The sequence below is a fragment of the Peromyscus californicus genome, unplaced genomic scaffold (genome assembly GCF_007827085.1).
Source record: "Peromyscus californicus insignis strain IS unplaced genomic scaffold, ASM782708v3 Scaffold_9__1_contigs__length_137607984, whole genome shotgun sequence".
Classification (NCBI taxonomy): Eukaryota; Metazoa; Chordata; class Mammalia; order Rodentia; family Cricetidae; genus Peromyscus; species Peromyscus californicus.
In genome coordinates, this window is record NW_026294617.1 from 89,749,092 (window position 1) to 89,893,270 (window position 144,179).

Below are 144,179 nucleotides of genomic sequence, written 5' to 3' on the forward strand. Positions count from 1 at the left end.
TCTTTAAGAAAATTCTTCATTTCCTCTTTAAAATCCTCCTTCAAACAATTTTAGCCCAGCAAATTAGCAAAAAACTACCCACACCACCTCTGAAATGGGGGCATCATGTTCTCTAGAGGGCTTACTGTTGTCTGGGGTGACAGCATTTTTAGGGAACCCTGAGAAAATTGAGATAATGGGTCAAGTCCTGAGAGAACTAGAATTATTGTTGTTGTTTAGTCTCTGTGTGAAGGGAAAATATGCTGTGTGTCTATCCAAGTCAGCTAAAGATGATTTTTTGTTTTATGTTTGAGCAGTTAAAAGGCATCTACCAACTTTTTATAAGTCTATTTGCACTGCATAAACAAAATGTAAAATAAATTTCTATACATGCCATATGAAAGGATGTCATGTAATAATAATTCATGAGCAGTCTGTAGATAACAAGGTTTATCATGTCTCATATAATCTCAGAGCTGTTGCCATACAGAAAGATCAGCATACAGGTCAGCTGTCCTGCAGTCTTTCCTGGCTTCCTCTCTCATGTCTGCAGCCAAGATCTCCCATGATCAATGCTTATCTTTATTAATTTTGAGTAATTCCATGACTTTTTTTCTTTCTTTCTTTCTTTTTATTTTATTTTATTTTATTTTACAATACAATTCAGTTCTACATATCAGCCACAGATTCCCTTGTTCTCTCCCCTCCTGTACCCTCCCCTTCCCCCCAGCACACCCCCCATTCCCACCTCCTGCAGGGCAAAGCCTTCCTCAAGGACTGAGATCAACCTGGTAGACTCAGTCCAGGCCAGCCCAGTCCCCTCACTCCCAGGCCGAGCCAAGCAACCCTGCATAAGCCCCAGGTTTCAAACAGCCAACTCATGCAATGAGCACAGAACCCAGTCCCACTGCCTGGATGCCTCTCAAACGGATCAAGCCAATCAACTGTCTCACCCATTCAAAGGGCCTGATCCAGTTGGGGGCCTCTCAGGCATTGGTTCATAGATCATGTGTTTCCATTTGTTTGACTATTTGTCCCTGTGCTTTATCCAACTTTGGTCTCAACAATTCTCACTCATATAAACCCTCCTCTTTCTCGCTAATTGGACTCACAGAGCTCCACCTGGGACCTAGCCGTGGATCTCTGCATCCAGTTCCCTCAGTCATTGGATGGGGTTTCTAGCACGACAACTAGGGTGTTTGGCCATCCCATCACCAGAGTAGGTCAGTTTGGGCTTTCTCTCGACCATTGCCAGCAGTCTATTGTGGGGGTATCTTTGTGGATTTCTGTGGGCCTCTATAGCACTTTGCTTCTTCATACCCAAGGAATGCTCAATCACACCACAAGAGCACTTGCTCAGCTATGTTCATATTAGCATTGTTTGTAACAGCTAGAACCTGGAAACAACCTAGATGCCCTTTAACTGAAGAATGGATAAATAAAATGTGGTATATATACACAATGGAATACTACTCAGCAGAGAAAAACAATGACATCATGAGGTTTGCAGGCAAATGGATTGATCTAGAAAAAAATCATCCTGAGTGAGGTAACCCAGACTCAGAAAGACAAATATGGTATGTACTCACTCATAGGAGGATACTAGATGTGGAACAAGGATGATTGGACTGCTACTCACATCACCAGGGAGGCTACCTGGAAAACAGTACCCAAGAAAGACACAGAGGTTGCCCAATGATGGAGAAATGAATGAGATATTCATGAACGGCCTGGACATGAGTGGGGGAAATGAAGGACAAGGGTCGAGGGAAAGAGAGCTTGGGGGAGCGGGAGATCCCAGCTGGATCAACAACAGAGAGGGAGAACAAGGAATAGGAGACCATGGTAAATGAAGACTTTTTATTTCCTGTGGAAACAAAGGCATAATCCCCCCCTGCATGCAACACATTCGCTGACCTCCATTTTAAAGTAAAGACTTCCACAAAATATAGAGGCTGGTTAAATTGTTTGTTTGTTTTGGGTTTTTTGAGACAATGTTTCTCTGTGTAGCTTTGTGCCTTTCCTGGAACTCACTTTGGAGACCAGGCTGGCCTCGAACTCACAGAGATCCTCCTGCCTCTGCCTCCCGAGTGCTGGGCTGCGGAGATGGCTTAGAGGTTAAGAGGCTGGTTAAATTTAACAGTTCTTTTCACATTACAGCTGTCTCTCTGCAGTTGTCACCTTTTTTGCTTACTAGCATTTAAAATATTTAAAGTTAACAAAGCATTATATATGATCCACATGCCATGTTTTATGGTATTTCCCATTCATATGTGGCTTATTTATTTTTATATCACTTTTTTCTCTCTTTAATGACTTTATTATTTTTAAGTTTTGTTTTTTTTCTATGATTGTCTGTACCCATTTTCTTTTTTTCTTTTTTTGAGACAGGGTTTCTCTGTGTAGCTTTGCTCTTTTCCTGGAACTCACTTGGTAGCCCAGGCTGGCCTCGAACTCACAGAAATCACCTGACTCTGCCTCCCGAGTGCTCAGATTAAAGGCGAGTGCCACCACTGCCCGGGCCCAGTTTCTTTTCTTTCTTCAGCATCTATGCACCTTTTTAAGCATATTGTACCTTTTTAGAGATTTTCTGCATCTGGACCTTTATTAAACCACGGCAGCATTCCCTGATCATGTAAGAAAAATCTTAAACTGTTACATGGCGTCCAAGCCCCACACAACGAGGCCGTAGTGGAAGGCTTCACCTCCCTGAGTGCCTAGCTTCATGTGGGTGGGAGCTCCATTTACTGCCCCAGCTCTGGAAGTTGCTGATACCACAAGTGCCAGCCAACTGCTGTGAGTCTCAGAGAGAGTCCCAGGCAGCAACTGCAGCAGCACCCAGGTACCATGAGTTCTTTGTCCTTGTGTTCATGCCCGCATTTTACTTTCTCATTGGGACCACCAAACACAAATAGTGACATGGTGACTTACTATTTATTATGAAAGTTGGGCCATTAGCTAGGCTTGTCCCACTAGGTCTTATGACTTAAATTGATGTGCTTTTAATAATCTACATTCTGCCACATGGTTCTGTCCTGTACCATATGTCTAAACTCTTAAAAGTCTCTCCCTGGGGTTTGTCTACCTCTATTCTCCCCAGAGTTCTCTCTTTCTCCTCAGGAGTCCTGCCTATTCTCTCCTGCCTAGCTATTGGCCATTCAGCTCATTATTAGACCAATCAGAAGGTGCCTTAAGCAGAGAAATCTTTACATTGTAAACAAATATTCCACAACAGTATACATTTATATATCAGTTACAAAAAATTAAATGGGAATTTAAAAGATTTAAACTTCACACATATACATAATAAAATACATCAAAGATTTGGCCTGTAAGGCTTAGAAGGTAGAGTGCTAAGTGAAAAGTTGTGGACCTAAGTTAGACATTCCAGAAGACACAACAAGCAGGATATGATTATATATATCTGCAATCTTAGGACACCTACAAGGAGATGGAAGGAGACAGGTGAATTTGCAGAAACCTTGGGGCCAATAAGCCTTGTTCAGACAATAGCAAAAAAGAGAATTCATTTAAAAGTGGACAAACTCCCCAGATTTTCCATTGACCATCACACATTTATCAGAATAATTGTAGTGGGTTTTTCCAATACAAACATTGCATCAAAACATTAATAGTTCATTTGCTTTCACTTGCACATTGCTAAGTTACAGAATCAAATATGTAGAGTATTGATTCCCCAGGGACCAAGGTGCGTTGCTATGTCTAGCATGGGATATCAGGGGAAAAATCTATGTACACTATGTTCTTATGACTGTTAACTTTATTCCTCTAAGACAAAATTACATCAATTCAGCTATAGTTCCACCAAGAATTCAAGTCAGGAATAACTATAGACATAAGCTCTATTGTAGATGTAACCAACCTTCTTATTAAATAAGAAACACAGAACCAATGCAAAGAAGAAAGCCAAGAGGTCAGAGCTAAGAGCTAAAACATTACCCTTCCTCCTGCGGTGGTCCTACCTCTCTGAACCAGAGCTACCCCTGTGTTAAAGTCTTTATATAGAGTTCCTGTTCTGCCTTCTCATTGGTTGTAAACCCAACCACATGACCGCCTCATCACGGCCTGTCTGTATAGGCCTCCAGGTTTTCCATGATTGGTATTGAGATTAAAGGCATATGTATCCAATAATGGCTGTATCCCTAAACACACAGAGACTTACCCAGCTCTGCCTACCAAGTGCTGGGATTACAAGCGTATGCCACCACTGCCCTGCTTTCCTATGGCTTGCTAATAGCTCTGACCCTTGAGCAACTTCATTTATTAATATACAAATAACATTTTAATACAAATAAAATATCACCACTCTATATTCATCGACTTTATTTCTCTGGGATGAAATCCTGTCTCCATAACTGCAGATCCGTCCAGCTCCCTAGATCATGGTCCAGCTAATGACTAACTCCTATGCTTTCAGCCTCATCTTCGTCCTCTGTATCCTCTTTCTCCATCTCTGCTGCTCTCTACTCCTGGCACTCAGAAAACTCTACTGGAGATCTGCTTACCCTCTAAAGAACCTCTGTCATCCTCTCTTCTCTCTTGCCATGCTATTCTGTCCTTGTCTACAGAAAATGCCTATCCTTTCTTTCCCTTTCACTTGGTTCCCTGCTTCCTCAGGAATGTTGTTTTATCTTTCACCTTGATATGTAAAAACCTCTTTTGTTCTCAGTCAAAATGCTTTGAAGAACCACTAGGCCTCCTCAAGGCAAGGGGATGGTTTGAGCTTCATTAGCACAGGAAACAAAGCTAGGCATCTCCTGCCAACGTGTCTCCTAAGCTCAGCAGGGCAGTTAGTAACTTAGTAGGTTCAGCAGGTCTGGGGAGCTGAACTGTTTACCAATAGGTTTGGGCACACAAGGATTTCATAGCAGAAGACAGCTGAAATATTAAAGGCTGGGTAACACCAAAATATTCATAATAAATGGCTTTGCCTTTTGACAGACCCTTGGCCGGTCAAAGTTCTGCTTTAGTACACAGCTGAATCTCTATGATATATTCTTGTGGCCCGCAAGAGTAGAGTACTAGTAAACTTCAAGACAATTTCTAACCATTATAATGATTGGTTAATTTTTTTTTTTTTTTTTGTTTTGAGATAGTTTCTCTTGTGCAGCTTTGGAGCCTTTCCTAGAACTCACTCTGTATCCCAGGCTGGCCTCAAACTCACAGAGTTCCACTTGCCTCTGCCTCCCAAGTACTGGGATTAAAGGTGTGCATCAACACTGCCTGGCGATTGGTTAATTTTTTTATCCACATATAAACATACTCAACGCAATGCACTAATTATGAAAAAATTCCCAGTATAGCAAATTATTTTTAATTGATATTGAAGTCAAAATATCTTCCATTGATATATTATATATATTCTAAATGTCTAAATATATAATAAATGATTTTTTTTATTTTCCTAAATAGAAATCACATTAATATTACAAAATAGTTGTGTATTGCATCACACTGAAGAATCAGAAGAAATTTTCATGCTACATTTTAAAGCTAGAAAAATAGGTGATTATATGCAGGAATGTCCCTTTTATTTCTCACGTAATGTTTCCATTTTATCAATAGTCTTATAGTTACCATGTTTTTCATTATGTTGTCTTTAAGACTGGTAAAAGTCCCAAATGAACAATAAAACTTTTAATATTTCAAGTATTTCTCTATAAATTTTATGCCTCTGGTAAATTAGAAAACAGATTTTAGAGAATCACTGACTAAAACAAGAACTGTAATTTATGACATGATTATTATTTTTCCCATTATTCAGTATATTAATTTAATTGTTATCTCTTATTTTCTTATAATGGAAATGAAATAAGTAATTGCTAGAAAACAACTTTAAAAATTTGTTGGTTCTGCATAAAGCTGATATTTAATCATAAAAATGATTAAAAGTCCATGAATTTGGGTATATTGTGAGTGTTAAGTCTTATTTTAGTATAATTTTATACAGGAGTGATGATATGGCCACTTTCTAAATAGAAGGAAGTGCACTCAGGTTTTATATTTTCCAATAGTCATCTGGTTCTTTGGAAAGTAGAAGCTGTCTCTTGCCATTTTTTACATCATGGATATTTGAGACTCTAATAGAAGAGTGTTGCTTTCCTTCATGTTTCTTATTTCTCAATGCTGCACTTACTCAGTGAGGTTTAATAAGATATTTTCTTCTCATTTTTATGGAATTTGTTACTTAAATAATTTTACAAATACAACAAATAATGTTATATTTTTAAATTGCTGAAATTAAGTTAGACACATTAATTTTATTGAATGTATCTTTGAATATGTTTTCATAGGGATGCCTTATGCTATTTGAACATTGTGTTATAAAACCATTCTTCTCTCCATGTCTTATTAAATTTCTTGTGAGGGTGCAATAGTAGCCAATGTATATTCAGGTTTAAAAAAAAGGAAGACATCATTGGCTAAAGGGCATACTCTTTTTAAAAATGAAAATTTGCACTCTTTTTGGCTTTTTTTTTAGCTTTGTATATGAAATCTTGATGATCAAGTAACCTTTAACCTTGAAATGCAATGATATATAAACAAAAGAACATTGTTTCACACAAAGTAAGTTAGGTTTTCTGTATGTAAGTTCACTTTGCTCTTTCACAGTACTACTCATAGCAGAACAAACATTGTATTTTAAAGTATGATGGGGCTAATTTATAGTGTAGGGCAGGCACAAACTTGATCTCTGGCAACAAAATTTTATGTTTCCATTTCAGCAATATTGCCTAACTCAATAATATCAGGCCAGCAAATCTTAACTATAAGTTAAGCTAACATGATCCATTGCTTAATACAACTCTAGTACCCTGTGGAGTCCTTCTGAATATGCCAAGTGATTTTTCAAAATTTAATCATCCTAAATGTCAGATAAAAGTGCATTTGCTGTCATTCTTTAAAATGGGGAGAAAAATCCCTGGTGTCTGCCAATCATAGAGAAAGTCTCATCTTAATTTCCAAATTAAATAAACAGCATCCTTTATAATCACCATTTATTCTGCTAGTCATTGTAAATACAAATATATAATAATGGAACAAAACAAGTTCAAGACAAATAGGTGCTTTACACAGGTAAAAACGCTGTCATCTTTCCAGGAAAACAACAATGTCCTTCAGCTACCAGGTGAATTTGAATTTCTTTTATGTCTGATTTTTGCTGGGCTGACATAATGTCGTATCTTTGGATACAATTGATTATTGTCAAAAGAAATGTTATTTTAAAATTGTTTCTTATACTAAGTAAAAAGTTTCATTCACAAATGTTCTGACAGAAAAGCAAATGTACCTTTATTAATTATTTAATAAATGTTGATGTATACATTGTATGTGTGTGTATGTGTAAGTGTATGTAGGACTTTGCCAGAATGAGTGAGTACCTCTATATGTGGAGGGCAGAGTAGGATGTCTCAGGTCTTTATTAGCTCTCTCTTATGCCATTGGATGGCCTCTCAATGAAGCTGTAGCTTGTACTTTAGCCTAGGGTAGCTGGCTAGGAAACTCCCAGAGTCTACTTGTTATAGACACAGCTGTGGGATAATGCTTTCCTACACTGGTTTAATAAAACACTGATTGTCCAGTAGCCAGGCAGGATGTATAGGCAGGATGAGCAGATGAGGATAATTCTGGGAAGAGGAAGGCTGTGTTAGGTGTCAGCAGCCAGACAGAGAGGAAGCAAGATGACAAGGCAGAACTGAGAAAAGGTACCAAGCCATGTGGCTAAACATAAAGAGGAATTTCGGGTAAAATTAAGTGTAAGAGGTAGTCAGTAATAAGCCTGAGCCAGTGGCCAAGCAGTTATAATTAATATAAGCTTCTGAGTGACTATTTTATAAGTGAACTGAAGGACTGCAGGGCTGGCAGAGCTGGAGAAACTTCCTGCTTCAAATGGCACCCAAATATGGGGCAAGAATTTCTACCCAAAAGTTTTAAGAAAGGGTTCTAAAATGGAGCCAAGAGCATCTTCCTAGTTGTGTCTCTCAGGAAAGCTGTGATACAGAGATGCCAAGGCCTGTGGTCTTGAGCTACACAATGGCAGGTTCCTGGCTTATGTGTTTGACCTACAGCATGGCATATTCGCGCTGCAATACACAGTGTCGTCTCCAAGCCAAGCAGCACACTGCATGGTGGATTTAGCTTTCGCTATCACAATGAAATAAAATAAATGAATAAATAAAAGAAACAAAGGTTTCTGGGCGACACGCTGCATCTGAGAGTTGATGGTGGGCTACACGCTGCTTTAATGGAAGCATAGACCCACTGCTTCTGAGAGTTGATGGTACGCAAGGCTCCCAGAGCTGGTTAAACATGTATCACCACCATGTTGAAAAGCTGAGGTGGATGGAGTCAACAGCCAAGGCTGTCACTTTTGTTCTAATCACTCTGCAATTTAAAGCAATAGATTCACAATAAAACAGATTCAGATGGGATAAACCCTAAACAGTTTACAATATGTGTAAAAATGTACATAGGTCTGGAAGAGAGAGAAAAAGAAATATAGACATTATATAAAGAAATAGAAAGTTTTAAAAAAAAGTCTTTAAAGAGAAAGTAAAAGTAATATAAAAAATAAGCCACTTAAAGATGGAAATCACACACAGAGTCTGGATTATACTGTCTTTGGGATATTTAACTGCAGAAGGACATTTAATTATAAAGTCTGCTCAGTTAAACCAATATGTATATTTTCAAGGTATCTTTACTTCAAAATTTGGATCTAAGGATATGTTGCTTTGGAAAGGAGGCTCTGCTTTTGTTTCCACAGGAAGCCAGAGACTATGGATTTGTTCTAGGTTAAGATGGATCAGATTTGATCAAGCCAGACCTCCTGAACCATAACAAATGATGCCTATCAACAAACGTTATAGCCGGTCCTCCCAGGACTTGACCATTATCTCGAATATTCTCAGGATCCCCATAAGACTGCCAACACCCCTTATCAGCAGGAAGTAGCCTAGAACACTACACCCACATTCACAAAAAATGGATTATGGATGTTTGTCTTTGTTTAGGATGTTGATTTCAAATTGTTATTGGTCATATTCAATCTCATTCTAAAAGAAGAAAGGGGGATATAATATAGAAATATAGGCTATAGATATAGTCATGTTAAGTTTTCTAGGTGTACATAGATATATTTCAATTAGTTAGGTAATTTGCAAACATTTTAAAGACCTACAGAATATGTCACTTGAAATGTTTTAAGAACTTTGACTTTCTGGACCTTGTGACATGTCTATTCCTAGTAGCACTGATTAATTTCAAAGAGGAAGATAGGCATCAAAGACATTTGGAGTTTATCTTCTTCTTGGCAAAAATAAGCATTTGGGCAAGAGGCTGCTCTTGCTTGGACTTCTGATAATATGTTGTATAAACTGGACATACAGGACCCATAGGAAAATGATCACTGAATTTGCCACAATTGGGCAAAATGGTTCTTCAGTTTCCTGATTTGCAGAAGAGATTGCCAGACATTCTACAGGACACAGGATTGCAAAACTCTAAGCCTGTAGGCTGAAGAATGGATGGCCGAACATTATAGAGGAACTTTGGATGACTGTCCAGGTAGGCAGGTTTCTCTGTCATTCTAGATTTTTGCAAGTTTCTTAGAATGTTCTTCCTGTTTATTTAGGTAATATTATATCCTTCTGTGGTCTTTGATATCATTGAAGACTAGATAGTTACAATTATAATTTTCCTTGGTTATGATAAAAATAAATTAGATATGAAACTTTAGACTCACGAATATAGAATAGATAAAATATTTTCTTTAATTTTTCCAAATACAAATAGACTAGATAATGTAACTGTAATTCTTGCTTGATAACTGTTCTATTATATGTAATTTTACTATGTTCAAGTTAAAATTTTCCTTTTTGATTAGACAGAAAAGAGGAAATGCTGTGGGATAATGCTTTTGTACACTGGTTTAATAAAACACTAATTGGCCAGTATCCAGGCAAGAAGTGTAGGTGGGGCAAGGAGAATGATTGGAAAGGGAAGGCTGAGTCAGGAGTGGCCAGGCAGACACAAAGGAAGCAAGATGACAAGGCAGAACTGAGAAAAGTTACCAAGTCACATGGCTAAACATAGATAAGAATTATGGGTTAATTTAAGTGTAAAAGCTAGTCAGTAATAAGCCTGAACTAATGACCAAGCAATTATAATTAATATAAAACTCTGTGTGTTTACTTGGGGAACAGGAGTTGGAGAGATTTGTTCTGACTTCAAGGCCTGGGCAGGACTGGAGAAAACTTCCAGCTACACACAGGCACCCATGTCCACATAACATAAACTTAAAGTTGATGTCTCCTTTGTGAGAGGATTGAATAATTTGAAAAATCATCAAATAATTTTGTCTTCAATGTGGGAAGTACTAACTACAAAATTACTGTCAAAAATTGCATATAGATATTTGATATTTTTAAGTATTTCTAAGATCTTGTATGAGATCGTGTATCAAAGGAAAAATAAAACAGCACACCAAAAAATAAATACAAGCCTAATTCTGAAGTATAGTTATTTCATTTAATAAATAAAATTATCATTACTTATTTATATCCAGTAATCATTGCCTATCAACACTTTAATACTTCTGAGAGTGAAACATTATATTAAATTTTAATGAAATATCAATATGACCACCACTTTTTAGAATTTACTTTATGTAGTCAATTTACTGAACTGTTATTTATACACAATGAACCCATTACTTATTGACAGACAGTTTTATGAGTTTCAATAAGGATATTATGTACTATAATAAAGACACTTAATAATTCTTTGGACAAGGAAAAATCCATTTATATAAAACTCACTATCAGTGCCCACTGATTTCTCATTATAGGTTTTTCAAACGTCAGAAGGAGAGTTCTCTTTTTCTAGATTCTACGTTTGTAGCTTAGTGGAAATTGATGTGTTTCTAAAACTGACAATTTGGTCACTTTCAACATTGCTTATATCTTAGGTTGTCCTAAACAGCATTCCCTTTTAATGGTTTTATTTTATTGTTACTACATGTATGTATTTGTGCCCAGTTGTTGTTGTTTTATGTATGTGAGTGGGGGGCCTTCTGAAACCAGAACAGAGCATCAATCAGATCCGCTGCTGCTGGAGTTAGTGGCATCTGTGAGATGCCAGAAGTTGTGCTACAAATGGAACTGAAGACTCTGGAAAGGCACCAATTGCTGAGCTAAATTCCAACAACCCTAGACAGCTTCTTAAATCTCTGTGAGTCTTTATTTTCTTTCCTGTTGAGGGATGATAAGTACTGCTTTATGTATTCTTCATTTACCATGAAATTTAAGTGCAGTAAAACATTTTAAATAATTTTAGAAATTAAATTGTTATATTAACACTAATATTGTTTAATGAAGTTGTTTATTCCACATGAGTCCACCCTTTACTCTCTCTACAATATTCTGACAGTGAGTTTTGTATTAATATCTAGAAACATGTAAACACAAGATGATTCAATAAGGCTTACAATTTCCACGTTGAGTCCACAACTGTATAAGAAACATGTGGAACGTAAGAGAAACTCTAATGTCACAATAGTGGTTAGGTTTTATCACTGATTTTTGAAAAACAACAAAAAAAAGCATAAAAAGTTTACCAATGACATATAAATATAAATGATCTAGAAGCTTATTCTTGCCTCCTAATTCCATCATATAAATAGGCCAATTGACTGAGATGTTTGTAATAGCTCTTATCTGACAATGTTTTTGATGTAATAATCAAATATTGTACATATTGTGGAAAGTTTTGAGAAGGAATTGAATAAATTCTGAAAAATCATGTAGAAAGCTTTATTTCACTTTATTTTGTTATTAAAAGTTCCAAAAATAAAACTATATGACTGCTTATGAATACTGTCTACCAGCAAAAGACATGTAGTGAGCATGCCCCCCATCATGCCCAGGTGTTAGAAGATGCAAAATACTCTTACACTCCCACAGTGTTGGAATGTCATTTTACAAAGTGGTAAAATCTTAAGGGGTTTGAATGGCTCAAAGTGATGCAGCATCAATGCAGCAGACTTTCAACTGCCAACAAGTTTGCTGAAACTGGTACTCAAAATATTTTGATTGTCTGAAGATAAGGGTGAATATATTGGACAATAACATTCTTTGCCTGATGGTTGTTTCTTGGCAAAGAGATTTTAATGTTTGAAAGAAGTTTTGAAAACACAAGGATATTTTTATTTTTTCAGTTGTGAAAACAGACAAAAATATTTAAGCTGTGCATCTTTCTGAAATGTAAAATATGAAATATAATATCTGAAATACATTTTTCATACTTTAGTTGAGCACTACTTACATGAAAGTTAGAGGTTGGCATTATAAATGAAGATGAGTTTATTATTCTTTTATTATTTTGTCCTCTTTGAGAATACATTTTATCAAAGCTTGAAATAATGATGGAATCATGCAGTTTTGTTTTATTTGAGTTCCAGTATATTTAAATATACTATTATAACAAACTAATAATTATTCATTACTCTTGTCATTTGTTAATCTAAGTAAATATTTTGAAAAGCATGTTTTAAGTTAAATTGTTTATGGAGGCATATACAATAAAGCAAACTCAGTAACATCTAGTCTATGGACATTATCAAATGAATCTACTATGTAGCACCACTACAGTCAAGCTTCAGAGTTAAGTTCAAATTTAAACATTCTTTCTTGTTTACCTTCAGGGCAAAAAGAAGACTCTAGACACACTAGATTTCATATTTCCACTGGAAGTTTTCTCTTTCAAAATTATATGTATAATAACATAAAATGTGTACTCATTTGCACTTGGCATATTCAAGCTACACAATGCTTTTTACTTTCCATATGTGCTGTGATTTACATTAGTGTCTCCTTCAGCTTTAGTTCTAAGTGGTATTTCTTTGTGAGAAAGTAGAAAGGCAATTACTTATCCACTCTTGATTGGATGAATATTTGTGTTGTTTCCAGTTTTGAGCTCTTATGAAATAGCTGCCATGTTGATTTATTTACATGCACTTATGTTCTCATAACTCTTAGGTAAATATCTAGAAATATTGAGTTAAATAGATAAATATACATTGTTACATAAAAAATATGATATATTTTGACAAAGTGGCTATTATTTTACTTTCCTTGCCAATTAGATGAGGATTCTACATATTTTTTGGGAGACTTGGAATTTGAAGATATCTGTTCCTGGAGCTTTTCAAGAAGAAAATCGGTACATATGAAGAACAAGTGTTACAGTTGTTGTGGGGCAAATGTAACTATTTCTTCTAATAGATTTTTGAGTGTAATGTCATTGAAAGAATTTTTCATCTTTACCTAGCTAGTCATCTAAATGTAGTTTGCTCATGATATTTTTGTTAAACCTTTAGTGCCATTTGAATCTACCATGACACCCATTCATAAAATGATGACCTCAGTCTCCTTATAATTTTAACAAAAAGCTTTAGATGGAATGAGTTTCTGTTTCAATTTTTTTCTCTTATTTTCTCCTCTCCTTTGTCAGATGTACTTTAATCATTTCTGTTCCCTTCTTTGACCTTATTTAGCAAAGACTATTTTCCTTTATTAATTTATTACAGGGTTTTAAAAATTATTTAATTAGAAAACTTCCAATAAAATATAAAACTATATTTATTAATATAAATATTTAAATATAAAACATGTTTTTAACCAAATACACACATTTGGCATATTGTCTTTTTTATACAGATTTGATAATTACATATTTGGTTAGTTACATTTATGATGACTTTTATAGGTATATTTGTTTTTAAATGGTTTAATGTCATTTTAAATATTTAGAAACTTTATTTTTTTTCTGTTTTGGATTTCTACTTTGATTGTACAATGACTTAAGTACACATATTACATGACTATAACACTTCTAATATTTTATAAACTCCTTGACATCTTCCACATGGTCCTTCTTTTCAGATATTTCTTCTGCAGCGATTAATAAGCTTTCTCTCTCTTACTCCCTGTAAGGCATTATGATCCATATGATGAAATTAAATATGTGTTTTATATCCCCTTAGGTTATCAGATACAGCATAGATTTTTAGGTCAATCTTCAACACTAGGGTACTCTTCAGAGATAAAATAGAATGAATATATTAGTAGGTTTCTCATGCAGTTGAGGTATTAGATCACAATTGAATGCTGATATAGTAAAATATTCCATATCCTTAGAAAAGAAGAATGCTCCTAGAAATTTTTGAAAGACTTATGTAGAAAAGTCCTATAATAAAGGAGAGGACTCTATAATATGCAAGAAATTATCATGGAATCATGAACTCATCTAACAAACAAAATACAAATTTATATTTGGAGTAATAGTTAACACTATGTCTATTTAAAAGTAGTTAGGCATAAGATTGTAGATGGCATTCATGGAAATAAATTCTCTTTCCTCCCCCTTACCTTGCTCTATTGCTCATAAATATACACATGTGAAAGTAATTTGCCAGGTAAATTAATCATTTGAATAAGTTTTTTTTCTCAAATGATAGTAAATATATGAGTCATAATTTAAGGGAAATAAAGATTCAACATTATTTTTTTTTTTTAATTTATATATTTATTATGTATACAGAAGAGGGTGCCAGATCTCATTACAAATGGTTGTGAGCCACCATGTGGTTGCTGGGAATTGAACTCAGGACCTCTGGAAGAGCAGTCAGTGCTCTTAACCTCTGAGCCATCTCTCCAGCCCCGATTCAACATTATTTTATTGGAGTACAAAAATCAACTTATAGAAAAAAATAATTATGAAGTATAATTTAAAAGGAAGCAATTTACATATATAAAATTTTATTTGTAGAGAAAAACTCCTCAATTGAGATATTAAAGTCAGTATGCTCTAAAATTGTCATTTTATCATAATAGGATAATAGTTTATAGAGTTAAATTGTTACTTACATGTTGGTTATTCTATGCTAGGAAATTTGTATTTTGTAGACTATTACTGAATATCTTTTATATATTTCTTTTCAAAATACTACTCAGGAAAATACACCCTCCTAGAGGTATGGGAGATATTTAAATTGACTTCTCCAGTTGGCTAGTCAGGCACAGACACCAGCATAGTAAGAAGCATAAATAAGAGTGTTTTTCACAGGTGGTACTGGCACATGCCTTTAATGTCAGCACTCGGGAGGCAGAGCCAGAAGGATCTCTTTGAGCTGAAGGCCACCTTGGTCTATAGAGTGAGATCCAGGACAGGCAGCAAAACTACACAGAAAAACCCTGTCTCGAATAAAGAAAAATAAATATATTTTTTAGGAGAAGTTTATATTTTTGAATTTTAATGCAAATCTGTGGGCTTGACAGGCATAGGAAGATATAATTTTCAAGCAGATTTTCTGTACATGATGCAAAAATTTGAATCCCTCAAATTTGTAGTTTGCATTCATGTTGTATTTTAGTTAATGTGTATTCATGATGTAATTTAGATAAAAATATAAGAAAACTAGTATCAGGATAGGTATGTGTGTATATGGAAGAAGAATTATTTTTCCTCCTGTCTGCTTGATTTTTGGATTTCACAAATATAAAATCATTGAATTTGATAAAATATTAACATATTTTGCTGTGAGTATGAAACTTATTATCATAGAATGCTTAATTCGTATAGGTGGAAACAAAGAAAGAAAATAATCTTTGCTAACAGTATATATTTGTTTTCTTTAATAACCAGGAAGTATCTTCAGTGGGCCAGTTTAAATACAGTCATAAATTTCATTAAATGCCTAATTAATACCAACTGTCAATAGGAATATCACAGACACACTAAATGTGGAATATTTCAAGGACATTTATTGTTAACTGATTATCTCAAGAATCTTACCAAAAGTCAGTATAATTGATTATTCCAATAGAAATTATTACATTTCTGAGTGACAGTTGGTGGGTACCACTGTATTTAGTTTAACCTAAACTTCAAGGAAATTTCCGTGGTTTCACTGTACAAGGTAATGAAGTAAATTTTATTTTGTAAAATCATATTTCAGAAAGATATGTTATGAATAAATTTTATAATCATGCTAGACTCTCACTTGGAAAGCTTTTGTTTTTGTTTTTTGTTTTTGAAGACAGGGTTTCTCTTTGTAGTTTTAGTGCTTGTCCTGGATCTCACTCTATAGACAAGGCTGGTCTTGAACTCACAGAGATCCACCTGGCTCTGCCTTCAGAGTGCTGGGATTAAAGGTGTGTACCACTGCCCCCTGGCTGGAAAGCTTTTTGATGCATGTTAGAACCAGTGGCTGAGGGGCCCCCAACTGGATCAGGCCCTCTGAATGGGTGAGACAGTTGATTGGCTTGATCTGTTTGGGAGGCATCCAGGCAGTGGGACCAGGTCCTGTGCTCAGTGCATGAGTTGGCTGTTTGAAACCTTGGGCTTATGCAGGGACGCTTGGCTCAGCCTGGAAAGAGGGGACTGGACCTGCCTGGACTGAGTCTACCAGGTTGATCTCAGTCCGCGGGAGAGGCTTTGCCCTGGAGGAAGTGGGAATGGGGCGTGGGCTGGGGGGAAGGGGAGGGGGGCGGGAGGGGGAAGAACAAGGGAATCCGTGGCTGATATGTAGAACTAAATTGTATTGTAAAATAAAATAAAATAATAAAAAAAAAAAAATAATGGTCTGTATGTGCGATAACTTATTTTGTACATAACGTATCATTGATAACTTGGACTATTTATATATTAGGACAGTTATATAGAAAAAAGATTAGGCTTTCTTCCTAGAGTAAATATAACCTTTTGGCATCTATTACTATAGAAAAGATGACTGTTCCATATAACACATTTTTTAATTTCTTCACGGAAGCCAATTTCTTTTCTATAGTGAATGCAGCAATACAAATTCTTCACACTCATATACATTTCCTTGTTTTTAATTATTCACAAACTTGGTACTTTTTTTTTTTTTTTTTTTTTTTTTTTTTTGGTTTTTCGAGACAGGGTTTCTCTGTGCAGCTTTGCGCCTTTCCTGGGACTCACTTGGTAGCCCAGGCTGGCCTCGAACTCACAGAGATCCGCCTGCCTCTGCCTCCCGAGTGCTGGGATTAAAGGCGTGCGCCACCACCGCCCGGCCGGTACTTTTTTTTTTTATAGAAGTCACTATTACTTTTTTATAGTATCATCAAAACTGGTATGGGATGATAACTCACATTGGCTTTATTTATGCCGATTGTTTGTTAGAGAATTAAACATGTTAAATATACCTGTTGTTGTAGAACATAATTTTAAGATGCATTACATTTGTCTATGCTGTGGAATATTTATTTAAGGATGCAAAGACATGTTTTATTCTTTTAGGTGACATTTTTTAAACTCTGTGAAGCTGTTTTACTTTGCCTGTCTAAAACAACTGAATGGTCAAATAAAGAGCTGAGCAGCTAATAGCAAGACAGGAGAAAGGGTAGTTGGGGGTGGCAGGCACAGAGAATAAATAGGAGGAAAAATCTGGGAGGAAAGAAGCAGGAGATGGAGGCCAAAGAGGAGGACCCCAGAGGCCAGCCACCCAGCTATACAGCAGCAAGCCACTGAGTAAGAAGTAAAGGAAGATATACAGCAGTAGTGAAAGATAAAAGCTCAGAGGCAAAAGGCAGATGGGATAATTTAATGAAAGCTGGCTAGAAACAAGCCAAGCTAAGCTGGGCATTCATAAGAAAGAATAAGACTCTGTGTGTGTAGTTTATTTGGGAGCTGGGTGGCAGGTCCCCAAAAGACACAGAGTCAGAGTAAAAAAAAAAAATGTGCCAGGCAGTGGTGGCGCACGCCTTTAATCCCAGCACTTGGGAGGCAGAGCCAGGCGGATCTCTGTAGGTTCAAGGCCAGCCTGGGCTACCAAGTGAGTTCCAGGAAAGGCGCAAAGCTACACAGAGAAACCCTGTCTCGAAAAACCAAAAAAAAAAAAAAAAAAAAAAAAAAATGTAATGAACAACAACCTGCTTCTTACTTCTCCTCTTTGGAGAAAAGTCTATCATATTCTTATCCCATATTTAGTAAGGTTCCACTTCTCTCAAGGTTCATATAGCCTCATGTGTTTGTGTTGGCCATGTAAAGATTGTGCTTACCTAAAAACTTTGCAATTATCTATATTAAGAAACTTTTTTTCTATATTGTGTTTATGAATTTTAAAGATAAAACATGTTACATTCCTTTCTTAATTGTTTGACTTCTTTTTTAATGTGATGCCAAGTATGGATTAAAAAGTGTTTTTGCATTTAAATATGTAGAATAAACAGTTAAGGTTTGTAATTGGGTTAGGGTGGAATGGAAAAGATCAGGAGGGGCAATTGGAGAGAGAGAGATGAAAAGTCACTAAATGAGGGAATCAAAAGATGGACAGCTAAAACTAAGGGCCATTTGAGGAGTCATAAGGAGCCCTAATCAAGTAGAAGCTTCTTAATATATATACACATATTCATGAAATATAAATAGAATAGGCAAATAATGGGGGAAACATAACTCCAATTAGAAATCTCTCACCATCAAAGGAAACCTCCAATGCCCAGAAAGGGTTACATTTAAGTGCTAAAGACACAAGTAGCTCAGGTTACTGCTAAAGCTATTGCTTGTTCTCCACAAACTGATGGTGGGGAGCTATTGCTGAAAACAACACCCACACAACCCATCGACAACAGAAAATTCAAACTGATGCATACCTAGAGCCTTTACTCTTATTGACTAATCTTCATAATACTGGAAGATGCTTTGCGAACTACCAATGGAGAAAGGTAAAAGTAAATCCAGCCATAAAAGCCTTACTCTACAGTGAGGACCTACCTGCAAGTTATTTTGGTATAATATTGAAAAAAAGTTTTGGTAGTGACCACAGTTATGTGATTGGATGTTATTTAATGCCCAGTTCATGCAATGGAACCCATCCATGACACTGTTTTAGTGGTCCAAAATCTGAGACTAAATAGGTTGTGTACCTATGGGTAAACCTAAAGTTACTGTTCTGCTAAAAGAACATGGCAATACAATGACTCTTAACAACATTCTGCTCTACTCACATATCATTGGTTTGCTCAACCATCATTAAAGCAGCTTCTTCTTGTAGTATTTAGGAACAAATAAGAAACCCTCAACTGGACAATGTGCAGAGCATGAGAAACTTTGGAATACTCAGTACTAAATTGGATGTCTTCCTCAAATCCCTCTCCTCAGGGCTCAGGGAACTTTGTAGCAGAGGAGGTCGAAAGATTGTAAAAGTCAACAGGTATGGGTGACACCAAAGAAACAAGGCCTTCTAATAACAACTGAACTAATGCACATGGGAATTCACGAGACTGTGGTAGCAAGAACAAGGCCTGCACGAGTACAAACCAGTTAAGGTCCAAATCAGTTAAGGGACCAACACTGAGATAAAAAGTGGATATCCTCATCCCTAAACTAGGAACTACCTTAAATTAATAACTGGTAGCAAAGGAAAAATAATTTTCTCCAATAAAGTCTCACTTGGATCTGGGAAGATGTGGTCTATCAGAATATACTGTATGATTAAAAAAATATTTCCAATTAAGAAAAAAGAAAATATCTTATTGTTTTTCAAATTGATTTATGTGTATATATAAATATATGAGCATATGTATATATTTTGCATACATATAAATATTTATGGAAAATAGCATTTCTTCATACAATATATTATGATTATAATTTAATTAGCCATCCTCACCTTCTACCAGGTCCTCCTCACTTCTCCATCCACCCAAATCAATAATCTTTCTCTCACTAGAAAACAAATTGGTATATATATATATATATATATATATATATATATATATATATATACACATATGTATGTATGTATGTATGTATGTATATTACATGGGAAAACAGAATAAGCCAAAAACAACAATAACAAAAAAATAAATGAGCCAAAGAAATAGCACAAGAAACACATAGAGACAATGGGGCTCACACATTTGCACATAAAGAAAAACAATAAAAACAATTCAGAAACCATAGCAGACAAGAAATATACCTTTAAGGTTAAAAATAAGAATAAAATTAAATATAGTTCTGTAATTAATACTTAAGCCTAACAAAATCTCAATTAAATATAAAAGGAAGAAGACACTATCATTTTCCTGTTACATCTTTGTTTATGCTATATTTGTCAAGAATTTATTGACCACATGGATGTAGTAATTGTTGATCTTTCTATTTTTTTTCCTTCATCCAATTGACTTATTGAGATTTTTACCCTTGTTTTCTTTTTCATTATTGTTTTGTTTTTTCTTCCATTATATAATACATCATGATCTCCCCCTCTGTTTAGTCCCCTACTCTCAATTCCCCTCCCCTAGATGCACTGCTCCTTTGTTCCCTTTAGAAAAAAAAAGGCCTCCTGTTGCAGGATATTTGATAGCACCTTGACACCCTGAGACTCTGTTAATAAAGTTAATCATGAATCAGGAGAGGCAGGGTGTGGGGGACAGAGCCAGTAACTAGTAGACTGGAATTAGTTATACAGAAGCCAGGCATAGGGATAGAGAAGACACTCACAAAGGAATAGGAAGGGAATTAGAGACTTTTATGGTCTCTTTTATCTGGGAAGTGTGGAGAGAAGGTCAGCTGGTCACTCAGCTGCTTCTTTGATATGTCAGGTTTTCACCCTAATAGGAAACTCATGAGTCTATATTGATAATAGAATAACTTAGATAAACACAACATCTGGCATCCCACATGCCATGAGATTTTTCAGTGACTTCTAAAGCTGCCACTTTTTCCTGTTGTTGCATCTATTCTTTGGCAGATTCTCCTGCCACCATAGCTCCCTAGACCTTCCCACAGGTTGCAGACTTCTCCTATGTGGTCTCCCTGCATCTGTTCCTTGTTTCCATATAGTAAACACTCTTGCTCAAAGCTAGCTTGGACTTTTGCTGATCCTCCACACATGCACAGAAGAAACTGTTTCCACAAGCTGCTGCAGACATGGACTATCATCTAGGTGGCCTCACATCATGCTGCACCCCTGTCACATGTGTCTCCAGCACACTCCAGGACAGCCTGGCCACCACGGCACCCTCTGGAGAATGCAACCCCTGTGTCACCTGTCACCAATGTTGCAGCTATCATTGATGTGGACATACTAAAATGTCAGCAGATTTGGTAAGACACCTTGAAAGTCCAAAGGAAAATCTTTCACACATTAAGAATAGGACATAACATCATGCAGGGATGTGGTGGTATTGTGTTCCCCAAAATATTGTGCACCCTAATAAACTTATCTGGGGTCAGAGACAGAACAGCCACAATATTAAACATAAAGGTTAGGCAGTGGTAGCACACGCCTTTAATCCTAGCATTCCAGAGGCAGAAATCCATGTGTTCAAGGATACAGCCACTTGCATGTTGACTCACGCCTTTAATCCCAGAAAGTGAGCCTTTAATCCCAGGGAGTGGTAGTAGAAGGCAGAAAGGTACACAAGGCATGAGGACCAGAAACTAGAAGCATTTGGCTGGTTAAGCATTTGGCTGGTTAAGCTTTCAGACTTCTAGAAGCACAGTTCAGCTGAGACCCATTCTGGTGAGGACTCAGAGGCCTTCCGGCGAAGTGAGGTAAGATAGCTGTGGATTGTTCTGGTTCTCTCATCTTCCAGTTCACCCCAATACCTGGCTCAGGTTTGATCTTATTAATTAGAACTGTTAAGATTCCTGCTACACAGGGAGTTAGGACTCTGTATCATGCCACAATGGATGGTGTGAAAAAAGAAAAAAAAATAAATGATGGATTAACTTATTTAGCTGGGATTGACATAATGTTAATTCTAATTACTATCAGTTTGGTAATTTATATTTTATCCTTAAAAAAGTGACTTGATAACTGTGCCAAATATGAAAAAATGACTTACTGTTGATAGGATATGAGCCTTAGAAAGACCTAATAATGAAAATTAAAAAAAAATCCAGATACAGAAGAATTTAGACAAGAACCTACAATCCTACTGCATGAGGAAATGGAAGAGGGGCAGCCCAAAGTTATTAGAAAACCAAACAGTTTATCCGGTTATTATAGATTAACAGCCAGTAGATAATAGGTCTCCTGGAGGTTATATAGAAGTTAAATGGAATCCAATAAAAATATTAGATTTGAGAATATTTAAGAAAGCAATCATTTTATGTAGAATACATTCACCCTATATGAAGGAGATGTTAAATTCATTGTCAACTCAGAGCACAATTTCCCCACAAGACTAGACAGATTTAGCTACAGCAATATTGGAAGCTGGTCCTCAATTACAATGGAAAGAATGGTGGAAAGAGAAAGCAAAGGCCATAGAACAAAGAAATAGGTCTAGAGGGATTGATATTTCCCAAGACCAGTTTTTCAGTGAAGGCCAATATGCTGAATTGCAAAAAGAGTCTGAATTTGATTATCAAACCTTGGCTATGACAAAGAGCAGTTTTGAATTACTGGGACAAGTTTGAAGAATTAGGAAAGAGGTCTGAGTCATTTACTAAAAATTTACAAGACCCAAAACAAGCTTTTACTGATTTTTCACAAAGATGGTTTTATCTTCAGTTGTAAATAGAATAGTATCAGATCCAGATGTCAGACAAATATTAATTTAATCTTTCACTTTTGAAAAGGCTAATTCAGAATGCAAAAGGGCGATAAGGACTTTAAAGGCAAGATCAGCACCAATAGGCCAATAGATTAGAAATAGAGCTGATATTGGATGTCATGCTTATGATACTACTTTAATAGAAGAAGTGATTTCTAAAATATTTAAGAAATAACAAAATGTCAAATGTTTTAATTATGGTAACCAAGATCATCTAAAAGGTGGTTATTGGCAAGGCTTTGGTAGAAACAACGCTTTTTTTCTAGAAATAATCCAAATTGAAGGCTCCAGCCTTCTGGAGTATGAAGAAGGTATAGCAAACACTGGCATTGGACTAATGAATGCAGATCTACAAGGGAGAGCCATGGTAATCCTTTGATATTGGAAATGTCTTAGGGGGTCTCCTGCAGGTTGCAATATCAAATTTGGTTCAATCATTCACTGTCAACATTGGCAAACATCCACAGACCAATTAAAATACAATGCCTGCTGTTAAAAACCATACTGCTCTGGATGAGAGAACAGCTTCAGTAGATAAAACTTTTTAAAATGATCAAAAACTGAAGTTGAAAGTATGAATAAATGGCATTGTAATTGAAAGTTTGGTAAACACAGGCACAGATGTAAAAACAAATTCACCAAAGTCTTAGCATCCAGATTGGTCTTTTCAGGAAGTAAATATTCAGCTTCTAGGATTTGGAACTTTATCTCAGGTAAAACAAAGTACAAGGTGGACATAGGAAAATCAAAGCCATATGTAGTTTACAGAGAAATGAATTTATGGGGATATGATTTGTTACAGCAATAGAAAACAGATTAACATTCCTCCAGTTTCAGAAACACAACATAAAAAAAAAGAATGATTCTGAGAGAAATAAAGGTATTATCGTGGTCATCTATAGTTTAGGTTAAACACAACAGTCATTGGTCTTTTAAAGGTATCAACAGCCATACCTTTAAAATTGTTAACTAACAAATTTGTCTGAGTAGAACAATGGCCTTTGATATCAGAAAAATTATAGACACTGGGAGAGCAGGTAGAGGAGCAGTTAAATGATCAACATATTGAAGAATTGACCAGTTCTTGGAAATTCTTCTATGTGTCACCATTACAGAAAGGCAACATGCTGTGGAATAATCCTTCTGTACATGGTGAATATGTATTATTCTCATTGGTTAATAAAAAAGCTGACTGGCCAAGAGCTGAGCAGGATGAGGTTAGGCAGGAGAGCCAAACTGAGAAAGCAGGGAGGAAGAAGGGTGGAGTCAGGAGTCACCAGCCAGATGGAAAGGGAGCAGAGGAAAATGCCATGTTAATAAAGTAGCCCCACATGACAAAGCATAAATTAGGTATATGGGTTAACTTAAAACGTAAGAACTAATTAGGAATAAGCCTGGTCTATTATCCAAGCATTTACAATTAATAGAAACCTCATTGTGTTTATTTGCAAGTGACTGCAGGACAGGAAAACTCTGCATGCAAATAGTTACCGGCATCCAGGGCCTCTAAAGCCTGAGAAAGCTTTAAAAAGGGTTTTAAATGCCCAGACACAGAGCTAAATATGGCTTCCTAGTCTCCTGTCTCTCATGCCAGACGCAATAACAAGACACATTTCCGGGAAGGGCCAGTTTCCTGCCACCATGCACTACCGACATGAACTAAGCTAAACTACACTGGAGGTGGCTGGCATGGCAGTTTAAGATTTGTGTAATGCAATCACAAAACAATACAGATGCTCGGTAAACACAAATCCACATTGGAAAGAAAAAAACAAAAAACAACCTCTAAACAGGTTACAGTGTGTTTAAAAACGTACATAGGCTTGGATGATAAAAGAGAAGTTCTAGAAAGTCATAAAAAAGAAATATATAGTTTTAAAATAACAAAGTCCTTAAAAAGGAAGTAAAATAATATTAAAAAAAAACAAGCCACATAAATATGGAAAATAAACAGAGAGTCTGGATCCTGAATGTTATTGTATTGTCTAAATTTTTCACTGCTAAGAGACACTGAATTATGAAAATTGCTAGATTCAAACAACATTATATATATATATATATATATATATATATATATATATATATATATAAATCTCTACTAAATTTAAGTCAAAAGATATATTGTATTGGGGGAGAGTTTATGCTTTATTTCCACAAGAAATGAGAGGCTGTGGATTCATTCTGGGTTAAAGAAAATTGGGTTTGATTAAGGAAGATTCCCTGAAAATTCTGACTACAAACATAAAGAAATAAATTTAGAAAAACTATAAACCATGTAACATATATTTCACCTGCTCAAACACCAAACAAAAAAATCATCTTTGGCTAACTTATGTACAATGCATACTCCATACTTACATTAATACAGCCATATATATTACCTTTAAAAGTTTCTGTATTTTCAAAACTAGGGGACCAAACTCCAGTGAAAATGGATGGCCCAGCTGATCCAGCATCTCAAAATGTCTCTGTTACAGAATTCTGCATCCAAAACACCTTCAAAGCTGCTGGCTATGATGGTCCAGTCTCACAGACTACTCCAGCCAAGATTTAGCAATTATTCTGATTTTCTCAATGTTCCCCCTATAGGACTAATTGCTAAACTGTCTCATTAATAAAAAAACCTGGAGCCAGATACTGGGGAGAAAGCTGAAAGATCAAAGAAGCAGAAAGATGCCAGCCAGATTCTTACCACTAGGAAATTCTCAGCCCAAGAGAAAGCTACTTCCTGTATACTCATGCCTATAAAACACTCTGTGCCCTGTCATCTTACTTCCTCTCTTTGCCCAGCTATATTACTTCCTGTCTGTCTGTATAGACCTCCAGCCCTCTATGGTTAACTAGTGCTGGGATTAAAACATGTGCTACCATATTTGCCTCTGTTCCCATTGTGAACTTGAATTCACAGAGATCAGGATGAATCTTTGCCTCTCGAATGCTAGGATTAAAGGCATGTGCTACTACTGTGTAACCTCTATGTTTAATATAGTGGCTGGCTTTTCCCTCTGACCCCAGATAAGCTTTATTGGAGTACACAAATAAAATATCACATCTATTCACAATCTATGTGAATAACAGAATATAATTAGGGATTATTCCATTTAATTTTTTTTATTTGTTTTTTTTTTTTTTTTTTTTTTTTTTTTTTTTTTTTTTTTTTTTTTTTTTTTTGGTTTTTCGAGACAGGGTTTCTCTGTGTAGCTTTGCGCCTTTCCTGGATCTCGCGCTGTAGACCAGGCTGGCCTCGAACTCACAGAGATCCGCCTGCCTCTGCCTCCCGAGTGCTGGGATTAAAGGCGTGCGCCACCACCGCCCGGCGTTTTATTTGTTTTTGTTTGTCAGTTGTGTTTGATTCTACTCTAACTATATGAACCATCCTGTTTTGAGATTTTGATACTCAAGACATTGCCTAGCATGGGTTCCCTCTCATGGCTTTTGGCTAAAGTTAGACCACTCATTAGTTGGTACTCCCTCAAGTTCTGAGCCACCATTGACTGTAGCTAGAGTTTTCCTGCCTGGCCCACAGTTAGGACAAATCTCTGTCACCTGCCAGTCCTACAGCCGCTCAGACCCATCCAAGTAAACACAGAGACTTATATTGCTTACAAACTGTATTGCTGTGGCAGGCTTCTTGCTAACTGTTCTTATATCTTTTGTTTGTTTGTTTGTTTGTTTTGAAACAGGGTTTCTCTGTGTAGCTTTGCGCCTTTCCTAGAACTCGCTTTGGAGACCAGGCTGGCCTTGAACTCACAGAGATCCTCCTGCCTCTGCCTCCCAAGTGCTGGGATTAAAGGCGTGCGCCACCACCGCCTGGCCTGTTCTTATATCTTAAATTAATCCATTTCTATAAATGTATACCTTGCCACGTGGCTCATGGCTTACCAGCATCTTCACATGCTGCTTGTCATGGCGGCAGCTGGCAGTGTGTCCCTCTGCCTTCCTGTTTTCTCAATTCTCCTCTCTGTTAGGCCCGCCTATACTTCCTGCCTGGCTACTGGCCAATCAGTGTTTTATTTATTGACCATTCAGAGCAACACATTTGACATACAGACCATCCCACAGCAATTGACCCAGTGAATCATGTAATTAGGACAGGTTGTGGGTTGTAAGTTTTGTGGCTGAGTTGCTGTCCCAGTCCTAACACTGAGAGCTTTGCCTGGTTACAGAAGTTAGCTGATTCAGGCTCCATATCTTCCATTACTAGGAGTTCTTTTTAGGGTCACCCTCATAAATTCCAGGAAGTTACCACTGCACTAGGTTTCCACATTGACCCTGAGAGGACCCTCCCCAGGGAGAGGCATCTCCTTACCTCTCCTTCTTGTCTAACTTCTGTGGGTCTGTTGATTGTAGTATGATTATCCATTACTTAACAGCCAGCATCTCATTTTCAGTGAATACATATCATATTTTCATGAGAAAAATTTTGTAGTGTAATTTGAAACTTTGTGATGTGTTGCCTTTTTTGATTCTTTTGTAAAGACTTTCTAGATTTTTCTATTTTATCAATTTAACTCTGCTTTGATGTGTTTTGAGAACTTCTTTTGTACTAATGTTTAAAATGTTGTTAGAATTATAAAAGTATTTTCCTACAATCTTGCTTTGCTTTGCTTTGAATGCAATACATAGTTCTAATTAGTAACATAAAATGTCCTTCCTCATAGTTATTATTGATATTGCAGGACCCCTTTTCAGCTTGGATACTTTTTTCTCTCCATTGCCTTTACTGTCCAAGAATTTAAGTACTAGAAAAAGAAAAGTTATGGAAGTTGATATCATTCTTTTGTTCACTTTGTTAAAGATCATTATTGTGCTGAAGTATATTATTTTTATACTTGATTTAGTGAGGGTATCCTAATCTTAAGAAAATGTTTCCAGTTCTCACTCTTGATCTATCATAGCAATCATGGTTTTGAGTGCTATATACCATTAATGAAATATATCAAAATGCTGTTAAGAAATAATTGTAAAGAACAGAAAAGTTAGCTGTAACTTTTCTGAAATATTCAGATAATACTAAATTTTAAATAAGTTATTTCAAATTTATTTTTATTATAATTCTATACTAATGAAATTTTATGGTGGATACTAATATTTTAAAATGAAATATGAGTAGATAGAATGTTTGAAATGAAGCAAGGAATCAGATTTTAATATATATCTGTGATAAGAGAAGTATTTTGCTCAATTTTCATGATAAAAATCAATACTAAGACTCAGATAACATAGGTATCTTTAAAGTATGACTTACATTTTTGCATAATATTTCTACACAGCTATTATTGAAAAATAGATTTCTATTTCATGTATTAAGATCTTAAAATCAACAAGATATACAAATGTTATCAAACTAAACCAAAGACAGAGAAAAAAATATCCAAATAAACAAAATCAGAAACACATAAAGGGGATGTAACAGCAGACACTGAAGAAATCCAAAGACTCATTAGGTTATGCTTTAAAAACCTGTACTCCACAAAATTGAAAACTCCAAAAGAAATAGATAATTTTCTCAATAGATAACTCTTGCCAAATTTAAATTTAGATCAGATAAGCAATTTAAATTGACGTTTAATACCTAAAGAAATAGAAGTACTCATTAAAATTCTCACACCAACAACAGTGAAAACAAACAAAAAACCAACCAACCAAACAAACAAAAAACCTATGGCCAGATAGTATTAACAGAGAATTTTACCAAGCTTTGAAAGAAGAGCTAAGGCTCTTCAAATTATTCAACAAAATAGAAACAGCAGAAACATTGCCAAATTAATTTTAGGAGACAATAGTAACCCTGATACACAAACCACATAAAGATTCAACAAAGAAACAGCATTACAGACCAATTTCATTCATGAACATAGATGCAAAAATATTTAAAAAATACTCCCAAACTTAATTCAAGAACATACCAAGATCATTTACCATGATCACGTGTGATTTTTCCCAGAGGTGCAGGGATGGTTTATTACACAAAAATCAATCAACTGAATGTACCATATAAAAAAAAATGAAAGAATAATAAAACACATGACAATCTGGTAGTGGTTATGCATGTCTTTAATCCCAGCACTAAGGAGGCAGAGGTAGGTGGATCTCTGTGAGTTCAAGGCCAGCCTAGTCTACAGAGCAAGTTCCAGGGCAGGCTCCAGATCTACACATAGAAATTCTGTCTTGAAAACAGTAACAACAACAAGAACCAAAACCGCATGGCCACCTCATTAGATGCTGAAAGCGTTATTCACAAATTCCATGCTAAAGATTTTAGAGAGGTTATCGATACAAGGGACATACCTAAGCATAGTAAAGGCAATTTAAAGCATACCTATGGGATCCTGCAGCCTTGATGGGAGAGGAGGTACCTGGTCTTACTCCAAATTGATAAGCCATGGCTGGGTGGTATATGTAGGAGTCCTGTCCTTTTCTAAAAAGAGGGAAGGAGGGATGGATTGGGAGTGAAAGGTGAGGGTGAGAGAAAGGATTGAGAGAAGAGGAGAGAGGGTAGGGGAGCTGTGATTGGGCTGGAAAAAATAATTAATTAATACTTAATTAAAACATACCAACATAAAATTAAAAGTGGACAGAGACTCAAAGCAACTCCACTAACTCCAAGAACAATACAAGGCTGTCCACAATCTCCATATCTACTCAATATAGTATTTGAAATTCTAGCTGTAGTTTGTAGCTAGAGTTTTTCTGGTCCTGCCTGGCCCACAGTCAGGACAAATCTCTCTCACTCACCAGTCCTGCAGCTGCTCAGACCCAACCAAGTAAACACACAGAGACTTAAATTACTTATAACTATACGGCCGTGGCAGGCTTCTTGCTAACTGTTCTTATATCTTAACACATTTCTATTAATCAATACCTTGCCACATGGCTCGTGGCTTACTGGTATATTACATGTTGCTACTCATGGCAGTGGCTGGCAGCCTCTCTTGCCTAAGCCCTCCTGTTTCCAGAATTCTCCTCTCTCTTTGTCTCACTTATACTTCCTGCCTGGCTATTGGCCAATCAGCACTTTATTTTTTAACCAATCAGAGCAACACATTCACAGCTTAGAGTACATCTCACAGCACAAAAAGACAACTGAAATAGATGAAGAGGATACAAACTGGAAAGGAAGACATCATAGTATCATTATTTGCAGATTATATGGTAGTATACATAAGCAAACCCAAGTATTTTACCAGGGAACTCCTACAGATGATACATACCTACAGGGCAGGATACATCTTTAAGTTAAAAAAATAAGTAGGCCTCATATATACAAAGAACAAATGGGCAGAGAAAGAAATCAGGGAAACAACACCCTTTACAATAGCCACAAATAATGTAAAATATCTTGGGGTAACTCTAACCAAACAAGTGAAAGACATATATGACAAAACCTTCAAGTCTTTAAAGAATGAAACTGAAGAAGTTATGAGAAGATGGAAAGATCTCCCATGCTCATGGACTGGCAGAATTCAAAGAGAAGAAATGTACTTCTTTTTAAACACAATTTATACACAATCCCCATCAAATTTCCAACCCATTTCTTTACAGACTTAGAAAGGACAATACTTAGCCAGGCGGTGGTGGGGCACGCCTTTAATCCCAGCACTCGGGAGGCAGAGCCAGGCGGATCTCTGTGAGTTCGAGGCCAGCCTGGGCTACCAAGTGAGTTCCAGGAAAGCTACACAGAGAAACCCTGTCTCGAAAAACCAAAAAAAAAAAAAGGACAATACTTAACCTCATATGCAAAAACAATCCAGGATAGCTAAAACAATACTATATAATAAAATAACATCTGGAGGTATCATCATGCCTAATATCAAGCTGTACTACATAGCTATAGTAATAAAAGAAACATATGGCATTGATATAAAACCAGACATGTGGATCAATGGAATTGAATGAAAGACACAGAAGAAAGTTGTCACATCTATGGACACCTGATTTTTGATAAGAAGTCAGAAATACACAATGGAAAATAGAAAAAATAATCTTCAGCCAATAGTGCTGGTCTAACTGGATGGCAGCATGTAGAAAAATGCAAATTGTTTCATATTTATCACCCTCCACAAAACTCAAGTCCAAGTAGACCAGAGACCTCAACATAAAGCCAAATACACTGAACCTAATAGATGAGAAAGTGGGAAAAGCCTTGATCACATTGGCACAGACGACAACTGCCTGACCAGAATACTTAAAGCACAGGCACTAAAACCAATCACTAAATGTGACCTCATGAAACTGAAAAGCCTCTGAAAGGCAAAAGATACCTTCAATAGGACAAAATGTCAGTCTACAAAAATAGGAAAATATTTTTACCAACTTCTCATCTGACAGAGGGCTAATATCCAAAATATATAAATAACTCAAGAAACTAAATACAAAATAAAAACTCAGTTAAAAAGGGGAATACAGTTTTACACAGAATTTTGAATGGAGTAAACACAAGTGCCTAGAAAACGCTTAGAGAAATATTCAGCATTTTTAGCTATCACAGAAATGCAAATCAAAATAACTTTGAAATCACATCTTATACTTGCCATAATTGCCAAGATAAAAACAAAAACAAAACAAAAAAGCCCCATAGTTAACAGCTCATGATTTTCAGATGACAGAGAAAGGGGAACACTGCTTCACTTTTGGTGAGAGTTCAAATGTACAGCCATTTTGGAAATCAATAGGTGGTTTCTCAGAAAATTGGGACTCGATCTACCTCAATACCCATCTATACCACTCTTGGGTATATGTCCAGAGAACGCTCCATTCTAACACAAGAACACTTGCTCAACCATGTTACTTGCATCTATATTCATAACAGCCAGAAACTGTAAACATCCTAAATATCTCTCAAATGAAGACTGGATAGAGAAAATGTGGTACATTTAAACAATGGAGTAATACTCAGCTGTTAAAACAACGACATCATGAAAATTTCAGGCAAATGGATGAACCTAGAAAAGATCAGCCTGAGTGAGGTAACCCAGATCCAGGAAGACTCACTTACAAGTGGACATTAGCTGATAAGTAAGGATAATCATGCTACATTCCACAGACCCAGAGCAGCTGAATAACAAAGAGGTCTCAAGGGATACACAAGGTTCTCCTTGGGAAGGGTATAAAAAAGATTTTGCAGATGGACTGGGGGTAGGTGAGGATGGGAGTTGGAGGGAGCATGTAGGAGTGGGAGGGACAGAAAACTTAAGTACATGGAGAGTTGACTAGAATAGGGGGCGGGGGTTGGTGGGTGACGTAGAAACCTTGTGCAGTGGTAACTCCCTGGAATCTACAAGAGTAACCCTAGTGAAGTCTCCTAATAATGGAAATTGGAGACTCTAATTTTCATCTTCTATAACCAAGCAGGACTCCTGAAAGTGGGATTGGGATGTCAACCCTGCCATATAACCTTCTACCTAAAGTCTCTCCTGTATACAGGTTGTTCTGGATGGGGTATTGGTAGTGCAGAACTTGTGGGAGTGGCCAACCAATGACTGGTCCAACTTAATGCCCACACAACTAGAGGGAGCCCATGCATGCCCAGAAATCAGAGGTCGGACACCCTCAAGACCCAGAATAGAACCAAGAAAAACTGGCAAAAAAATAAATAAATAAAAATAAAAAATAAATAAGTGAATAAAAGGCAATGAAATGATTCCTAATGTTATTTTGCTATACTCATAGATTCATGCCTAGCCAAATTGTCATCACAGGGCAGTGCTGGAAGCAGACGCAGAGACCCACAGTCAAACACGAGGGGGAGCCAGGGAAACCCCACAGAAGAGGGAGTGTAAAGATTGTAGGATCCAGAGTGCTAGAGGACACCAAGAGAAGAGGAAAGAGTGATAGAGTACAAAAGGAGAAATAAGTAGGACTCAAGAGGGGCTCTCAGGGCAAGACTCAGAGGAGTTCACAGAGACTGAAGCAAAAACAAGGACCCTGAATGTATCTGTACTAGGTCCTCTGAATATAACGTACTGTCCTGTAGTTTGATGTTTTTCAGGGACTCCCAACAGAGGGAGTAGGATGTCTCTGACTCTATTGCCTGTATTTGGGACTCTTTTTTTTTTTTTTTTTTTTTTTTTTGAGAGGAACATGTTTATTTGGCTTACACTTCAGCAATGCTGTTCATCATTAAAGAGAGTCAGGACAAGAACTCAAACAGGGCAGGATCCTGGAGGCAGGAGCTGATGCAGAAGCCATGAAGAGGAACCACTGACTGGGTTGCTTTCTCTGGAATGCTGAGCCCAGCTTCTTATAGAACCCAGGACCAGCAGCCCCAGGATGTCACCACCCACCATGGTGTCCTTCCCCTGTTGATCACTAATTGAGAAAATGCCTTGCAGCTGAATCTCACTGAGGTATTTCCTCAGCTGAGGCTCGTTCATCTGATGACTCTAATTTGTGTCAAGTTGACAAAAGAAACCCTGGACTCTTATGCTCCTACTGGGTTGCTCCTTCCAGCCTTGATATGAAGGTTTGTGCCTAGTCTTATTGTAACTTTTTAGGCCATGTTAGGTGGATATCAATGGGAGATCGGTTTCTTTTTTCTTTCTTTTCTTCTTTTTTTTTTTTTTTTAAGTGAATCTGAGCAGGAATGGATTTGGGGGAGAGGGGAGGTGTGGAGAAGTACTAGGAGTCGTAGAGGGAGGCAAAACTGCTCTCCAGATGTAATACATGAGTGAAGAATAAAAGGAAAAAAAAGGTAATTATCATGTAGCAAATAGCTAAAATGTCTTATAAGCTAAGGCTTTTATAAATCCTTCAAATATTCTCATCTTAGTAATTAATGTTTCATGTAAGTAATAAATAATTGCTCTCTTTCTATGTATTTTGAGACATCTACATAGCATACAAAATTTCATTCTGGGGAGCAAAAATGTCAGAGGTTTGTAATCATAATATTGGGGGAAAAGGCTAAAAGATATTTAAAGATTATAAATTACTATAATTATAAACTATAAATTACTATAATTTTAAATTATAAATTAGTATTTGTGTACTTCATATAACATGTTGAATTTTCACCATTTCATAAATTTAATGATTGCACATTTTTAATGAAATTGGAATATCATGAAATTTATATAATTTTTAAAATATGCATATTGTAAAATGTTGTTTTTTATTACAAAATTATTATGTAAAACTTAACTTATGATATATTAACAAAAACAAATGATCTTTGGTCTGAGGCTAAGACTTTTTTTTTTTTGGCTAAGACTTTTTTACATTAATAATTAAAATTATGGGCCTCAAAATATAGTAAAGTCCATAAGTTCTAAACCCAGTCCACAGCCCCAGGTATTTACAACTCAATGTCTGTTGTAATTCCAGCTCCAGGAGTGTGATATTCTTTTCTGACATCCAGGAGCATACATATGCATGTGCACACAGATGTACAAAAACAAGAACACATACACATGAATAAAAATAAAATCTTAAACATTAAAATTAGGCAGAGATCACAATGCACACAGACCGAATGTCTTGACTAAAGAGGACAGCCTTAGTCAACTGTTGTGACAGCACAGAGAAGACATGTATAAACACATGGAACGTAAAATGACAACATTTCTATGGATAACCCTTTAGCCATTACAAAAAAAAAGGATTAAACATATGCCTACAGCAATTTTAGCCACTCAGTACTGTAGTATTTAACTAGAGAAATAAATTCAAATGATGATGAACTTATTTGTACAGAAATATTTACAGCCAATATTTCCTTAGTTTAAAATAGAAAAGGAGACCAATGATCATTAACAAGTGAATGAGCAGTAAACCTGTGATATTCTACACAATGGGAATCTCATCAGCCGGAAAAATAAAGCAAAGGTGAGCTGAGATTAACTGGGTGGTGGTGGCACATGCCTTTAATCCCAGCACTTGGGAGGCAGAGGCAGGCAGATCTCTGTGAGTTTGAGGCCAGTCTCGTCTACAAAGTGAGTTCCAGGAAAGGCACAAAGCTACACAGAGAAACCCTGTCTCAAAAAACCAAAAAAAAAAAAAAAAAAAAAAAAAAAAAAGGTAAGCTGAGATCTACCTTTGAAAGCCATACACAGCCATTTCTAAAACATTGTACATGAATAAACTATCCAGGCTCACCAAGGAAGAGAGTCATTTTATACCCATAGAAATGAACAGTATAAGCAAATATGTAGGTACATTTTATTATGTACTTCATCTTAGAGTGTTTTGTTTTTGTTTTTGTTTTTGTAAACAAAAGTGTCACAGGATTTGATAATACCCTTCATGGTATTCATCTCATTATTTTGGTGCTTGATAATATCAAACTCATTTGCTTCATAGTTCTAAGCTAAAGCATATTCAGTATGAAATAAAAGACTAGAGCCCCTTAAATGCTGACCTACAAAGAAAATCTAAAAAGGTTGCTGCCTCTTATACACAAAAAATACACTTACACTTAAACTTTTTCTTAACACTGTAATTTTTACTCATTAAAATACAGTGATCTATATGAAAATAAGCAAAGTTTACTCTTCACCTGGGAAACACATGTGGTGATATTTTAATTGTGCTGAAATGTGATTTTAATTGTATGTTAATAAATAAAATTTGCCTGGAGATCAGAGGTCGCATACCGAGGTCAGGTGGTGAGTAGCACATGCCCTTAATCTGATCACATGACAGGCAGAGTCTCTGTGTGGTCAAGGACAAGCCAAGCATGGTGACATGAAACTTTAATCCTAGTACCAACCATAGAGACCTGGAGGTCTGTATAGACAGGCAGTGATGAGGAAGTCATGTGGCTGGACTTAGAGCCAATGAGAAGGCAGAATAGGAACACAATAAAAACACAAGTTAGACAGGAAGAAACTGTCTGGGGAAGCAAGGGTGGTGAGGTGGTAAATTAAGGTAGTCGTGGCTCTTTGGTAGTTCTCTGATCTCTTTGGCTATTACCTCTGTATTTGGCTCTGTGATTCTTATTTATTAAGACTGTTTAGAAATTCATCTACAAATACAAATCAAATTCACAGTATTATTTGAAAGTTTAGGTGGTATTATAAAATAGACAAGAGTTAAATACACTGGCAAGACCCCTATAAAAGGGAAGCACTTATAAACAATCACTGCACACATTATAAGTTCAGTCTGTATAAAATTAAAGATTTTTTCCAATATTAAAAAAATCAACGTGATGAAGAGAGAGGCATAAACTTTGTATTTTAATTCTTACATATACTTCTGGTTGTTATTGAGCAAATTCAGGAAACTTAAAGAGCAAGCATCATCTTTCTTACTTTTCTCACTTATCATAACATTTCACAAAAACATGCCTTTGTTGTATATCATAATTATAATTATTATATGGTAATAAAAATATTAAACATGCTTAAAGAACTATAAATGTAATTATTCTGACTTGATATATGTATATATATATACACTTAAATAATTTTTAATGTAAATATATGACATGTAAGCTAGTTAAAATTTGAAATTCATATTGAAAAATTATGTATTTATTTACACATTATAATTATTTTATTAAATTAATGTGTTTAAGAATCCAAATCATAACTTCATATTTAAATTAATTTTTATTAAATATGAATACTATTAATACATACTAGAATAACATAATGAAGATTATAGCATGTTATATGAAAAACAATGCAAACTTTTTATGATAACTTTGACATTTACCTGACCTTGGCAATATGCAATCTCTGTGCGCAATATAATATATGCCTTGTTTAAATGCAGAGTAAACCTTAAATGTAAATCCTCAATTTCCATGGATCTTAAAATGTGATTTAGCATTTTGGTTTATTACTTGATAATCAGCTTAACTCTTCTCTCAGATTTTTGAATATAATTACTTAATAATCCTAACCTTTATTTCTCAATAACGTCTATTAAGTAATATAATTTAATTTAATTTATGAAGATTCTTTGCAGGTTACTAACTATGAGACACAATTAAAAGCATACAGCAGAAACTTTGAATTTGAAGTTCCTGTTTAGCCTCCTATGTATAATCACATTCACCTTTATAAGAAAATCCACTTATACAGAGCAGCCCTACAGAGATGCATCATGAACCCACTGAAGCTGGTTATTATCCTTCCCAATGCTGAGCTGTGCAGTACTTGACAGCTCTTTCATTATCATGATACAGCTGTATGATTTTTGAGAATAGAGACCTTTTATGTTTAAGTGTTTTGTTCTAAACTCTCAGTTGTTCCAGATACTCAGTGTGTAGTAAGTAAAGATGTACAAACTTCCTGGAAATAAACAAAACTGTGACTCATTAAGGAGAAGAGGAGAGGCTTTGCGGCTCCTATCTTTGGAGACATGCATTATACTTTCATTCCTATTAAAGCTTAAAGCAGGAAGAGCTGCATGTTGGTAATCTCAGCACTAAGGAGGCAGAAGTTAGATGATCATGAGTCTGAGACATGAGACTTACAAAATGGCAAGACCCTGACACAGCACTCACAATAATACAAAAGTTTTAGCCAGGTTAAATATTTAAAATTGTTTGATATTTTTAAATTTATGTTACTATTGTGTATACAGCTTTCTATATTAAAATTTGTAATTAGGAACAAATATTTGAAGACATGGTACAATACATTTAGCTTCAAACACTTGTATTTGTTGTTTGGTGTGGGTTTTTTTTTTTTTTTGAGAAAAAAATGTGTTTACATAACTCAAGCTATCTGGGAGCTTGCTATTATAGCCCAGGGTATCCTTGAACTTGGAAACTTCCTGACCGATGTCCAAGTGATGAGATTACCAATGTGAGTTCTACAGCACCCATTATTTATTTATTTATATTTATTATTATTTTATAATCATAAAATCAATGCAAGTTATACTCACTGTTCCATCTATCCCTGAAATAACAGCTATTGTCTTGAAATAACCTTGAGGGACCTCCAAAAGTATAATGACTTGAAGGCAAAAGAAAAAGTACATGTCTATCCTTCAACTTAGTGGTCAGTACAGGCTTCAGAAACAAAAACTTGCATATTCATTTTATGTTGAAGGCAAACAAGGTTGGGATTATAGTAATGTGTATGACAGGCTTTATTAAATCTATGACAAAACACACCAATACTCTTCTGTTACATGCTCCAGTCATCCTTGGAATTTCTAATGCTCACAGTCCTAGTTTCCTCCTCAACAGCATCCTAGACAACATAGGCTCATTATTATCACAGAATTCAGCAGATTAAATTCAATTTGTGGTTTTATGTCTCTACTATTACACAGTAAATGCAAAGAACTACATGAATATTCCTGTTTTTACTTTTGTTCATTTATGTATTCCTGTTCCTAAAACATAAACCTAATTAATTCAAATTTACCCTTTATATACTACTAAATTTAACTATGAGAATTTTAACTTTGATTTAATATGCACCATTTTAATGTAATTTCACCCTTAAAGAAGCAACTTAGGTACATTTTCTCTTGCTACAGCAACTATTCCTAAACAAATGACTATCTTTACTCTGCCTTCAGATTGGTTTTATTTCAAATGAATTGCAAGTGATTTTTTCTTTTCATATGCATAGGGCAATTGATTGAAACATGCAATCATTTTCAAAATGGGAATATGTTATATTTTTTACACATAGGGTTTTTTTTATATCAGTGGCTGGAAAGAACTTTACTTGCTCTCTGCTAGCATATATTACTTTAAAGTTAAAACCAGGTTAGAAAATTTACATGAATATACTTGTTCCTCAAGGAAAATGCATGGTATAATTGTCATTGTATTCTTGAATAAAGAAATTGTAAATTATTCAGTAAATTCAGCCTGGTTTTAAGTTTCCTTTAGGCTTATATACTGTAAGTATGAGTGTATTCAAAGAAGTTAAGCTATAAATAGGACATTTAATTTAAATGCCATCTCTTATTTTCATTATCTTTGAAGTGACAGAGGTTTTTTTCTGCTCTGTGACAAGCCCCTTGTATCTGTCAATAGAATTTATCACAGAGGATCTCAAATATGCTCTTCTCCATCTGTGTCTCCTTTCTGAGGCTGAGACAGGATGTTCACCTGTCATTTATATTCTAGTTGAGCAATTGTTTCAGGTGGTTTATATTCATATGTTGTTAATTCTTGTTTCCACTTTCTTTTGGACACTTAAATTGTTTGTATTAATTATATCACAGCAACCCTGGTTTTCATGTTGTTTTTTTTTTTTAAAGCATGTGAGCCTTTAAATGTTTAACTTAGTCTTTTCGTTTCATTTTATGTCATTAGATTCTTTGACAAAATTTTATCTTCACAGTGTTCTTTCAACTTCCCTTTTGTGGAACAAATAAAGAAGAATTGGTTCTAAGTCTTCCTGGAACAATTTCATAGATTTCAGCAGTGAAACAGTCCTGTCCTTGTCTTTTATTTGAGGAGATGTATCTGATTGGCAAATTAATATCATTGCTTCTAGTAGATCTGCTTACATTACTTATATATTCTGGCTTTAACTTTGATTGATTATATGCCTTTAGAAATTCAACTACTTGCTTGGTGGCAGTGATGCAAGCCTTTAATTCCAACACTCGGGAGGCAGAGCCAGGCAGATCTCTGTGAGTCCGAGGCCAGCCTGGTCTACAGAGCGAGATCCAGGATAGGCACCAAAACGACAAAGGGAAACCTTGTCTCGAAAAACCAAAAAAAAAAAAAAAAAAAAAAAGAAATAAAAAAAGAAAGGAAAAAAAAATTCAACCACTTTTTTGGTTTTCCAGCATTAGGTTGTAAGAATCTTCAAAATATACTGTAAGGATGCTCTGTCTGGATTGAATTAGAGTTCACTTTAATGATACTCTTCATCTCTAATTTTGTTATTTGGTGTCTTCTCCCTCTTTGTCCTTGTCTGATTTGCTGTGCTTATCAATCTTATTATATTCTCCAAAAAATGATTAATTGGTTGGGTTTGTATATATATATATATATTTTTATATATTGTTCTCTTAGTATTTATTTAATTAATTTATTCATTGATATTATTTGTTGTCATCTCATGGTTTTGGAATTGTCTTCTCCTTTTCTGAAGAGACTTGAGTTGCATTAAGTTATTTATTTAATGGAGATTACATATATATATATGTATATATATGCCGAACATATGTCTCTTCCAATCTACTCCTCGCCCCATCTGTCTGTCTGTCTGACTCTGTCTCTTTCTCTGCATTTTTTCAATTTTTTGGTTTCATTTCTGTGGATGTTAATTATAAAATCCCTTCCTATGCTTTGTTACATATTTTCAAGTAGACCATAACTTTGAAAATATGTAATAACATACATGGAAAAATGAAATTGTGGTCTAAAATTTAAATATCAGATTCTGTCTTACTCTAAGCTTTAGTATATCCTTGAGTATAATACACTATAGATCACAATGGACCTGATTAAAAGACATTTTGGTTGTTTAAATCTGGGAGTATTTGGCAGTCTTCTGTAGATGTATCCAACCTTCCCATCAAACAATAAACACAGAACCAATGCAAAGAAGAAAGCCAAGAGGTCAGAGCCAAGAGCCAAAACCTTACCCTTCCTCCTGCAGTGGTCCTACCTCTCCGAACCAGAGCTACCCCTGTGTTAAAGTCTTTATATAGAGTTCCTGTCCTGCCTTCTCATTGGTTGTAAACCCAACCACATGACCGCCTCCTCACAGCCTGTCTGTATAGGCCTCCAGGTTTTCCATGATTGGTATTAAGATTAAAGGCATGTGTATCCAATAATGGCTGTATCCCTGAACACACAGAGACTTACCCAGCTCTGCCTACTAAGTGCTGGAATTACAAGCGTACGCTACCACTGCCCTGCTTTCCTATGGCTTGCTAATAGCTCTGACCCCCGGGCAACTTTATTTATTAACATACAAATAACATTTTAATACAAATAAAATATCACCATATTTCCCCTTTTCTATTTTAATAAAAAGGAAAAAAAAGAAAAAGCTTATAACTAATATAAGAAAAACTATATACAAAAGGACAATAACTATATACAATATATACAAGTAATAAATACCTAAACAATGTCTAGTCCATTTGTATTTGACAAATTCAGAGAAAATAATTTCATTATCTATCCTATTTTGGTAAGTCCAAAATGTATCCTAATTAATCTTCAACTATAACTAACTAACCTTCAACTATAACTAACTAATCTTCAACTCCCTCAGAGACCCAAGAAGGAAATAATATTAGCTAACAAAAATAAAAACAGGAAGTGCACATAAGCAACCTCCAAAAAATTTGTGAGTTGACAGAAACAGACAGCTGTCTGGACAGTCACCTGAGGTTTCTCCGAAGTGCTGGGGCATCATCTTCAGCCTATAGGCCCAGCATATCCGACAGACTCATTTGTGAAGCAGGATGTACACAAGGTCAACAGTTCAACCTCACAGTCTTCACTTTAAACATATCTCTATTTATTACAGATAGTCCTAGTCCCTTCTAAAGAAAAATTAGCCAATAAACTATACGATATATTTACCTCTGACTTGATAAAATGTCAGCCACATAGAGTGGAAACAGAAATATGGTTAGTAAAGATGCTAGAGCAGAGATCTTGTCATAATGGTAACCATTATCCAGTTTCTGAGGTTTTATTGAATAGGGTTATTCATTATTTGAGTCACAGATTTGAAAACTGGAGTCCTACGATTAATATGCACTTGGGCTGAGAATACACAGGAAATGATGAACTATTCCTAAGCCAGTGAATCCAAAGTGATTCCCTATTTTATCCTGAAGTATTCACACTCTGATACTTTGCATTTCTTTCCTTTTATTCCAACATAATAATTTTTTGATTATTTGGGAATTTCATATAAGCACTGATAACACTTCCCATTTTTCTCAGGCCCACCATTCCACCTTTACTCCCCCATAAAGAAAAAATATACCAAGTCCAATATGTGTTGCCCATATAGTCATTAAAACATGGTTCAAGCACCCAGTGGCCAGCCTCTTAAGATTACGGGGTCCTTCTCTAATTTCCTGCCAGAAACCATCAATTGAGAAGAGTTACAATTCAGCATCTTTATCACAATTTTATGAACTCTCTTCAATGGCTCCCTGTCTGGACTGTTTCTTTTACTTTTAATTTTTTTTTTTGGTTTCACATTCTCAATTATGAGTTTGCAGTCATTGATACCACTGAAAAAGAAGCTTCCAAGCACCATGGACACCCGTAAGTCCTCCACTGGTGACAGAATGGACTGTGGGCACCAATATGGCCTCCAGTAGTGGTAACACAGACCATGGACATTAACTTGGCTTCCAGGGCCATAATTGACCACAGGCATGAATATGCTAGGTCATAGGCATTCACATGTACTCCACTAGTAACAGGGACCAGGAATATCATCCTGGTCTTAGGTGGCAACACAGATCATGGGCACTCCACGTGCCCTCGCGTGGCAAAATACCACAGCATAAATACAGCCTGTGATGACAGTCATGGGCACTAGCATCATCCTGGCTGCAGCATGGACCATGGAGTTATTTTGTAGGGACTTAATCCAGAAAATGAACTATTCTTTATCTAGGATATGTTGTTGCACAGAGCCAGGGTGATCATGTGGCTGGGCAGAGCCTGTATATACTCCAGGCTGTTGCACACAACCCTGTTGACTCAACTCCGTAAGGTCATACTCCCCTATCCGCAACAGCCATGCTCCCACACCTGCCACCACAACCTCCTTGTTTCTAGTTCGGCCTCCCTCTACTACTGCTCTCCTCCATGCCTCGGCTCACCACGCATGACCATTGTGTTTGCAGCCCACATGCAGCTTTGCAGGCCAAGCAGCACTAGCTGCAGCAATGGCTATTCCCTGCTGTTGGCTATGTCTGCTGGTCCAAACCTCACCGTGGCCTTGAGGACCAGCCCCACTCATCAATGACATGCAGCCCATCATTCAAAGTCACTGCCAGTGTGTTGGCTGTGTCTTTAGTTTCAATTATTCCAAGTGCACATACCCACTCTATCACTGTTCTCTTCAGTTTCATTAGAACACTTTTAAAAAGCTATAATTCCTAATAGGAAAAGTGAATTGTTTTTCTATCTATCTATCTGTTTATCTATCTATCTATCTATCATCTATCTATCTATCTATCTATCTATCTATCTATCTATCTATCTATCATCTATTTACTTATTTAAATCATTCTTCTCTAATGTATTACATCCCTCCTAAAGTTTCCTCTCCTTTCTCTCCTCCCAGTTCCTCTCTCCCACCTGCCCTCTCCACAAGATCCATTCCTCCTCAAGTTTCCCTTCAGAAAAGGGCAGGCCTCCCAGGGATCTCAGCCAAACATGACATATCCTGTAGCGAAAAAACTAGGCACATCTTATCCTATTAAGGCTGGATGAGGCAACCATGTAAGAAGAAAGGGATCCAAACTTGGCAAAAGAGTTAGGGACAGCCCTGCCTCTCAATGTTAGGAGTCCCATAAGAACACCAAGCTGCACAGTTATGACATATGCAGAGGGCCTAGGTCATACTCATAGAGGCTCTGTGATTGTTGCTTCAATCTCTGTGACCCGCTATCAGCCTTGCTTAGTTGATTCTGTAGCCTTTTTCTTATGGTGTCTTTGACTCCCCTGGCTCCTACAATCCTTCCTCCCCACTCTTGCACAGGGTTTCCCAAGCTCTGCAAAATGTTTGGCTATGCATCTACTCCCATCAGTTGCTGAATGAAGCCACTTTGATGACAACTATGCTAGTCTTAGTTCTACATGTATAGCAGAGATTAGCAATCATTTCATTGGCTTTCTTTTTGTATGATATTTCTGGTTCTATCCTAGGTCTCTGGCCTATCCAGCCTCCATGTCCTGCCCCTGCAGACAGTGTCTGACTTGGGCTACCTGTCATGGCATGGGCCTCAAGTTGGACCAGTCATTGACTGCCCATTCCCATAAGTCTACGCTATCTTTACCCTTGTATATATCGCAGGCAGGGCAAATTGGAGATCGTAGGTTTTATGGCTGAGTGTCCCAGTCCATCTACTGGAAGCCTTACCAAGTTACAGAAGATAGCTAGTTCAGGCTGCTTATCTCCCATTACTAGAAAATTTTTGCTATAGTTTCTTTCATAGATTCCTGAGAGTTTCCATTATACTATGTTACTACATCAATTCCAAAAAGCCCCCCAACTTCCAGTTATCTCTCCAAGTACTCTATCCCTCCATCTGCACCCACTTTTTCCCTCTTGTTCTAATCCTGATCATCTAGTAGTCCACCATCAAAATCTATTTTCTCTCCCCAGGGAGATCCATGTGCAGCCCCTTGAATCCTCCTTGTTATTTAGCCTCTCTGGATCTGTGGATTTTACCATGATTGTCCTTTACTTTACAACTAATATCCACTTATAAGTGAATACATATCATGTTTGTCTTTTTGGATCTTGGTTATCTCACTCAGGATGATTTTTTTTTCTAGTTCTATCCATTTGCCTGAAAATTTCATGAGGGTTTTTTTTTTTTTTTTAACAGCTAAACAATATTCCTTATACCCTTATAAACATACCACGTTTTAAAAAATAAATAAATAAATTCTTTGGTTGAGGGACATCTAGGTTGTTTCCAGTTTCTGGCTATTATGAATAAAGCTGTCTTGAACAAGCATCCTTGTTCTAGAGTGGAACATTTTTGGGATATATACCCATGAGTTGTATAGCTGGGTCTTTAGGTAGATCAATTCCCAATTTTCTGAGAAACCACCACATTGATTTTCAAAGTGACTGTAAATGTTTGCTCTCCCACCAACAATGGAGGAATGTTCCCCTTGCTCTACATACTTACCAGCATGAGGTGTTACTTGTGTTTTTGATGGTAGTCATTCTGACAGATGTATTTTAATAATGGCTAAGGATGTTGAACATTTCTTTAAGTATTTCTTGGCCAATTGAGATTTCTCTGTTGAGAATTCTCTGTATAGAACTATACACCATTTTAAATTTGATTATTTGTTATTTTGATGTCTAGTTTCTTGAGTTCTATTTATATTTTAGATATTAGCCCTCTGTCCTATGTGAGGTTGATGAACATCTTTTCCCATTATGTAGGCTGCCATTTTGTCCTATTGATGGTGTACTTTGCCTTGCAAATCTTTTCAGTTACATGAGTTCACATTAGTTATTGATCTTAGTGCCTGTGCTATTAGTATTCTATTCAGGAAGTTGTCTCTTCTGCCAATGTTTTCAAGACTGTTTCATTCTTTCTCTTATATCAGGTTCAGGGTATCTGGATTTATGTTATGATCTTTTATCCACTTGGACTTGAGTTTTGTGTAGGGTGATAGATAATGATCTATTTGCCTTCTTCTACAGAAAGACATCCAGTTACACTAGCACCATTTGTTGAATATACATCCTTTTTCCATTGTATATTTCTGGTTCCTTTATCAAAAACCAGTCGTCCTAAGTGTGTGGATTTATGTTCTGGTCTTTGGTTCAATTCCATTGATCAAACTGGTAGATTTTATGCTAATACTGTTTTTTTTTTTTTTTTTCCTGTAACTCTGTAGTAGAGCTTGAAATGGTCGATGGTGGTGATACATCTGGAAGTTATTTTAAAGTACAGGATTATTCAGCTATCTTGGGGTTTTGGTTTTGTTTGTTTTTTGCTTTATTTCAGTTTTTTCATATGAAGTTGACTATTTTTCTTTCAAGCTCTGTAAAGAATTGTGTTAGAATTTTGATGAAGAATGCTTTGAAAAAAGGTTGTTTTTTGTAAAATGGTGATTTTCACTAAGTTAATCCTATCTATCGTGAGTTTTGGAGAATTTTCCAACTTCTGATATCTTCTTTCATTTCTTTCTTCAAAGACTTGAAGTTATTGTCATAAGGGTCTTTCACTTGCTTGGTTAGAGTTACACCAAGATATTTTACATTATTTGTGGCTATTGTAAAGGGTGTTGTAACCCTGATTTCTTTCTCAACCCATTTGTCCTTTGTATAGGAGGGATACTGATTTTTTTTGGAGTAAATTTTGTATTTAGCCACTTCACTGAATGTGTTTATCAGTTGTAGGAGTTCCTTAATAGAGTTTTTAGGATCACTTATGTGTACTGTCGTATCATTTGCAAATAAAAATACTTTGAAGTCTTCCTTTGCAGTTTTTTTCCCCAATTTCTTTTAATTGTCCTACTGCTTTAGCTATAACTTCAAGTACTATATTGAATAGATATAAAAAGTGTGGGCAATATTTTCTTGTTCCTGATTTTAGTGGTATTGCTTTGAGTTTCTTTCAATTAAACTTAATGTTTCATAAAGCATTGTCATAAATGGCTTTATTATATTTAAGTAAGACTTTTACGATGATGAAGGGGTGTGGGATTTTGTGAAAAGATTTTTCAGTGTCTGAGAGATGATCATGTGGTTATTTTTTTCAAATAGTTTATATGGTGGATTACATTGACAGAAGTTTTTTATATTGAACCATTCCTGCATTTCTGGGATGAAGCCTACTTGATTCAGGTAGATGAACTTTTGATGTGTACTTGAATTCAATTTGCTAGGATATCATTGAGTATTTTTGCATGTGTGTTCATAAGGGTAATGGTCTGTAATTCTCTTTCTTTATTGAATCTTTTTGTGGTTTTAGCATCAGAATGACTGTGGCCCTTAAAATCAGTTTGCAATGTTCCTTCTGTTTCTATTTTGTGGAATAATTTGAGGAATATTTATATTAGGTCTTTGAAAGTCTCTCAACATTCTGCTATAAAACTGTCTAGTCCTGGGATATTTTGGTGTGAGATTTTTAATTTCCTTAATGGGTAGAAGTCTATTTAAATTGTTTAACTGATCTTGATTTAACTTTGATAATTGGTTTATATCTAGAAAATTGTCCCTTTCTTTGAGATTTTTCCAATTTTTAGTTTTGGAAGTATGACCTAATAATGCTTTGGATTTAATTGGTGTAGTGTCTGTTGTTATATCCCCTTTTTCAGTTCTCATTTTTTTTAATTTGTTTCTTTTACAGAAGTGGGTGCCCTTGTGTTTTGGGGCATAGATGTTTGAATTAAGACATCATCTTCATGGATTTTTTTCTTTGATGACTATAAAGTGTCTTTCCCTACTCTTTTGATTAATTTTTGTGAGAAATCCATTTTCTCACCAGCTTGATTCTTGGGTCCATTTGTTTGGACAATCTTTTCCCAACCTTTTCCTCTGAAGTAATTTCTATCTTTGATGTTATGGTGTTTTTTGTGTATTGAGCATAAGTATGGGTTAAGTTTTTGCATCCATTCTGTTAGCCTGTGTCTTTTTTATTGGACAATTGAGTCCATTGATATTGAGAAATATTAATAACCTGTGATTATTTACTGTTATTTTATAGTTGTTGTTGGTGTTTGTGGAGGCCCACAAAGGTTCCTAGTGAGCTCTGAGCTTGTTTTACCCAGCAGAGTTGCATTAGAGGATTGCTTGACTATGTGCATGGCTACTAGGTGATTGGAAGGCTTTGCACTTGGCTCCTCTTTTCTCCATCCCTTGGCATTCCTATAAAAAAAAAACCTTTAGAAGAGACAGAAAGGGCCAGTGGATACAGTGGATAAGGACCCACACCCTCCCGGGGCTATCCTGTGTTTCTATCTGTCTCTCTCCTCTCTATCCTTCTATCTAAATATTTCTCACTTCTCCACCCTCAAGAGTACCCTGGGGAAAATGTGGGAGCTGGTCTCCCACAGGTGATAGTGGTAGTGTGTGTGTGTGTGTGTGTGTGTGTGTGTGTGTGTGTGTGTGTGTGTGTGTGTGTGTTTCCCTTCTTTTGTTTTTGCTGGTGTGAGATTATTTACTTCCTGTGTTTTCCTAAGTGTAGTTACCTAATGCCCATGGGTTGAAGTTTTCCTACTAGTATCTTTAGTATAGCTGGATTTGTGAACAAATATTGTTTAAATTTGGCTTTGTCATGAAACATCTTGTTTTTCAATCTATTGTGATTGAAAGTTTTGCTGGATAGAGTAGTTTGGTTTGACATCTGTGGTCTCTTAGAGTCTTCAATACATCTGTCCAAGCCCTTCTGTCTTTGAGAGCCTCCATTGAGAAGTCAGGTGTAATTCTATTATGTCTGCCTGTATATATTACTTCACTTTTTCTCTTTCTGTTTTTAATATTCTTTCTGTATGTTTAGTGTTTTGATTATTGTAGGTCATCTGGGGAACTTTCTTTTCTCATACTCTTTAATTGGTGTTCTGTAAGCTTCTTGTACTTTTACAGGCATCTCCTTTAGGATAGGAAAATTTCTTCTATGCTCTTGTTGAAAATATTTTCTGAGCTTTTGATCTGGAATTCTTCTTCTTCTGTTCTTATTATTCTTAGGTTTGGTCTTTTCACAGTATCTTAGATTTCCTGGATTTTTGGTGCCAGGACCTTTTTCGAATTAACATTTTCTTTGACCAATTGTATCTTTAATGCTTGAGATTCTTTTGTACCATCACTTCTATTCTCTTGGTGATGGTTGAGTCTGTAGTTCCTGTTTATTTACCTAGATTTTCCACCTCTAGGCTTCTCTCATTATTTTTGTTTGTTTTCCTTTTCTATTTTTTATTGCTTCTATTTCCATTTTCATGTCTTGACTTTGTTTCATTCATTTATTTCACTTTTTTTAAAAATTTTCTTGGCTGTCTTTGAGGGATTTATTCATTTCATCCCAGTCTTGAATTTCTTAAAGAAATTATTCATTACCTCCTTAAGATCCTGTATAATCTTTATAAAGTCTGTTTTAAGGTCATTTTCTTACATGTCAGCAGCGTTGGAGTATTCAGAGTTTGCTGTAGGAAGAAAGCTGGACTCTGGTCATTCCATATTGCCTTGACTGTTGTTGACTCTGTTCTTAGAGTGGCGTATCCAGGTTTGGGATGAGCATAGGTCTAGGTGCTAATTTCTGAGTTTGATGATTTTGTTGTTGTGTCCCTTGTTTTCTGTTTCCTCTGTCGTCTTCTGTCCATGGTGGTTTGTATTTCAGTAGCAGACATCACCTCTGGTCCACCAGGGAATCACTTTCAGATTTGGGGGCTGGATTTCTGGCAGCTATCATGGTCTTTGCTCTAGCAGGGTTTCGCTCTTCCTCTGACTGGTGTTGCCTGCACTGTTCTGGTTGGCCTGCATCTGAGCAGTAGATAGTCCATAACTTAGAGATTATTAATCATCTAACAAGTAAATTCTGAAGAACAGATATCTAATGGACAGCTAAGGAAATGTCTTTTTAACTGAGGCAAATAAATCAACTCATTAATATATTTCAGCCCTCTGAAATATGCCAAGAAATCAAGTCACTTTGGACATGGAAGAAAGCTGTTATAAAATGTAGCTGGTTAGTTTTTTAATTACAGAATGAGTAATGGAATACATGTATTTTCCTATAGATTAGTGAAAGCTCAATTGGGAACTATTAAAATATCATGTTACCTTTTCAATATCAATGGCATATTTTAGTGACAGTGTTGACTATCTCTGTTATGCAACTTATCTACCATAAATGTGATCTGTCTAACATGCAAGCATAGAACATGCACAGCAATCCCAGCCTTGACATCCACCATCTCCTAAGAAAGTGTCTCTAGATATATTTACTTCTCTTAAGACTTTGACTTTGTTTGCTAATTCTTATGGTATATTGAAGCTATTCTTTATCAAAATGCTACCAGTGAAACTGAAAATATTTTTCACTGTTTGTTTAACAAGAAAAAGAATTCCAACATGTCTGTCTAATGGTTTATCTAGATATTTGTGTGTATGTGTGTGTGTGTGTGTGTGTGTGTGTGTGTGTGTGTGTGTGTACGCGCGCACGCGCGCGCGTGCAGGTGAATTGACTACCTTCACTATTGTTTTATCTTGTGGTTGAGACAGAGTCTCTTACTGGCTTGGACCTCACCACATAGACTAGGCTGGCAGTTTAGTGAGCCCCAGAATTCTGCCTAGTTTTGTTTCTAAACACAGAGTTAGCCAATGCCACAATACAGATTGTTTTTTTCCCACAGGTTCTCACTCTGTAGCACTAGCTAGCCTGGCTCACTGTGTTTAAGAGCCTGGCTTTGACTTAAGGAGATCAAGAGATCTATTGACTATACTTTCTGAGTTCCTGTATCTTCTTCAGGTTTTTTTTTGTTTGTTTTTAATGTGGGTTCTAATGTTTAAACAGGTTCTAGTGATTGCAAGCTATTTTTTTACTCACTACATCATGAGTCATGTAACCCAACATTTAAGTAGAAATTTTTGAAAACTATAAACATTTAATAATAAGCTTCATTTCCCTATCATCCTCAACATGCAATAAAAGAGCAACAGTGATACTCTATGAGTATGTGACAAACTTGTCTGACACTCCTGCTTATTAAACCAAGAGTTTGTCTCTGTTGATAACTATCATGGTGCCTACAGTTTAAGACCTTTTACTTTCTGTAGCAAGTTTAACAAGGTGTTATATGATTAGATCAAACCTGATTTTGAAATAACTTACCTCATGAAAATACAAAAACAATACATTCAATATGTCCGCAGGCACAGACTTTCTTTCTTTCCTGTACTGCAATTGGGCTTGATGACATAATACTAAAGAACTGGTTTTCTGGAAAACATAAGATGAAAGTAAATGTCTTAGAATCATTTTGCAGGTCTCTGTTAAATACTTTTGAGTTCTAAAGCAGTAGTAAATCTCCAGAGTATTGATCCGTGGCTAAATGTGTCTTGGCTGAAAAGATATAAGACTTGGCTTGCCATTATATCAGGAAATGTAAAATTAAGAGTCTTAATAATGCTTTCAAGATAGATGACTTTGGATTGTGTGTCAGTTACTATTTAGTCAAGAGAAAGAAACCACATAATAATTCAAACCAGGCAATGCCAATGTAAAGAATTATTAACTCTAAGATGGTATTAGACTAATAAAACAAAAGTAACTTGAAAGAACACAAGACAAAGGTTAGATGTGGAAATTGCTGGGGAGTTAGAATAGTATCTTACTAAATGACAAAGGAGTTATGGTTCTTGCTGGCTGAAATTTGGAAACTATGTTGTTTGGGGCTTGCTGTAAGAACATATGCTACTCGAGATAGTTAAACGTGTTCCTAAACGTGAAACTAACCTGTTTCGGGAATGTCAGTATAGGGCAGATTGGGGGTCAATGGCTATATCTATTCAATATGGACTGCAGGAAGTGTATACTACAGAATCTAGACATACTAGAAACTAATTAGAGGGAAAATATGTCTCCTTCAGAATCCACCCATGTGAGTTCTTGCAGTAAAGAAGTCCCCTGGGTGTTATTCCAGTGACTTCACCCAGATTCTGATCATAACCATCTAGTGATTTAGAAAGCTAATTGTGGTTATCAGATTCATTCTTTAAAATACTACATCAAGGTCATTAACAATCTTTTCAAACTTTTCAGTTTCATAAAAAAATAAACCTTACTTCTCTCTTTTGTACATTTGTCCAGATTCAAGGATGTTTATAAAGAGTATATAAAGTCATGACTATAGGGATAAATGTAAGCAATAATTATAGCAATAGCCATTAGTTATATTTCATAATTTTCATGTAGCAATCTTGTGTATAATCAAATACTATAATCATTCATTTATTGGATGCAAAAATATTTCTACAGTATAGACTGCCACTATTATGTATTTTATCATTAGAAATATAAAACAACAAAAAATTTTAGCTTTCAGAAAATTCATGTTGTTAAAAAGATATGATTTAATTTTTTTGAATTTTTGTTTAAAAAACCCACAATCTTGTGTCCCTATCTTCCATCACTGAGAGATGATATAAATAAATGAAACAACTTTTATTGCTGCTAAACTCTGACCATTTTATATGAAATTCAAGTACATTTCTTTTCAGTGGGCAGGCTCAGCACCCTATACAGACTATAAGCTTGCTAATAGACTTACTGTAACATCTTTTTTCAGTTTTAAACTTACAAACAATTTGAATTTACAAATCTATCTTTTAAGTATGTTGCATCTCAAATAAAAAGGAGTGCTTTTTATACTTATCCATTATCATCCAGTAAGGAAGACATGGGCCTTTAGTATATGATTTTGAATAAAATTGGTTTGCATCTTTTATTGATATATGTCTGTAGTATTTGTTTTAGTTTGTTTTATATTCGTTCATTTGATGGAAAATAACTATAAGTTATAAATATACTTTGTCTTTATCTCTGAAATGTATTTTCTTTTTAATATATATTTTAAAGGTAAAACAGTATTATTATTGATTAATACTGATCTTTGAACTTAACACAGGTACTATAGCTAAGCTAAACCACCAGTTTCAGCATAACTTTATAAGTATTTTATATGCTGTTTTTAATGTGGGCATTTTATTTCAAGGAATTTCCCAATTTTCCTACCTATTTACCTACAAATGGAAATCCATTTCCTTAACTCTGTTACCACAATAAGTAGGATTTTATTTAGGACTTTGAAAGGAGTTTTTTCTCAGAACTATTCTATAAGGTTGCATTGGTGCAATGCTCTAATTGGCCACTAATGTGAATGACATTATAATAATGTAATAGCTGACATAAAAATCTTCATTGATTTAGTTCATTTTCTGTTGGTATAAAAGAATACCCAAGAAGGGTATCTTTATTTGTGTGTATATATGAATGAGTGTATGTGTACTTATGTGTATAAGTGGATGTGTGTGTGTAAAGCATGTGGATACATGTGGAGGCCAGAGGTCAAAGTTGGGTGTTTTTCTCGATCACTCTTCACCATAGTTTTGAGAAAAGATTTTTCAAGGTGACCAGAAATCACTGAAACAGCTAGACTGTGCAGAGAGCACCAGATATTCTCTTTGATCTCAATCCTCAGTGGAGGAATGAGGAAAGCAAGAAGTTGCATCAGTTTGTTATGTCAGTTTTTGGAATGAAACTCATATTTCTATGGCTGTGTTGCAAGCATTTTATGCATTGATTCCTGTCCCAGCCTAATCATTTACTTTTTAAAGTTTATGCCATTCATTTTTTTCTGGAGGCTAGGAGACCTAGGAGTATTTCTCTAATATCTGCTTTATTTTGAATGAGGGTTATGTGTTGCTTCAACTAATTGCAAAAAGTGGAAGGAATAATAGGGACATTCAAAGAACAGGGGATAATATCATTCAATATGACCTGCATTTACAGTAATTAATCTAGTGTACTTTTCGTAAAGAGGCACTCATTCTTGCAAAAGACAGTAACCAAGCCAGAAAGCTCTGTCCCCTTGACCAAGCTCTTTCATTGGTTTGAATCTCTCAACACTACCACACTGTGGACTAATTTGATTTTTTTTAATTAGATCATTTCCAGGGACAATTTTTTAATCAGACCATTAATAATTGCAATTATTAGAGTGGGATTACAATAAGAATATGAGTAGTGTTTTTCTTTAAAGACTTATTTTTGTTTATGTGTATGTCTTTGTGTTTAGTGGGCAAGTGGGGGTAACTATAGATGTCCAAAGAAGCCAGCAAAGACCTTAGATCCCTTGGAACTTAAATTATATGTAGCTGTGAACTGCCTAGCATAGATGCTCAGAATCTAACACCTGTCCTCTAGAAGAGCATCAATTGTTACATTAGACCCATCACTCCAACTCAGTAAGTAGCATTTTAATATTGTTAGAACAACTGCCAGATACTTCTTACTTTAAACATTTCTAGTGGATTTTAGTATTGTGTACTGGGGTATCTTGTTGGTCAGTTTTCCATGATGTTTTATCTGATCCATCTTTAAGTCTTCTATGTGGAATACCTTCTCAGAGATCATATCTCACCTCTCTAACTTCAACAGAAGACTGATCCTAGTGATTGCTTTACGTTGTTAGCAGGGATTTGGTGTGAACTGAAAGGAGGGGTGTCCTCTGTTGATTTTACAAAAGGGGCTATGTCTCCATAGACAAGTTGTTTTCTTCCCCTGCTGTGGGAGAGTGACTGCAGGTGGAGGTCATTTAAGTGTCATCTAAATCTGCCATGCTGAAATAGTCTCCTGAAGTAAAGCTGCCAAAGTGTCAGCATCCACATCTGCTACAGCGATTCTCCTGAATGAGAAGGAATTGTAGTCACTTTGGTGCCTCTGTGGCTGCTCTGAAGTTTCCTCTACTTGCCGAATTTTCTTTGTAAGCCATTGTGTCAGTCTTAAGAGAGCCCCAATTGTCTTGATCTCAGCTGCAGGAACCAGAAAGGGAGCACCTTTTCACTTGCCAGATTTCGAAGGTGAACATGAGGAGAGCAGAAGCTGCTGTCAGATTCCTGAATACAAATACAATGTGATCATATGCCACATGGTCTTGTCACCAAGTCTTTTAAGTCCTGAAAAATGGTACCATTCAAATGTGAACAAAGCACAACCCTTATTTCTCTGCATTTATTTTGTCCGGTATTTTGTCATAGCAACAAGTAAAGTAACTATTCCATGGACAACTGCTAATAGATACTGCAGGTGGATGGAATTTCTCTCAGTATCTGACTCTAGAAGCTCAAGCTATCAGTCTAGTACATGCTTGGATTTAAAAATCTTAACTTTATTCTTCTTACTGATTTTTCTGAAGGACAATGTTCAGTGATGCCCTAAGCAATACTTGGTCTTCCGTTTATTGACATTATCTATCTTTCCTGAACTATCTGGGAACGTAGTTATTCTATAATCTCACCTTTGCAACAGTCCATGAAAAGTCCTATGCTTCATACATGGTCTGGATTAATATCGAATTAACATAGAGTAATACCATTGTGCTTTCTGATAATTCAGCAGCAACCACATGTTTATTGGAATGACCTTTAAATTTTGTAACTTCTTTGACTTTTTTCCCCTAGGAATTTTTCAAAGTCATCAAGTTTATACATATTAGGCATTCAAATTTAATTTTATATATATATATATATATATATATATATATATATATATATATATATATAATGTGTGTGTGTTTCTTTACAATTGCTTTTCTGTCTTCTTTTATGATATTGTAGTATGTTGCATATGTTTCAAACTATACCAAAATATTTGTTAATGTAGCTTCACAGAATATTTTTGTATTTAGTGTAGGTGATAGCATTCTACACTCTTATTTCATCATGTTAAAAATTCAGAGATTTAAATCCTTTCCTATATTTTTTGTATATATTATAATGAAACAGAAATTTTTGTAATGTAAATTATATGAATATTTAAAATATTTAGGAAGAGATTACTGTAGCTGGAGTTTTCTCCAGTCCTGCCTGGCCCACTGTCAGGACAAATCTCTCTCAACTGCCAGTCCCACAGCCGCTCAGACCCAACCAAGTAAACACACAAAGACTTATATTGCTTACAAACTGTATGGCCGCAGCAGGCTTCTTGTTATCTAGTTCTTATTTCTTAAATTAACCCATTTCTATTAGTCTATAAGTTGCCACGTGGCTCGTGGCTACTGGTATCTTACCATCTTCTCATGGCAGTGTCTGGCAGCATCTCTCTGCCTCAGCTTTCCACTTCCCAGAATTCTCTTCTCTGCTTGACCCACTGGCTACTGGCCAATCAGCACTTTATTTACACAGAGCAATATCCACAGCAGATTACCCTTACCATTTAGTTTTATCATTGAGGGACTGGCCTTTTTTCAAAAGATTAGGTATCTTTCTTCCCAATTGCGTCTCTGCATTCTGTTTGACCCAGGAGCTCACCTCTACATAGTTTACATACTGAATCTTTGTTCTTGAATTTCTGTTTCACTTTTACCATTCATAACCACAAACTAAAATTCAGAGTATATGAAAGGTGAGAAATCAGGATGTATAATGCCCTGAGTGTGACCTTACTGAGGTGATATTTGATTTCTTGTGGGTGTCATTCCACTGTTGAAAACTTGGCTTTTGTTCAATAGCCCTTCTAATGCACTAATTTACTCCATGGAGATGCAGATTCTGATCCCTCTTACTCTTCTTCCTTGAGCTTCTCCTGAGAGTTTTCCTTAAATTTGGGCAAAGTATTGTGTATGATCTCCAAAGTCAAAAATTTGAAATCACCTATCACATTTACTTCTTTAAAAAAAAAATGTTGACTTTCATACTTCAATTGTGCCATGGCTCATTTGATTAGAATGTAGTATTTTTTACAATGTGACTACAGTATGGGTTACATAATGATGTTTCACTTACCAATGGACTGTACTCTGTTGTTCTCTGGGATTATAAAAGATTTTAACACAGCTTTGGTATGTGGTAGGTTTAATTTTCTAGGGTTCTGTAGGTACCTTCTATGTTATTTGCACAGAGAAATCATTTCAGAAAAAAATTCAGAATCTATACCTATCAATCTAAATGAAGTATGAAAACATTTTCCATTTACTCCATGAAATTTGAATAGATATATTATCAGGTATAATTTAATTATATTTTATTTTTTATCTAATTATGGAAAACTTTGGGGCTAGAGAGTTTTCTAGGTTATGAGTATGAGCACCTGAAGGTGATCCACAGAACCCACATAGAAATATAGAATATGGTTTTACATGCTTTAAATTCCAGTGCTAAAGGGACAGAGATGAGGTGACCCCTGAGGCAGCCAAACCAGTAACTCTAGCATAATTGGTAAACTCCAAATCAGGTAAAGATCCTATCTCAAAGAAGCCATGCCAAGTACGGAGGCATCTGACTAAACATGTATATCCACCCACACAAACACTCTACTGGCATTTTTCCTCTACATTTCAATCACTTGTGAGTTTCTATATTAACCACCATTCACTGCATAAAGAAACACCTTGGAGAATATCTGAGAACTACAGTAAAGTTGCTGTATTTTAAAATGTTCATACTGCTTTTTTTTTAATTGTGGAGTTAACATTGTAAATTAGTCTTAATTAAAATACCATCATTCTTCCTATAATGTAAATCAGTCAAAAATATACCATCTCCCAGTTATTTTACAATAAGTTATTCTTTAAGACATTGAATAGAAGGCATCTAATTTTAGAAATGACAGTGACAGTATCTAGGTTTTATGACATGTAGTAGAGAAATTATGTGAAAGTAAAGTAATTGACTTTAATGGCCTCATTTGGGAAATGAACAAGTATCTTAGATGACTTGAAATTCATTCCATTTTCAGACGCATAATTTTAGTAATGAAGAACTTGTGATAGATTAAATATTTATAAAAGAAAAATATGTTAAATAGTATAATATCCATGCCAAAGTTGGTCAAATTATATTGATTTTTAATGTTTAAATATTTATAGTTAATTTAATGTGAACATAGATTAAAAATAAACTCACCTATTTTGTTTTCTCCACACTTTTTAGCCACCGTAATTTTTGGTTCAGGTACTATTTGAATGAATCAATGTCGTATTTCCTCTACATCTATCCAATATAGACTCCCACTCAGTACTAGCAAACATGATAAATTCAATACTTTACTATTTTTACTACCTAATATTTTATATTCAACATGTCTTCAATGGAGCAAAACTGGATCACATATAAAATCAATCCTATTTGAACAATTTTACACCGTCATGCATGGGAGTGCAAGATATAACTGGAAAATGAATGTTATAATTTAGGTTTCCTCTAGAAGAAAATTTTAACACAATCACTTATGAATATCATTTTAAAACTTTCACCTAATCCTGAGTAAATTCTCTGGCTTGTCTTGTGATTTCCATATGTATTTGCAAAGTATAATATCATAAAAGTAGCAACTGATTATTTTCAAATTAAATGCCAAGGGTACAAAATTTATCAGGAACTAGAATAGAGATATTGCAAAATCACTAGTTTTTTTAAGCTGGATACGGGATAGAAGAATATATATATATATATATATATATATATATATATATATATATATATATATATATATATATAAAATGATTTTTTTCATTGTAAACGACAAATGTAAATTAGAAAAGAAAGAATAAAATGAGAAGGAAACAGATATATTGAGGTTTTATTTTGGGAGGTTTTAAAGAACAGAAAATATTTAAAAGCCTCAATAGTTCCTCAGTCAAAACAGCATGATAGGAATTTAGAAGACTGAATAAATTAGCCACAGTAAGTAATAAAATAACTTGACTTGCAAAGCATCTCTAGATGTAAATAGCTTAGAATAAGTCTGGAGGAGAAAGTTCATGAGCTGAAGTGCTGTCCCTCAAAAGAAGAAAACCAATCACAGACAAATAAACCACAAGAACAAACAGTAAGCTAAACACCAATCAGTGAGTGGAAGTTCTTGGGTAGGCATGAGTTTTAGAAAGAGGCCCAAAAAAAAAAAAAAAAAAAAAAAAAAAGCCGGGCGGTGGTGGCGCACGCCTTTAATCCCAGCACTCGGGAGGCAGAGCCAGGCGGATCTCTGTGAGTTCGAGGCCAGCCTGGTCTCCAAAGCGAGTTCCAGGAAAGGCGCAAAGCTACACAGAGAAACCCTGTCTCGAAAAACAAAAAAAAAAAAAAAAACAAAAAAAGAAAGAGGCCCAAATGTACTGAGGTAATGCTGCTTAAATCTTCTGTACTGTATAACAAGTACTTAGTTCTGAGTCAGTGGTCCTGGCATATTGATAGAAATGCAGTAGGGGAAGCAAATAACCAACATTCTACATTTTATCCTTTAGCCCATGTCAGAGAATGACACATCAATTGATTGATTCACATACCTAATTTTAGATACCCTGAGATTAATATTCTTTCAAGCACAATAGTTTGAAATTATATCATATGATCACATAATTTACAATAGGAAGCCAATTTTCATTTCTCAATTCTGCCCTTTTAATTTATGTGTAGTCGGTGGGTTTTGTAAATCATAGTTAATGGGGTATGAAAAGAAATTAGACTAAGCCACATTTACTGGAGAGGTTACCATGAGCATTTTCTAATGATATCCATCCTGGAAATCCTTATAAAAATTATTATAATAATCAAAACAAATAATCGTATGTGAAAAACCATGGTTAAATGATACCATCATCAACATTTCACTCTATCATCCTTAATACTAACTTTTAGTGAACACTCATTATCTTATTATATGAAATATAAAAAATTAACACAAATATTTACAATGTATGACATAGTGAGAATAAATTATATTTTTATTTTCTTTCCTTTTAGTCTCCAAATTTTCAATGGATTCCTCACATAAATTTAAGGCATATCATCTATTTAAATAATAAAATATATTTATCAAATTGATAATTATGATACATAACTCCTAGTATCAAATTGGTGCCTGAGATCAGCTCATTACAAAAAAAATGTTAGAAGCCCACCCATTTTACAAATATTATTTCTATCAAATTTAAATATGTTTGAGGAACAAGGGTTCCCCAAATTGAAAATTGAAAATTGGCTGTGATTATGCTAAATTTTTAAGATTTTATATTCTCTCATAACTTTTCCCTAAAACTGACCCTACAACTGAGTTCTAGCCAATGACACCCAAGGCGAAGTCATATGATGAGCAATTTATTCTTATGAAAAATTACTCTTTACTATAAATGGAAAAATTATGAAGGCATATTTTTTGTGAAAATATAATTCATGAACAATTCCTGGCTTGGAGGCCTGAAATTTTAACATATTCCTTATAAATTTACATAATACAAACTGAACTGATTTGCAAAGAAATAAGTAACGTATAAACTAACAATGACTTCTGATTTTTTAGGAAATATTAATATTTATCTAAGTCATTATTAGATAACACACTAATAAGTACATGGCTTCTACATATGTTTTAGCATCAGTGAATCAGTAAGTCTTCTATCTAGTGCTTTGCATTAAACAATGTGTTTTTGGACATTGTTTCAAAAAGTAATTATTTATTATTAGTGTGTGTGTGTGTGTGTGTGTGTGTGTGTGTGTGTGCCAGGTTCATGAACATGTCTGTGGAAACCAGAAAAGGATGACAGAATCCCTGGAATTGGAGTCACAGGCAGTTGTGATATACCTGATTTGGATGTTGGGAACTAAACTCCAGTCTTCTTCAAGGGCAGTAAGTGATCTTAACTGTCGAGACATCTCCCAATCCATATTCCCCATATATCTGAGCATCTTTATCACAATTTTAATAGGTTTCTTTGGTCAACTAATGAGCAACTAAGTGTAAAAGATTTTTCTATTATTTTCAAATGTATTTATTTAGTTGGACATATATCTCTACAATATACAAATCTATAAATATTTAGAATACAGTTAGGAATTATGCTTGTTTGGTCAAGTGAGAACTAGACTTCATGATTATCAAAAGATGTCATGAAAGCTACCAAGGGAGAGAAGCAACCAGCTGGACTGACTATGAGCAAAAATTTCCTACAATGCAAGATATCCCTAAGATGTAACACTGTTGACATTTCTGCATACAATACAATACATATAATACTATTCCAAAGTGGTAACTTCCTTGAAGTATATAAGACATCTCTAGGAAACTCTAATCTAAAATCTTAGTATACTAACTTTGCACTTAATGAATTTCAAACAAATATTTTTTTTTTTTTTTTTTTTTTTTTGGTTTTTTGAGACAGGGTTTCTCTGTGTAGCTTTGTGCCTTTCCTGGAACTCGCTTTGTAGACCAGGCTGGCCTCGAACTCACAGAGATCCGCCTGGCTCTGCCTCCCGAGTGCTGGGATTAAAGGCGTGCGCCACTACCGCCCGGCCAAACAAATATTTTAACTCAGTGATATATGATAAAATAAATGATAGAAAATAATACTTATTAATATTCATGAATTATTTTACATATGCCTATAAATGTGTGCACATTTTCCTTTGTATGACACTGTGCTAGTGACTATTTGGGTTATTTCCTATTAATTGCTGCCATTTCTGAAATATGAAATATGAAAATTTCAACTCCAGTATACTTGAAAATATCAAACTTCTTGATATTAAACATTTCATTTTATTTAAAACATACATATTTTATATTATTAGTAGTGTTCTTAAGTTTATATAAAAATATGGATCTAACATTCTCAGTATTAAAGTTTCTACAAGCCATGGTAGCTGCTCAGAAGACATCACACACTTCAGATACAGGACACAGATGATTGAGCTGCATCTATAATAAAACGAACTTTCCTAAGGACTAGAATTTATAGTACCATAAGGTGCTATGCAAATTGCCATGGGAGGGAAGCAATCAATGATCTGATGCAGCTGGAATGCCTATAAACTACAACAGTGACTGTTTATTACGGTATCCCCAATGATACAACAGCAGCGTTTGTATCCTGACAATAGCCAACATCTCTCTAATTCAACTTAAGGTACACTGATCAGGATGTAAATCAAGCTTGCTATTGGAATCCTAGCCACTATGCAAGGCTAGTGAGGTTATGAATCGTAGAAAAGCAACTACTGTTCCCAAATAGGTGTAGGTCTCATACCACCTCAAAAGTAAGGGCCATTCTTAGTAGACATTCTCTTTCATAATTGCTTTATTTGGACATTTATGTCTTATTGGTCTTTTGCTTACACATTTTTGTTTCAAATTTTGTGGAGGTTTATGTATGTGTGTGTATGTGTGTATGTGTGTTTTTGTATTTAAAAAAATATTTGTTCATTTGTTTTTATTAAGAGAAAGATAATAAAAGTGTGTGGGGGGATTAAATGGGTAGGGATGTGACTAGTACCTGTGTATAGTTGGGAAATAATATATTGTATGAAAAACATTTTTTCAATAAAAAGGTCAAATAAAAATAAAACAAACAAACAAACCAAGAGAACAACAGAAACCTTCCTCTTTGCAAATGACTGAGGCCATTATAGAAAAACTTTACTGGTCATAATTTAGAAAACCAGATAGTAGGCTTCCCATCCCCTGTGAATATATCTGCACACAATTCCTGGGTCTCAGGTACATCATGGTAGAGGGGGTGAAGATATTATAAGAACTATAGGCAACTAAGGCAAGCTGAGAGTGAGAGACATAGTTTTCTCCAGGGATGATAATTTAATTGTTTATCCAATACCACATCGTCAGCCCTGGGGTCATATTCATACAACTAACAACAAATGGTCTCAGCAGGTATAATTTTTATTCTTATATCTGCACGCACTAACACACACACACACACACACACAAACACACCACACACACACACACACATACACACACACACACACACACACACACATACCACAAGAGAGCTAGGAAGAAGATAGGGTGTAGGAGGATTTAGAGAAAGGAAAAAAAGTGGGGAAACTGTGGTGATATTTTGTTTGTACTCTTTCAAATAAAGCTGGTCTGAGATCAGAGTGCAGAGCTAGCCACTCGTTAACCATATGAGCCAGGTATTGGTGGAACACACCTTTAATCCCAGCATTTAGGATCTCATGCCTTTGATCCCTGTACTTGGGAGACACAGACCTTTAATCTCATTACTAGGAAGCAGGAGACAGGAAGAGATATGGCTGGGCAGAGAGAGGAATATAAGGCAGGGGAAGACAAGAGTTCAGCTCCTTTCAGGCTGAGGAGTTGGCAAGGTAAGATGTGGCTGTGACTTGCTCCTTTGTCTCTCTGATCTTTCAGCATTTAACCTGATGTCTGACTTCAGATTTTTATTATTAAGAACAACTAGGATTCACACTATAGGAAACAATGTAATTACATTTTAATTAAAATTTTAAACAATTTAAATGATTTTATAATTCCGTTTTTGTTGATAAATATGTAAAAGATATTTCTACTTCACATATTAAAGGTCCATTTCATTATTGAAGAAATCATTGAAAATATAATTGCTTTTCAGTGTCAGTTTTCTGATTTTTTGAGTTTATGATGTGAAACAACCTAATAAAGACTTCCCAAATAATCAATTTTGAAAATTTTAGACTTACAATTTTTTTCAAATATAGTTAACTTTTCAAGTTTTTTAATACAGTTATTAATAAGATAATATATTTATTAATTAAATATTTATGAAGGTAAGTGAAAAACTATATTATTATCTAGTAAATAACTTTACTAATTAGGAGGCTAGCACAAATAATAAATAATAAGTTTAAGAAAACTTGTCATTTATAGTTAGAATCTAATGACTTTTGTTTGTTTCATAAATCTTTCATCATATAAGGATAAGACAGTTTTGCCAATCAATATCTATTAGAGAATCCCATTCATTTTAACTGAATGATTATGACAAATGGCATTTTTCTGGATTAAACATTTATAATTAAATCACATGAATGGATAAAAGATTAAATACTAATTAGGGGAAATCACAAATTATTGATTGTTGGCCATTTAGAGTTGGTGTCTTTCTCTGATTGCTTACTAAAATTATGCTTCAGTAGTAAGATCTAAATCACATTTGAACAAAGTTTTAAAACTCTTCTCAAAGACAAATTTAAACAAAATTTTTTTGCTGATATTTCAGGGAAAATATAATGTCTGAGAGTAAAAAATCCTGTTATAGTCTAATACTTTTTGTCTTCTCAAAAACGTGTGTGTGTATGCATATGTAGGTGTGTGTGTGTGTGTGTGTGTGTGTGTGTGTGTGTGTGTGTGTTATGTGTACAATCCTTGAGTCTATCTTCACTTTTCTCTATATATTTAACTTACATGTTTGTCTCCGTCATTATGTTCTCAGCCTTAATCACAATTTAATCATTCTATTCACATACTTAATCAGTACCTGAGAAATTCTTTTGCTTTCAGAATTTTAAAACACATTCCTTCTTACTCCTCTTCTCTGTGTAAATTACTAATGTAGTGAAGAAGCAAATCACTGATAAATGTCCATCTTCACCTACTGCTATGATACTCCATATTTAGTTCAGAAACTCCTTCTTGTTTCTCAGATACGTGAGTATGTATAGGAAAATCTGCTTCAAGAAGTGGAACATTAAGAAGGCTGGAGGGGCAGGAAGAGGGAAGAGGGGGATCTATGATAGGTATGCAAAATGAATAAAAAATTCTTTTTTTATTTTTATTTTGTAATTAATTTAATTTTACATATCAGCCATGGATTCCCCTGTCCTCCCTCCTCCCACCCCCCAGGTTCCCCCCACAATCCACCTCCCATTCCCATCTCCTCCAAGGCAAGGTCTCCCCTGGGGAATCAGCCCAACCTGGTAGATTCAGTTGAGGCAGGTCCAGTCCCCTCCTTCCTACACCAAGGCTGAGCAAAGTATCTCAGCATAGACCCTAGGTTCCAAAAGACCAGCTCATGCACCAAGGACAGGTCACGGTTGATTAGTTCAAGCTAGTCAACTGTCTCACTTATCCAGAGGGCCTGGTTCAGTTCCATGGGGGCTCCTCAGCTATTGGTTCACAGTTCCTGTGTTTCCACTAGTTTGGCTATTTGTCCTTGTGCTTTTTCCAATCATGGTCTCAATATCTCTTGCTCATATAATCTGTCCTCTCTCTCACCAATTGAACTCCTGGAGCTCCACCTGGGGCTTGGTCATGGTCTCTGCATCTGCTTCCATCAGTCACTGGATGAGAGTTCTATCATGACAGTTAGGGTGTTCACCACATAAAAATTTCTTAATAAAATGAATTGATCCTTAAAAAAATATATAGGATAGTTTGGAGTAGATGTTGAATTGTCAATTTTACAAAGCTAAGTAAACACAAAAAAAATTCTTAAAAAAAAGAAGTGAAACATGAGCTAACTTAGTTCTTTTATAAAATATATGATTTTTATGACTCCAAAATGGCTTCACTGTTATGAAACATGATTTATGTAAGTGGAAAAATATAGTTTGTTCAAGTCATCCATTAGTAAGATTTTTCTCCATAAATGGGGATATTCTTTGTTCATAGACAGTTGTAGAGGCCATGTATTTCTGATTAATCAAGGACTGTCCTTTTTGTATGTATGTGACACTTCTTTTTTTCTCAAGAAAAATTTCATTCATTTTTCATACCAACCACATATCCCCCTGTCATCCCTCAACCTGCTCCCCTCCAGCCTTCCCACCCAACCCACCCCCATCCTCTCCTCCAAAACAGTAAGGCCTCCCTTGGGGAATCAGCAATGCCTGGTACATTTAGTTGAGGCAGGTCCTAGCCACCGCCCCTACATCAAAATGTGCAAGGTGTCCCACCATAGGCAATGGGCTCCCAAAAGCCAGCTCATGCATGAGGGATAGATCTAGGTGCCCCTTAAACAGATCAAGCTACACAACTGTCTTGCTTATGCAGAGGGCCTAGTCCAGTCCCATGCAAGCTCTACAGCTGTTGGTCAAAAGTTCATGAGTTTCCACTAGTTTGGTTTGGTTGTTTCTGTAGGTTTCCCCATCGTGATCTTGATGCTCCTTTCCCATAGAATCCCTCTTCCCTCTCTTCAACTGGACCTCTGGTGCTTGGCCTGGTGTTTGGCTGTGGATCTCTGCATCTGCTTCCAATGGTTACTGAATGCTTGCTCTATGATGATAGTTAGGGTATTCACCAATCTGATTATCAGGGTAGGCCAGTTCAGATACCCTCTTCACTATTGCTAGTAGTCTAAGCTGTGGTCATCCTTGTGGATTCCTGGGAGCTTTCCTGGCACCAGGTTTCTCCCCATCCCGATGATGTCTCCTTCTATCATGGTATTTCTTTCATTGTTTTCCCACTTATCCCTGGTCCAGCTTGACCATCCTGTTACCTTATGTTCTCTTCCCCCATCCCCTACTCTCTATTCCTCCCCTGGCCTCAATTTACTCAGGATATTTCATCTATTTCCCCTTCCCAGGGTGATCCATGAGTCCCTCTTAGGGTCCTACTGTCTGGAGCTGTAGGTTGTAGTGTGTTTCTCCTTTGCTTTAAATCTAGTATCCATTTATGAGTGAGTACATACCATGGATGTCTTTCTATGTCTGGCTTATCTCACTCAGGCTGGTATTTTCTAGTTCCATCCATTTGCCTGCAAATTTCATGATGTCGTTTTTTTACTGCTGTGCAATACTCCATTGTGTATATGTACCACATTTTCTTTATCCATCCTTAGGTTGAGGGACATCTAGGTTGTTTCCAGGTTCTTGCTATTATGAATAATGCTACTATAAACATAGTTGAACAAGTGTCCTTGTAGACAACTTATGTTGGAGAGTATGTGAAGCAAAGGGAACACTTCTCCACTTTTGGTGGGAGTGCAAACTTGTACAGACACTTTGGAGATGAGTATGTCGGTTTTTCAGAAAATTGGGAATCAATCTACCTCAAGATACCACTCTTGGGCATATACTCAAATAATGCTCAATCATACCAGTAGTAAGTGACACTTCTAATGATTTTTTTTCCTGAATCTGGATTAAAATTACAGCTTGTGTTTAAGTGTGAAACATTTTGATGAGAGAATTTAAGATTTTACATTGTCTTTCAAAAGGTTTTGGCTAATTTCCAAAACTTCTTCAGAGCTTATCAAGTCAGTTAAAATTTCCGGTGCAAAGCAATTACTGTCAAGATCTTTCAAGTTTTTAACTATATGCTCACATGATCGCCTTTTCTCCTCAGGCTGCCACACCAAAGTAATGTAGATTTTTCTCCTAATTTTGTAGGACTTTGCTTTTCCACAGCTTCATTTTCTAGAAACACAACTCAGTTTATCTTCGGTACCCTCCGCATTGGTACCCTAGCCTGACTAATGGATGATACTTTCTTTATGTGTCCTTACTCTGGCTTCCATCTCTGTATATGTCAAGACCATGGTTATACCTCCCTCTCCTTAGAAATACAGCAGGCCTATAAGATTAGAGTCCCACTCTGTGGCGATATTTATCCTTCCTACACTCTTCTGATAAAACATCTTCAAATACACTCTCTCTTTTGAATACTATTTCAACATATGAAATGCTTGTGAGACCTTAATCCCTAGCTGTAACACATCACTCAAGCTGTTGAATTTGCCTTTTTGGTTGTTTGTTATGCTAGGTTGGGTGATCAACCAACATCTACATATTTCACATTTTTATTGCAGAAAAAAATGACTGCGAATTACAGTATCATCTTGCACATGACTGCTTCATTTTGATTTTATCTCATGTTGTATATTCCATTTCTACATATTCAGAATGCATTTTAAAGACATTTTTCTTCTTACCATGGATTTTCACAAGGTTAGCTTCAGAATATTTATCTACTAAGCACACTACAATGGACCAGCAATAGTCACATTAGCTCTGTTTTAAAAGGTTTTTGTTTATTTAGCAATATATATCTCATCAATTAAAATAAATCAAAACAAATATAATTATATATAAAACATACTAATTTTTCTTAAATAAGAGTGATAATTTTATTTTGATAATATATTAGATTTATTTAGAAAGATTTTAATGTATTTATTTCTTCATACAATTTTTGATAAATGATTTATTAGAATATAAAATCTTGTTTTAGTTTTTATCGCTACATTAGCCAGTTAGTTTTGTATTTGTCAATGCCCTTGTTTGTATAATTGGAATTATGAGAGCCAAATTTATTGGGGTATATCAATGAGCTGTAAACAATACATTATTGGAGCAGAGATCCTGAACACATTTTCAATTAGATATTCATAAAGAAAATAATTAAAAAGTTACATATATATATATTGTATATATATATATCAATATATATATATCAATATATATATATATATATATATATATATATATATCAATATATATATATATACTTTTTCCAAATTAGTAACTGACAAATTATTTAATAACAGGTATTTTATAGTTATAAAAAATATGGCTGTGGTAACTAATACTGATATTTGTTAGCTCCAACCTACAGTAGTGATAAACCATCCAATTTGTAGAAATAATATCTCTTTAGAGCTCATAATCATCTTATAATATAGTTTATAATCTGTGTCTGATAGAATAAAGAAACACAATTAACATAATGAAAATAATCCATCTATGAAAGAATTCTCTGAAAAGTTCAGCTTTTGGCTTAATTTATGGGAGATTATTAAATTTTATAACATAAACCCTGTCTCTAGGTCTGACCTTTCAGTTTTGACTCCCACCTTAGGGTCTTGCTTTTCTTTTCTTTATTATTTGTCATTCCTTTGAGTCATTTTGAATAATAACAATTTCTCATTTATTTTTCATTTTTGATTTGCCCAACAAAAGAGTCAATTATGTTCTACTTCAGAGAGATTCATATTTTGAACACCTGAAAATTTGAGTGTCATTATTTTCTTTAAGACCTAATCAGAAAGGAATTTTAATGCTCCAAACAATATTGATGAACAAAGCTTTGTGAATTAAATATAGTTTACCTCCTCAAATAACACTCTGAAATTGCTTCTTGCAAGTTGAATATATCCTAACTGCTTTTGAGTGTAAAAGAGTAAACTGATTATTCATCTATTTCTTCTCATGCTTACAAGATTCTTGGTTAGATTTAGAATATTTAAATATTATCTATTGTATCTACTACTTCAAAGTGGTACAAGAAATAAAGCAAGTTAAAGAAATAATGAGCAGTGGAAGAAATATCCAATTTAAGAGTTGATATCTCAGAATAATACCTAGGTAAACTCCAATAAAATCAGTTCTATAGAGATGACTGAGAAGAGTATATTTTGCTCTTAACAGAGGATACACATTCTATTCTTATCAGCTACAGGATGGCTCACAACCATACTTACTCCAGTTCCAGAGATCTGTTGCCCTCTTCTGATGACCATAGGCACCAGACTCATACCTGTCACACATAGATACATGCAGGCAAAATATTCATTCACTTACTGTTAAATGTAAGATAAAATAAAAACTTAACAAAAATATGAATTAAAGTCTGGAACACATATATTCAAGCTAGGCTGATCTTTGCTATCTACTGAGAACAAAGAAAAGATTTGGATATTATTAGGAAAGAATGACAATTATGACTTGTTTAGAAAGAAGTGATATGCTTCTTGTGTCTCTATTTGAGAACATGATATTATTAAACAGATATCAACATTTCCTGGTGGACAGTTTCCCTTGACTAGGCTTGTCTGGCAATGTGTATGGCAAGCATTCTGGTGTAAGTGAGAGGCTGCCTTTGGGCTGTAAACTCTCTTGGTGTGTCTCATGCAATAAACCATGCTTTGGAAAACATTTTTTTGTGACATTTCTAATCCTTTCAACTCTCCTGTGAGAGCAATACCTTCATGGCCATTTCCAGCTTCTGTTGCCTGCAGTTGACATGGGTGACTTCAGTTGTATGTTATAATTTATCTGAAGAGGTATTAAAGCAGAGATCAGCACAGAAGGAGAACACAACCTATGAAGCTACTGGAAGAAAAATGTATCTACTACATTAACAAGCACATACAGAGCTCAGGGGAGGATTTATCACACAAATGTCTTACAAAGGGTCTTCAATGCTCCTTCAGTCTCCTTTTAATTCTGTACAAAACTGTCTCTTGTCCTAGAACTGTATTTTTAATTTTGAAGATATATTGTACTCAAATACACTTATTCATATTTAATTCTCATTTATCATCATCTTTCAACAACAATATAGTTACCATTATTATGTAATGACTTAAGTGAGATTATAGTATGGTTTGTATGTTCTACAGTTATTGTATGGTTCTAAATGAATAGTATTATTATTTTGTATATAAAATTTAAATTCCCCAATAGAAACTGCAAAATAATTTAAATATATTTAGTCTAATATTTTAGGTAGAGAAAGAATTCAAAGATGACTGTAAGTCCTCCTATTTTGTACAGATACAAGAATGAAAGTAGTTAAAATAGGATTATTCAGAACTGAACTAAAATAGCAGATTTAAATAGAGAAGTAACCTTTTCCTGCTGCTGTGAGATTTATGATCTATTTAAAGAGACACAGTTAAAATACAAAACATGCTTAAGAAGAACTTGAATTGAACATGAAAGGGAAATGGCTAACTGCAAGACAACATTTCAGATTTCCACACAGTTCGTTTGGTTAACCATGGCAAATGTGAATTTCTGTGTAAACAAAAGACACTGTAACAGGAAGGCAGCCAGAACATATCCACAAGCCTGAAGGCCCCTGACTGCCAGGTATAAAGAGCTGAAAACATTGTTATCCTGCTGGAATTGATGGTGGCAAGATTACAATACGACACCTAGTATTGAACTAATTTGACAGATAAATTGCATTCTTTGGATTTTTGTTGAACAAGGATGACTTGGACTATGAGGGAAATATTTGAAGAAAGAGCTAGTTTAAAATTAACAAAGGGCATTTGTGTAGAAGTGAATGGAGTCTCACAGTAGTCATCTGTTATATGCAAAAGCATTAAGAGTGATTTCTTCTCTATGTACAGTATCTTCTCTCTCTCTTTTTTTCAAAACAAGTTAGCAGCATGGTCTACCTTTCTCATGAGATGACATTGAATATTTGTGTATTATCTTATGATTAATGACTTATTGCTATACCTGCCAATTGTGCATCATTAAACTCACATTAGATAAGCTTTTTCTTGGATGTGAACTAACACAGAGACTTATAAATGGACAATGTGTGGAAAGAAAAAGATATTGGAACACTCACTCCTAAGTGGAATGTTTCATCAAACCCTTTCCTCGGGGCACAGGGGCCTGTGAAGAACAGGAGGAAAAAGATTGTTAAGAACCAGAGGTGGGCCTGTTCCTGGTGCTCGCCTTTAATCCCAGCACTCAGGAGGCAGAGGCAGGCAGATCTCTGTGAGTTAGAGGCCAGCCTGGGATATAGAGTGAGTTCCAGGAAAGGCACAAAGCTACACAGAGAAACTGTGTCTCGAAAAAACAAAAAGCAAACAACAAAAACAACAAAAAGAACCAGAGGTGTTGGGTCATCCCAAGGAAATAGTGTCCTCCAGACACAGTAAGACTCATGCACTTATGAATTCAGAGATTGTGGAAGCATGCACAGGTCCTACACGTAGTCTGCACAGGTCTAAGTCAGATGGAGTCTCGGCACTAAGAGGATAAAACTGGCATAGTTTCCCATCCCTAAGTAAGATGCTATCTGCAATTGGAATCTGCTTAAAAGGAAAAATTAGTCTTCTTCAATGGTGACTTACTATGTATATTAAGCACTGTTCAGAATAGATGCTATGCCAACAGAAGAAAGCCAACATAAAACAAACTCAATGCTATTTCTGTAGGTTTTTGTATTATGTGGGTTTGGAGGTATGTTTAGTTGTTTTATTAGTCTCTTGGTTGTTTTCATTTTGTGATTTTTTGCGGTGGGAGGTGTGTGTAATATTTGCTATTTTTGTCTGTTTTTCTTGCTTTTTAAGAGATAGAGAAAAAGAAATGATGTGGAGTAAGGTGGGTAAGGAGATGGGAAGGATCAGTGTGGATTTGGGAAATGGAAAAAGCATGATTAGAATTTATTGTATGAAAACAAAATTTTTCAATAAAAAATAAACTGTAATAAGAGACTTACAATGTTTTCTTCATGGCTTTCTAGCAATGTTCTATGAAGAACAGTAATGTCCAGAGATATTAGATATCATCATCCAAATAAGAAAGCAGTTGGATTAATAACATATTTTTCAGATTGAGTAGAGATGCTATGGGTTGGGCTGGTGGGTTGGCTCAGTTGTTGAGGGCACCTATGGTTCTCAAAAAGAAAGACAAGAAAAAAAAAACAGATATAGTTCTTAGGGCCAGAATGCAAAATGTTGGCTTACAACCATCTATAATTCCAACTCTAGGGGATCTAAAATCCTCTTCTGATGTCTCTGGTTCAGATACTCACATGATACGTACACAGGCAAAACACTCATAATGTAAATAAATAAATCCAAATCTCACAACAACTTAAGAGCTGGTATGTCAATATTTGAACACTTGCCTAGCATATGTTACTCCTCAGGTCCACGCCCCTAACCTGATTAAAATTTTAAAAAGATAATCTAAATATGCTAATTATTAAGCTTTTTTGGAAAGACAATCAATATGATATGCTGGTTCTGCAATTTTTTTTTTGTTAAAAGTATACTGATGGCATAATTTAATTAAGTCAGCCGTATGACATGTCCAATCTCATTGTGACTATCCAGCCTTCTCTCTTTACCAAGGACATTCTTCAAAACTTAAATAACTTGATTTAAAATTTAAGGAAACTTTCTAATATAGGTATGATAAAGTTTTAATTAAGAATCATTTTATATTTTGTTTCTGGACTTTTAGCTTTTTACAAGAATAAAAAGATTCTTTTAAAGGGGTGTATTCTAAATGCCACTTAAACACCCTTTGTGTATCATTAAAAAAATAATGTATTCAATGTAATTCACTGTGTATTGGTAACTCTTACATTGGAAAAATGAATTGAAATTGTTAAGGCATGCTCTTGATCCCCATGGAACTGAAAATCCAAAAAAGCATAGCTCTCCTCAGAAAGGTGTGAAAGAAAGGGCTCTAGGGAAATTTTGCTCCAGCTAATTAATTCAATCTGCCACAATCCTGTTGCAACACTCACATTGTAAGCCTACTTTCTGAAAATTAAATGTTAGTTTTGAAGTGTTAATATATTAAAATAAATGCAAATTATCTCAAATAGTCACTCACTAGTTTGAATTTTCATTTACTAGCAGTAGTTACAGGTACCAAATATTCAAAAGCCAGGTGATCTGAGGAGACACATCCTAAATGAAACTGATCAAACTTTAGATCTGAGAAGATCTAAATTAAATTAATTTTGCCAAAATGTTCTGTCCTCATCTAAATTAATAATATGATATAAATGAAAGTTTAACTTGGATTAAGCATAGCAAAATGATTAGTGGTTCAGAATATTTATTATAATTACTCAGATAAAAATAACCAAAAGCTGGGACTTGAACTCATTGGAAAAACTGCCCACCTACCACAAGCGAAGCACTGAGTTGCATCCCAAACAGTGCACAAAAGCTAGTGTTGCAGGGGCATCTGTAACCCCAAGAATTAGGAGGTAGAAAGAAGAGGATATGAAGTTTATGGCTGTCATGGTTCCATACATACACAGTGAATTCTAAGCCAGCCTGAGCTATATGAGACCCTTGCTTTAACCAAACAAAACTTATCCAAACCAAATATCTTGTGAAATGCTAACAAGTGAGGCACAGAGAATGCAATCAGGCGATTCTTCATGGTGTGCTATTAAAATTTGTATGCAACATTAAGCCTAAGCATTTGTAGCAAAAAATAATAAGAAATATTGATAATTTTAAATGTATTAACATGAACTTGAAAGGTAACATTGAGGTGAAATCCTCCTTTCAGAGATATACAAAATTGAGTTATATATATGTATATATATATATATATATATATATATATATATTATATTTAAAAGGTAATCACAAAACCTCCCCCTTTCTTTTTCTCTTCAACCCCTTCAGTGTTTTCTTCACCTCATTCTCTCTCAAATTGATAGCTTCTCTTTGTCTTTAATTAGTATTGTGTGTGTATATGTACACAAATATTTAAATGCAACCTGCTGAATCTATTCTGTTGTTTATGTGTATATGATTTCTTAGTTGAGTACTTTGCATTGAATAACAATTAGGAGGGTTTATCACTGATGAAGACTGATACATTCACACTCAGCATTTCTTACTTACCTGTAGAATTTTATATAGATTTGGGCACAGTGACATTTTTCCCCTTTTGTATGGCATGTCTGTTAATACTGTAAGTGTGCAGGTCTTGTTTAGGCAGCACTTTCTATGAGACACAGTCAAGCAGCAGCCTTCCTGGTCCTCTGATTTGCAATCTTTCCTTCCCCTCTTCTAAGAAGTTCCCAGAGCATGAGGTACAGAAGTTGTATTGTAGATATATTCTTCAGGATCTGGCTCCACATGATCTGTTGATTTCTGAATAGTGTCCAGTTGCAGCTTCCTATAATGTTCTACATTTGCTGTGTGATACAAGCATTCAACAACATGTTTTGATATTTGTATTTACAGTTACTTATTAACACGATAAGTTAAATGGAGATAAACATCTTCTGTTATACCTACATGTTCACTGGAGGGTTCAAAGTGGTTAAGACCATAAACTTGTAAGTGCTTCCTCCACAACTTGTGGTTCTGTTAGATTTTGGACTCTTTAACTATGCATCCTATTTGGAGGAAATGAGATCATTATAACTTCTGATCTCTTAAATGTGGCATCGAGAGCTCAAACATTCTTTTGTCCTACATAGAAAATTGTTCTGATAAGTCTTTTACAACCAAACATAAAATGAAATCTTTGAAAATAATGCATTAAAGTCACTACCTCAAACTGAGCCATAGGCATGTCTAGCATACTGATACTACAGTGGCTAGTGCAGAAGTACTACAAATTTGTAGTTAGCCAAAATTTTATAGTGGGTTCAAGGCTAGTCTAAACTTCTTATATAAATTTACTAATCATAATTATTTATTGCTATGTTCAGCAGTATGTGTTTCCAGTTGTACTTCTATCACAGTTCTTAATATTCTCTTATTATCCAAGAGTTCATTCTCTATTTCCAAGTCCTATCATTAATGTTAATTCATCTTTAATCTAAAACAGCTCCATTTATCATCAGGGATACTTCAAAAATTTCCAAATTCAGTTTTCTGATTATCATCACTGATACTTTGGCTTGTCCTCCACTCAGGATTCAGCATCACATTCAGTTATACACTTGAAAAATAATATCTCTAAGAAATTTATCCAATGGTCCCATTATTATGTATAGTGAAATACAAAGACTTTCCAAATTACTTATAAGCTCCCTGTAATCTGAAGTCTCTTCCTATCATTCTAACAGAAGTTAGAAAAATTCCAATTAAATAACAAACAATATAGAACAAAAAATAATGTCTAATAGTACTAATAATATGTAGCTACCTACAGGACATTATTAATGAAGTCTTTAATGATGAAAATGACACACTATTTAGTTTTCTTTAGTTACAATGACAATTCCTGAAACCTTGATAACTGAAAAGTATACCACTAATGTGAAATATTAGAAATGATATTGTTAAGGTCCAGGACCATAGCCATATTTAAATGTTTTAAAAATATGAAAATAAAGGGTAGTTAGGAAAGAAAAGTGAGCAGCTGAGAGGCTAGAAAGAGAAGTTTTGAGCAGAGAAGCTGAATCACCCCTGGTGAGTTAATTCTGGCTTTGCCCTTTCAAAATTCATATCTATTGATTCTTAACTTCAGATGTCTGCTAAAATTCACAGTATTATGAACTAAATCTTTTGATACTTTTATCATTTACTAAACATGTAACAATAGCTCTGTCATCCTCACAGTATGTCCTGTCCACTCACTCAGCACTCTGAGCAGTGATTCCATTTTTGCCTCCCATCTTTCTCCAAATACCCAGCACCTCTTTACCTGTTCTTATAGTTCCTGACGTTGCTTTACGTTCCAATCAGAAATGAAATTATCAGAACTTGAATGAGCAGCAACAACCATCCTACCTGGGCATTGTATATAGATACATACAGATATTTTTGTAGCCAACATTGCTGTAGGTGAACAAATATTTTACTTTCCAAATTCGATTTTTTTCCATCTAGTACACGGGCAACAATTACCTTTTCCCATTCCCCATTTCATTGTTTAATGAAAGCTAATTTGAATAATTGTCCCTTCCGACTTTGAATCAATCAGTGAATGAAATTGAAGTGGGTTAATGACTCAAGTTGTCTTTAAATTCTATGATAGTTTAGACTACACACTTGATATATAATAAAAATGTTCATAGCACATATCAATGTTTCCAATAATGGAAGTATTAAACGTTAAGCACATAAGTCCCTCTTAGCCCTTAGTTGACTTCATCAATGATTTCTCATTATCAACATGAACAGGACATAAAATCCATTTTGTTTCACCTGTGGCACATTACTCAGTTTTTGGAGTTTAGGAGACACTATTTTGCTGATCACATTTTATTTTTTAATTTTTATTTTTCATTTTATTTTATTTTACAATATAATTTAATTCTACATATCAACCACGGATTCCCTTGTTCTCCCCTCCCTCCCCTTCCCCCCAGCTCACCCCCCATTCCCATCTCCTCCAGGGCAAAGACTCCCCTGAGGATTGAGATCAACCTGGTAGACTCAGTCCAGGCAGCTCCAGTCCCCTCCTCCCAGGCTGAGCCAAACATCCCTGCATAGGCCCCAGGTTTCAAACAGTCAACTCATGCACTGAGCACAGGACCCGGTCCCACTGCCTGGATGCCTCCCAAACAGATCAAGCCAATCAACTGTCTCACCTATTCAGAGGGCCTCAGCCATTGGTTCATAGTTCATGTGTTTCCATTCGTTTGGCTATTTGTCCCTGTGCTTTATTCAACCTTGGTCTCAACAATTCTCGAACATATAATTTTTGACGAAGAAGCCAAAAGTGTACAATGGAAAAAAAAAAAAGTATCTTCAACAAATGGTGCTGGCATAACTGGATATCAACATGTAGAAGGCTGCAAATAGATCCATATCTTTCACCATGCACAAAACTTAAGTCCAAGTGGATCAAAGACCTCAACATAAATCCAGCTACTCTGAACCTGCTAGAGGAGAAAGTAGGAAGTAGTCTTGAACACATTGGCATAGGAGATCACTTCCTAAATATAACACCAGTAGCTCAGACACTGAGAGAAACAATCAATCAATGGGACCTCTTGAAACTGAGAAGCTTTTGTAGAGCAAAGGATATGGTCAACAAGGCAAAGCTACAGCCTACAGAATGGAAAAAGGTCTTCACCAACCCCACATCTGACAGAGGACTGATATCCAGAATATATAAGGAACTCAATAAATTAGACATCAAAATACCCAACAGTCCAATTAAGAAATGGGCTGATCACATTTTTGAAGATGTATTTATTTTGTATTAAGCCGCTATCTATAAGTCATTGATAATATGGATTGATCAGCCCTTGTGAAAACTCTCTTGGCTCTAATGATTCCTCCATAAGAACCCAAGTCCCATGCCAGTAATGTAAGCACTAAAACTGAAAGGCACATGCAATATAATTTTATCATCTATTTTCACTTGCTAGTTCTTTCACAGACATTCTTGAGGTTAATGCATTTTTTACTGCTGGGTATTTTGTAGACTTCTTGAATTCTGAATGTGACTTGGGAATATGAGTCCCACATGTTTACACAGATATAAGTGGAAAAATGAGTTAATGATGAATGCCATCATTTTTCATAGTCTTATTACTTAACCTTTCTTCAATTTACTTACAACATCAATTTAAAGCACATACTTAAAGACAGTTTAATACTTCTGTGTTCTTGAGGCTATATTATGGGAATTTTACAGATCCACATCACTGCATCTTGACAGTAAGTTTGTGGGAGAAACAATGGCACACTTTTCTTTAGAATTATAAATATTTAAGATTACTTAAGGAAAATAACACTTATTCTCAGGTCATCAAGGGTATATAGATATGTGCAGAAATCATAACTGATATTTATTTTATCTGTCAAAAGTACAGTTTTTAGATTATCCATTTATTGATATTAAAATCTAATTACATGTAGCTGCAGCTGCTCAGACCCAAGTAAACACACAGATGCTTATATTAATTAAAGCTGTTTGGCTTAATTTCTCAGGCTTCTTGCTAGCTAGACCTTATGCTTAAATTAACCATAATTCTTATTTATGTTTAGCCACGTGGCTTGGTACCTTTTCCCAGTTCTGCCTTCACATCTTGCTTCTCATGGTGGTGCTGGCGGGCTGCATATCCTGACTCAGCCTTCTACTTCCCAGAATTCTCTTCCTGCCTGTCCCGCCTATACTATACCTCCTTCCTGGCTACTGGCCAATCAGTGTTTTATTTATCAATTAATCAGAACAACACACTCACAGCACAGAGAAAGACATCCCCAGCAATTACATAATTTCTCCTTTTTTCCTTCCCTGTAAACTTTCCACTTTCCCTCCTTGATTTCTTGTAATTTCCAGATCTCTTTTATTGTTAATTGTTGTTAAATACAAGTATGTGTATAATATATATATATATATATATATATATATATATATATATATATATATATATATATATATCACTAAATTTCAAAGATATCAATTAACATACTTTTAATTTTTTTCCTTTCCTGTATATATTTTTTAAGAAATTAGTGTTAATTGTGAATTCTAATTATTTTTTTCCCAGAGTCTTCCAAAATAACAGACTTTCCCCATTGGTTGTTGACTGAAACTTGATGGTTAGACTCTGTTGCTGAAGACATTACATACTTTGGATGAAGGACAGAGAAATCAAGCTGGAACTGGAAACTCCCTTGATATTGGATAGTGTTCATATTACCAGAAAGTGCTATTCAGGCTGATGGGAGAGAAAAATCACCAACAGTTATACCGGGTTGAGAATCTTGTGAGCTGTAATAATAACATGCTAGGCAAAATGTGGTTTCTGGTACAACAAAGGAATGAATATTGTGGAGGTAACCAATCATTTTCTGATTAAATTTGAAGATCACTCCATAAGAAATAAAGAAATCCTGTTTTTGTAGACCTGGCTAAGTGTTCATGGCTGGGAAGATCAGAGATATAAGAAAGAACCTACTTTTATTGTTCTGCTCAATAGTGATGTTATCCAACTCCCTTCTAAATACTCAAATTTTGAAAATTATATTTAAAATGTTTCATTTTATTTTTAATTATATATGTGGAATGGATATTTGCAAATGAGTGCAGGTCCCTGTAGTGGCCAGAGTGGGCATTCAATCCCCTGAATCTGGAATTTCAGGCGATTGTGTCATGGCTGACAAGGATACTGGAAACAGAACTTGAATCCTTTACAAAAGCAGTGTGTGTTCCAACTACTGAGTAAACTCTCCAGCTCCTAGCCACTTATGTTCTTTTGTTTTTTCTTTCTTTCAAGAGTTTTTTTCATTCATTTTACATACCAAAGTTCCTCCTCTTCCTTCTTCCAGTTGCCCCCAGCCTCCCCCTCCCAACATACCCTCCACTCCCCCCCCCCATAAGAAGGTAAGGTCCTCCCATGGGGAGGTACATCCAGTAGAGGCAAGTCCAAGCCCTTCCTCCTGCCTCAAGGCTATACAAGGTGTCCCATCATAGGTAGTGGGCTCCAAAAAGCCAGCTCATTCAACAGGGATGGATTCTGATCTTACCATCAGCTCCCCCCCACCCCCACCAGCAGATCAAGCTACACAACTGTCTTGCCATGCAGAGGGCCTAGTCCAGTCCCATGTAGGCTCCACAGCCATTGATCCAACTTTCATGAGTTCCCTCTAGTTTGTTTGGTTGACCCTGTATGTTTCCCCATCATGATCTTGATGCACTTGCTCATAGAATCCCTCTTCTCTCTCTTTGACTGATCTCCTGCAGCTCTGCCTGGTGTTTGGCTGTTGATCTCTGCATCTACCTCCATCAGTCACTGAAGAAAAGCTCTGTGATGACAGTTAGGGTATTAACTGGTCTGATCTCTGGGGCAAGCCAGTTCAGTTCAGGCACCCTCTCCACTATTTCTAGTAGTAGTCTAAGCTGGTGTCATCCTTGTGGATTCCTGGGAACTTCCCTAGCACCCAGGTTCTCTCTATATCCATGATGTCTCCCTCTATCATGGTATCTCTTTCATTGCTTTCCCATTCTATCCCTGTTCCAGCTCAACCATCCCATTCCCTTTTATTCTTGTCCCTTATACCCTACAATCCATTGCCCACCCCTCATCTCCAGTTTATGTTTTTATAGGATATATTTTATCATCTTTTTAAAGATCTTTCTATCCCAAAATCTGAAAGTGCATATAATGAAATATATTAATTAGTAAATGTATCACTTTGATTCAAGTTGAATTTTATGTATTACTTATTTGTCCTTAATTCATTTAAACATTTTAAATGAAATGCTAGTAATATGGTATGATCTATTGACTTTATTTCTTCTATATATTATTTTCTGGTTCATATTCTCAAGTTTGTTTTTCAATTTTTTTCTGTTGTAATTTTCTTTTATTATACACCTTTTCATTTTTTAAATATTTATGGAGAATTTCACAAATGAGTACTATATATACAAAACATATGTATATAGTCATAGTGTATGTACTCATACATCATACTTTATATACTTCTTCTTTTCCCCCTTCTAACTCCTCCTTTCTCTACTCCCTCTCAAATTCATGATCTTTTCTTAAGTTGTCTATATTTAAATAGATGTACACATGTATGTTGCCCATATGTAAAACATTAACTGGACTCTGCAGATTTTATATGTATGTACCTTTCAGATTGGCCACTTGTGATTAGAAAACATATTAGAGTACATATCCCTGGAAAAACTGATAACCTGTATCTCAGAAGATATTATTTTGAATTGAGGCTTGTGACATTTTCTTCATCCAAATTGACATCCCATATATGATATGTCATTTACATAGTTATATAAATTCGTATTAGGCACCATACTGTCCATTGGTCTCAGCAATTTGACATGGTGTGATTTCTCTATTAGTCTCCATATGTTGATAAGGGATCAAAGCAACACACACACACACACATACTTATATGTATAAAATCTTGTTTGTATTTGCATATACATATGTGTGTATATACATGTATACTATATATGTATATTTACCTTATATGATATATTTAATATAGCATATACTATATTTATATATTTTATATTTAGCATGTAATAAGCTTTACTTGTTTATTTCTACATATGTTTGGGTGCATTTGGGCTTGCAATAGAAATATCAATACTATTTAAAAATTGCAGGGAAAATTTCCAAGAGAAAAAGTGCTGCAGTAGCGTTGCTACTAGGACCTCACTGACAAACATTTCTTAGAAATTTCTTCCAGGGAATCATATAATTTCATAATAGAAGTACTTCTATAATATTACTGCAAATATGTCAAATAATTTTTTTTAATTTTAAAGTCTCTTTCTTAGAAGTAATGGGAGTTGAGGCTGGCCTCAAACTTGTGATCCTCCTGCCTCCACCTCCTTCAGCAAATTCTACCGGAGTGTGCCACCACAGCTGGCTAGGAAGGACACATGGATCACCCCGTGAGGGAGAGATAGATGAGATCTACATGAGCAAACTGGTGGTGGGGGTGGGGTAATGGAGGGCAAGGGATGGGAGATGAGAACATAGGGGAATGGGAGGTTCAAGCTGGAACAGGGACAGAGTGGGAGAGCAAGGAAAGAGATACCATAATAAATGAAAACATCATGGGAATAGGGAGAAACAGAGTGCTAGGGAAGTTCCCAGGAATCCACAAGGATGACCCCACCTTAGACTACTGGCAATAGTCAAGAAGGTGCCTGAACTGGCCTACTCTGGTGATCAGATGGCTGAATACCCTAACTGTCATCTTAGAGTCCTCATCCAGTGACTGATGAAAGCAGATGCAGAGATCCACGGCCGGGTGCCAGGCTGAGATCCAGGAGTCCAATCGATGAGAGAGGAGGAATTCTATGAGCAAGAGACACTGAGATCATGATGGGAAAATGTACAGAGATGACCAGCCAAACTAGTGGAAACACATGAACTGTGGACCAATAGCTAAGGAGCCCCCATGGTACTGGACTAGGCCCTCTGGATAGGCCCTCTGGATACGTGAGACAGTTGTTTAGCTTGAACTGTATAGGGTCCCCCAGGCAGGCAGTGGTCTCTGGACCTGTCCCTGGTGCATGAGCCGGCTTTTTGGAGCCTAGTGCCTATTGTGGGACACTTTGCACACAGCCTTGGTGCAGGGAGGAGGGACTTGGACCTGCCTCAACTGAGTGTACCAGGCTCTCCTGACTCCCTGTGGGAGGCCTTGCCTGGGAGGAGTTGAGAATGGGGGGTTGGTTGGGGGGGAAGGCTGTGGGGCAGGAGGAGGGAGGAGAGGGGAATCTGTGGCTGGTATGTGAAATGAATAGAAAATCTCTTAATAATAATAAAAAAAATAATAGGAACTTTATCAAGTGAACACCCCTTCCTTTGCAATTCTTGACCCATAATGTTTCTATGACAACAAACAAATCATTGTTTAGATTTTTCAGTTTCCTTTTTCAGTATTGGAATCGCACCACCATCTTCTATTTTATATTTTTCACTAGTTAGGGGTATTTACAGAGACATTGATATACTTATATTTGTAAATTTTTAACTAGTAAGCACTATATGGAAAACACTCCATAGGATCCAGAGATCTTATTCAACAAATGAATTGAGCTTGAGTTACAATTTAGATTGAATCTTTGTCTGTTCTTCTCAGAAGATGAATAAGTGAACATTTTGTATGCTAGACTATGTTTGCCTAGAGGGAGACAACCACCAGCTCAGGCATTAGCTTTCTATGTTTCCTATAATATGCATATGCTCATATTGCAAAACCTCTTTATAAATAAACTTGCATTTACTTAACAAATTTAAAATATGATCTGGATTTTCAAATATAATGAACCAATCCAAATATTAAGGAACATTAGTGTCATAATAATACTATGAAATTCACTTCTGCTCTGATGAGCACTTGTATGAATTTCATTTGTTTAATTTCAAAAATAATAAGGCTTAATACATTCATATAAGACATATTAGATATAAAGGAAAGTAACATAATTCTTACTCCAAAATTCATTGTAGCCTAATGGTTGACATTAAGATAGAGATCTGTATTATGGGGAAGGATAGATGTGCAAAGATCTAAAGAGGTTTTACTTTCTAAACAGGATTGGACAACATGAATCCACTTTTTAAAAGTGCCAATTACACTCCTCAGTATTTTAAAACCACATTTAATATCATTCTTTATACATTATATATTTTAACATATTTATAAATAGATTCTAGTTATTCCTGAGTGTGTTACAGTTATAGGACTTAGATCTATACATTGCATATATGCCCAATAGATTGTGTGTATATATATATATATATATGTATATATATATATATATATATACATATATATATATATAAAACATTGATATATACAGCAAAGATTTTATTGTGGTAGTTAGAAAGGTTAAAATATTTTATGAAAATCCCAACTTTGGGAAAGTTCTTAAAAGGCAGTTTCATTACTTAAGAAATTCAATAATAAACTGCTTCATTGAACTTTGTTAAAATTAGTTTGAATTTTACACAGAAGGCTCCCCTTTGAGTCACAGTGGCCTCCCATGTAGCACAGGTAGGGAAGAACCTGAGAGATTAGAAAAGCACTTTGATTAGAGATTTCTTTTAACCTAGAGGGAAAATACAATTATAAAAAAAAACCTTGCTGAAAGCTTTTCCAAAGCCCTGTGAGAGCCATAACACTCTCTGGAATCATAGAGTGGCATTTTGCTTGCTTTACTTAAAGTGTATGACAGTCAGAATCTGATTCTGGGAGAGACTTGATTTTTCTTTCGCTCAGCAGGCCATTCAATTAAAACACTGTGTTTCATTTTAAAAGGTCTGTTTGTATGCAGCTATGGCCTTCTCATTTCAGAGTGTGAGAGTAGATCTTTCTTGTTTTACTATCTTGGATGAGCAGTTTAATAATGGATTACCTAAACCACTTCTTTGGCTTATAAATTCAATATGTAGAAAATTTTATTATGTTTTACCATTGTAGTTTCTTAGAAGCATTAGTACATATGAGATCTTCGAGATAGAACAAATAAATGGGAAGTAAAATAATTTTTATTTATACCATTAGTTTTAAAAAGGATTCTTTTAATTTTATCTTATGGAAGTATGACCATTGAGAAGTTTTATCTTTGCCTCTTTCATAATATGAACAATTTAAATAACTGAAGTTATAATTCTTCTCAAATATTTTCTTGAAGATATTATTTAACACATAACACTAGGAGTCAGATGGATTATATTAGAAACATAATAATATAAACAAGTTCTCATTTAATCTCAAAGATACATTGGATACAAGTTGATAACTAGAGTATGGGTTTCACTATTTACAGGAAGAAAGTACATTAGGTGGGATGTGGAAATGAGTGAAAGCAGAAATTTTATATTTCACATGTCTTCAAGAAGAGTCAAATTGAAAATATTGTTGTTCTTGAAGATTTCCATACTTTTCAGGTGCTCATATTCACTAAGTAGATATCTAATGACCTCGGTTCTGATTACCACGTGTATCCAATAGTATGTGAAAAGACAACAAACACAATGGAGAAACACTCAAATATCACTGAAAACTAGGAAAGTTACTATCCCTCTGTGAGAAACACAAATACAACACACTATGCACAATGTAGACAAGAGAATGTGAGAAAGGAGGCCTGCACAGGTTGGAAATCACCTCCATGAGAGCAGTGCTGTCAACAGACAGAAAAACAAAGACTTTCCATTAGAAATTGAGCACGTAGAAATGAGGGACTAGTAGTGGACACATGGTACTCTGACAAAAATAGAGAGGGGAAGGAAAATAAAAGAAACTAAGTAAAATACGACAGTATTATTTTAATGCAAAGGATTAGTTATTACTAAACTATCATAATTGATCTGTAAGAATCAGGAATAAAAATCCATCACAGAGATGGGAACTCCCTTCTAGGCTACATCACTATTAAATAGAGCAATTACATGACCATTATAGATTGGATGTAAACCCCAGCATTAATAGAAGTAAAAAATGGAACCGAAAGCTGAGGAGATGGCCCAGTGGTTACAAGGACTGGTTCCTCTTGCAGGGGATCTAGGTTCAATTCTAGCATCCAATGTCAGTTCACAGCCCTTTGAAAGACCAGTTTCAAGGGACTAAGTGTTCTCTATATGTCAACACAGTCCCTACAGGCATGTGGTTCACAAAATAACTGCAGGAAAAATAGCCATGCACATTACATAATGAAATAAAATAAAAAAATGAGGACCACAAGAAAAGATATTCATACCATGGACCACACTTAACATTGAAATGTTTTCCTCATTCATGGACTTCTAAACAAATAACAGAGAAATTATACACACACACACAATTGATAATAAACAAACGGAACTGATAATCAGACATTTGAGGAGGAATTTTAGGCAAATATCACAAAATAACTGATAGCATATACAATTTCCTTCAGAGTAATATTTCTTTCAGTATTTAGATTAAGTTTTAAAACAAAAGATTGGAATGCTTTGCCTAGAAAAGTATTTTTCACCTCCTTTACCACATGGAACCTGAAAACATCAGTAAAGGCCAACTTGCTACCCATTTCAAGGAAAAGTTGTCCACATTTTTTATTAACTTCAGCAGCATCTCCTACTCTCTATTCATCTATTTTTCATAAGGCTTGCACATAAGATAGGGACACAATTTCTGTTTTCGCTATCCACAAAATCATGACCAGAACCTAATTCAAAACAGGCAGAAGAATCCTCTATTTAGAGCTAAAATAGCAATTATAAAAATTAGAGAAATTTCAGAAATAAATCTTCATGCCTTTGTAATGAATTTAAAATAGTTCAAAAAGTAAACTATGCAAAACAATGCTTGTAAATCATATATATATGTATATGTATTGTATATTTAATGTATATACATGTGTATGTATGTGTGTGTATACATACAGATCTGTAAAAGGAAGTATCAAATAACTACAAGGTAATTGTAATAGCATAGTTTTAATATATTATTTAAGTGATAAAGACAAAATAAATAAATATGTCTTTTACTCAGTTAAAAGAATATAATGTTGAGAATAAATAATAACCACTTAAAGGAAGTTATCTGATACTTTTTAATATTATTTTAATACTGTTCAATAATAAAGAATATTTTAAACATGTTGTACAGATAGTGTTTTAATAATCCCACTGAAATTGGAAATAAGATGGGTGGAAAACAGAAATCAGCATCACTGTTGCTTAAAAGAGAAGCTTAGTCTTTGAATCATTTTTGAAGATGCTTTCAGACTGAAGAAAATAAAAACAAACATGCTTGGAATTCCTAGCAAGGAAGAATGCATAGCAATGAGTTTGTTTTAATCAAATTAAACCCTATCACTCATAATGGAAGAGATGGATAATTCTCAGCCATGAAAAGCCTTACCTCTCTTAATGTGAGAAAAAATAGATCAATGCTAATTTAAAAATGGCAACTACAATAATGATTGAATATTTACAAATCCAGTCAATGGGATCCTAGTATATCCAAGCTCAATAACAGCTTGTGTTTTAATTATTTAATTGATATTTGGCTGCATTTAACAAAGCCACACCAAGTCAAGAACTAGACATTACATAACCTTTTTTGAAACAAGGTCTTGCTACATTGCCTGAGTGACCTTGAGCTCATGATCATATTGATTCAGACTCCCAGGTGCTGGGATAACAAGTGATCACAGCTGTATCCAGTTTTATATACCTACTGTGAAACTCTATTGCTCTAAGGGCTGTAAGGGGATCCAGTGAATAATAAGTGATCACAAAGAAAACAAAACTTATTCTCAAGGATTTATACATGATGTCTTGGAAGAACCATGAGTTCAGAAATCTGTGTTGAATTTTAACTATGACAAATGATTATGAGATATTTTAATATAAATGAAGAAATGGACTCAAAGGTAAAGGTGTATGAATCATCCTTCAAAATTAAAAAAAAAAATTAAAAATACACGTGATAGAGCATGGATGAGTGAGTTTGGGTTAAGGAGGTAGAGAAAACAGGTAATGATACCAAAATAAAAGTTAGAGTTTTGATGACATCAACTTTATTTTAGAAAAAAATATATAGTTTTAGACTAACACTTATAATAAAGAAGTATGCACAAAAATAAAAACTTTCTAATTTTTATTTCAAACCAATTTTCTACTGGAAAATTCACCATGAAGAAAATTCATGTGTGATTTTTAAAGAATCCACAGTGTGATACAGTTTTAAAGTATCCAAGTTAAAGTTAAAGTTTTGAAGTATCCAAGTTAAAAATTTCTTTTGTTAAAATTAATTGGGCATATTGAATAGTTTTCTAAGTAAGTCCGCGTTTATTTCTATATTTTGTGTACAATTTGTTCAACAAACCAAACACAAATCTTTGTCTTTGCCCAATTATACTTGATTTAAATTGAAGGATATTCACCTGAAATGAAATGTATTATGCTAAAGAGTGATAAGCATTATAGACAGAGCATCAGAAAATGAGGTTAGGAGTGGTTGCATTTAAATAATAAGTAAGAAAGTCAACCTAGGTCTGACAGAACACTGACATTTCAGCAAAGGAAAGAAGTAGATTGAAAGCTCAGTGACATAATTTTGTACACCATTAAAATGTGGGAGCTGGAAGAAGCATCTGGACTTTGACAGAAAAAAAAGACAGAGAGGTATGTGGAATGATACCTGTGTAGGCAGATGGTAGAGACTAAAAAGTCTGTAGACTTGTAAGGCATTAAAGATAATTTATATTTATTATCTAGAAAAGAGATGTTCCATGGAGAATTCTGATCAGGAGGATGATGCCTATATGTCTACACTTGTAACAGTTCATTTATCATCAGTCTATTATTGTATCTTCCTAGGCATGCATATTGTATATCTGCATCCTGCACTGACTGACTGTGTCTGAGTGACATCGCTACCCTGTTGTCACAATTTGGATAGCATTACTCTTTTTATTTGGGTTACTTTCCCTGTAAGCATTGGTGAGAGCAGAGTTTTGCCATAATCACAAACACTAATTAAATATACCCACTAAACATGAGTGAGCTAAGAGCTGCTATCACCAGGGATAAAAGAACCTGAGGAGAAGCTATAAGGACTGATTACTGGGAAGTAGTTGTTCTTTGTACAGAAAAGGCACAAAAAAATAAAAAAATAAAAGTAGAGGATAATAAGAGAAACAATGGTGAAATCCCATTAAGACATGCAAGAGATTTCATGGCAAGACATAAACAGAAAACAAAAATTAAAACTTGAGGAGACAATTCTTTCAAGCTTTTCAAACTTACTATAAAATGCAACAGATTTAAGTAACTGTATAAATGCTACATGGGGTAAAATAAAATTAAAAAAAAATGTTCTCTCTTCTTCAGTCTAGATTTTTAGCAGTGCTCCTGAAAACCCCTTCAGAAATGTTCTTAAACTGCATCTCAGACCAACAAATCAGTAGCTCTGGATCTTGGGCTGAGTGCTGTGTTTTTACAACTCCCTCAGTTGATTCTGAATCCAAACATAGTTCACCAGGATAACACTTATGAGCTAATAATTTACATTTCAGTGTCTTGTACTCATTTTGTCTACAGCAGAAATAGAACAGAAAATTCTGTGGAAAGGCTTGCTGAGCATTATGGGTTTGGGTACCCAGCCTTCTCATTTAGTGAACATCATGAAAACTAACCCACAGTAATACACTTGTATATATACTGGTGCTAAACTAGCAGGTGAACTATCTAAATTTATATAATTTCATGGTGATGAGACTGAGCCTAGCCAAATATTATACTATTGAGCTGTGTCCCCAACCTTTCACATTTTAAATGCAGGTTATTAGATGGATATTGTTCATAGTCAACAGTCACACACACACACACACACACACACACACACACACACACACACGCGCGCGCGCGCGCACACACACAGGGGGGAGAGAGAGAGAGAGAGAGAGAGAGAGAGAGAGAGAGAGAGAGAGAGAGAGAGAGAGAGAGAGAGAAGCATAGAGATAGATGGAGGGGAGGGGGGAGAGACAGACAGACAGAGGCAGACAGACAGAGAGACAGAGAGACAGGGAAGAGAGAGGTGACAAAACAAAACATTGGTTAAAAATGCAGACAGTATTTTTGGTTGTGAGTCTAGCCTTTGAACCAAACATGACTGGCAAAAAAGTCAATGCAATGATTGCTAATGGTATTTTGCTATACTCTTAGTTTGGTGCCTAGTCAAATTGTCATCATGTAATGAGAGAGGGTTCATCCAGCAACCAAATGAAACAGATGCAGAAACCTACAGTTAGGCCACTGGAGCTCAGGAATCCTGCTGGAGGAAGGATTGTAGGACCCAGAGGATTCAAGGACAACACCAGGAACCCACAGAATCAACTCACCTGTGCCCTCATATGGGTCTACAGAGACTGAATTGACCACCAGTGAACCTGCAAGAGACTGACCAAGGCCCACTGCATATATGTTACAGTGGTGTAACTTGGTCTTCTTCTGGGACTTCTAACAGTAGAATCAGGGGCAGTCTTTAACTCTTCTGCCTGCTTTTGGGACCCAGTTCCTCCTGCTGAGGTGCCTTCTCCAGCCATGTATGAGGATATGTGCCTAGTCTTATTGGAACTTGATATGCCATGTTTGGTTGATATCCACCAGAGGCCTGTCATTTTCTGGAGAGAAATGGAGGAGGAGTGGACAGGGAGGGGGCACAGGGGCGGTGGTAGGGAGGGGAAACAGTGGTTGGAATGTAAAAGACTAAATACTAAAAATCTTCAAAATACAGAAAATAGAGAAACATTGTTAAGAAGCTATCATTAAAAACTTTTGGAAACCAGATGTGCAGTGCTCACAAATAACTTGAAAATGTTAGTAGGCAGTTTAACTAACATTCAGTATAGAGATTTTAGGAAGATGAGCTACAACAGCCTCACAGGTTGTACACAGAAGCATTGCTAGAGGCTTGTCTCCTCTTCAAATAATATGCTGAGCTGCTGAACAGCACTGCCTAATTACAGACCTTCACCAGGAGGTGCAGAAAACAATTAGTCCTAAGTAGACTATCATGCACCCAAGAACAGACAGCTGTTGCTGTGTGCTGGGAGAAGATAGGCAAAGCATGCACATATTACTTAATGAATAAAAGGATAAACTATATACCATTTTTTTACAGTCAATGCACAGTTTACAATTTTAAGAAATGGGCTTTATTGAGTTCAATCATATATGTTGAGAATTGTACACACAGGGTATCTAACCCTATATATTTTCCCAAGCTGAACATTCTTGGCTGGACTTTGGACACAGGATAGTACTACACTGAACAACTCCACTTCTATAATGATAAATGACCACTTTCCTGTAGAGATTTTTATGATGAGGGTGATCATTAATAAAATTTTATGGGCCTTAGAAAATGACTTGTTTGAACATACATGTAGTACATGGAGATGAGTGTTCTCAGGTGAGTACATGAGTTTGGAGGTTATTGGCCCAAGCACCCCAGAGTTACTTGCAGAAGAAGGAAGGCAGTTTCTTTCATATTGGATTCATGAATTGGATCTGAGACTCACGGTTAGAAATGCAAATTCAGAGTTATTAGAAAAGGGAATGTATTCCTGAGAAGGGGTGTAGGCTAGTCAACTGAAAGATGAGCATGGACTCAAAACCCTTTGTGACTCTTCATAGTATATTCAATTAGCCCCTTCCATTCCCATGCGTCTATAGGGCAAGATTTCCTTTAGCAGCTTTCATTTGTTGTATGAATCCCTAGAAGGAACAGCTTGCAAGAATTCTTTACCATCTTTATGCTACTCTTTTTTTTTTTTTTTTTTTTTTTTTTTTGGTTTTTCAAGACAGGTTTTCTCTGGTTAGTTTTGGTGCCTGTCCTGGATCTTGCTCTGTAGACCAGGTTGGCCTCAAACTCACAGAGATCCTCCTGGCTCTGCCTCCCAAGTGCTGGGATTAAAGGCATGCTCCACCGCCATGCGACTTTCATGTGCTACTCTTGCTGCTGCTGGTTTGGTACCTATTCTCCTTTCATATGAGGACCTGAACTAGGAGTTGTGGAACCTACGTGAAAGTTGGTGTTAATGGAGGCCGTACTGTAACCTAAGTTGAGAAAGTTGAGGTAAATGATCCCCTTGGCCACCCGGAAAGCAAGTCTAGTTGAATCTTGAGCTCTGGCAGGTAACCCCTTCTAATGATTTCCCTGAGTTAGACTTGAGAAGAATTGTGTCTATGGTCTGTCATCTGTGTCCTACATGGGATGGACACAAATTTGTTCATGTTTCCTCAGGAAGTCATACATCACCTCCATTGACTAAGTATACATCTTTGCCTTTATATGACACACATACACAAACATAGAGAGACATACAAGCATACAATCAGACATAAACAGACAATGATTTTACATAGAAAGCCAACCAACCACAAATATACAAACTTTCTGTGATATCTATTTTGGAGTCTGATTTATTTTGCTTAATATGATGATCTCAATTTTTATACATTTCTAGAAAGCAACCTAATTTCATTCTGTTTCTTGACTAAATGAAACTCTCTTTTTAGTCATGTTTTATTGTTATGTTTTATTATTTTTATCCATTATTCTGTCAATGAGTATTAAAGGCTGTTCTAAGGAAAAATGAATATATAAAGGTTTAGGATTATAATAACATCAATTTACAAAGTAAAATATTTAAATACAATTAATTATGAAAGTGATTATCACCACTATTGTGATGTCAAGAGGTGATTTCAGTCACCCAAAATTTATGAAAATAGTTTATTTTTGAAAAAAATTATATGGCCATCAGCTAAAGCATGTATTGTTCTAATGATTAATACTCCATGTTTTATGGATAAAAACCCTAAGAGGGAATTGCAGCAAATTGACCGATACATTTGATTTGGCTAAAAATTGTAGTATTGATAAGTGAATATTAGCAGGTAAGGACTGGAGTGAGAAGGAAGGCATTCTCCCAGGTATCCTTGACTCTGTTGGCAGCAGTATCCCCATAAAGAAGTTAAGTGAAGCTGATCTTGAGGCTCTGTCATCTCCACAGTGTGACTGATGTTCCATGTATTCTTCTATCAGGCCTAGCAGGAATGTACTAAATATTTGTGTCTCAACATAAATGCAATAGACGCCCTCTGAAGAAAAATTATATAAAAACCAACCAATGGCCGGGCGGTGGTGGCGCACACCTTTAATCCCAGGACTTGGGAGGCAGAGCCAGGCGGATCTCTGTGAGTTCGAGGCCCGCCTGGGCTACCAAGTGAGTTCCAGGAAAGGCGCAAAGCTACACAGAGAAACCCTGTCTCGAAACACCAAAAAAAAAAAAAAAAAAAAAAAAAAAAAGAAAAGAAGAAAGACTAACATTTAAAAGATCAAATAAACAGAAAGAGGATCACAATTTTGTAAAGATTTATTTTATTTTTGAATAAACAATGTTTCACTGATGACCAGTATTCTATAAATATATAATTAAAAAAAACATTTATATATACGAACCTATACACATCTCTTCTTGAATGTCAAAAGATGTTTCTGGACATCAAATGACAAAGATGACTGCTACCTGATCTACTGAAACACACACACACACACACACACACACACACACACACACACACACGCGCGCACGCGCATGCACACGCACACGCACACACACGCTTATGCACTCACACAAATACATGCAGGTACACACACACTCACACCACACATCACAGGGGCTGCTAAGAAGGCTCAGTAAGTGTCATGGTTTGAACAGGAATGACCCTCTTTGTTTTAAGAATGACCCTCTGAGGGGCTCATCCATTTGAATTTTTACAACAGGGGGTGGAGCTGTCTAAAAAGATTAGGTGGCCTAGTTGGAGGAGGTATATCACTGGGTTTCAAAAGCCTTTGGGTCAGAATGTAGACTGCAGCTCCGGAACCATATGGTTCTTTCCATGATTATTATGGACTCAGCCTCTGAATCTGCAAGCAAGGCCCCGATTCAGTTCTTCCTTTTATAAGAGTTTCCTCGATCATGGTGTCTCTTCATAGCAATAGAACAATGACTAAGACAGAAGGTAAGGGCATTTGCTGCTAAACTTGTTGACCTGAATTCCAGCTACAGGATGCACATTATGGAAGGAGAGGACTGACTACAATTTCTGTAATTTGTCCTCCTATATCCATATTCACACTATGGTACATGTGTTTAAACATTTATGTACATAGAGATAAATAAACAAATGATAGAGTAGAGAAGGATTTAATGTAGCTCAGGCTTGCCCCAACCTCACTAAATTTTTGAAGGATTAACCTAGACTCCTAATTCTTCTACTCCTCTCTACCAAGAATAAGAATTACATATATTTATGACCACTTAGGACTAATGTGTGTAAGTATTTATGCAAAAACAATCTTCCATGATTTCTTAGGATTACACTTCATATACTTAGATTTATTATATTAACATTGATTTCTAAATATATTTTTAAAAAAACTTAAAAAGCCATTTTATTATTTTAAACTAGATTCTAAAGTTTTTTTTTTTGTTTGTTTGCTTGTTTTTTTTTTTTTTTCCGAGACAGGGTTTCTCTGTGTAGCTTTGCGCCTTTCCTGGATCTCGCTCTGTAGACCAGGCTGGCCTCGAACTCACAGAGATCCGCCTGGCTCTGCCTCCCGAGTGCTGGGATTAAAGGCGTGCGCCACCACCGCCCGGCAATTCTAAAGTTTTAATGCAAGTGATTTTGGGTCTCAAAATGATTTAAGAACTTAACTTCTGATAAGACTTCAAGGACACAAAGGGCTCTATAACACTGTGTGGACTATCCTGGCTTAAGAGTCAACATACTTCACATTCAGCCATCATTTATTTTAATGTCAGATTAAAATATTTTAAATTGGCTTAAAATGCTTCAAATAACTACAAAGAGTGTGTTTTAAAATTATATTTTGTAATTTTCTTTATCTGATAGGGGCTCATCACTTTGTCATGAAAAGTTAGCAAATAATATTTAAAATGCCATTTGTATTGCAAGCCTGACACCTCAGTTAAGTGGAATTTTGAAAACTAATTATCTACAACATATCTAATTCATTTATAATCTAATTTCAATCTATCATTGTCAGGTAAAATAAATTATTTCAGTTGCTGGTCCTGATGTTCCTAACAAGCTTCTGATTGCTGAACTGGAAATTCTGTCGTGCTGTGCTTTGAGCCTCTGGAATAGCACAGCTGCCAGTATTTCACTCCTTTTCAAGAAATTACTATATTACACAAACTTGATATCTCTAATTTTGGTACCTAAATAACTCCAAAGCAACTTCATGAACAGTAACACTCTCCTTATTAGAAAAAAATACCACATATGACAGAATGAATCATAAAAACAACACTGCAGATCACATAAATCCCATACTTAAGGAAACACGATGAAACAATTATGTTTAGAGAAACGTGTAGAAAGTTATACTTGCTCATTCACTCATGTGTAACAAACAGTGCTTTTGTCTAGGGGACAAAAAGAGGAGCTGCTACATTTCTCACAAATTTGAAACCCATTAGCACTCCTATTTAGAATCTATGATGGTTATAAGAAAAGAAATTGGAACGAAGCTAGGTGGGAGATTCAAACAGTAAGAAGTGAGGCATGTGCCCTCATGTGGAGTCTTAATCCTAATGGATGGAGTAATTGATGTCATTAGCGGTATAGAAATTGACTTAGGACATAGAGAAATGTGGTCTTTGGGAAATATCTTAAATGTTATTTTCAGTGCGAGTACAGAAATAGTCAAATACTGTTTCCTGATATAGAAACCAACATTAAAAAATTAAAAAACAATGAAATAAAAATCTATTGTTGGAAAATAAATCTTTTAGTATAGCATACTAAACAAAATGTATGTAGAATTTTCATATAGACACCCTTTACTTTGTATATTAATTATTAATTTTAAAAAAAAGAAAAAGAATATTGGTCAACCAGATGGCTTAGTGGATGATGGCATTTGCTTCCAAGTATGAGACCATGAGTTCAATCCATGAGTCTAACTTGGTGGAAGGAAAGAAACAAAACTCATAAGTTGTCCTTTCGCCTCCATTGGTATCCTTGTGTGTGTGTGTGTGTGTGTGTGTGTGTGTGTGTGTGTGTGTGTGTGTATAGAAAATAAATAAGTAATTGTAATATTAATTAAAAACATGAAAATTAATGGCTTCTGAGAAAGCTAAAGTCTGCTTTCTTCAGGCATGAATCCCTTGATATCATGCATTCCCCAGTGCACAGCCCTAAATAAATACATATAGGAGAAACATTAAATGGAATCTGCAAGCTGCATTTATGTACACATGTCTGTCTGTAACTATGTAACAATAACTAAAGAACAAGTCGGGAATTTGAGAGAACTTGGAGGGGAGAAAGGGACGTGATGAAATGACACAAATATACTATTTGTATATGAAATTATCAAAACTTGAATTTAAAACACATAAAAAATAAGAAGATACTCTCTAGATGATTCAGTATTTTCTTTCCCACTTACCAATCAAAAGAAAGTGGTTAGCTCCACTCTACCAGTGAATATAAAATTTATTTATCTTACTAGGAAAGAAAAATTCTACCTATTTAATATTGTATGTCAACTACCTGGATTGTATGTGTGTGTTTGTGTGTGTATATATATATATATATATATATATATATATATATATATATATATATATATATATATATGCGCACAGTGTCCACTGAATTCATAAAAAAGTCTGGATTAATAAACATTCTTGCCAAGACAGAATAAAAATGTGCACCAAGCCAAAACAATTAGTGTCTGTATTGAACATGAGTCATCACAAACTCACTTTTATTTAAAAGCTAATTAGTTTTTTGTTTATTTTGTCCATGGGTATATATGTATATGTATAGATGCTCTTAAAGGTCAGCAGAGGTTACCTGAATTTGAGTTACAGTTGATTTTGAGCTACTGAATGTGGATGTGTAGGACCGAACCCTGAGACTTTGCTTAGGTGCAGTTTACCTGTCATATATTGAAGGCATAATCTCCTAGCAAACAGCCTAGCCCTTGATCTTACAGTCTCTACTTATTATTTCCTAAAGAAAACAAAGTATTTGTTTTAATACATCATACTTACATTCAGTCTAAACATTCTTAAATCAAAGTAATCAGGAGATATTGACATTAATTCTGGCTAACCATGTTTGCACTAATTTTTTTCAGACTGTTTAACAGCTTGATATTTTATTTCAGAGCCAATAGAGACTGCTTGAAGGTTTAAAACATGTAAACATTATTTCAACCTAACACATCATATTTATTTTCAGAGAGGTTGTTTAGTTCTTTTGCACAGTCAGGAAGAGGTTTCTGCTCTTTGTAATATTATCAGAAGGACAATATTACATCTTATTGAACAATTAGAGACAGAAAATGTTATCTGGGAAACATCCAATCACAAGCTGTCCATGGTAGGGGGAAGGTCTAGTCACAAGTCTATGGCAAACTTCCCTTTGCACAACGTGAAGAAAATTAGCTGTCTAGTTTTTCTAGCTTAATGAGTTTTAGTCCCTGCCTTCTAGAAACATGACTTTCAAATTTTCCACTCTGTATTACCCTGTGCTTTAGAAGATTAAATATTATAGGGTCTTCAGCATAGTAATTGAGAAACAAAACATTCCCTTTGCAGGTGCAGCCTGTCAAGTTCCTAACATTTAGCTGACAGTTTACAGTGCTCTGAAAAGCTTTGTGAGAAAATGAAGCCTGTCATTGTGGTAGTCACTTTAAGCCATACTTTGAAAAATCTTCAGAGGTATTGCCAGCTTTGTGCTAGATCAGATATGATGCTGGTGCTGAGATACATACACGATCAAATATATGCAGACATAGGAAGGAAGGCATGTCAGTCTCCCTTTCATAGAAATTTTTCAAATATACTGAAAATTTCTTTTGAAATTATCATTTCCCGTGGATATGCATGAATCTTATCAAAATATAAATACACAATATTGGAGTGATAATGTTTCCTATACATTAATTTTATTCTGCTTTCTTTTCTTTGATTTATGAATTCAACAGCTATTGAGTCTCAAGTATTTGTCTGTCTTGAGGCATAGTTTTTACCTAATGATTGCAATTATTTTTAATACAAAACACACACACACACACACACACACACACACATACACACACACACACACACACACACAGGTAAAACTTGTCCTTAACAGGGAAATGTAAGTAATTATCCTTAGTAATTATAAGGTAATTGTAATTGATAAGTATATGATACAACTAATATTCTATGTGATATTAAAGATTATATAATAGCTGGATAATATAGTAAGAAAATACATAAAAGGACAATATAGTGGAAGAGAAGTAAACAAAGTTATCACTATGAACAAATAATTTATACCTTAGGAAATTTTGATTTATCTGTAAATAATTATTCAACTCCAATTTTCAATAAATTGAAATTACAAATTTATAATTAATATAGTTTTTAATTAATATTAAAATAAAAAATAAAATAAAATTAATATCAATTAATTTTTTAAACCATGCATAAATATATAGCAAAATTAATATATTTGTTAATTAAATATAAAAAATACTATAACTTTAGAAACAAAATATATAATATCATAGAGATAACTACATAATAATATTGGAGCAAATTACACTGCTAATTGATAGAAAACATAAAGGCAAGAGTTTTGATAATAGTCATTGATAAAAATATTGAAGTTTTAATTTAATTTTGAAGTGTTTTATGAGATATATTCAACAATATTTTCATAGAAATGAAATGGTGATGAAGGATCAAAACACCTGAATATAAAATATAAATTGAAGAAATACAATTATGGGCTGATATAGCATCTTCAAATTTGCTCATTATAAAATGTTAGAAGGATTGTGGCTTGAAGGTCTTGGACCTGCTTTACTGACTTGGACCTGCCTCTACTGAATGTACCAGACACTGCTGACTCCCCATGGGAGGCCTTACCTTCTTGTAGGAGGGAATGGTGGGGCAGGGAGAGACAGGATGGGTGGGAGGAAGGAAGAAGGGGATCTGTGATTGGTATGTCAAATGAATAATAAAATTTCTTAACAATAACAAAAAAAAGATTGTGGCCTGAAGGTAGCAGAGACTTAACAGTATAAGACAATTTGGGTGCTGAAAAATGCTTGGAAAGCTTAGGTGCACAGCAAGTCCTATTAGACATCCCAGGGGAACACTGAGATTGCTAAATGTGGTGGCATAATAATCAATTAATTTATTAGCAGGAAAGACTAATCTAAATTATCTACTATGTGCAAACATCTATTACTGATGAACTATAGAATTTCTGATTAATTAGGCAATTTTTATAATGCTATTTTATTTTTACGTTACAATCACACTTTAAGAAATAGAGTATATATGTATATTTGAATAAATAATGAATTTTCCTCACTAAAATGCTTGTCATCATATAAAAAGTATATTCAACCAAATAATTGTGAAGATGACACTAGAAATTCAGAAATAAATCTGTATAATAAAGTACTATTTAGACTATGAATGTTTTATTATATAAATCTACATATGCATGCATATATTGCTTCTAAATGTTTATATATATATATATATAGTCAAATTAAAATATGACAAATGAATATTTCACATGGGCAAAACACAGCTTGTGACAAGAATAATCAGAGCATAGAAAACTAGGTAGTGATTTTGAATATAAAATGAAGAGCAACATATGTTACTACTATATGAACTGTCCATGAATCCAACTTAAAACCTTAAAAACATAAGAAAAAGGAAAAAATGTAGAAATTATATGTACATATTAAGGTCTCAATTTTACAAGACTTTAACAAAACCACTGACATTTAAAATTATTTTGAGCTATAAATTTTAGTTTTATAGATGTCTCTAAGAGAAACAAATGTATACCATTGAGAAAATTAATTTATTGCAGATATTTGAAGCAATAGGAACTCTGTGACTTAAGCTAAATGTTTTCCAAAATTTGTGGTGTATTTACACAACAGAATATTAAACATCAATATAAGTGAGTCAACTGAATCCAGGAGAGTGAATTCTAACAGTGGGATTAAATATCGATACAATTCATTCCATACAGTGAATGTATCAAGAATGCTACGGCTTATTGTATACTTTTCTGATTTTTATTGTATGGTAGTTTTAACTATTAGCTTAATAGGGATGGGCTTTTTGTTATTAGTTCATTATGATTATATGGTCAATCATTTTTGTGAGGTTATTAAACTTTACACATTCAGATATTCCCTCACATTTTCTTTGTCTTGCAGAATGCTAGTACATACATAATACTGAATAACAACAGTCAACTTATGAATAATGGTTCAATGATAGATCAACCTTAAGTATGTGAAGCATAAATCTAATTAATCTTATCAATAAAAACCAGGAGCCAGATATCAGGGTAAAAACCAGAGAGATCAGAGAAGCAGAGGACCAGCCGCCAGTGACTTCTTACCTCTCCAGATCCTCCTACAAAAATGGCTGAGATCCTGTCTCTGCCCCATCAGATCACTTCTGCTCTCTGTCTCCCAAGAGCTGGGATCAAAGGCTTGAGCTACCACCTCCCAGTTTCTGTGGTTAACTAGTGGCTAGCTCTGCCCTCTGATCTCCAAGCAAGCTTTATTTGTCACAACACAAACAAAATATCATAGAAGTTTGTTCATTAATTTATGATGTGCTTAAAGTAACTCCATTATAAATCAGGAAGTTCTGGCCATATACTGGATCTGTTTTCAACAATTTTTAGTTATGATTATACCATATTATTTGAATAAAAGTTCATGTATTTAGTAAACATAACTTACAAGTCTTTTATTCCTTTCCTTCCTTTTTCATTATAAATTGTACACTAGTTTTCTTTTTTTAATTCTCACCTGTATAACAATTCACAACACCTCTACTCTGTTGTGTTCATTTCTTCAGACCATGTAATAAGTTTTTGTCTTCTTTATTATTTTTTTGTAAAATATGCATTTTTAACATTACTGTAAACATTTTATGAAAATAATGATGAACTAACAAATTTATTTTTTTCTTTCCTTTCTATGAATAACTTGTAAACAAAATGACTTTATGTGACTATATATATATATATGTATCCATACATATATGTGTATATATTTACACACAACACGTGAATATATACACATATGTATATCTACATACATTCACACAAGTGTAAAGTTACAGATGAGCTACAAACTTTACTTTTATTAATATTACTCAGAAAAACACATATATACAATCTAAGAAATTTATTCATTGCTGATTTGCATGGAGACACACACAAGTGATATCATTTTCTTGCTCTGGTTGAGTTTAGCTATATGAAATTTTCAAAGAAATCATTGTTTGTACATACCTGACATTCCCTTTCTGGTTTCATGCTTTTTTGAATACTACTTTGGTTCTGTTGTAAAGTAACCCTCTGTTCAATAATTTCCTTAATCCCTGAGGTGTTTTAGTTACACAATGTCACATAACCAATTTAACTAAAGTGTCGTAATTTATGCCATATTTTAAAACTAATTGAAAATCATAAACATCAAAAATACAGCTCATGCCTCATTTGAATATCTGATAAGCTTGTGCTGATCTTCTCAATCTCTGATGAGATATGAAACAAGTATAATAAGGATTAAAACCTGTTTGTGTAATCAGATTACAACTAAAATAAATATTTTAATTAGAATTGAGACACAGCACGCTAAGAAAATGTAATGCTAGGAAGGAATTGTGGCTAACTTCTGCCAAAAGCATTCTATAGACAGTCATTTAGAATTTTGAAACCACAATTTGAGGAAGCTCACATGTGATCCTAGCATTTGAAATTTTAAATATGAAAACTTCTCCTATCACATGAAAATATAGACTAAGGTTAACTGTGGGGGAATAAAGAACTTTGAAGAGTTACATATTGTCAAGCTCAACAGCAAAAATATCAAAATCAACATTAAAATAAGCAAGGGGTTCATTGTCCTGGATAGTCTTATATCAATTACAGAAAAGTTAAAGTCATCACCTGTTTTAGTGTCTGATTGCATTTTTACTCACTGGTTCAAAATTTGAAAGTTCACCTATTTTCTCTGACCAATATTTAAAGCATGATTTCTGTTCTTTCCTGTTTGTGTTTTAAACCTCCATTTGTAATGTAGTGACTGAAACAGGGTTTGTAACTACCAGCATGAGTGTACTTCCCCTTTTTCTGTGATGTACAGAAACATGAAAGACGTTCATCCATTTCTAAAGTGGCTAACTGAGGTCACATTGCGTAGAGAAATGTGAGTGAAAGTGTTTGTTGAGTTTCCTGTTTTACGCATGAGTCTTTAAGATCTTGTTCAGTAGCTAGCAGGGTGTGGGGTGACTTCAGCGACAACAAATGCCGGAATTTAAAAAATAATAATGCATACGATTCAGAATAAAAAATAATAATTCATAAGATTAAAAAAATATGACATACTATTGTGACCTGAAAATCAGACATAACAAAGGAGAAGAACTCAACCTTGCTGTTTTAATGCTATGGCATTTTGGAGGACTCTGGTGGTTATCCTGTCCTGTATATTAGGCTACTGTGTGGTAAGCTATTTGCCTTAGTCAACTCATATCAAAATGTTGATACTTTTAGTGAATGAATAATAATTAATGTGTTTAGCATTATAACATTATTTGCATAATTAGTTACTATTAGTGTATATAATTCAGTGTCTTCTTAAAATCTTTAAATATTTTCAAAGCTGAACACTAGGAATTTTGCTTTAAATTAAATTTTTTCTTTCAATCTACTCAATCTACCCTAGCTCACCAATCTTAGATGAATATCTTAAGAGAAGAACCATAATCACACTTTTTTTTTAAAAATATTTAGTGGGAAAGCTATGGAGATAACTCAGTGGTAAAGTAATTGCCTATAAACAGGAGGCCTCGAGTTTGAATCCCAGAACCTATGGAAAAATCCCAGGACTAATGGCATACACCTGTGGTCCCAACACCGGGATGATCGAGACAGAGGGTTTTCTAGCTAACTGACAAAAAGAATCTACCTTAACTGGTGAGTGAAAGACCAATGAGACCACTGTCAATTCCAAATAGTTCGTATTAACAGGATAAATATATATACATATATATATATATATATATATATGTATATATATTTATATCCACCTAAAATACATGCTTTGTTTATTTTATATAAACCTTACAATTTCTTGTATTGTTTTTGCCATGTTTCTTTCTACTCCAAGATTGCTTGACATTATTATTTTAATGAAATTGTCCTATTTTATTCAAAGGTAGAATATAGTTCCAATAACAAATCTTCTATTGTACTTACTATCCCTGACCTAGTGTTTTTGTTTTCATGTAGGTTACACTTTTTAGTGAAAATTGAAAATAAAACTCAATGTATTAAAGTATAAATGCACCAATGGTTTAATAATAAATGGTTATAACTTGATGTTACCCACAATTCATGACTATGCCTTAGACAGTAAGACAATGATAGGTCATTAATAATTTACGAAAGCAATATTTTTGAGAAGCATTTTTCATAATTAATTCATAATACTTCATAATAATATGCTAATATTATATTATGGCAATTTATTGCTATTTTAATTCTAATGTGATGGGTACTTAAATGTTATAGAGCTTCTGGTATTTCTGCCTTATAGATCTGATATAATTAAAACTTTTCCACTTTTAGAAATATCTAAATTACAAGTCATGACAACAATAAAGACCATTTGCAAAATTCCATAAATGCTTGTTTGTTGCTATAATGATGTATAGTATATAAGAAATATATCAGCCGGGCGGTGGTGGTGCACACCTTTAATCCCAGCACTTGGGAGGCAGAGCCAGGCGGATCTCTGTGAGTTCGAGGCCAGCCTGGGCTACCAAGTGAGTTCCAGGAAAGGCGCAAAGCTACACAGAGAAACCCTGTCTCGAAAAAAAAAAAAAGAAATATATCACAATAGACCACTGATTTCAGGTCATATAAGTAAATTATAACAGCACCTGTATTTGTAACGATGTGTTGATCAGTCTTCATGCACATCCCTCTGTCCTTCTTAATTCTATTTTCTCAGTTCTGCAATCAATCATTTAATTGTTATTAATATTTTTGCTACATATAATAATGTAGGAATATATTAATGCTACAGAGTATACTTTGTAGCTTTTTATCACTTTTGTTATATTATTGATTTTCATTTTGAATATTTTGGAAGTTAATAATACTTTCACAACATCATTTTCTCATTGTATCAAAATATTTCAGTTAAACTTCATTTAACTGTGAATATTTAAAATTCTCCTCAGCACTAAGCAATTAACTTGTTATTGTTGGTCAATAAGACTTACAGTTCATCATAAGCCATGAAATTGGTTAACTAAATACATAGGATATTAGCACACGACATGCATCATGCATATACTAATCCTTTTGGGAAACTATGCTAGAATAGCTCTTAATTTCCATGTACCTATGTCCTTTAATTCATCTCGCATTCTCTGAAATAATAGTAAAGTTGGTCAATAATAGATGGAGCAGCCTTGGGGAAACAACAGTACACAATTATTAAGAAGAAATGGAGAAAGAGGGAATGTAGGACAGAGGAGAAGTGAGGGGGAGCTTGGAGGAGTGAAAGAAGGAGAAACTGTGTTGGGATGTGTTCTGAGAGAAGAATCTATTAAAAAGAAGGTTATAGAACATATTCCCCCAGAATATTCATATGTGGCCTTTGATAATTTAAGTCATTCAAAGATAATCACATTTATTACTATTGAATAATGGTAGTCATGAAATAGTAAAGGTTATGTCAGCAAAACTGTATTGTAGTATGATATTCTTTTAGCTGAAAGGGAGCAATGAGATCCCTAACGCATTGAAAGAACAGTAGGCATAACAACATGCCATCTAGTGTGTAATTGACTTGGAATGCTTGACAGGTTTATTGTAATAATATGCAAGTATTCAAACTGGCAGGTGACTGTTGGGAATAGATGGAGTGGTATTGAGGCCACTTTTATGTAACTCTTGTGTAAGAGCAGTTTAGATACATTACATATCAATGATTCACCCTCTCTCAGGTTCATGTGGCTATACACCAGGACAATCTTTATTAACAAATTCAATAATAGAGCAACACAAACTCAGCAATTCTTTAATTAATTATCTTTTAGTTCTTTGTATATTCAATATGTTGGTCAATTATAGACAGGAAGAAATAATTTTCTAGAATCAAGAAACAAACTTTGCAGGATGCAAATTATACTTAAAAGCAAAAAACGTCTTTGGTTTCATATTTTACAGCAGTGTCATAATCAGGTCACTTACAAAATTCATAAGTGTATAAAGGACAAATATATTTATTTATTCATTTAAATTTACAATCAAAGCTTCTAAAACCCTGAAAGAAAACAGAACCCAGACTTACTGAGAAGCAAACAGTCAGTGCATGCAATTCAAATGCCAAAATCACATTTTCCATACACAAATCATATCACTAAAAAGTCAATTTTTTATTTTCTATTTAACCATGTCACATGGACTTATTTAATCCTCATAGACCATAATGTAGGGTCAAAAATTACTGCTTTATTTCTTATAGAGAAGGAGGATGAAGCAAAGACATTTGTTAGCTACACTGTGATTTCATCAGCTAGTGAACAAACAGGTCAGAACTGAATCGAAGGAGTATTATTTCAGTGCTTTCATTCATATTTAATAAGCCCTAAACACACACACACACACACACACACACACACACACACACACACACACACACACACACACAAACACACACATGAACATTAAAAGTACATTGCACCATTGGGATGGATTTTAATATTGTAATCACTCCTTTAAAAAGTATTTTACAGCTGGGCGGTGGTGGTGCATGCTTTTAATCCTAGCACTCTGTGAGTTCGAGGCCAGCCTGGACTACCAAGTGAGTTCCAGGAAAGGTGCAAAACTACACAGAGAAACCCTGTCTTGACAAACCAAAAAAAAAAAAAAAAAAGTATTTACATAACAATTTGTTTCTCTGTGTTATTGATAATGCAGTTCAGTAGGTATGAATTCTTGTTGAGAGCACAAAAGCCAGAAAGAAAGTGGAATACCATTTATGTCAAACTAACATGTTTTTCCTTTTCAGATAAAAATAACACTTCTCACCATGTGCTCACAACTGTAGACAAATTTCTAAATGATCTTATTAAATAAAACATACGGAGCCAGAAATTTGGGTTAAAGCCTTAGAAAGATCAGGGAAATATGGAAAGCCATGAGCTAACCTCACCTCACCAACTCTGCAGCTTCCAAATGCCAACTTCTTGTCTACCTAGGCTTTATATGCCTTGCTTTTGTGCCTTCTCATTGGCTCTCTTAGCCCAGCTACCTCACTTCCTCTTCCTACACAGCTCTGTCACTTTCTCTTTGTCTCTATGATTGGGACTGGGATTAAAGGCATGTGTCACCACAATTGGCTCTGTTCCCTAGTGTGACATTGAACATACAGAGATCCTGTCTGATAAGTGATAGGATTAATGGCATGTGCTACCATTGCATGACTTCTTTGTTTACTTATAATGGCTTTCTTCTCCCCCTGATCTCCAGGCAAACTTTATTTATCAAAACACAAATAAAATATCACCACATTTCAGCACAAATAAAATATCACCATACACAATGAACTCACAAAAGTGTGTAATGAATCAGGCAATTTCTAAGTCAGGTAGTTTGCTGAGTTTGAAAAACAGACCCTCTAATAAAAATCTTTCCCAATCTCTAAATCATAATAAGGGAAGGAGTAGGATGCCTGTGTCCATACGTGGATGTAGTTAGATATTTGATAAGATGATGATGATCTTGATGGTGATGATAATAGATGATAGATGGATAGACAGATGGTTAGATAGATAGATGATAGATAGATAGATAGATAGATAGATAGATAGATAGATAGATAGATAGATGATAGAATTTATCAAAGGGCACTAAGTAAAATATTCTGTTTTATTTACAGTTTTACAAGGAAAATAATGTGATAAAGACATTTTAAAACATATCATGGATTCTGTCATCTAGGAATTGTGGAGCCTAGAGCTGTGTACAGGAACTTTTGTCTAATGCCAATCACCAAGATACATAGAAAAACAGACAGATACAGGCGTAGTTATGCAGGCACATACGTAGGTAGTTAGAGGGATACATGATAGAAAGATAGATAGATAGATGTTAAATAAATAGATACACAGAGAGACAGAAAATAGGTAAAGATAGATGATTATAGACACATAGATAAATGATAGATGACAGACAGGTAGTAAGATAGATAGTCACATATATACATATAGTCACAGATAGATACAATGAATAGATAGATCCTTAAGGGGAATTTATTTTCACTTAAAAAATGCTTTAGGGGGTGATCTCAATTTTTGTTTGCTTTTGTTTTTTTATTATTTTATTTAAAACAAATTTTAAATTTAAATATATTTTTATCATATTCTTTCCCCTAAGTACATCTAGATGCACTTCTCCTCACTACCCACCCAAGTTTAAGTTCTTTCTCAAATACAATACATGCTCAAAACCTAGAAAACAAAATATATTATCCAAAATGAAAACAATCAATAACAAAAATATCACCAAACTATAACCAACTAAACACACACACACACACACACACACACACACACACACACACACACACACACACACACACAAAACCAGCCAACTAATCAATCAACAAACAAACACTGCAGTCCACTATTTGTTGGTCAACTCCTCTTGAAGTTGAGATCTTTTCTGGGTGTGGTTAATATACCCAGTTGACTCTATTGGAAAAAACTGAATTTCCCTCTCCTAGAGGATTTATAGGGCAGTTCTGATTCTGAACCTTAACCCTAGTAAAGGTTCACTCATTCATTCATTCATTCATTCTTTTCTTTATGTAGCAAAATAAAATATAATAGGATAAAACAAAAGCTATGAAATTGAATTTGTATAAGAAAAACCAAACAGAAGGAAAGGAGCCCCAGGGAGGCAAAAGAGTAAGAGATTCACTTATTCAGACACTCAGGAGTTCCATAAATCCATAACCTGGAAACTATAATATAAGCATAGAGGAACTGGCGGCAACCTGTGAAGGTTTTGTGTATGCAGCTTCCATTTTTGTGAGTTCATAAGACCTTTTCTCACATAGATGTAGAGACCCTTGTTCTTCTGGTAAATCCTCCTTCCCCTCTGGCTCTTACAATATTTTTCTTTCTCATTTTCCACAGGGGTCCCTTAGCTCTTACGGAAGGATTTAACAGAGATATCCCATTTAGAGATGCATGTTCCAAGACTTCTCACTCTCTGCATACTGTCTGCCTGTGAATCTCTATTTTTGTTTCAATCTGCTTCAAGAGGAAGGTTCTCTAATGAAAGTTGAACCTGATACTGTTCTATTTTTTAGCATTAGTTCAGCATCTCCGTAATTTATTTTCAAATTTTTTAGATCAGTATTTTTTGGTTTGCTTTAGTTACCTGGGCTATCTAGTGTTAGGTTCTTTGTCATCTAAGCAGTGTCAGGTATGGGGTCTAGATCATGGAGTGGGCCTTAAGTCAGAACATTTCAAATATCTTTTATTAAATCTATAGAGTGAATATAATAGCTGTTCATATATAGAAAAATAGTCATATTCTTATAATAAAGTGTGCATATATATAAAATCATTTTATCAACATTACTTGTTATTTAAGATTATATTTATTATTCATAAAATATTTTCATCTAATTTTAATAGCTTATTGTATAACATGTAGAGCTTTGTTATTATTTTGATGTTGTTTTGGGGAAGGGTGGTTTGATTTTTTTTAAATGGTTAGTACCTATGAACTTATCAATTTTTCCATTAACACATCAATTATTTTCAACTTTTCACAAAATAATCATTGCATTATAGACTGGTTAATTTTTGCTAGTTGGTTTCACATTAAAAGAAAGAGTAAAATAAAGTTAAATTTTAATAACACACATGGTGTATGCGCTACATAGGTAGATTAGTAGAAGTTAATATGAAAAATGCCAAACAGTAACTATACTATAAAACCATACTAAAATGTAATATCCTTACAGATAACAATCTGATATTTTGTTTTTTATACTAAATTATAATTACTCATTAACTGTAAAATTTTATTTTACTGTTTTTCATTCAAAATGAAATATTTGTTATAATACCTGAGTAGAAGAAATATGTCACAGTGTGACATGGGAAAAGTGAGCTGTAAAATATATACATGAGGCTGCCAACTTAATCAGGAAAAACAGGAACATGTCATCAAGGTATCAAGTGTGATATTTACCTACACCTTCTCTGCTTAACATTTCTTTCTTTTTATTCTAAGTCATGTGTTGACTCCTATTCTTTGCAAACTTACATTGTGAGAAGAATCTTCTATTTTTTTCCAATATTATGTTACATAGTTTATACTTGATATAAGTTACATCTGTCTGCTCCAAAGTCACTGAAGTAGAATCAAGTTATGTCATCTGTTCAGTGGAGTAAAATAAACAATGTGCATACTTTTCAATCTAGTCATTTGTACTTTATTTCTGTATAGGCTCCCTGGAACATGGCTGAACCCAACTGTTTCAGTATCCCATCAACTTCTACAGAGATAACAGTAGACCCATCTCATTATTCTACTGTTGATCCATATGTTTAATTATAAAGTTGCTGATGTAATGATATCTCTATTGTGTGGATGAGCTTTTCTTTGACATTTGTAACTATTAGATATTATGTCTTACATCTTCTGTCAATTAATCTTGTCAAAATCAACAGTTATACACAAGTAGTAGTGCAGAGTAGTGAATGTCTTCCTTATTTTTCATATGCCTTTAGATTAATTAAACATGGTTTATTTCTGTTTTATTTTGTGTATTAAACACAACTGATTATTGATTTATTTTCTTGTGCCATTCCTTTTCAGCTTTCTTCAGATATCTCTGTGAATATTTCTGACTTAGACATTGAGTGATTTGCTTCTCTCCCATTGGTCTATAAATATTAGAGTACCTGGTGCTCAATGCTAAGATTTATTTTCACTGTATCTATAATTATGTCATAGGAAATCTCATTAAAACCTATACTTTATGGTAATGACTGAAGAGCTTTTGTTCAGTCCTTAATCTTTTCTACTATTTAGGATATCTAAATGTCAACCAATATTTTATGTTAGACAGTACAGTGTTTTGCTATGTTGGAGTAGAGTGGATAATAAATTGAGATGTTTTTATACATTATAGATAATCAAATTACAGATGTTTTCATACATTAAGACCAGTGCCCAGAAACAATACTATAAAGACAAAGTTAGACACTGGCAAGTCCAGTCCACAGCCCCCAAACCTCAGGAACAAACAATGTAATTCTTTTTGAATCTTAGGAGTTATCATGCCTTACTATCACTTTTATTTTCAGTTTGACCATTAAAGCTATGACAGAAAGCTCTTTGGCTCTAGAACAACAGGATTATGATAATTTGTCACATAATCTACAATTACTATTGGATATCTGATAAAAATTTCAAAAAACACATCAATATTTCTTCTTTTGTTCAGATTTTATTATTTCACAATGATTTGTCATCCAAATTTGCTTAGGTTAGAAAATAACACTCCCAAATTCTCCTTAACGAAAAATTGAAGAGATTCAATATTTCTTTCTCTACTAGATGTCTTATAAATTTTGATCACATCGACTAGACTCTATTTTCTTTGTAGTATAGATCTGACCATGTCTCAGATTTGTTATTTCTATCAATCAATGAAGACAACATTTTCTGCAGGACTATTGTGTAACTTTAGTTACTGATTTTCTTTCACTTTGCTATAATCTGTATGTTATAAAATGGGATTTATTTGTTGTTGCTGCTGCTGCTGTTTTTTTTTAGATTTGCCCCTTCTCCAATCAAAGTCCCTCTATGGTTCTTCCAACTGAATCAAAGAAAAACACAATTCTTTATCTTTTATTTTTAGATATATTTAATTTTTTTCATTCCATTACACCACGCTTTGTATTTGTATCACAATTATGTTACTCTCCTTTGAAAACACAAAGAAACCTCAGGTCTTGTTTCCCCATATTAGCCATTTCGACTTTAAGAAGAGGAGTCAATATATTCATTTTTATTAGTTCTTATTATCTACTCCTGAAAACTTAAAAAATAGTGGAACAAACATGGCACACACACACATTCTCATTTTCCTTATTCTGGCATATTTCTTCATTCTATATATGACCTTGCTTATAAATTAATATTTTGTATTCTATATCAAAGATAAGCATAATATTTTAGTAGGATTTTTCTTGAACTGTTTGCTGTTCAACAATACTCATTCAAGATTTCATTGTACAGAATACAGCCTAATAAATATAGTACTCAATTACCTAATCAATAATTAATGTTATTATATCAAATATCATTATGGTGGAATTAGTTTACATAGTAAATAACAAAAAATATGTTTAGCATGTTTACAAGATGACTTTGGGAAAAGCAACTGCACTTACATAAGCTAGCAATTAATTATATAAAATAAATTAAAATAATTTTCATTTAAAATAACATCAAAAGTTAATGACAGGATTAGAAATTAATTACACAAAAGAAACCTTAAACATTCAAACTGTGTGACACAGTAGCACAAAAAATAATTGCTATCACCAAGTATCTGAAGAACTTGTAAATAAAAGGGAAATGTAGATCACTTTCATTGGTAAAAGGGTTCAGTACTGTTTAGATAACAATATTTGAATTGTAGATTAGAGGTAAAGTACTTCACTAGCATGTTAGAAGTCTCAAGACTATAAAAAAGTAGATTTTTAAAAATAATGACTCAATATAATCCATATTAAAACCTTTGAAACTTAATTTTGCAAGAACTTATATGAATTATCAATTTTACATGGAAATACAATATTCTTTTTGAAAATAATCAGCCATAAAAAGGAAGACTATGTTGGGAGAATCATCTTCTCATTTCAAATTTGATCACAATCCTATATATGCTAATCAAAACCTTTTCATATAGGCAAGAGAATAGATACATAACTCTTACAATAATTCATCTATATACCTATCTATTTGTCCAGGCCGTACTTCTAGATGAAGAGCTATAATCTATTAATGGCTACTGAGAGAGAAATAGTTGGACTTTTCCAATAACAAAATATCCATCAGGTTGTCCATTCTCAAGCAGTCAGCCCTAAATATATACATATGCTGGTAACAGTAAATGATAAATGGACTCATTCCACTGCCCGTGTGTGTGTGTGTGTGTGTGTGTGTGTGTGTGTGTGTGTGTGTGTGTGTGAGAGAGAGAGAGAGAGAGAGAGAGAGAGAGAGAGAGAGAGAGAGAGAGAGAGAAATTAAAGAAGTCATTAACATGAGAGATATTGGAGGGGATTCAGACAAAATGGAATGGGGATGAAGATGATGAAAATACTGTAGTCATGCATGAGATTCTCAAAAAAAAGACAAAAACATTGAATTTTAAAAATACAGAAAAGCTTTATTTTTTCATTTAAGGGGATTTAAAGATTCATGTTAATAACTTTGTTTTCTTTTCTTTTCTTTTTTTTTTTTTTTTGGTTTTTCAAGACAGGGTTTCTCTGTGTAGCTTTGTGCTTTTTCCTGGAACTCACTTGGTAGTCCAGGCTGGCCTCGAACTCATAGAGATCTGCCTGCCTCTGCCTCGAGAGTGCTGGGTTTAAAAGCATGTGCCACCACTGCCCGGCAATAACTTTGTTTTCTTGTCTTAATGTTTTTATTCATTCTTTGAAAATGTCATACCTTTGAACAATGTATTTGAATTATATTCATTCATCCTTACTTCTCTCTAACTCATTTTATGCCCTTGTCCCATCTCCTTCCAAACTTCATATTTTCTATTTTTTGTCTTCTGTTTGTAACTGCCTCTGTCTTATTTGTGCTGCACTCCTGTGCATAGAGGTGAAACTACCCACTCTCTGAGGTGTGGGCAACCTGCCGACACCCAGACCCACAAATCACAGTAACTGGCCCACCACAATCATATGTTTTGGATGATGATGAAGAAGGTAAGCACAAGTAGACATAAAAGAAATGGAAAAATAAAGAGCTGCTTTGTAATCACTATTTATTTATTCAATGTTAATTAATATTAATTGATTTACTAAATATTAAACTTTAAAAAACATTGTGTCTTGTGTCTTTCACATCATGTATGTCTATCCCATTCATTTCCCTGTCCTTTTGTATCTGCCCTCTGCCCTTGCACCTTCCCCCAAAACAAAATAAAATTAAATAAAAAAATAAATAAAAGGGAAAATCAGTCTCATGGAAGCTGTATTGTGACACAGTGAGTCACATAGTAAACTATCCATATATCTTTTTTTTTTGTTTTTGTTTTTGTTTTTCGAGACAGGGTTTCTCTGTGTAGCTTTGCGCCTTTCCTGGAACTCACTTGGTAGTCCAGGCTGGCCTCGAACTCACAGAGATCCTCCTGGCTCTGCCTCCCGAGTGCTGGGATTAAAGGCGTGCGCCACCACCGCCCGGCTCCATATATCTTTACTTGAACGTGTTCATGGCAAAGAGTCATTGGTCTCGTTTGAGCCCTCTAGTTTCTGCTATACTATCAATGCTGGCCCCTCACTGGGACTTCACTTCGTTGTCTTGTTATTGCTCTGTGTCATGGAGATCCTGCAGCTTTGGGTCTGCAGGACCTGCCCTTTCACATGCTTCAGTAGATAATAGATGAGGTGGATGGTGGTGTGGGCGATCTCCTAACTCTGGTTCTGGGCCTTGGAAGTTGCAGGGTTGGTCAGCCCACCAGCTCTCCTGCGTTCTCATCACCAAGGTGAGCTCTCCAGCATCACTTTGGTAGTTCAGCCCTTGCAGCAATGCTCAAGGGGAAGAGCCAGTTCTCCTGCTTTCATGCCCTCAGGGTTGGCTCTCCCACACCTACACCAACAGTGACAGCTCTATTGTGTTGCCCAGGCCAGATGCAGGGACCACTCCCCTGAGTACTGCAGATGATGAAGGGCAGAAACAGCTCTCCCCCCTGATGGCCTTAGGGCCAGTTCCCCCACCTTCCACAGGAAGCAAGGGACAGGGGGTCAGAAAAGCGTCTCTCCACTGCCTATACCACCATATGGTAAATGACAGGTGAGGCCAGATCTCCCACGCCTATGGTCTCTGAGCAGTTCACCATCCCACATCCTATGACCCCCCTCATGTGTAGAGAGAGTTGGAGGAGCATCTTTCCCCCATCCATGTCACTATATGGCAGATGATGAGCAAGACCAGATCTCTCATGCCAACATTCTTGGGGTGGCTTACCCCAACAGGGTCAGCTCTGCTGTGCTGCCCAGATGAGGTGCAAGGCCTACTTTCCCAAGTATTGCAGCTTGTAAAGGGGAGGGTCAGCTCTCTCACCAGGTAGAAATGGTAGGGGCAGGGGAGAAGGCATATTTCTATCACCCCTACACCACACTGCAGACAAGGGAGATGGGACCAGCTATGCCCCTCTGTGGTGATATTTTGTTCGTGATCTAACAAAAAGTTTGCCTGAAGATAAGAGTGTGTAGCTAAGCTACTACTTAGCCATAGAGGCTAGGCAGTGGTGGTACACACCTTTAATCCCAGCATTCAGAAGGTAGAGGCAGATGGATCCCTGTGAGTTCAAGGTAACCCTGGGCTACACAAGATTGATACAGTCTAAAAAAGAAACAGAACCAGGCAATGGTGGCACACATGCCTTTAATCCCAACACTAGGGAGGTTGAGACAGGAAGTGATATGGCAGGAATATAAGGCAGGAGGAGACAAGGAACTCAGGATCTTTCAGGCTGAAGAGTTGGTAGGGGTAAGAACTCTAGTGGCTGGCTGTAACAGGAATCTTAAAAGGTCTTATTAAGCCGGGTGGTGGTGGTGGCGGCGGCGGCGGCGGGGCACGCCTTTAATCCCAGCACTCATGAGGCAGAGCCAGGCGGATCTCTGTGAGATCGAGGCCAGCCTGGGCTACCAAGTGAGTTCCAGGAGAGGCGCAAAGCTTCACGAAGAAACCCTGTCTCGAAAAACCAAAAAAAAAAAAAAAAAAAAAAAAAAAAAAAAAAAAGGTCTTATTAATAAAACAACCTGGGATTAAAGGCTCTTGTCATCACGCTTCGCCGTGTCCTTGACCACAGTGACTCTGCCTGCCACGTGATCGGATTAAGGGCGTGGGCTACCACCGCCTGACTGCTGTTCCTGGCTTACTATGACCTCTGATCTCCAGGCAAAATTTATTTATTAGCATACAAATAAAATCACATTTCAGCACAATTAGAATATCACCACATTACCCTTTTTATTCTAATAAAAAGAAAAAAGCTTATAGCTAATACAAGAAAAACTGCATCCAATAAGCATATACAATGTATACAGTCAAGAATTACATTAACAATGTCTAGTCCATTAACATTTGACAAATGCAGATAAAAAAATTCATTACTTATCCTATTTAAAACAAGCAGTTTCTTTGTAAAAGTAGATTCAATAATCTCCCTTTTTATCTTATCATATCAATATTCTCTCTTTTTTTGAGTAGATCCAAAAATCTACCTTTTATCTTATCATTTCTATATCTTCACTTTTTTTCAGAATAGATTCAATGATCTACCTTTTTCTATATTCCCTTTTTTCTTTTTTTTTTTTTTTTTTTAACAAAAACCCTGTTTCTAATCTCCTTTGTTTAGCTTTTTTGGGGATGTATGAATGCTGGAAGATCAGAGAAGCAGAACAAGCCACACCTAACCTCACCTCTCCAATTTCTCAGCTGATCCTGTGTGCGTCTAGTTGCCCTACTCAGTCCATCATGGGACTGGGCAGGACCATGCTTCCTCCCTAGAGGCCAGGGCAGTCTACTCTGGGACTGCTTCTGGGTCTAGTTGTCTCACTCAGTCTTTCATCATGCTCAAATATTAAACTTTTTACACAAGAAACAAACAGAACAAATATAGACACAGAGGTCCACTTGTTTGTAGGCTCAGAAATGTCATAAAAAAACCAAAAACCTACAAAGCTCAATATATACTTAAAGGGTCTATATGGTCAAAAGAGAGATAAGAGGAGAGAGAGAGAGAGAGAGAGAGAGAGAGAGAGAGAGAGAGAGAGAGAGAGAGAGAGAGAGAGAATTAAACTACGATAAAAAAAAACAAAGGGAAAGGAAATTTTTCTTATATTTTATGAGAAAGGGAACCTCAGAAGATGTTGAATTCATTTTTTGTTAGCCTGCCCTTAAGAGTAGTTTGTTTCCCAGTGATCCTCCTTTGGAAGAAACTAACTTTTCATTTGCAAGTGGTTATCAGTTGAAGATATTTCCTGGGTTATAAATGGGAGTAAGTGTCCATTTCTCCTTTTAGCTCTAAGACTCTGTCTGGCATTACTGTTCTCTTAAGGATAACTACTTCAAAGTTTCTAGACTACAGTTTGTAATTTAATCTTGGAAAACTGAATGTTGATAAATTGTTTTTCAATGTCATTGTAAGTTAACCTCTCTTAAGTCCCTTTGTAAGCTCCCTCTCCTACATGACACCTACCCTACCCTTACCACTAGTTATTTCTATACTAGATAGGTTAAAAGTCATTTTAAGTTGTTAAACAACTTCAAATTCAAAATAACATTCATGTTTATTTGTATTCATATGATTCTACGGAGAGTGCTCATGTCTGTCCTTTTGCCCATTTCAGTCAATTTTGAAATTATTTGAAAATATGTTTTAGAATTTATTACACAAACTCATTTCAAAATATAAGTAATAATACTTATTAATACATTCATCAATACAATAAATATAGATCTTCAATAGGAATATAATTACTTAACAATTAGAAGTATTCTACATAATTCAGTCACTTGAAGACATTTTCCCAACAAAATGGATAGTATCTGGGTATGGGTATACCTTGTACTTCTAACATTTCACTTGATTCTGTGTTCACATATTAGAATGAAGACTCAGCTAACATATTTGAAGTTCTTACTTGTCCTTCATGAAGGATTTCTAAACCTTTTACAAAGTAGAAGTTTAGAAAAAATTAAAAAAAATAACAGTTCTCAAAGAAAAACAGATGAGGTTGAAAACAAGTGACCTGCATCATGGTCTCAAAGTGCTCTAAACTCTGTCTCAATTACAAACAATGGTTGTAATATTTTGTGATACCCCATGAGTGAAATTCACTCCCCAAGCGTGGCTGCTGTAAGAAGATTGTGTATTGAGTAAGGCACCAGTTTATTATCTGGCAGATTATCCTAAAGGTCACTTCATCCTTGCTTATATAGGTCTTTCATTTGTGAATGGAAATTTTAAAACTTGGCTTGAATTCAGAGGGCAAAGTCAATGAAAGATACATTAATTGTTTAAGAACTACTTTGAATTTGATTTAAGATTGTTTAGAATTCTTTGTGACCAGGATTACTGAGCATTACATCATGTTTTTTTTATAATTCAGAAGCCACAGTGATTGATATTTGAGTATATCCATAGTTAAGGTGTATTTTAAATCTATGAACTGATAATAGGTATTAGTCTTTAAGTGCACCACATTTTAATTAAGTTGATGGTGTCAACAATTATTATTATGGTATCACTATAAAGCTTTTCCTTTCCAAATCAGAATTTTAATAAAGATAGACAAAATGTCTTACACAAATTATTAACAGCTAGTTAGAGAGCTGTAATTCCAACAATCAGCTTTTCCCAAGAATTATTGGCTTCATTCACTTTTTCCTCTATTTAAAATATATGTACTTTATTTACATAACATGCCTCTTTCTTTTATTCCTCCTATCCTTACTATAAATCCCAATCTCACTCTCAAATTCAGAAATACATATATTTCTACACTGAACCTATTCAGTGCACTTTGTCTAATCTTGTGAAATAACAATTGTTTCACTAGCAGGCACAAATAAATTTGAAGATGATGAAGCGTTAATGAGCATAATATGTGTATGACATTGATGAATCAGTTACATGCATGGCTGATTTCCAATAAAGCAATTTTGTTTTACTGTATTTAGAAAATTAATTATCTGCAGTGTGTTGAAAATTAACAAAAAGCCATATACTTTACTTTAAACCAAGGCTAGACTAAGCAGGACAAACTTTTGTTTTCCTACAAAGAATCATATAGAAAATATTTTAAATCAAGAGAGTCATATAGTGTTTGTTGTAAAAATAAAATTAAGGATTGCAGATGGAATAGTAAATGAACAGGCACAGCCCTGTCCTACTAAACTTTAATTTCCAATAATAAAGGTGAAATGCATTTGCTACAGGAGCCAGTATTTACTGAGTCTCCTTAAAGCAGTATTCTCAAATTTATGTTGGTGGGACTAACAAAGAGCTACTGTTATATTACTTTATGACAAAGGGGAACATGTAGTATAATTAAAACTAAACAAAACAACAAACAACAAACACAAAAAACACACCAACAAAAATCCCAAATTTTTGATCATGCCAACAGAGGGAGTCAATACCAGATATTGCCTGGAGCAATTGGACCCAGAGGTTGGATGATCCAGAGACCTAGGATCTCACACACAACTGAGAAAAAATAAAGTAATGGAAAAGAAAGGAAAGGAAAATAAAAAGTCAATGTAATGATGCCTAATGATATTCTGCCTAGCCCAGTTGTCATCAGAGAGGCTTTATCCAGCAACTGATGAAAACAGATGCAGAGACCAACAGCCAAACATTAGGTTTTGCTGCCACATCCTGAGGAAGAAGGAGAGGAAGGATTGAAGGAGCCAGAGAGGTAAAGTAAAACACAAGAAAGCCCACTGAATCAACTAATATGGGCTCATAAATACTCACAGCGACTGAACCGACAACCAGGGAGCCTGCATGGGACTGACTCAGGCACTCTGAATGTATGCAACAGTTGTGTAGCTTGCTCTTCTTGTGGGACACCTAACAGTGAGAGCAGGACCTGTCTATGACCATTTTGATGGATTTTGGGGTCCTATTCTGCATAATGGGTCACCTTGTTCGGCCTTAATAGGAGGGGAAGTGCCTAGTCAACATGCAAGTTGATATGCTGTGTTTTGTTGCTTTCCAGGGAAGGCCTTCCCTTTTCTGAACAGAAATGGAGGAGTGCATGAGGGAGGGAGAAGAGAGGAGGTGGGCGAGGGAGTGCATGAGGGAGAGGGAGAAGAGGAAATAGCTGTCAGATGTAAATAATAATAACAAAATCATTTTAGAAAAGCTTATTGAGTTGGAATCCTGTAGACCAGAGTAGCATCCTTCCACCTAAACAGGCTGGCAAGTTTACCATGCTCACAAACCTCCTCACTCCATTCTTTAAAATTGAAGAAAATAGAATTTCTAATTATTTTGAAAAATATCCATATTTCATAAATCTATTTTTACCATGCTTTTATTTTCCCCAACTCCAAAAACTTCAAATAAAATAATAAGAACACACACACACACACACACACACACACACACACACACACACACTTACATATACATACATGCACATACCTATACACACATAAATAATACAAAATAATACAAAATAAAATGAAAATCATTATATATTATTTAGAAATTAGCACAACTGAAACACCTGTGACAATTAAAGTATATGACCGTGAAGATAAACCTGTATTTTGAAAATGATTTTCAAAATATAGTAAATATTTACCAACATATATTACTGTCATTTTAATACAAAAATTATATCCTTTTGAAATTATTTTTTCAGGTATATCTTGTTAGTTTTAATAGTTTTATTAACATAACATTGGAGGGGTTCACATTTGTGTAATACCTTCAAGCTAGTTAGAATACTATGTTGTGATTGTATGCTTCTCTAAATATTGTACAAATTTCAGAAATATGAAAATATTATTTGAAGAAGGTAGAAAGTAAATAATATATTTGTATTGACCAATAATATATTGAAGTATGTTTCTACTGACTGACTTTCATAAATTTAGAAGATACCATTGGAAGAGAAGAGGAATCATCATGTGTCCCACCTGACCACCCTGTGAGCTACAATAATGACTACTTGGCAAGACATGCTTACCTGTGTAATAGTGGTACAATCATTTTAGTAGTAACCAACTATGTTCTACTTAAATTTAAAGTCCACAAGATAAAACCTACATCTGGCATCATTAGTTTGCCAAAACCCTGTGATGAGATAGTTTATATGCCCTAGGATATAACCTACTACTATTTTGCTAGATAGACATTGAATTAAACTGATTTTTATGACTTCTTGCTCATAGATCAACACATATCTCAACATTCATATGAGAAGCTTCTATTTGCATTAGATGCTGATAACACACAGACCTAGACATGGTCAAGATGCAGAGTTAAAAACAAACAAACAAAGGAATTCCCCACCATAAATGGAACATATATACAACAAACCTATCCTTCCAAGGATTAGAGACCATTTTAATTTCAGAAGATGGGGCAATAACAGTGTAAGAGACAGAAGTGGTGGGTGATAAGAAGTAAAAGATGTCTTCTGGACCTATCACACCCGGTGTACATATGAACCCACAGTGGTTATGACAGCATGCACAAAACCTATGTAAGTCCAAGCCAGGGGAAATCCTAGAGTAGAAAGTGGAGTTGGGCATAAAATTTCACCCCTAAATCTGTAGCTATTAGAAATTCATAACTGATACTAGAGTGACAGATAGGTTTCTCTAAGAGTTAATCCTTTGTAAGTCAAACATACTCCAGTAGGAGAATATACATCCAAAGAGTTGGGAGGTTTGTGAAGGACCTGGGATGAGAAGAAGAAGGGAAAATAATGGTCATAATACATTATATGAAAAAAAAGTAATTTCAATAACAAAAATTAATTTGGTGACAAAAAAAGAACACCAATTTTGGTAGGTATCAAAGGGTGTGGAAGAGGAAAGTGTTGGGAGTTGAGTGGAGGGAATATAATCCAATATGTATGAAACTATCAACAATTTAACTTTTTTTAAAGTTTTTTTAATCCTTATTTATTTATTTATTTTATAATTAATTTAATTTTACATATCAGCCACGGATTCCCCTGTCCTCTCTCCTCCCAATCCATCTCCCATTGGCACCTCCTCCAAGGCAAGGTCTCCCCTGGGGATTCAGCCCAGCCTGGTGGATTCAGTTGAGGCAGGTCCAGTCCCCTCCTCCCTGCACCAAGGCTGAGCAAAGTGTCTCAGCATAGGCCCTAGGTTCCAAAAAGCCAACTCATACTCCAAGGACAGGTCCCAGTTCCACTGCCTGGGGGCCTCCTAAACAGTTCAATCTCATCATCTGTCTCACTTATCCCAAGGGTCCAGATCCATAGGGGCTCATCAATTATTGGTTCACATTTCATGTGTTTCCACTAGTTTGGCTATTTGTCCCTGTGCTTTTTCCAATCATGATCTCAATATCTCTTGCTCATATAATCTCTTCTCTTTCTCGCCGATTGGACTCCTGCAGCTCCACCTGGGGCTTGGTCATGGATCTCTGTATCTGCTTCCATCAGTCACTGGATGAGAGTTCTATCATGACAGTAAGGGTGTTTGGCCATCTGATCACCAGAGTAGATCAGCTCAGTCACTCTCTTGACCATTGCCAGTAGTCTATTGTGGAGGTATCTTTGTGGATTTCTGGGGACCTCTCTAGCACTGTGGTTCTTTCTTTTCCCATGGGGTCTTCATTTATCATGGTATCTCTTTCCTTGTTCTCCCACTCTGTTCCTGATCCAGCTGGGACCTCCTGCTCCCCTAAGCTCTCTTTCCACTGACCCTTGCCCTCCATTACCCCCACCCCCACACCCAGTTTGCTTATGTAGATCTCATCCACTTCTCTGTCATTGTTGATCCTTATGTCTTTCTTAGGGTCCTCTTTTCTAGGTAGCCTCCCTAGAGTTGTGAGTTGCAGTCTGGTTATCCTTTGTTTTACATCTAGTATTCACTTATGAGTTAGTACATACCATGTTTGTCTTTCTGAGTCTGGGTTACCTCACTCAGGATGATTTTTTTTTTGTTCCACCCATTTGCCTGCAACCCTCATGATGTCATTGTTTTTCTCTGCTGAGTAATACTCCATTGTGTATATATACCACATTTTATTTACCCCTTCTTCAGTTGAAGGGCATCTAAGTTGTTTCCAGGTTCTGGCTATTACAAATAATGCTGCTATGAACATAGTGAGCATGTGTCCTTGTGGTATAATTGAGCATTCCTTGGGTATATGCCCAAGAGTGATATAGCTGCATCTTTCAATCATCATAGATGGAGTGAACAAGACATTCCAAACAAAACTAGATTTAAACAATACCTATCCACAAATCCAGCACTACAGAAAGCACTAGAAGGAAAATTCCAACCTAAGGATGTCAGATACTCCCACGAAAACACAGGCAATAGATAACCCCACAGTAGTAAACACCAAAGAAGAAAAGTACACACACACTACCACCAAAAGATAATAGGAATGAACAATCACTGGTCATTAATATCCCTTAATATCAATGGACTTAATTCACCTATAAAAAGACACAGGCTAACAGAATGTATGTGAAAGCAGGACCCATCTTTCTCCTGCATACAAGAAACACAACTCAATTTCAAAGATATACACTACCTTAGAATAAAAGACTTGGAAAAGTCTTTTCAATTTAACTTTTAAAATGTGTTGCTGGATGGCATGTCCAAGAGTTGGAAGATACTAGAGGTTAGTGTCTACATAAGATGTAATTGTATGACTTGTTTTAAGGGCAGTTGCTTTCATTATGTAAATACACAATAACTACAAAAAATTTCAGTGAACAATCAGTCTCTGTACAACATGTGACAAGGTCTACTTACTTAAACTAATGAATGCTTGAGATTATTAAAATATTCACCTGGGTTTTTAGAATAAGGTGCTAATAAAGGCATGAAATGTTACGGCACCAACAAAAATGGAAAGTGCAGTAAGGGTACACATATTCCCGACTTCATAACCAGATTTATGAAAGTTTCTATTTTGTACCAAATTTGCATGAGTCTAATAGAGTGATCTTTAGAACATTGGCCACTAGAGGATATCTACCAACTGGCTGAATTTAAATCATGGCCTCAAGTGATTGGCAGCCTGTCTGAGGTTTGAATGGGTGGGTTAATGCCTGTCATTTTCATTTTCATTCTAACAACTAGCAGCATATTCTGATGAATTATATTTAAAAAGGATGAATGTTGAAATTAAAATAACAATGCAAATTAAACATACACATTGTAACAATTGAGACAGTTCTTTGATTGACAATGACATGGTAAGAAGCAGTCAGCTTTTCTTTAATGTGTTGAGACTGTTTTACATAGATGACAAAATAAACAAAAGAGCTGTGAAGTGTTAGAACATGACCTAATTAACAGCCTGCTGTAACCAAATAGCAGAACAATCTTAAAATCTTCCATCCATACAACGGTACTCACTGGACAGTGCTAGCATTCAATACTGGATTTTTGAGAAAAGATGACTCTGAAATTTAAGTTGATGTTTTGCCAGTGCTCCTAATCTCTGAGCCATAACAGAACATGAGGGAACAACAGGATGGGGGAGTTGGAGGAGAGACAGACAGGGAGAACAAGGAAAGAGATAGCTTGATAGAGGGAGCCGTGATGGGGTTAGGGAGAAACCTGGTGCTAGGGAAATTCCCAGGAAGCCACAAGGATGAACCCAGCAATAGTGGAGAGGGTCTCTGAACTGGCCTTCCCTTGTACTCAGAACAATGACTACATGAATTGTCATATAGAATTTTTATCCAGTAACTGATGGAAGCAGATGCAGAGATACATGGCTAAACACTGGGTGGAACTCCCAGACTCTAGTGGAAGAGAGGGAGGAGGGATTATATAAGAAAGTGAGGACGAGATCATGAGGAGAAATCCACAGAGACAGCTGACCCAAACTAGTTGGAACTCACTGACTCGGGACTAGGCCCTCTGAATGTGGGTGACAATTGAGTGGTTTGGGAAGTTTGTGGGATCACTGTTAGTGGGACCAGGATTTGTTCTGAGTGCATGAAATGACTTTTTCGAGCCCATTCCCTATGGAGGGATGGATACCTTGCTCAGCCTCAATACAGGGGGGAGGGGTTTGGTACTGCCTCAACTTGATATACTATGTTGACTCCCCATGGGAGGCCTTACCCTCTCTGAGGAGTGGATGAGGGTTAGGCTGGAAAGAAGGTAGAGGGTGAGCAGGATGAGGGGAAGGACAGGAAACTGTGGTTAGTATGTAAAAATGGGAAAAAAAGTTAAATAAAATTTTTAAAAAAGACAAAAAAAAAATTGAATTTGGAAGTCATAATATACATCTTATTTCCAAGCAAGTTTCTGTTTGGGGAATTGAAAATTAAAAAAAGTGGGAAAATCAGGGCTACAGCTAAGAATTTACCCATGATGGTCATAGTTAACAATAACACTTTGACCATAATTCAAAAGAGCATAGCTTCTGTGAGGAAAGACTATAAGTGAATGCATATATTTCCAAAAAGACACATGGGCACACAAGCATCTTCCTAAAAAAATCAAAATTCACTTATATTGATTAAAATCCTTCTCAGATATCTAAGACATTAAAGGAAGTAAAACAGTATCAACTCCATTTTACTGTCATAGGATTCAGTTGTTTTTATTGAAGAAGTGATAGTATGAAAAGGTTATAGCAGTGTATTCGGAATGCTGTGTAGAGTTGATTATATATATATATATATATATATATATATATATATATATATATATATATACTGTCTATTACTTTTTCTGTATTTTAAGCTATCTTGATATTTCTCAAAAATATTTGAAAACAAATTATCTAGTTTTTAAATTCACATATTGCCCCGGAAATGTGAAGAAGTCACTGTTAATTAAGTTTTTGTGAAATTATTTCCTCACATTAGCAGAGTTTTCAGATGCAAGTTTATTCATCTGATTCTTGGAGCAACAAAAATTGTCTTTCCATTAAAAGAACACATTGGGGATATTAGGAGTAGTACAGGTATTCATTCTAGCTCATAAGTGAAATGATTTTTAGTTAACACTTAAATAAAATGCCAAGTATATTTGGCATTCTGAGCATTTAATGTAATTAAGATTATACATAAATACTAACTGCCTGTTTTTGAATGTTCAATTTATTTCCCTGACGTGTTTGCACATCTTCAAAACATCTGCAGACAGTATTTTATTTTCAGAATTATAAGCAATGTACTTTAAATGTGTGTGTATAAATCCATGGCTTTGCATAGCAGTAAAAATAACTGCATATTTTTTCAAAGATAGAAAGTCAATATAAAAATATAATTTCAGGTACATACATTGTAGTTAATTAGTAATTATAATCAAAATTATACACAGCTAAAAATAAAAATCAAATACTAATTTGAATATATGATATATCATACTTTACTACTGAATATGGTGTTTACATAAATACTTTTTTAAAAGACATAATTCAATAATATTTTATCTTGTGTATAAATTTGATTAATTTAGTACCTGGTAGAGTAGATCTTTTAAATAAAATTCTATTATTAGGTGATATTTAAAAAAAATCTTTGACAATGATTTTGTAACAATTGGCAGTTACCAACTTAATTTCCATATATAATAAAGGGGATACAGAAAAAAATTTTTGAATTTTTTCTTAAAACATATCAAAATTACACACTACCAGGCTATAAATGTGGCACACTGAGCAAAATTCTCAGACAAACTAGATATAAAGACATGGAATATGAGGGATAGAAAATATATACATAAAAATGTCATTTTACTTTAAATTTTAGTTCCTATGTTTGTCATATTTGTGACATTGCCCCTCGTCCTAATCAAAATTCAGTCATTTATTATTATTATTGTTGTTATTATTATTATTTATTTGGCTTTTCGAGACAGAGTTTCTCTGTGTAGTTTTGGTGCCTGTCCTGGATCTCACTTTGTAGACCAGTCTGGCCTTGAACTCACAGAGATCCGGCTGGCTCTGCCTCCCGAGTGCTGGGATTAAAGGTGTGTGCCACCACCGGCCAGCCAAAATTCAGTCATTTATGTTCAGTGCTGAACCATTGAAATTAGATGGCCAAGAGTAAAGGTTCTCATGAATACTTATCTAAGAAGAATTTTGGAAATGAGTGCCCAGTCTCATCCTTCGAGAGCAGGTCACTCCTGAAAGTTTTCAGAATTGGTCACGTTGTTTTGCATATGGATCAAGTCTTCACAGTCAGCATTGCTTCTGCAATTTCTTCTCAGCACAACCAGCACACATTACTGTCTCTGATAAGACTTTGAAGCAAAGACCTCTGTGTTAAAGCAGAATTAATGGACTTCTTCTCTCAAGGTTTCCCTTGTGCTGGCTCTTTTACTCTGTCATTATTTTAGCCCTGACAGTATTACAATTTGTAGCACGTTGTCCAATGATTCTGAATAACTTCCAAAATTTAAATGTAAAACAGTCCTGGGCATATTAGTGACTACATGCAAATATGTGGATATCCTTTAGTATAGGTGTCCATTATAATCTGTAACCTTGCTTCGCACCTTGACATGACTGAGGAGAAGGACAGGCAATTGACTAAGTTCCTTCACCAAATTTGATGAAGTATGGTATGATAGTATGTCTGAGAAACTTTTTAAATTGCTAACTGATGTGGAAAGAGCCAGAGGGTAGAGACATTACTGGTTTTTAGGCAGGTGAGCTGGTGACGTGCATAAAAGGTACTGAACTTGTGCTTTGAAACAAACCAGTAAGGTCTTCTAGGGTTTCTCCTTCAGACTCTCACCTGGAATTCTAGCATTGACTTCATTTATGTTTGTTTGTTTCTCTAATGAAAATTAACGCATGTGTTCTAACCATAAATGGACAGAACAATTGTCACAAGGAATTGATAATTATATTTTATAAACCATCTTTTACATATTCACATGTGATTATTATAACATCTCCATAATCACGAAATTTTATCAGCAACTTTTAGTAACCTCTAATAAATGTAATTAAAAAGCAAATCTAGGAATTCAAAAATTCTAGATACTATTTTCAGAGATATATAAAATTGAATCCAACTTTCATCACAAAGCAATTTCCATTATTGTATTTTATGTCCATGTAATTTGCATTGATTATTTGTGTATCCCAACTCAGAATATTTAATTACATATAGTAAGTAATGTGCATTCTCTTCAATTCCTACAGTCTACACTCAAATTCCTTAGACAGTTATGGTTGACCCTGTATGCTGGAATTTATGTTTCTACAGAGTGTGTTTGACACATTTGAAATCTGTAATAATAAGTGAAAAATACCTGGCAAATCGATTTATCACTACCAAAGTGCTGTCAGAATTGCTGCTTTCCTGACATTACTGTCTGATACACACAGTGTATGGTATCAGAGCTAAGTCTCCTTCTTTTCCATTCTTTCTGACTCCCAGCATCAGGAACTAAGCAGACAATTTGTTTATAACTTCTCCAAAGTAAATTAGTATTATGAAATTAAAATTTGTCTAAATTTTAGGTATTTCCTGAAGACCTGTCTTTGTAGGAAACAGGGAAATGATAAAAAAAAAAACCAGCCTATGTATAGTTCTATTCAAGAAAACAAAAGTTATGTTAGTTTAAAATCTTACTTTTGAAAAAAAAAAAAAAGGTTTGCTTCTGAATGGCAAACACAGGCACTGTAACATCCACATCATCATAAACCTACATTGAATGTTTTACTAATCAGACTCATAGAAAAAAAATATAAAAGTATAAACAAACAAGAAAACAATCACCAAGTTCCTTAACTTTATTATTATTTAGTTTTATGTGTATTAGTGTTTGAGTGTAACATATGAGTACCTGGTACCTGCAGAGTCCAATGGAGTGAATCAGACTCCCTGGAAAATAAAGGAAGCTGTGAGCAAGCATGTAGATGGATTCAGGGAACCCATCTTGATTTCTCTGTAAGAGCAGCAGGTGTTCCTAATCACTGAACCAACCCCACAGACCTAATAACCAATTTCTTTTTTTCTCTTATATATTACATCTTTTTTTATTTTATTATTTATTTTTTTTATTTTGCAATACCATTCAGTTCTACATATCAGCCACGGATTCCCTTGTTCTCCCCCCTCCCGTCCCCCTCACCTTCCCCCCACACCCCCCTCCATTCCCATCTCCTCCAGGGCAAAGCCTTCCCCACAGACTGAGGTCAACCTGGTAGACTCAGTCCAGGTACGTCTAGTCCCCTTCTCCCAGGCCGAGCCAAGCGATCCTGCATAGGCCCCAGGTTTCAAACAGCCAACTCATGCAATGAGCACAGGACCCATTCCCACTGCCTGGATGCCTCCCAAACAGATCAAGCCAATCAACTGTCTCACCCATTCGGAGGGCCTGATCCAGTGGGGACCCCTCAGGCATTGGTTCATAGTTCATGTGTTTCCATTCATTTGGCTATTTGTCCCTGTGCTTTATCCAACCTTGGTCTCAACAATTCTCGCTCATATAAACCCTCCTCATTCTCGCTAATTGGACTCCCAGAGATCCACCCAGGGCCTAGCCATGGATCTCTGCATCCAGATCCCTCAGTAGTTGGATGAGGTTTCTAGCACAACAATTAGGGTGTTTGGCCATCCCATCACCAGAGTAGGTCAGTTCGGGCTGTCTCTCGACTATTGCCAGCAGTCTGCTGTGTGGGTATCTTTGTGGATTTCTGTGGGCCTATCTAGCACTTTGCTTCTTCCTATTCTCATGTGGTCTTCATTTACCATGGTCTCCTATTCCTTGTTCTCCCTCTCTGTTGTTGATCCAGCTGGGATCTCCCGCTCCCCCAAGCTCTCTTTCCCTCGACCCTCGCCTTTCACTACCCCCACTCATGTCCAGGCTGTTCATGTAGATCTCATTCCATTTCTCTGTCATTGGGCGATCCCTGTGTCTTTCTTGGAGTCCTGTTTTCCAGGTAGCCTCCCTGGTGATGTGAGTAGCAGACAAGTCATCCTTGTTTCATGTCTAGTATCCTGCTATGAGTGAGTACATACCATGTTTGTCTTTCTGAGTCTGGGTTACCTCACTCAGGATGATTTTTTCTAGATCCATCCATTTGTCTGCAAACCTCATGATGTCATTGTTTTTCTCTGCTGAGTAGTATTCCATTGTGTATATGTACCACATTTTGTTTATCCATTCTTCAGTTGAAGGGCATCTAGGTTGTTTCCAGGTTTTGGCTATTACAAACAATGCTGATATGAACATAGCTGAACAAGTGTTCTTATGGTGTGGTGGAGCATTCCTTGGGTATATGCCCAAGAGTGGTATAGCTGGATCTTGGGGGAGATGGATTTCCAATTTTCTAAGAAAGTGCCATATTGATTTCCAAAGTGGTTGTACAAGCTTGCATTCCCACCAGCAGTGGAGGAGAGTTCCCCTAGCTCCACATCCTCTCCAGCATAAGGTGTCTTCAGTGTTCTTGATCTTAGCCATTCTGACAGGCATAAGGTGGTATCTCAGAGTTCTTTTGATTTGCATTTCCCTGATGATTAGGGATGTTGAGCAATTCCTTAAATGTCTTTCGGCCATTTGAGTTTCTTCTGTTGAGAATTCTCTGTTTAGTTCTATAGCCCATTTCTTAATTGGACTGTTGGGCATTTTGATGTCTAATTTCTTAAGTTCCTTATATATTCTGGATATCAGTCCTCTGTCAGATGTGGGGTTGGTGAAGATCTTTTCCCATTCTGTAGGCTGTCGCTTTGCCTTGTTGACCGTATCCTTTGCTCTACAAAAGTACATCTTGATAGCAGTTTCCCCTCCCTCCTCTCCTCCCAGTCAATCCCCTACCAACTTTTATTTATATATATTTTTTGTTTTTTTGAGACAGGGTTTCTCTGTGGAGCTTTGTGCCTTTCCTGGAACTCACTTTTTAGACCAGGCTGGCCTCGAACTCACAGAGATTCACCTTCCTCTGCCTCCTGAGTGCCGGGTGGTGGTGGCGCATGCCTTTAATCCCAACTTTTATTTTTAACGTAATTCTTTATTGATTATTTTTTGGAAATTTCACATCATACACCCCAATCCCACTCACTTTCCAGTCCCTCCATATGTACCTCTCATCCTGCAGTGTGCCCCCCAAATTAATTAATAAAAACAAAAAAAAATAAACAAAGAAACTCACCTCAATCTTCCATCTTTCCAACATCTCTTCACTCATTAGTGGCATTCCGTGCCACGTTGTGTTATGTTGTACACTCCTTTTGTCCAATCAACCCCATTCACAAAATGTCCATTGGAATGAGCCATTGGTATGGTTCAAGGCCTCTGGTTTCTGGTACACCATCATCACTGGGCCTTCAGTGAAACTCCTTTAGGATACCTGTTGTTGCCCAGAGTATGGAGATCCTATGGTTATAGCTCAGTAGGACTGGTCCCCTCGTGCACTCCAGCAGGTCATTGATAGGGCAGCTGTTAGGGTGGGCCAGCCCAAGACTCGAGATGTGGGTCTGCATGGTAGCTGATCTGGTTGGTCTGAGCCATTGGGACAAGTCCCTCAGGTGAAGGGCAGAACTAGGTCTCCTAGGACCATGCCATTGGGCCCAAGTCTCCTCTGCCTATGGTGAGAGGTTTGGCCATCTCTCCCAAGTGCTGGGGTCAACTCTTCCATGGGGGCCTCACCAGGTCTCCTGCTGCAGTGTATAGCAAGGGGCAGGGTCAGCTATCCCTGGGGAAGCCCAACCAACTTCTTAACATTCATATTTTGTAATCACTTTTCCCACCAGTGACATTTTAGCAATATTACTTTTCTCTCTCATTTTCCAAGCTGTTATTTAAACTAAAGTACAGAAAACAAAAATTCTTAATATTGTAGGGAGGCAATTTGATAATAATAAAATTATTATTTAATAATTTTAATGGAATAAAATAATATAGAGACAATATTTTCAGTATAAATTACACGTTTTTTTTTGGTTTGGTTTTTTTTTTTTTTTTTTGGTTTTTCGAGACAGGGTTTCTCTGTGTAGCTTTGCGCCTCTCCTGGAACTCATTTGGTAGCCCAGGCTGGCCTGGAACTCACAGAGATCCGCCTGGCTCTGCCTCCCGAGTGCTGGGATTAAAGGCGTGCGCCACCACCGCCCGGCTAAATTACACATTTTTATTGTACTTTATTTTTAAAAATATTTAAAGCTTTCGTCAGTACAACATAATTGCTTATACTAATGATATATAATTATATTTTGTTGCAGGTATGTGTTTGATGATCAGATCAAAATGATTAGTATATTGAAATTTAAAATAAAAAATCATAATCATGGGATTATTTCCATTTTCATTAGACCTAAAATAGTGTTAAAGATACAAAAGAACATAAATGTGGATAAAAAGATAATTTAATATCTTACTATTTAATGACAATATTAAATACTATTTCTTGTTGAAATAATAAGCTATATAGAACAAAGACTGTCAATTTACTGTGGATAAAAGCATATTTTAAGACTCTATGCCTCATAGCATAAGTACACTAGACATCAGTAATTAATATTTTTTGGACATTTAATGGATCACACTACCATGGAAAAATGAGATTGATGCAAATTAAATTCAAAGATATTCTCTCTTCATCACCCCTTCTTCACTACTAAGTGGGAATTTATCCTATTATAAGGTTTGCTTGACTTGTCTCCAAAATATTTTCTGAATATTGGAGGCCTTTCAGAGAATTTTTTAAATGAGATAAGATATGAAAAAGAATAAACCATATTAAAAACACATGTATTTTAAATACTTGAAAAATTCCAGGAATGCAAAATTATATTAGCATACGAAATTCCCATTAATTTATAGTATTTCACAGAGATGTGGAGTATTAAAACTTTATAATGGCTGCTGTACAAATGTATAAAATGAGCTGAGCACGTGTGTAGCTTAATTGTGAAATTCCAAAGGTGTATGTTTCATAACATGACAAATTATTATAACATCATACATAAGCTGAAATCAAAAGTTTAATAATACTGACCTTCCCTACTGTATTATTCATGGTTCTCTAGAAGAACAGATCTTATAGAAATATTCTATCTATATATATACAGAAAGGAGATTTATTAAAAATTACTTACAGGCTGTACTCTGGCTAGTCCAACAATGGTTGCCTACCATCAGAAGTTCAAACAATCCAGTAGTTATTGAGCCCATGAGGCCGAATATCTTAGCTGGTATTCAGTATATGCTGGAATCTCACTGGTAGGTTCTAATGACCCTGAAGAAATGGTCTTTGTAGAAAAAGCAAGAACAATCAGGCAAAGAGCCAGCTTCCTTCTTCCATGTCCTTTATACATGCTGTCAGTAGAAGATGCGGACCAGAATTAAGAGGCATCTTCCTCTCTCAAAAGATCTGGATTAAAGCTCTATCTTCCCAACTCAAATATCTGGATTAGAAGTAGATCTTCTCACTTCAAATGATTTAATTGGGAAAAAAAGTTCCTCATAGGTGTGTTCAAACATTTGGATTTTAGTTAATTCCAGATGTAATCAAGTTGGCAACCTAAGATAGCCATCACACACATAAGTTTATAAAAAGAGCAAATAAAATGAATGGAGATATATTTCACTCACTTTTTAATTTCTAAGAAAATTTCATGATGATATATACTTTAATCATTAAGCATTATTTTAACCCACATAAAATAAAAATATTAAAATTAACTAAAAAATTATGTTCACTCAGATATTCAGTTTTATTTCATTCAGTAGCAGTTAGATCTAGATGAAAATCAAATGGTAATAATTATCACATTATATAAAGACTATGTCTTTCATTTGACAAATTTTATATGAAAATATCAATCTAAGTAAAAATTACATAATATGTATAGATACAGTACGTACTCAGTGCCAATGAGTTTATAGTAGGGATGTGTGTGTGTGTGTGTGTGTGTGTGTGTGTGTGTGTGTGTACATGTATGTGTGCTTCTGTGTGTTTGTGGCTTTTTTTTCTATAAAAAAGATTACCTTACATGTGATTCCTATTTTTTTTTTACTTTATTGACTCCTGATAATACTACTTTAGCACAATATATCATATATTTAAACTTAAAATGCTTAAGTAATAAAACTCAACTTTCCAAGTAAATTTATGAGAGGTAAAAGGTTTATCCCTTTGAAATCAAGACAGATATATTAGCATTTTCAATTCATTAGAACTTTTCAAAACATGGCTGCAATCATCCCCTCGATGTTTTGACCAGAAAAAGATAAAGCACATACAGGCACAACACTGCCTCATGAATCTCTTTCCTGCTTGTCATATGTGGTCAAAGGATAACCTGACCTTGAGGGAGGGATGTAACCTTGTATCACCAAGTGTCTTTAGAGATGTGTAAGAGCAATTAAGCAAGCAATAGCTAAAACCTGGACATTCTAGAACTCTTTTAATGTTGCCTAATCTTCTTAATATACTAAAAGTTCTCTCTTTCATTTCTACAAAGACATATTTCAATTTTATCACACTATCTTTAACTCTTAAATAGAGCATTGAAGGATATAGAGAAAATGCTAGGCAAGCACACTATTAATGGAGAACTCCCTAGCCGAAAAGAGCCACAGGAAAGCTGAATTTAAATCAACACAAAATTACAAGAGGGAAAGATTAGGGTGGCAAGAACAAACCCATAAAACTATAAAAAATGAGGCAATAAAAGCAAAGCAGTGAGATGAAAAGTAATGTTTATTAATTGTCTGGTGGCTTTTCTTCCTATTGGGTCTCATCTCTCCTTTGAAAGGAGTCTAAATAAAAATCATAGCATCTGCTTTTTCATTTTTTGCTTCTGCAGAAGTGTCAGTGGCATGGTGTATTTTCAGCTGCCTTTCTGAATCATAAGCAATTGTGCACGTGACTCATCATTACAACAAGCACATACTTTGAAGAGAAAACAACATTTATTTGTGTGTTTTTTTTTTCTTAGTGCAGGTAACATGATTTTATTTGTCATGCATTTAAGGCATAATTTAAAGGTATTTAGAAGTTTATTCCCCAATCATTCCCAAGTGTCTTACTTAGTCTTAATAATTAATGTGTTGATTATCTAAAATTATGAATAAGTCCCATGCTAAAGTTAATGTGACTAAAACTTTCATAAATTAAATAACTGAGTTGTGAATTTTAACATCTAAAGCTTGAATGTGGTGTTTTAGTAATTTTTTTGTCTATTTAATTGGTTCAAGAGATATTGTAAGGCTGTCTTATTGAATGAAATACACAAGGTAAAACCCAAGGGTTAACTTTGGAGTAAACAATGACGCACAGATGATTTAGAAAGTCTGTTATATATAATGAAAATACCTAGCACTATATTTACCTCACAGTTTCTATGTTATCATCCATGGGGTCATATCTTTTTTATATTATACCCTTTATTAAACACACATATAGTTAACTAAGAATAGCTCTGATTCCTTTTCCAGATAGAAAAAAATTTACATAATAATGTTTCAAATAGTTCTATATAAACTAAATCAATTTTATCCAAAAATTGATTTTCTTATTATACATAAACATAATTCATTTGCTACATGGTCTCTGTGTAAAGAGAAATCTATTACTTCTAATTAGTTCCTCCTAGAAATAAGCATTATCTAGTTGTAGTTGCTTGTGTTATTACTCTTTACTCTTTGGCTCTTTTGTGGGCCTACCACCCAGCTTCCAAATAAATACACACAGACACCTATTATTATTTGTAAATGCCCAGTCTTAGCTTGGCTTATTTCTTGCTAGCCTTTCTTAAATTATCCCATCTATCTTTTGCCTCTGGGATTTTACCTTGCTCTATTTCTGTATCTTTCTTTCTTGTTCCTTGTCTGGCTATGTGGCTGGGTGGCTGGCCACTTCTTTTCTTAGATCTCCTTCCCAGATTTCTCCTCTTCTTTTATTCTCTCTGCTTGCCAACCCTGCCTATCCTTTCTCCTGACTTGCTATTAGATGTTCATCTCTTTGTTAGACCAATTAGGTGTTTTAGACAGGCAAAGTAACAGAGCTTCACAGAGTTAAATAAATGAAACATAAAAAAATGCAACACATCTTTGCATAATCAAAAAAATTTTACAGAAAAACAAATGTAACACATCTTAAATTAATATTGCATAACATTTAATGTCATATATACTAAGTTCAGCAAAAAGTCACATTTTGTGAAAATTTTTAATATTTTATCATTTCTTTGAAAATTTACACAATATACTATATATTCATTACTTCCATCCACCACTACCTGCAATGAAATCCTCCTAGTGACCCCTGTTGCTAACCATGTAAACTTTTTAAATACAGTGTTATTAACTATTTGAGAATTTCACAGGCTATATTTTGATCATACTCATTCCCAACTCCTAATTCCATATAAAACCTTCTTATGCCAACACCATTTCCCTCCATCTTTTATAAAAAACCTACCTGATCCAATTTCTGATGCCATATACTCACGAATGTCCAACTATAGGAGTGTGGTCCATCTACTAGTGACTTTACCCTTAAAGAAAACTGAGTTTGAACCTTGAAAAGGGGTAGTAATTCCAATATCTCATTTGTGGCTGAGCACTTTGACCAATTCTGAGTTTCTATGTTAATTGTTGCAAGGAAACTTGTCTGATGATGCCTGAGCCTGTACTATTGTATGTATATGGAGATAAGAGTTCAGAGGCTAGTTTAATACTATGTTCATTTAGAAGAATAAATCTTCACCCCTCACTGGCATCCAAGGGATTCACAGCACAAGTTCCTGACCAAATTTATAGTGCCAGACATGTGTTTTCTGCTGCAGAGTGGACCTTCAATATAATCACAAAGTACTTGATCACTTGCATAACAACCATGCTACTATTGGACCATGAGCATAATTTATCATTCAGAAAGTTGTAAGCAGGGTTTTCTATCCTGCCAGTCAGTTCTATCCCACTAGCCAGCTCAAAAATAACCACACAGTGACTTTTTATTAATTATAAATCCTCAGCCAACAGCATAGAGTTGTTACTAGCTAGCTCTTACATCTTAAATTAACCCCTGTTTCTTGTCTATGTTCTACCACATCAGGGTACCTTTTTCCAACATGGCATGTTCATCTCCTGCTTCCTAATTGTCTGGCCGGCAACTTTGTCCTCCTTCTTCCCTGTGCACTCTTTCCCCATAAGTGCCCCCTAACCTCCACCTGCCCAGCTTATTGGCCATTTAGATCTTTTCTAGAACAATAGAAGAACAAATATTCATAATGTACAAAAAGGTTGTTCACAGCAGGAAGTTGTTGTAGCTCACAGGATACACAGCTGTGTAAGGTTGCTGAAGATTTTTATTTTTTAATTTAATTTTTCATCTCCCAGTAAACTTCATAGTGACTTCAGCTACCATGAACTTTAGCTAGCATGAAGAAAACTTCTCATTTAGTACGAGCTTGATTTCTCCATGTCCAGACCAACATGTTTGCTATCTTCAGGCATAGGGTATGATGGTTCTGTTTACAGGGATAACCAAAAGCAGTTTTGTATAGTGGGTCTGAAGTCACTTGTTATCAAATCAGAAAGTGGTATCCCACACCTGTTCTTGGAATTTTTATTTGGAAACTTAGAGCTTCTGGAAGGAACATTATCTCCTTAAATAAGTAAAATCAAATGCTTTACATACACATATTTATACATGTATATATATATATATATATATATATATATATATATATATATTCAAACAGTAATTTTATAGACTATTATGTTTCCATTGAGCTTTTCAAGCATCATTAGTGTTATCTGTCCCTCACCACGACCTCTTCTCAACCCTACCCTCCCATCTTTGCTCCCGGTAAATCCTCCTGCTCATTGCTCTCATTTGCTGTTCCTATCACCAGTGCTCAAAAGTTTTTCTTCCTCCTCCCCACCAATGGCCCGTTTCTAATTTCTTGGATCTTTTCTCATAAGCAGATAACATTTACATAGGATTTGTGCTTTGCCCACAGTTCTTTTTTTTAAATACAATTTCAGGTAAGCCTTTAGAGATCACACTCAAATTTCATGTGTTTAGATGAACTTAAATAGGACTGGCTTGCATTCAACTAATATAAGTTGGGACTGTGGAAAAAAAAATGATACCAGTTTTCAAACCACAACAGATATTGAGCATCATTGTAATGGTGATAGTTGGCAGTTTAGTATTCATGGAACTCCATGAGCCTAGATCTACGCACTGGGCACATTGTCATTCATTTCACATTCACAAATCTCATGCTATTTTAAAATCTGTGTAGTTAACTTCAGAAGTGAAGAGTAAATAATTCCAAAAATGTTAGAATAATGGCTGTCATTTTGAATATATGAATAAGAAGAACAGTGCAAACAAACTGTGTTCATATGAAATTATAATCTTACATTAAAATAATGTAAATAAGGCAAAAATTAGCTGGGCAATGGTGGCACATGCCTTTAATCCCAGCTCTGGGGAGACAGAGGCAGGTGGATCTCCCAGTTAGCCTGGTCTGCACAGTGAGTTCCAGGGCAACTGCAACTACAACAAGAAATCCTGTCTAGAAAAAAGAAAGACAAAAATTAATTATGTATTAATGAAATTATAACAGTTTTGACATATTAGCTGGTAACTGATAAAAATAACAAATAATTAAAATGTTTAAGGAAATATTTGAAACAAAGTAGAAAATTACTACAGAGTTTAAAGAAGAGTGAACTTAAAATTTAGAGGCTAAGTTTGCTAGTAGTATATCTTAAAGCTTTTTGTACAGAAGCCATAAATAAACCCATAACTCATGTAATGGATGAAAGGAATAATTTGATCTTCAGAATATGAAGAAAACTTGTGACAGTTTCATCTGGACCTACAATATGAATGATGATTTCCTGTAACTTTACTACATTTTTCCATTTCTGTAATAAGATAGTAATGTAATGCTTTTTTTTTTTCGAGACAGGGTTTCTCTGTGTAGCTTTGCACCTTTCCTGGATCTTTCTCTGTAGACCAGGCTGGCCTCGAACTCACAGAGATCCTCCTGGCTCTGCCTCCCGAGTGCTGGGATTAAAGGTGTGTGCCACCACCGACCGGTTGCTTCTTAACATATAGGACAGAATAGTTAGTGCACTATTCAGCCATTACCTGTATGTGTGGAATTGTTTTTCTATATATGTATGTATGCCAATATATTAATATATATTTACATTCCTTTGGCCATCACGGTATTAATGTATTTTAATGAATTACTTTAAGTAACATAGTTTGACATCTTTAAAAAATAATGAGAATTCAGTGTTTTTTAATTGCAACTTGATATTACTATCTTTACATGTTTTCTTTGTGTTTTGTGCAAACAACAAATCTTCTAAGAAGTACAGTATGATTAAAGTATAATTTTTCTTAAATTCATATGTGATATTAACTCATAAATACTTGACTGGCTAGAAAACACATTGTCTTCTTAACCTTGTAGAATTCTTTGTAAAAGTGTGGTAATGTTTGGATACTCAACTACACATAAGCTTTACTTTTGTGTTTTTGTTTTATATGGCAGTATTTTCCTGCAAGCCCAGCATTACATAGGGTGATGAGAGATCTTGTCTCAAAACTCAAAGGTAGATAGTGATTGGCAAATGGCATCAGGCATTTGCTTTTAGCATCTATATGCACCCAAGCTCACGCACACATGGACAAATGCATTTGCACACACACATGATCATATCTACACTAATGTGTGCATATACATCATATATCCCCTTTTCACAAGCACAGAATTTGCTTTTTTTCTTTCTGACTTTTTTCTAAGAAAAAAAAATTATTCAATTTTGGGTTTTTGTTTGTTTGTTTGTTTGTTTTGTTTTTTGAGACAGGGTTTCTCTGTGTAGCTTTGAGCCTTTCCTGGAACTCACTTGGTAGCCCAGGCTGGCCTCAAACTCACAGAAATCCGCCTGCCTCTGCCTCCCAAGTGCTGGGATTAAAGGCGTGCACCACCACCGCCCGGCCATTTTTGGGGGGTTTACAGTTTTTTTAATTCATTTTACATACCAAAGATTCCCCTCTTACTTCCTCCTGCCCCTTCAGCCTTCTCCCTTCCAACCCCCCCTCCAGAGCTTAAATTACTAGCAATAGTGGAGAGGGTGCTTGCACTGGCTTACTCCAGTAATCAGATTGGTGAATACCTTAACTGTCATCATAGAGCCTTCATCCAGCAACTGATGGAAGCAGATGCAGAGATCCACAACCAAACACTAGGCCAAGTTCTGGAAGTCCAGTAAAAGAGAGAGAAGGATTCTGTGAGCAAGGGGCATCAAGGTCATGATGGGGAAACCTACAGAGACAACCAAGACAAAGTAGTGGGAACTCATGAAGTTTAGACCAACACCTGTGGAGCCTCCACAGAAATGGACTAGGTCCTCTGCATACCGAGACAGTAGTGTAGTTTGATTTTCTTAAGGGGCACCCTAGCAGTAGGATCAGAATCCATCCCTGGTGCATGAGCAGAATTTGCTTTTATTGCTGAAAGATATGTCATAGATTCTATGAACTTTAGTTTTATAAAAGTATTTAGAAATGTCATGTTAAGTTTTGGAGAAATTCTTTTTGGTTTATCAGACATTTCATTTAATTCACCATTTTCTTTAGGTACACTTTATCTTTTAAATTATTTTGTCTTAGAATTTGAGCAGTTACTTCTATTAATATGAATCCTTATATTCTTAACAGAAGCATGCTTAGGTTTTTTTGGATAGTATGTATAGACTGATTTGGACATATGGACCTCACTTCCTATAAGCATTCAACTCATATTCAAAGTAATCAGGGTTTAAATTTTGGGAATCCATCATTTTATTTTTTATTTAAAAGTGTTTTTATTCATTTTACATACCAACCCCAGATGCCCCTCTCATCCCTCTTCCCACTCCCCTCAGACTCCACTCCCGACCCTCCCCTAGTTCCCTCCTCCAAAAGGGTAAGTACTCCCATTAGGAGTCAGCAAAGCCTGGTACATTCAGTTGAGGGAGGGAAATCTATCATTTTCTAAATGGATGATATTGTTTGCACATGAAGAATGCCTTATTTTATTCTTTATAATCTTGATAGTTTTTAAAAAATATGTTTTTTACTTGTTACTGTCCCTATCATGTTATCAAATAAAACTGTTCAGTTATAATGTACAATTCTTTGCTTGATCATAAGGAAAAGCATATAACATGTAAGAATTCTGATCCTAATTGTGGAACTGTTACAATCTGTGAGGAGAGAGTCTAACTTGGAGGTCTCCATTGGGTCCCTCCCCTCAATTCTAGAGGAATACCACTGCAATGGGGGAGGAAAAATGGAGTCAGGGGGGATGGAGAACACCAGGAAATCATGGCCTACTGATTCATATAAGCAGGGCTTACATGGGCTCTGAGAGACTGAAAGTGCAGTCAAGAGGTTTCCATGGGCCTGCATCTGGTTCTCTGTATATATGTTAGGGCTGTTAATCTGGTGTTTTCGTGGGACTCCTAACATTGAGAGTGAGTGTGTCTCTGATTCTTTTGGCTGCTCTTGAGACTCTTTTCCTCCTGTTAGATTGCCTTGTCCAGCCTCAATATGAGGGAATTTGCCTTGTCTTATAGTAGGCCTGCTATTTTTCTGAAGAGGAAACAGAGAGGGAGTGAGTTTGTGGGAGAGGGGAGTTGGGAAAAAGATGGCAGGACTGGATGGAGGGGAAAATATGGTCAGGACACAGTGTATGAGATAAGAATATATTTTTCATTAAAAGTAATGTGTGGTAGTATTTTGTGTATGCTTTAGCAAATAAAGTTTGCCTGAAGGTCAGAGGGCAAAACCAGCCACTAGTTAGCCATAGAAGCCAGGCTGTGGTGGCACACACCTTTAATCCCAGCACTGGGGATCTCATGCCTTTGCCCCCAGTACTTGGGAGGCATACATGCCTTTAATCTCAGAACTAGAGAGGTTGAGACAGGAAGTGATATGGCTGGGCTGAGAAAAGGAATATAAGGTGGGAGGAGACAGGAGCTCAGGCTGTTTTGGCAGAGGAGTTGATGAGGTGAGAGGTGGCTGTGACTTATTCCTTTCTCTCTCTGATCTTTCAGCATTTACTCTGATATCTGGCTCCAGGATTTTATCATTAAGACCAATTAAGATTTGTTCTACAATAATAAATAAAATAAAAAAAAATTTAAAGTAATATTATAAGTTCTTGCTGGTGATAAGCTTAAATGCCTTATTGTTACATTGATGAAAAAATAAAAATGGAAGGTAAGTTTTGCTCTTTTTTTGTATCATTCCATTGAGGTCCATTGGTCTTTAGTTATCTGAAAGAGTTTCTTCAACAGGAAGCAGGATCTTTCCTCAGTCACATATTGAAAAAGCAAGTACCTAGATGAAATCACTGAAGTAGATGGGTGTGGACTTGGAGTGAAATTGCAACAGTGTCTTTCATCTTTTTCAATGAAGCCTAATCTATTACCCTTTCACTTTCATCTAGTTAATATTAATATATCTGGTATATATAATTTCAAACCTATGACCGTTTGTATACTGCATTTAGTATTCTCACTGTTCACATTTTGGTGTGTGCATTTGTATGATGTACTTGTAGCTATTGATAAGCTATTACAGATATGTTAAATTTATTAGGATGTTGATGGAAAATTAGAAACTACTTCTTCAGGCTTATATTTAGAAAAACAATAGAAAAATTGTACTTTATGCATCATATTGTCATAAAATAAGGATACGATTTTGAGAACTGGAGCAGTGACATCACAGTCCCCAATGGAGAATTATGTCATGTTTTCCGGAATGTACATTCTTTTTTTTTTTCCCTATCTCGCAGTGTATCATCTTATATTCCAGTAATTATTGCAAATTAATACAAGGTAAACTACTAAATTTCATAATATCAAAAAACTTTAAGAGAAAGAAAAATAACCCTTTAGAGCAAATAAAATATTCCTAAAAATTGCTACTTATGTTACAGTCATTCCTGTCATGCTAGGTAAAAACTTTTCCTTAAGAATTATTTACACATGGTCTATACTGTGAGAATGAAAACACTATTTCCTATATTGAGTATGTAATGAAATATCATCAACAGGGTAGCATTAGAGACCTCTTGCTGAAAGATTACCCTATCACAGTTAACCTCCTGTCAGTATCTGCTTTTAGTTTTATTTTTAAGACTATAATTCCCTTAAGAAGTAAAAATGAAATAATTACATGTAAAAACAATAAAATTTTGGGAGGAAACTAACAACATAACAATTGGAGGTGAAATAAAATCATGGGCTTTAGAGAATACCAAGGTAGTATTGTTTGATATGGAGATGACTGAAAAAGACTTTGGTTAAGAGGCCAGAGAAATGACTCACAGGACAAAAGTGTTGGTGGTCAAGTTTGAGGACCTGAGTTTGATCTTCAGAAACACATAGAAAAGGATAGTAGTGATTCCCACAAGCTCTCCACTGACAGTCACACCTGCACCATACCATGTGCACATAAGTACATAAGTGCAAGGGACACAAGCAATCAATATAAAAATAAGATCTTGGTTAATTGTAAATCCTTTTTGAAGAAAGGTGACATTGGTCAGTTAGCAAAGGGAATAAATGCAAAAATAAAATAATAAATATATAAAGAAGAGACACCATTAACTAAGAGAGGGAAACATTATTATTATGGAATAGACTGTGTCTGTAATACTGTGTAAATAAGTGAAACTTAAATAGCAGGCATATGTGTGTAACAAAGTTGGAAAGACTCCAGGAAAGCAAAAGGCAAGAAAAAGAAAAAAAAAACCCTCAGCATTGAGAAAACCTGATTTACGGTGGGATATTAAAGCAGTGTAATATTTATAGCTGGTGAAAGGAATGTCAAAATGATCTGCAAATATTTAAATGTTATAAATAACAAGTGGGAAAAGTATTCTGGAAGAGCCAATAGCACTGGAAGCAGTGTATTCTGAATAAAAAGTGGCAGGGATATTTACACCAATGAGAGATGAAAACACACACATCACTTCCTGACTGAATTACTAAACACAACTCCAGGTTTTCTCTTGAAGCAGTAAATGCTCTTCCATATAAATATATAGAATATGTTATTTTGTGGACTGCCCAGGCAAAGGATATGAAGAATTTTTATCAGAAGCATAATGAAAAGATATATCATATAACATCTGATTCACTATTCATTTTACTGACTGGGATTCATGACTTTTCCTTTTGATTTAAGAATGTAGCCGGGCGGTGGTGGCGCACGCCTTTAATCCCAGCACTCGGGAGGCAGAGCCAGGCGGATCTCTGTGAGTTCGAGGCCAGCCTGGACTACCAAGTGAGTTCCAGGAAAAGGCTCAAAGCTACACAGAGAAACCCTGTCTCGAAAAAAAAAAAAAAAAAAAAAAAAAAAAACCAAAAAAAAAAAAAAAAAGAATGTAAACCTTATTGTCTGTTTTAAATCCTTTCAGGAGAAAAACATGATTGAGAATGATTCATCAGTAACATCTTTAGCAAGCGAGGAGAGAATACAGAGAGAGCCTAGACAAGATGAGTCTATCCATTGAGAATTCTGAACCCACTCTATTGACTTCTTAAATTTCTTTCTCTCTCTTGATGTCCATGTAAAAGTTTGAAGTAAATATTTTCATTGGGCGGTGGTGGTGCATGCCTTTAATCCCAGCACTCATTAGGCAGAGCCAGGTAGATCTCTGAGTTTGAGATCAGCCTAGTCTACAGAGCGAGATCCAGGACAGGGACCAAACTACACTGAAAAACCCTGTCTCGGAAAACTCAACTTGGGTATCACAAATAAAAAAGTAAGAAAAACTATGACAATGAATTGCTAGTTAGGTTTTGTCAACTTGACACAAACAAGCTAGAGATTTTCTTTTTCTTTTTCTTTTTTTTTTTTTGAAGAGGAACCTCATACAGAAAAATACCTCCTTCAGATTGCCTATAGACAAGACTATATAGAATTTCCTTGAATAATGATATGGGAATAATTGTATTAATGCGACCCCTGGACAGGTGACAGTGGGAGATGTAAGAAAAAAAATCAATGAAATAATCCCCAATGATATGCAGCTAATCTCATAGATCAGTGCCTTATCAATTCATCAGAGTGGTTTCCTCCAGCAGCAGATGGGAGCAGGTGCAGAGACCCACATCCAGACAATCCATTGAGAGCCTAATTGGAGAACTCTATGGGGTCCCTTGACTCTGAGATTGGGAAATCTTGTGGAAGAGGGGGAGGAAAGACTTTAGGAATCAGAGGGATGGAAGACAACAGGAGAATGTGGCCTATTAAATCAACTCAGCAGGGCTCATATGGGCTCACAGAGAATGAAGCAACAAGCACAGAGCCTGCCTGGATCTGCATCATTTCCTCTGAGTATATGTTACAGCTGATAGCTTAGTGCTTTCTGGGACTCCAAACAGTGGGAGCAGGTCTTATTTCTGACTCTTGTGCCTGCTCTTGAGACTCTTTCCCTCCTGTTTGTTTGCTTTGTCAAGCCTGTGTATTAGGGCTTTCACCTTGTCATATTGTATCTTATTTTGTCCTTTTTGCCTATCATCTCCTGGAGGCCTGCTCTTTTCTGAAAAGGAAATGAAGAAGGAGTGGGTCGGGGAGAGAGGGGAGGCATGAGGGGAAGCTGGGAGGGGTGTAGGGAGGGAACACTATGCTTGGAATACAATGTAAAAGAATAATTTATTATCAATTAATGCGTATACATTAATTAAATTATATGTAAATAATATAAATGAAGTAAATAGAGATGTGAGAAAAAACAAAGAAGGAAGGAAAAAAGAAGGAAGGAAAGAAAGAAGGAAGGAAGGAGGGAAGAAAAGAAAGAAAGGAAGGAAGGAGGGGAGGAAAGAAAGAAGGAAGGAAGGAAAAGAGGGAAGGAAGAAAATGAAAGAAAACCACGAGGAGAATTCAGCTAACAGTATTCTTCTCATGGTCACTGCTTCAATTCCTGCTTCCAAGCTCCTGTCTTGAGCTCTTATCCTGAATTCCCATCATGATGGACTGTAAAGGAAAAACTGAGATACAACTTTTCCTCCTCAAGTTGTTTTGGCAATGGTCCTTATCATAGCAAATAAAATCTAGCAAGAACTGCAGTTATTCATGGTTCTCAACCCCTAGGCATTTTTTTTTAAATTCTTTCCCCACCAATTACACTTTTGAAAATTTGAGCTACATTAAAGAACTGGGTTTCTTTGGAAGCAACCATCTCAAATATTTTGTTATAGCTGCAGAAAGGTGATTAGTGCATTTTTCTTTAAAGTTATGTTTATTAATATTATTTCAATAGCTTTCAAAATTAGTTTCAACTCATAACTGTAACTTACTAATTCAGTTTGTATCTTATTGTTTAATATAGTAACTATATGTTTTGTATGCTCTTGAATTCCTTAGTCATCTCCCTCCTACTTGTGCACTCATAGAAAATACAATTGTATTTGCATCCAAACATACACATTTCATACCTGAATATGGTCAGAGGAAACGCATTATTGTTTGTTATAGGTGCAAGACATGAAAGCTTTATCTAAATATATGACTTACATTTTCTATGGCAAATAATTGCCAAGGTAGGAATTATTTCTAGTACACTCTCCTCCTTGGAAGTCAATACCTGCATGACTCAATTTCCACTGAATATAGGTGAGCAGAAAACAATGGCTGCATCATTTGTCTTCCTTATTAAAAATGATTCAAGCAAATGACCATTCTCAATGACCATTCATGTTTTTGAGCCACATGTAAACATAAAGGTAATGTCACCCCTAAAGACATTATAAAATAAGAGTTTAAAAAAGCAAGGCTATTTAATCACAGGCAGAAATCACCTCATAACTAGTCATCATGGAACAATAACCTCAGTTCTGCTTATTGAAAGATAAATAGATATAGCATTTAACCCTCTTTACTTTGAGAATCCCTTCATTAAAGTTGTTTATACCTTAATGCATGCTGTTTGC